The 122,153-nt window shown below is 61.3% G+C and overlaps 2 protein-coding genes and 1 long non-coding RNA gene across 9 annotated transcripts; 2 read left to right on the top strand and 1 right to left on the bottom strand.

Moving 5' to 3' along the window:
• Positions 1–8,422: 8,422 nt before the first annotated feature.
• LOC140598123 (uncharacterized) lies at positions 8,423–14,380 on the top strand. Its single transcript, XR_012000252.1, has 3 exons — positions 8,423–8,717; positions 10,477–12,497; positions 13,854–14,380. It is a non-coding gene; the product is annotated as an uncharacterized lncRNA (long non-coding RNA).
• Positions 14,381–26,484: 12,104 nt separating this feature from the next.
• Positions 26,485–92,226, top strand: SLC12A7 (solute carrier family 12 member 7). 4 transcript variants are annotated; one of them, XM_072752662.1, is made up of 24 exons: positions 26,485–26,704; positions 69,127–69,221; positions 69,615–69,740; positions 70,724–70,870; positions 71,924–71,978; positions 73,054–73,184; positions 73,856–74,097; positions 74,824–75,035; positions 75,349–75,516; positions 75,933–76,031; positions 76,568–76,625; positions 76,939–77,113; positions 78,466–78,584; positions 78,858–78,956; positions 79,416–79,535; positions 80,013–80,117; positions 80,543–80,711; positions 82,673–82,868; positions 83,165–83,334; positions 83,415–83,546; positions 85,487–85,594; positions 86,559–86,737; positions 89,749–89,882; positions 90,788–92,226. In XM_072752662.1, exons 1-24 carry the CDS (start codon positions 26,500–26,502, stop codon positions 90,877–90,879), a joined length of 3,336 nt encoding a protein of 1,111 aa, XP_072608763.1. In that variant the 5' UTR covers positions 26,485–26,499; the 3' UTR covers positions 90,880–92,226. The 4 variants fall into 4 exon arrangements, with proteins under 4 accessions (XP_072608763.1, XP_072608764.1, XP_025874933.2 ...); XM_072752663.1 differs by lacking the exon at positions 26,485–26,704 and adding an exon at positions 55,061–55,285; XM_026019148.2 differs by lacking the exon at positions 26,485–26,704 and adding an exon at positions 61,231–61,790.
• A 5,934-nt stretch (positions 92,227–98,160) lies between these two features.
• Positions 98,161–121,547, bottom strand: NKD2 (NKD inhibitor of WNT signaling pathway 2). 4 transcript variants are annotated; one of them, XM_072752660.1, is made up of 9 exons: positions 121,272–121,547; positions 120,821–120,900; positions 103,027–103,087; positions 101,756–102,012; positions 101,476–101,571; positions 100,903–101,050; positions 100,598–100,682; positions 99,858–99,985; positions 98,161–99,533 (listed from the first exon to the last, which is right to left on the bottom strand). In XM_072752660.1, exons 1-9 carry the CDS (start codon positions 121,294–121,296, stop codon positions 98,968–98,970), a joined length of 1,446 nt encoding a protein of 481 aa, XP_072608761.1. In that variant the 5' UTR covers positions 121,297–121,547; the 3' UTR covers positions 98,161–98,967. The 4 variants fall into 4 exon arrangements, with proteins under 4 accessions (XP_072608761.1, XP_072608760.1, XP_072608759.1 ...); XM_072752659.1 differs by having other exon boundaries at positions 101,756–101,883; positions 121,272–121,546; XM_072752658.1 differs by having other exon boundaries at positions 101,756–101,883; positions 121,155–121,442.
• Positions 121,548–122,153: the final 606 nt, after the last annotated feature.

Genomic DNA, 122,153 nt, shown 5'->3' with positions numbered 1-122,153 from the left:
TGGGGAAGGCAAGGCCTATGGCTGGAAGCCCAGGGTCCAGCACGCAGAGCCCTCCCCATCGTGTGGCACAGTTGGAAACAGCGGACAGGCATTGGGTTAAAGGTCTGAGGTCGTTTTGTCAGGGAACAGTAGCAGGTGCAGTGGACACTTTGAGAGTTACAGTGGTTATGAAAGTAACACATTTTTGTCACATAGTTGGAAGAGATGATACATGCACACAGATGGTAGATCTATTCTGACTGCCCTGGGTGGGGGGGGCTGGCACTCTCTGCTTCAGATACGTGTGCATCCCCTCCATCCAGCTCACAGCACGCAACTCTGCAGTGGAGACACGTTCCAATGTACCTGTGTTTCTACTGTTGGGCAGTTATGTCATTCTGGATGTTACTGTAATGTTGCTGCAATAAACATCTTTGTTTAAATACCCATTACCCATCTTTGAACTTCTGGGACAGCGTTTTCTAGAAGGGGCTTATTAGATTGAAGCCTATGAGAACTACTTTCTGGAAAGATCTTGAAGCAAGAGCATCCATTTCCCTAGCCTTGTTTGAAGCACCAGGTATTGTTTTAATCTTTGCCAATTTAATAAGTAGGAATTGGTATCTTATGGTATCTGTTTGTCTGTCTGGTTCTTGCCTGTATTAACATTTTTCATCTATTTCTTTAGCTGTTTGAGGTTTTCATTACCAATTGCAATGCCCCTTTCTCCAGGATGGGGGTGTATGAACAGTTTTCTGGCTCCTCATGTGTTTGGGCCTCAATCCCCTCCTCCCTGTGGGGTCAGATTCTGGGATGGGCCTCTCCTGACCTCTCAGCCCCTGGAGCTGCCAACCCTCTGTGGCTGGTGACCCTGCTCTGGTTCATTTCACTGGGCCAGCCTCTGGGGGAGACACCATCCCTCTGCGAGAAAGCACCCAGAGGCTGGAAGGGTGGGATTCCCAGCTTGCAGATATAGAAGTCCCAAGGGCACCCTGGCTGGAGGTCACTTTGATCAAACCAAGCCCAGAGGGAGGAGAATCTGGCTCTGAGGACCGCAGGAGATATGGAGCTGGAGGCCCAGCCAGATGGTGAGGAGTCCGAAGGATCCCTGCAGGGCTGCATGCCATGGAGGACAGTGTGGAAGAAGCTGTGAGAACTGTTCAAGGGACCCAGGGAGAGGAGAGACCAGTTAGGGACCTAGGGCCCAGAGAGGGTGGGAGATCAGTTAGGGACCCAGGGCCCAGGGAGGAGGGAGATCAGATAGGGACTCAGGGCCCAGGGAGGGGGGAGATTGGTTAGACCATTGGTTAACCCCAAGCAGCACGTACACTCAGGACCGGGATAGAGTGGACCTGGAGGCAGCAGGCAGCAGAGATGGGACTAGGAGCAAGTAGACACCAGGGCTGCATGAGCCTCCTGCTCCCTTGTCTGCCCCGTGAGGCTGCTGGAACCTGCAGCTGGACTCACAGAGACTAGACAGAGCCTGTGACAGCAGTGTCTGCCTGGGATGCCTTCCGTGGGGAGGACCGGGGAAGCCACAGAGGGCTGAGCCCGAATCAAGGAGGAACTTTACAGCAGCTCTGGCCGTTCATGCTTTACATCAGCTCCTGGAACTTCAAATGAGGCTCAGAGAGGACATTCAGTCTCCAATGTGTGGGATGACATTAGAAGACATGGGTATGGAGGATGGTGGCCCCCAGCCCTGCACCCACTGCTTCCCTCACCCAGACCCTCAGCAGGAGGGCAGCAGGATTCACCCCTTCTGCACATTGGAGGAAACTGAGTCCCAGGGATGTGGAGTCACCCAGGCTGGAGGCTGAGTGGGAACCAACCCCTGGCTTCCTTCTTCCTGCTGCCACCAGGCCCTGCTGAAGGCTCCCCCCGCCCCGCCGCCAGCCTCAGCAAGGACTTCTACCCGCCTCTCCCACAAGCCTCACCACCTGTTACCTGAGGGGCTCCAAGGCCCACTGAGGGCTGGGGGAGGCAAGGGGTGCCATTTGGTGAAAGAGCCCAGGCCTCAGATCAGGAGCTCTAAGCCCCTCACTGCAGCCCAGAGAAAGGTAGTGGACTATGGCACAGGGGTCCAGGGGTCCTCGACATGTGTGTGGGGGTCCTCACATCTCTCCACCTGACCCCAGAGCCTGCGGAGGCAGCAGCAGTCCCCACCCACAGCCAGAGCCTACACCAGCAGCTCCTTCCACTCAGGGCATTCTCAGAAACTGGTCAAATTGTTTTCAAGGGGACACATGCGATTAACCATCAACCTGAGAAAATGACTTCTCAGTGGACTCTCGGCCAGTACTTTTCCAACACACCCTGGACCCTGGTCTCCACCCAGTGTCCCAGGGAAGAATCTCAAGGTGTGGAGGCAGTACCGGGGGGTGTGGGACAGTCCAGGAATCCCACCTTTGCTCCTGCGGTCCTTTGGAGGACCCCACACCGCACCCCACATGGTACCCTTGCTCCTCCGGGTTCAGACGACCCCTTCCTCAAGCCTCCTGCCCCCTTCCCAGAGCAGTCTCCGTGCCTTTGTGCCTTGCACCTTTCTCACTCCCAAAGGCCAGCCCCTTCCCTCACTCCATCTGCTCGGTGATGCCCTAAATCCCTCCTCAGGCCCTGAGGACTGAGCTTGGGGACCCAGCCTGGGGCTGCCCCCCAACCCCTCCCCACTGGGGACCCTTAGGAACACACAGGTGACACAGAACAGGTCCAGGGGGGCTGCCCAGACAGAGCACCCACATTTGTGCATCAGTGCTGGTGAGCTTACCTCGGAGGCTTCAGGGGGCACGAGAGTAGAATTTGGTTGTTGCAGGGCAGCTGCACCTGAGCAGGGTCGGTCACTAAAGTGACATTTGGCTCGAGGTTCCTCATGGACCTTTGATGGGCCAAGTGGACCAGTGGTGCAGCAGTGCCTTGACACTGACTGGCTTTTAGGGATACAGTCGGGAACGTGTGCACTGTGAGAATGAAATTCATGGTTTGCCATAGCGATCGTTTTGTATCTCTCCAGGGAATGTAGCTTGCTGTGAGCACGGGGCCACACGGCAGATCACACTGGGAGCTAGAAGGCAGTGTCCTTGGACTGTCCCCATGTGGACCCGGTGTCCTTGCAGACTCTGCCACTGTTCCCACGGCACTCACTCTCCCCTGCCTCACTTTGATGAAGGGGCCATAACCATAACTATACCCAGCATGAGGGGCTTGTGTCTACACTGACACGCCCATGGATAGACCTCATAACGCCTGCAGCTCCACAGCACAAGCCCTGGGCAGTCGTCCCCATCAGGTGCTGACCAAGCATCTCCTGAGCACCAACCCCATCCATGCAGGTGCCCTGTGTTCCTGGTAGGACAGCAAATACCAACTGCGAGCCCCATCTGAGCTTGTGCAAGTGGGCAGGGGTGGAGAGGGGCTGGTGAGGAGCCCCAGGGCCCTCACATTCAAGGATGACCAAGGGGGTCGGGTTTGGAGAGCGGGCCAGAGAAATGGGCAAGAGTCAGGCCAGCAGGGTGGGAGTGTGTCACCCCGAGAGTGACAGCTGCTCTGAGGTAGGAGGCTGGGTGATGAAACCCCTCAAAGTTGCTGGCTGTAAGGGGTATGCATGGAGAGGGCAGGGGGAGGCCTAGTCCAGTGAGGGAACACAGGGGACAGGCTCCACTTGGGGGGCTGATGGGACCTGAGATTGACCAAGGAGTAGACTGAGACCCTCCAGCCCCTGAAGACATGGCCGCCTCCAAGCACAGATGCAGCAGGTGTGCCCTGTGGGTCCCCCGCGGCTGCTAGAGAGCGCAGAGCAGGAGGCAGTAACCAGGGGTGGGTGATGGGGCTGCTGGAAGCCAGGGTGATCTTGAAAAGGAAAGATGGAGAAGCAGCTCTGAGCAGATGTCATCTCTGTACGTAAAATAGCGCCTTCCCCAAGAACTCATGGAAACAGAAGTGACTTCTTTCATGGATTGCTCTGACAGAGGGGAAGCCAGGCTACAGGCAAGAGTTGGGTCCTCTGCCCACCTGCCGCTCAGGTTGTCCCAGGCTGGGGGGGAGGGAGGGCTGCAGGGAGTGGGAGAGGGGCTTCAGGGGGGCACAGGGTTGGGGAGGGGCCATGGGGGGAGGGGGACCTGAGGATCTAGAGCCCTAGCCCTAAGTGTCCCAGCAGGTGGTCAGGAGCTGCCCACAGGCAGGCAGGTCAGGGCACATGGATGCCGTCGGTTGTTGAATGGTTGAAGTGGAGGAAGGGGAAGGAAATGGAGCAGGAGCTCGTGGAGCTCCTGGGGACCCTCGAGAAGCCAGAGGGTCAGAGACTCCTGGGGGGCACATGAGGTCAGCCTGGCGGGATTCAGGAAGTTTGGAGGCAGGAGACAGGAAGGGTGACCACCTCCCCTGCCTTTTTGCCAGGTTGCATCTAAGATTGGTGCTTAGGAGAAGGTTCTAGAGCATGAGCACAGGCGAGGGCATCCGGAGAAGGTCAGAGATGGAGGTGAGCCCGCCCAGGCTGGCAGGCCCTGAGGCAGATGGTCAGGGTCCAGCTGGGGACAGGCCAGGGACACTGCTGCACAGAGCAGGCCAGGCTGACGCGCAGCCCCGGACTCCCGTCAGGACATGGGGGCTGGGGGTCCGACCGGACACTGGGAGCGGGGGCTCGGCTTAGGGCGTGGTGGGCCTCGGGTGTGGTCCCGGATGGCGGCTAAGGTTCAGAGGGTAAGGTCGCTGGCTGCGAGGCTCGGAGGGCGGGCCAGGCGATGCCTGAGTCAGCTGTCCAGTCAGGCAGAGAGCCTGGCCAGAGTCTTCAGAGGAGCAACCCGACTCAGGCCTTGGGGTCAGAAGTCAGAGAAAGGAGGTCAAGTAGCATGGGCCATGGTTTGGGAAAGGCAGGGTCGGTGCTGGCAGGGAGACCTTCCACCCTCAAGTCAGGGGGTTGAGAGAGAAACAGCACTGGGGACACACCTTCTCACTTTCTCTTCCTCTGCGGGGCTCCCCGAGGCAAGCACCCCAGCTCTCTCCAGGTCAGGCCCCCCTCCGTGTCTGCAGGGACCAGCATGAGGCTCTGGGCTGGCCCAGCGTCAGGGCAAGGAGCAGAGCCGTCCTTATGCCTCCACCGTCTGGGGACAGGTGTGGCCGTGCTGCCACCCTGCCCCACTGCCCTGGCTGGCGTCGGCCCCCGGAGTTTGACCCTGCTGGTTGACCCCGGCCGCAGGGCAAGGCCTGACCCCACCGCGGACCCTCAGTCACTTCAGCCCAAACATCAAGCAACAGAACAGCTTTTTGGGATCTTAGGTGTTGCAGTCCGGGACCTACCAGTTCTGTGGTAGGAAAGAGCACTCGGAGGGCAGCAGGAAGCCTCTCCAAAGGCAAGAGCCGCAAGCTTATGTAAGTTGTTTTGAAAGAATCATGGTTAGCGCAGGCAAAAATCGTTACCGTTGGTCTCTGCGGCCTGGTCACCATGCTGGGCGCTGGCTGGGAGCGCCGGGAGCTGCAGGGCAGGGGACGGCTGGCAGTAGCACGGTCCAACGGTTCACCTGCCATCCAGGTGTGGGCTCCACCCCGGCCCCGGCTCCACCCGGGAGGTGTGTTCACACCAGCACAGCGCTCCACGCCCGTTCAGGAGAGCTGCACGCCTGGTGCACCCAGGTCCTGGGAGGGCGTGTTGAGATGCCAGAGCCTGCAAACAGAATCAGGGACATGCTGCAGTGGCCTGCCCATCAGTGAAGGGCACGAGTCTCCCACGTGGGTGGCAGGTGGCTCCCTCAGCATCCGAGCTGCCGGGGGAAGTGGGGCCCTGGGATGCTAGTGACCCACGGCCCAGCTTCTGTGCACCCCACGGAGGAAGCACTCCCACCTTACTACCTACAGATCCTGGCAACGTGGGGGGACATGATGAGTGGGGAGAGGGCCTTGTGGAGGGCCAGGGGGTCCTGAGGAAGGGGAGGGGGTCCTGAGGGAAGGGAAGAGGTCTGGAGGAGCGGAGCTGCCAGACATCCTAATGAGGCCTTGTCAGACCTTGCAGTCCAGCCCAGGTGTGACCCCCGCAGGCCCAGGTGGAGTGGCCCAAGGCCCAGGCTGCCTGAATTCCCGACCCTGAATTAGGAGGAATGACACCTCAGTACTGTTCTCGCTGAGTTTGGGTGGATAGTTTGGCAGACAGTGACACGTGGTGGGAAGGTCTGGAGGTGGTCCTGAGGAGCGATCGGCCGAACCAGGAGGCGCCCGGTGGGCAGCCGCTGTGGCCTCAGCGAGCAGGCTGGAGGGTCCTGGCCGCCTAGAGACCCGCGGGGCGGCCAAGGTCAGTAGGGAACATGCATGCCTGCGCCCCACGGGCGATAGTCTTAACCCAAGTCTGCAGAGAAAGTCAGGGGGCTGCCAGGAAGGGGGTCCCTGTTCCGCTGGGGGTGGACGCCCAACCTGACACCTTGGAGCCCGTGTCGGCTCATGTGGTTGACAGCGTCAGCCGTGGCAGCTCCACTTGGGGGACGTACTTGCGGAGGTGCCCAGAGAGCTACCTTGGGTGCCAGGCAGTGTCCCCGGTGACAGGAAGTCACGGAGCTCTGGAGACACGAGGGGCCTCCACGGCATGAGGGGGTGGGCTTCCCCGGGAGACCCTACGGGGGCAGAAACCCCCATCACAGCTCAGCCACACCCAGCACAAGAGGTGTGTGACCCGGGGGACCAGGTCCCGGTGCAGTGGGCCCTCTGCCTGGTGGAGTCTCCAGGGTGGCGGTAGGGATGGGGGTCGTATCCCTCTCCCATCAGGAAACCCATGTGGCGGCCCCGCATCTCCTTGTGCCACCTCCCCACAGAGGTGCGCTGGGGGCGTTGGGGGTCTCTCCCGCTCCCTGCGAGGCCGAGGTTTGGGGCCTGGACCTCCCTCCGGCCTGCTACCCTTCCCAGCTGCTTATGTGCTTATTTCAGATGTGCTGTCGCATCTGTGTAGCAGGAGGCAGCATGAGACCCCGCCGGGAGACTGGCTCAGGAGCCCCACTTCAGACCTGGGGGTACCCAAGGATGGTCTTCCACATCTGAATGTCCTCTTGAGACAAACTGGGCGGCCAGGGGGAAGGCTTGGCAACTGAGAGAGCCCCCCACCCAGGCTCCCTGTGCACCTGCCCCGAAGGTGGCAGGTAATGGAGAAGCCAGCACAGCAGCACCCCCTTCCCAGGATGGCGGAGCCCACTGCCAGAGGCCTCCTGTCCCTCTGAGCTGGGGACCTGAGCCGGTCAGCCCCCTACACACGTTCTCTTGGGCTCGGGGCTCCCCATGAAGCCCTCCTGGGCCCCCCTCCCCTGCCCTCTGCATTTTATATGCACTGACCTCCTCTGAGCTGGGAACTGTCTCATCTGTGAAGTGAGGACACTGAGTGAGTTAAAGACCTTGTCCCAAATCGTGATTAGTCGTGTCCGCCCTGCCAGTCTGCCCACTGCTGGAGGGCGGCCCATTGTGCCCCCATCCATGTTCCTCACAAGCACAGAGTCAGCACCTGGCCAGTGAGCCTGGCGGTAGAAGTGTCGATAGATGGACGAGCCGGTAGACGAATGAACACGGGCCTGCTAGCGCACCATGGATGCAAGCTCCTCACCGCATTGAAAGAGCCGTTGGACCTAGTTCTGGGTCCAGCCCCGCCCGCAGCGCTGTCCTCACAGCCACTGAGCCAGAGTCTGCATCAGGGACTGGGGCAGCAACGAGGGAAGGGCGCCTGGGGCAGGGGGTAGGGAAGCAGGCGGTCCCCGCCCCGCTTCAGCCCGGCAGGCCCCCTGAGCTCTCTGGACGGAGCCTCACAAGAAGGGGTGCCCTCCCAGCACACGGAGCTGAGATGGTGCTCAATAAGTGCACAGACCCCGGCAAACACCAGGAGCCCCTGCAGAAGGCCTGCTCCAGAGCCCAGGGAGGTGTTCTGGGGGCCCCCAGGATGACCAGGGCAGAGGGGGAGGGACGGCGGCATGTGGGGGAAGTTTTCCAGAAACCACAGTGTCCCTTTGAGCAGAACCTCCTCAAATGAAGAACCAATTTTCCATCTTCTCCAGAAGTTAGCTGTGGCCACAAGGAGTGTAAGGACAGTAGGTATGCAGCCCCCTAGGAGAGTTCCTAGAGGGACGGGAGGCCCTTTTTGTCCTCCGCCTCCTTTCTGCTGGCTGGAAGGCATGTGGGTTGACTGGAGCCTCAGCAGCCACCTTGGGACATAAGGACAAAGCCCCTGCGGTTGACGGAGGAGCAGTGAGTAAGCAAGACACGAGGAGCCCTGCACCGCCCTGGACCCCTCCCTCGGGCTTCTCCAATGTGAGAGAAATAAGCTCAGGCGAGTCTAAGGCCGTGGGTGGGGGCAGAGCAGGGCTAGCAGCCCCCGGAACCCGGCTATCATCCAGGAGCCTCCGCTGGCGGCAATGTCTGCATGAACCAGCAGAGGGCGCACACGCTCAGAGAAAACCAGGTTGCACAGCCACCCTCCCTGCAGGTGTCCGCATGCAAGCGCGCAGAGCACTGCCCACCATTCCCCCAAGACTCAAGTTTCCGGATGGGCTGATGAAAGCCCTGCAGGTCCCCCACCGCCGGGAAGTCACGGTGTTATAAAGGCAACCGGTCCTCGTGCCCATGGGCGCTTTCACAGAGCGTGGAGGTGAGGCGTGGCCTGGCTGGGGAAGAGCACTGCTTCCACGGTCGTCATGCCTGACCTGCTGCAAACCTCACGCCTCGAGCATGCGGTCGCAGGTCAGGAGCAACGTGCCGTCGGGGACCACTGTGTCATGTGCGGGGTGAGCCTGGGACAGACCCCTGTCCAGTCGGGGGGACACCACTGACTCAGTGTCCCCAGCTCCACGTTCTCTGAGGGAAGATAGACCTGGACGATATAAGGCCCGGTCTCCTTTGGGTTTCTATGTGTTTGTTTTTAGCAAATCAGTAGCACTCACTCTCCTTCCTTTTTTTTTTTTTTTAAGATGTTATTTATTCATTCATGAGAGACATAGAGAGAGAAAGACACAGAGACATAGGCAGAGGGAGAAGCAGGCTCCATGCAGGAAGCCCGACATGGGACTCGATCCCGGGTGTCCAGGATCACATCCCAGGTCAAAGGCAGGTGCCAAACCACTGAGCCACCCAGGGATCCCCACTCACTCTCCTTCCAATCCAAAGATTCCAATCCAAAGATTGTCATGAAATGATGTTTGCCTCTGTCTCTGTGTCTCTGTTTCTGTCTCTCTGTCTCTGTCTCTGTCTCTGTGTCTATCTCTGTCTCTGTATCTGTGTTTCTGTCTTTGTCTCTTTGTCTCTCTGTCTCTCTCTCTTTCTGTTTCTGGCTCTGTCTCTCACACCTGGCTCCAAGAGGGGAGTAGGGGTGCTCTGGGGTCAGAGCAGTGGTCCAGCGGAGGGACGGGTCAGGCATAGGTCCTGGGGGAGACTGGGAGGTGCCCCAGGGGATGCCCCAACCTGACGGCCTGAGGCGGGGGGGGGGGGGTGGGCTCCGGGATATTCCAGCAGGATGGGTTGCGGGGGGTGAAGGTGCTGCCTGCCCAGGCCTCTTCAACAGGGGTGGTGGGTGTGGGGTCAGTGTGGGGAGAGGGAAGGGCTCACCTGCCGACTGGTGTGCTCACACAGACAGACCCTGCCCCCAAGCCTCAACGCCACACACTTAATTGCTCTTTGCACACCTCTGCTGGCTCTGGACTGGGGTTGTGCTCCCTGGTGAGGGTGGGGGGACAGGGAGGGGAGGGCAGGGTGGGGGTGGCGGGTTGGGGGGTGAGGGAAGGGCAGGGGGTGGTCAGGCTCTCCACCACTGCCCGGGTGCCCCTGAGACGCAGTGCAGCTGTGCCAGGCGTGATGTACACGGCCACACGGGGTCCTTGGGCAGGTGTTGGTGGCCCTGGACTCCTTCATACCACCCCCCCCAGGTCCCTCCCTACCCACAGAGCTCTCTGGAGTTCCCCAGGGATGGGCGGCCAGCACCTGGGGAGGCTGGTGGGGAGCCCCTCATCCTGGGTCATGTGGGGTGACATCAGACTGCCCGCATTCTGGAAAGGGAGGCTTTCTTTGCCCATGTGGGGGCTCTGAGGGCAGCGCCCCCTTCCCTCTGCCCCACCCCTGCCCGTGCTGGGGCTGCAGCAGGGTCTGGAGACAAAAAAGAGGCCGGTGGGGATGAGGGGAGATGTCCAGATGCGAGTCACTCCTGGGCTCCTGGTAGCCAACCTTCCCCCTTCCCCATCCTGCATCAGCCACTGTTCGAGGGCCAGAGGACGGACTCAGCTGTGGTCAACAGCCAAACGCCACCTTCTTCACACAGGTGGCATCAGGTGATATTCCTATGACCTCTACTTCCTCCTTCCAAGTCTGCTCCTGTGCCTGTCAGCTCGTCTCCAGAACCAGTCAGCCTTGCTCTGAGTCCCCTGGGTGTGGGTCACCCTGGCCTCCCCAGACCCTGGATGGGCCCTCTGGGACACAGTGCCCACAGACTGTCGGGCACAAAAGTGCTGGGCTTCCCATTATGTCTGACCCCCATGTTCTACCTTCTGTTCCCAGGTATCACAGCCCTTCTGAGTGATCCTTGAATTCTGGAACATTCTACCTTAAGGAAGGTGAGCTGAGCTCCTGAGGGCATCCAAGGCCTCTCGTGAGGTCTGAGAACGTAGAAAGGTGCCAGTTCCCTTGGGACGGGACAATGGCAGGGCATCCCGTGGTGGCAGATGTAACAAACGTGCAGGTGGTGAGGCCCGGGGACCTACCCAGCCTGGGTCAGCCGGAGAAGAGTCCAGCTCACCCCCAGGGCTGGAGGGGCAAGGTTCAGGCCAACTGGTACCTGCTCAGCCTGGAAGCCAGGGGACCAGGGCTGAGGCCTTGAAGGGGGGACATAGAGCAGAGCTGACGAGGAATGCAGGCTGGAAGCAGGGCCATCCAGGGCAAGGGTGTGCGGGGGTTCGGATGAGAGCAAAGTCGGAGACTGGGAGCACGGGGGGTGGGGGGCAGGGTATGAGGAGGGCAAAGGGCAGCTGTGCCCAGCCCGAGCTCCCAGTCGGCAGCCCTGCCAGGCTTAGCCAGGTGCCAGCAGGGTCATGGGGACGGCCTGAAGGGGCCTCAGCAATGATGATGGGCTGACAGGTCCCTGATGTAGGGGCCCCATACACACAAAGCCCCCCTGAGGCCAGGACCCATCAAGGGAGTCCTCCCCAGACCCCTCCCCGCCCCCTGAGCCCCTGTCTCTCCCCCCCCCCACCGCCAATGCGCTCTCACTGTGTGTTTCCTGGTGCCCATCCTGTGCCCGTGGCCTCCCCCACGCTGGAGCAGACCCACCTGAGGACCTGGTTGAGCCCGAATTGTGTCCTTAAAGACCCGTGCAATCAGTCCTGTTCTCAAGCACTGGGGGTAGGACCTCAGCATGTGAATTTGGGAGAATGGGGGTTAGTGGTAACACCCGTGGGATAGGTTCTCATTGGCAGACCATTTGCTCCTCTGACATTTTCCACTCGGGACCTGTAACCAGTCCCACGGGGGCCTAAACACACAGGAGCAGTGCCCCCCACCTGGGGTGAGGGCTGTGAACACACCCCTGCACCTGCTGTTCCTGAGACCCACTCAGCACAGCTGGAAGGACGCCCGGAGCTCTGACCCACCCTGGGGCACGACGCTTTTCTTGGGCACAAAAAAACTCGCAAGGCCTGGGATCCGGCTGGTTTCTACCACCTGAGACCCCAGAGTGTCCAGAGCGTGACTGTTCCCACGGCTGTAGCACCAGTATGGGACTCTTCACTGGGCGAACATGGACCAGTGTCCTTCTGGGGGGGCCTGGCCCAGCTCTCGGAGCCTGAGTTCTCACGGGCCGCCAGGAGCTGCCTGCCCTGGCCCGGGGACCCCTGCCCTGGGGACCGCGGGAGCCGCATTCTCCCCGCCAGGCTGCCCCCGCCCACCCCCGGAGGCTCTGGCTTCACGGAGGCCTCTGACACCTGCTGCTCCACCTGCCTGTGCGTGGATATGGCCCGGGCAAGATCGTGGGGGCCGCCAGCTGCCCCTCCTCACCGAGCCTCTCAGCCCAGTTCTCCAGTAAGAAATGAAGACACGTCTGCCTGTTACCCACTTATAATGCACCTTTTGTCGGTATCCTGCGGGCTCAGAGGATTCCCAGCACCGGCTCTCCTGCCAAGTGGCGCTGAAGAGTTACCTGCCTGGGCCCCTGGGTCACTAAGACCCTCCCCAGGGGCCAGGCGGGGTCGTGGTCCCGCCGTGTGTGAGCATCCACTGCCGCTGCTCCATGTGTGCCTGCCGGGGACCAGGGGCAGCCAGGGGCACTGGGAGAGGGTCAGGTGGCTTTTACGTCCCTCCCTGCTCCGGAACAGATGCGAGGTGACAAACAGATGTGCACGGCTTGGATTTAACAGGGAAGAAGGGGAGATGAAGTCAACTGTTCTGACCGCAAGTGCCGTCTTGGCTCTGTATCCCCATCCCAAAATGTGAGCTGCTTCTTTCAAGTTCAAAATCTCCACAAACACGAAGCCTTGTTAGCAGAGTATCCTCTATTTGCTCAGCGCGTCACAGGCACTTTAACTACGGTGAGTTCACGCCGCGAGCGGCCTCAGAGAAGGGGCCTGTGTGTCCAGCCGGGCCTTTCAGACCCGCACTGCACCCCTGCGTCCCACTCACCAGCTCCGTGGGGGCCACCGTGCTGGCTGCACCCAGGGCAACCCCACCCAGTGCTACTGGGATGTCCAGGAAACCGGGCACCTCTTGCCCCGGGGCCGAGTCGGGACCTGAATCGGGCACTTCAGTTCCACCACACGCATGGCTGGATCCAACCAAGGCTGCACGCTGTTGCCCCACTGACGTATCCCCTCACCCCCACTCTGGCCCAACTGTCACAAAGCCTTGGGGTCCCCACACACAGAATGGGATGCTGGTGACCAGCCCCCCAGAAAAAAACAACCCAATTCGTAGCATTTGCCAGTTTCTCTGGTGAACATGTTTCTACCTCGGCTGATTTCGAGCTGTTGGTGTTTAACAGGCAGCCCACAAATCCCTAAATAGTTGACAACTGCTTGTGAAGCCGGGATGGGCGTGCCAGGGCCCCCTGAACCCACCGAGGCTAGAGCCTGCACGCTGACCCTCCGTGGGGGGTGGGGGAGGTGGGCAGCAGAGAGAGCCATGGCCCTGCATGCAGACGGCCCCAGGAAGGGGGCAGGGAGGGCAAGGGTTTGCTGCACTCCAGCCCCCAGGCCCATGGGGAGGCAGGTACCGCCTCCGGGTCTGTGTGGTCGGCCCTGGGGTGGGCGGGGGGCTCCTGCCAGTCACAGCTACTCACAGGGGCTCTGGGACGTTGGCTAGGGGCATATGGTAGGGGCTGGGGGCCAGCTGCAGTCTCATGGCGGGGCCCTGCACTGGGGTCGGGGACAACTGCCCCCGCTGGGACCACTCATGGGGAAACCAGCACCCAGTGTGCTGTGCCCCCTGTCAGGGGTAGGGCTGACTGAGGGAGGGGGGTGGGGGTCCCCTCCCACCACGTGCTGCAGGTGCCCCAGTCTAAGCCACTGGTTGGCTCCTTTCTCCAGGAGCTGAGCCCCTTGGAGGCTGCGTGGAGCCTGGTGCCGGTGCACCCTCAGGACCACGCTGTCCGTTCTCAGCCTGCAGCCCCCGCCTGTTTCTGGTCCGCTCCTGATGCGCAGGCCTCAGGGAGGGGCTTCCGCAGCCAGCGGTGGCTGCGTCCTCAGCTCCACAGCACCAGGCACAGGCCAGGCAGCATCCTGCAGGCTTGGCTCGCTCGGCACCCCCAGGGCTGCGCAGCCCTGCTCGGTCCCATGGAAGGGGGGCCGCCATCTCCAGAGAGAGCCCGTCGGGGAGGGGTCTCCCGCCCACCTCATCCTTCCCTGCCATTCCTCTAGGTTTGGGTGACTCTGTTCTACATCTCCCTTCAGGGTGCCGGGCCTCTGGCTCACAGCACAGTTTGGGGTCCTCGGAGGAACCCAAGAGGACAGAAGACCTCACCCAACACCTGTTACCCACTCCCTCCTTTGTGACCTACTCCAGGGTTTCTGCGGAGGGGAGCCCCTCCTCGCAGGCGGGGAAAGAGCGGCGGCCACCCAGGCTGGGAGCCCCCAGACCCCAGGTCTGCTCTTCACCCAACAACAGCCAGCAGGTCAACCCCAGGCCGCGTGATGTATTTTTCCTAAGGCCGATTAACCTTGGAAAACAAATCAAGGCGATGACAAGGATCCACGGGGAGGGGGATTTCCAGCCCCAGCGGCCAGGAGAACAGAGGCCCGGTGCCAGGGCGGGCGAGAGGAAAACACCTCGAGGGCAGGCTCTGATGTCAGGCGGTTAGGGCAAAGGTTCTCGGTGCCCACCGGCTAGGAGCCCCCTGAGTTACTCCTCTGTGCCTCAGTTTCCACATCAGTTAAAATGTTGGTGTTTTTCAGGACTGTATAGAAATGGTATAATATGCATAAAGTGCGTGTCTGGTCCCTGGGCCTGGACAACTCTGAGTGTGCCTTTTATTCTCCTGTGTCAACCAAATGCCAAAGTAGGAGAGAGGCCAGGTGTGAGCGTGGAAGACGATCTGCCTCACGAAACTCAAAGGGACTCCAAGAGTGTAAAAGGGGACAACCACCGTGGAACGATGTTTGGGACTTTGTCAAAAAATTAAACGTACTTCTCGTCCGTGGGCTGGCCACTCTGCTCGTAAGTACCCACCCAGGAGAGACAGCGGCACGTCCTCAGGGACGCTGGCGCGCACAGGCCTGCAGGGGCCTGGTCTCTCACAGCCCCGCCTGCACCTGCCCGGCCTCTGTCAGCAGGAGATTGGAGAAACCACTGAGGCGCATCCACACTGACATCTCGCTTCACTGGCGGGAAGGAAGGAGAGGTGAGCAGCGACACACCCCGCCATCTGGTTTGTGCAGAGTGGTTACCTGTGGGCCGAGAGAACTTTCCGGCGAGGGCGTGTCTGTATCTTGTGCTGGAGGCTGCTGCGCAGGTACACGATCCTCCAAGCTCTGACTGACCAGCTAAGGTCTGTCCACATCCTTACGTGTAAACCGCACTTCGAGAGGAGGGCAAGAGCCCCCAGAGCCCTGGCCTCTGAGCGCACCCTCAGGGTGCATGTGCCCCATGTGGCTGGCACCACAGGAAGGAGGGCATTTTGTCAGAAAGCACTGCTCTTGCCTTAAGCTGCACCTTGGCAGCACCCAACCCTTCCTTGGAGCACCCACGTGTCCAGGTGTGTCCATCCTCAGCTGCGATGTTTGTGTGGCTCCAAGTGAGGCCTGTGTGGGAGGGACCCCAGCATATTGGAGCCAAGGCAGGTGGTCGCACACACCCTACAGAACAAAGGCACAAGGAAGGGCTGCCCCTGCAACAAGGGGTGGCAGGGAGGAGTGAGGGCCAGTTGGGAATGAGCCAACCCTGGAGGAGCAATCATGGTGGGGGTGGGGCCAACGCTGGCGATCCAGGGCATGCACAGAGGGGAGGGTGAGATGGAAGATGAGTGTGCAGAGTGGGGAGGAGCCTCTAGGAGCCCTGACGGACACACAGGGGTTAGACCTGGAACTAGGGAGCCACTGAAGATTCCAGGTAGACGGCAGCCTGAGTGGAGGAGAAAGGAAGGATCAAGGAGGTTATTTCACTCATTACCATCATCCCTCTCTGGACCTCAAGTGACAGATGCACAAATTGAAAATATCTCAACAACAGAAGAAAGAGCTCAGGATCCTTGCAGGCAGAATTGGCCAGGAAGCTGGAAGCAGGACCAAGCTCTCATCTTTCCTTTGCCCCAAGCTGCCTGCAGTCTGGGGCTGCTGCGCTGACATCTTCTGTCTCTTCCTAACTGCTCTGAACCCTCATCTTTGTCCTCATGGGCAGGATGGGCCCCACACTCCCTCCCCCTGTACTGCCCACCATGACCCCCTTCTCTGGGCTCCTCACACATACCCTCAGCTCCACTTTCTTTCCTCTCGATGGCAGGCACATCAGGGGAGCCACCACAGGGGCTCCCATTTGTGTCCCCAGCCCTGTGCAGCATCTGATCCTCTGCATTCCCTAATCCATGGATGATGGATGCATCGATGAGTGGAAGGATGGTGAAAGAATGGCAGATGTATGGATGGATAGGTGGATGATGGATGGGAGGAAGGAGGAAGGGAGGGAGGGATAGATAGATAATGGAAGGATGGTGGATGGATGGATGAAGGAGTGTAAGGATGGTAGAATGGTGGTGGATGATGGGTGGGTGGATGGATAGGTGGATGGTTGGATGATGGATGGAAGGATGGTGGATGGATGAGTGGATGATGGATGGATAGAGGGAGGGAGAGATGATGAATGGAAGGAGGAGTGGAAGCATGGTGGGTGGATGGATGGAGGAGTGGATATATGCATGGATGGAGGGAGAGAGGGAGGGGTAGATAGATGGTGGATGGATGGATGGATGGATGGATGGATGGATGGATGGACGGACGGATGTGGTTAATGGGTGGCTACATGGGTGGCTGGGTGGACGGATGATGGGAAGTAGGTTGCACGTACCGAATGTGTTCTGTCGCCGCCATTCTCGGAGAGCATTCTGTGTGATGTGAGAAGCCTGTGAGGTTCGGCCTGCCTGCTCATGGACAGCACCCAGGCCACTCAGAATGGGAAGCAGAGCCAACTGGGGTCCACAGCCCCTTGAGGCTTGAGGACCACAGGGTCTGATACACTATGTGCCCCCAAGCCTTGGGAGATAGTTTAGGGAGGCTCAGGGCCAGGGTTATCCTGGGCACCCCTTGTTTGATTAGGCTGAGACGCTCAGCCCAGGAAACCTGATCTCCCAAGGGACTGAGGGGCCAGAGGAGCCCAAAGGATCAGGTCACTATGCTGAGGAAGGCAGCAGGTCAGGTGGCCCAAGTTTCCGTATTTACACGTCCAAAGTGGGGCAAGTCTTGCCATAGGGAGGGGCCTATGGCAAAAGGTTGACCCAGAGACTTAGAAGCAACATTGCTAGGGTTGGGCCTGGGCCTTCCAGGCAGGAGAAGCCCAAGGTGTCCATCACAGGGGTGACGAGCATCCTGATCCTGATATCCCCGAGACTGATTTCAGAACCTGGGCTGACCTGTCTGACTTGACCCCCACAGTACCAGGCACCACTGCAGAATGAGCCCAACTAAGAACAGGACTATCTCCCCCTGGACTAGCCACAGGGTACAAGCCCATGGACCACAGACCTCGGCACAGGGCTTTCCACACCCCAGCTGTGGGCCTGAGGAGGGGACTGTCATTCCAACTGAAACATTGTCCCATGGTCCTACAGAAATCATTCCCAGAGATGCCCCCTTTCCCTCGCCCTTGCCCCTCACACCTACCCTCACTGCTCCTTGGCTAGACACTTATCAAATATCCACACCGAAATCCAGCACAAGAGAGAGGGTAGGCTACAGAGATGGGCTCAGATTTGGGAACCAGAGAGGTGGGCACCTGGACAAACCTGGGCTTCCCCAGCAGGGTGGGCAAGAGGAGATGGCCATTGGGATGGAGGCCAATGGGGCCACTCCCAGCTGCTCAACTGCTCCTCCTGTGTGGTCTTCCCTGAGCCCCTTGTTTTGGCTTCTCTCAGGCCCCACTATGATCCCAACCAGCCTTCTGAGTCAGCCCACCATCTCTGGAGCCAGTCGTGGCATCTACCCCAGCATAGTCTGCTGCATGTGCCCTCCTGTGCACCTGTTTCCTTATCTTTCCCTTTCTCTGTCTCCTTGCCTAGACCAAACTCCTCAGCACAAAATTCAAGGGAGAGATACAGAACTTAAGCCAAATAGCCATGAGCCAATAGCCATTCCAACACTTTCCAGAAGAAAATAATAATGAGAATCAACATTCACTGAGTGCCAACCCTTCTGTAGGGAGAGCTCCAGACATTTGTCCATGCTTCTATGGTCCATCCATCCATCGTTCATCCACCACCCCTCCTTCCATTATCCCTCCATTCCTCCATCCACCATCCCTCCCTCCCTACCTCCATCATCCATGCACCTGTCATCTCTCCAACTATCCATCCATCATCCCTCCATCTACTGTCAATCCCTCCCTCCATCCATCATCCATTCACCCATTTCCATCATCCCTTCTTCCATCCACCCATCATCTCTCCAACCATCCATATACCCTCCATCCCTCCATCCACCATCCCTCCACACACCACTTCATCATCCATCTATCCGCCATCCATTTATCCATCATTCCATATTTATTTCTCTTTTAAGATTTCATTTATTTATTCATGAGACACACACACACACACACACACACACACACACAGAGGCAGAGACACAGGCAGAGGAGAAGCAGGCTCCATGCAGGGCCCGACGTGGGACTCGATCCCGGGTCTCCAGGATCACGCCCTGGACTGAAGGCAGTGCTAAACCGCTGAGCCACCGGGACTGCCCTCCATATTTATTTCTGAAGGTTAGAGGCACTGTACACCATCCTGGGTGCTGAAACAAAGCCATAAACAGTACAGAAGTGTCCCCTGGGAGAACCAAGGGCCATGGGCAGCTGCTTCTGTCCCAGAGGGTGCACTGGGCTAGTAGGGTCATCCAGCAGGCACACAGGGGAACTCCAGGGCCCTGGTTCAGAGCCAGAGGACATTTTAAAAGGGGGAAGTGGTACCAAAAGAAATCTAACTCCCCCTTGGGTTGACCTGAGGACCCTGGGAGGACTTTTTGTGGCCCTCTGTCTATAGGGCCCAGTGCTGTCTCCCCAGAACAGGTGACATGGTCCTTTATTGGCACAGTGATGACCCTTTAGCCAGGAAGCATCTTTCAGAGGCAGTTGTGGGGGGAGAGACTCTCCCTGTCACCCCCTTGGTCTCGAGTGTGAATCACTTCCCTGCTGATGTCCAAGAGCCCAGCATGTGTCCAGCACGTTCCATCACACTCCTGGCCCCCGGCTTTGCCCCCAGCGCCCTTTTGTTGCCTCTGTCCCTCAAGCTCCTGGTGGCCAGCGACAGAGGGCTACAGCAGTGGGCAGGACTCCCCATGGCAGTGCACACATGAGAGCTGTAGCTAGCTTCACAAACAGGGGCTCTGAGTCAGGGCACACCCAGCGGCCCGTGGTCTCATCTGGTTCCGGTTACTTGTAGAGTTAGTGACGAGAGCAGTATTCACTCGTGCTTTGCAATTAAGTGCCATGACCTGAGTCATGTAACCCTTGTACCAGTCCGACAGGGACGGCATCATTGTCCTCATTTCAAATGAGAGGAAACTGAGCCTTTGAGAGATTTGCCTGGTGCACAGAACAATTGTATTGGTTAGCAGTTGCTGGGCTGCAGCTGTGTGACAAACCACTCCGACACTGTAATTCTTCCCATTCTTCCCCTCACTCACGCATCACCAGGCCAGCTGGGGGTCAGTGGGTCAGGCTTGGCTCCTCTGGCCTTGGCCCCAGGCTGCCGGGCTGGTTCCGAAGCTTCTCCGAGGCTCCCCCTCCTCTGGAGGCCAGCAGGCCAGACATGTACATTCTCCTTGTGGCAACAGAAGAAGACCAGCCCATCTGCAGAAAGTCACTACCACTCCATCGGCCAAAGCAAGCCACCTGTCCAGCCCAGCACCACAGGGGCAGGGAAGTCCCCAGACCCTGGGAGAGGGAGGGGATGAGTATTTGCTGAGCCATCGTCCAAACTCCTCTGGTGAGTCTGCAACAGAGGGGCTGGAGAGCAGCCCCTCTGGCCTCAGAGGCGAGGACTGTGGGTGATGTCAGCCCGAGTCAGCCTGAGCTGGCCGCATTGGGTCCAGCTCCAGCCCCACCCAGAGCCTTTCAGCACACAGTTCCAGGTACCCCAAAAGGAGCCTCCTCCTGGAGTCCTGTGCAGAGAACACGGGAGCATCCCTGTGCCTCTTGAGGAGGAGGGGTGGGCACCACTGCGGGAGCCACTGCCGGCGGTCCGTTTACCAGTGTCCAGGGCTGGGGCACCCTGCCAGGGGCTGTGGAGTGAGAGCCTCAGGTGGCAATGTCCTCCTTCCCCTGGGAGGCACACCTTCTCTGTCCACGCAGGTGGAGGTCACCCATGATCCCCATTCGGGGCCTTGGTTCTTGGTCATGAGAAGCTGCCCCAGGCAACAGAGGGCTTGGCTGCTGAGGCCTTCCCTGAGTGGCCAGCCTGGACAGCACTCCCTAGGCCTCGTGTCTGGCGCTGGTCACTGCCTTCCTGGGTATCAACAGGTCACACATTTACTACAGAACTCAAGAAACCAGTTGAGAAAAAATAGGATCTTTCAGGACTTTGTCCCAGCTGGTTCATTTCAGGGTCTTAAAGAATGTAATGTCTTTCCATCCACTTGATTTTTTTTCAACTCAGACTTTTTTAAAGCAGTTGTAGGGTCACAGGAAAACTTCATGGAGAGTACGGATGGTTCCCATATACCCCCTCTAACCCGTGCCCCATTTCCCTAGTTTTGAACATTCTGTGTTAATGTGCTGCATTTATTACAACTGATGAGCCAATATCAATACGTTTCTGACTCGGATCTGTTGTTTGTAACGTTCACTCCTTTGTGAGCCCGGCTGAGGGTTCATGAGAGGACTACAACTCTTGGCTCCTGGCCTCAGAGGGGCAGCAAGGGTGGGAGTGAGGGGTGGCCAGGGCGGAAGCAGCTCTGCACGGCGTCCAGCCTCCCCAAAACCAAAAGCAAGACAGTATTTAAAGACAGTGAAGGGGTTCACCTGGGGGCTCCGTTGGTGCAGCGTCTTCCTGCGGCTCAGGTCATGATCTCAGGGTCCTTGGAGAGTCTGCCTCTCTCTCTCCCCCTGCCCCTCCTCTGCCCACGCTCTCTATCTCTCTCTCAAATAAATAAATAAAATCTTAAAAAAAAAATAAAGACAATGAAGGAACAGAGGAAGCATGGACCTCACAGGGCTCTGAGCCCCCACTGCTGTGCCTGAGAATGTTCCGGAGCGGCTGCCAACTCCCTCCCCTCCACCCCCCTGCAGGAATGAGGGGTGGGCCCCCTGCTCTCACACAAGGGTGGTGCATTTCACGCAGAGGTGACACACTGCTTTCCCACAGCCTGAAACCCAATCTGGTCACAGTCCACTGAGCCCGGGAAGGTTAACCTCCAAATAGGTGTTTGAGAGTCACCAGGATTCACAGGGTGGGGGCTTGTAATGTGAATCTGTGAGCCTTAAAAACAAAACATATTCTACCAACAAAAATGGGTTTATTCAGAAACCCACACTTGCGTGGTCGGTTAATCTTCGACAAAGCAGGAAAGAACATCCAATGGGGAAAAGACAGTGGTGTTGGGAACATTCCGCGTGCGGAAGACTGAAGGTGGACCGACCGCTTTCTTACACCAGACGCAAACATGAACTCAGAATGGATGACGGACCTGAATGTGAGACAGAAACCCAACAAAATCCTAGAGGAGAACGCAGTCAGCAATCTCTGTGACCTTGGCTGCAGCAACTTCTTACTAGACATATCTCCATAGTCAAGGAAAACAAGTGAAAATGAACTACTGGGGACGCCTGGGTGGCTCAGTGGTTGAGCATCTGCCTTTGGCTCAGGGTGATCCAGGGTCCTGGGATTGAGTCCCCTCATCGGGTTCCCTGCAGGGAGCCTGCTTCTCCCTCTGCCTATGTCTCTGCCTCTGTGTGTGTGTGTGTCTCTCATGAATAAATAAATAAAATCTAAAAAAAAGAAAGTAAAGAAAATGAACTACTGGGATTTCATCAAGATAAAAAGCTTCTGCACAGCCAAGGATCAACAAAACTGAAAGGCAGCCTAGAGCATGGGAGAGGAAATTCACAAATGATATATGAGGTAAAGGGCTAGTATCCAAAATATATAAAGATCTTATCAACAATCAAAAAACAAACCACCCAATTAAAAAATGAGCAGAAGACATGGACCGACATGTGTCCAAAGAAGACATCCAGATGAGTAATAGACACATGAAAAGATTCTCCACATCCCTCAGCATCAGGGAAACGCAGACCCAGAACCTCAGTGAGATCCCACCTCACACCTGCCAGGAGGGCTGAGATCAAGAACATAAAAAACAAGTGTTGGTAAAGATGTGAGAAAGGGGAGCCCTTTTGCCCTGTGGTGGGAATGCAAACAGAATGCATCTGTTCTGTAAAACAGTGTGGAGGGTCCTCAAGAAGTTAAAGATAGAGCTACCCTAGGACCCAGCAGTTGCACAACTGGGTATTTACCTAAAGGTAAACATTAATTCAAAGAGATGCCTGCACCCCAATGTCCACAGCACCATTAGCTACAACAGCCGAGATATGGAGAGAGCCCAGATGTCCACGGACAGATGAACGGACAGAGAAGAGGTGGTGCATATACAATATTACCAGGACATTAGTCATGAAAGAGTTGAAATCTTGCCATTTGCAAAATGAGGATGGAGCTATGGAACTAGAGGGTATTTGCTGAGTGAGGTAAGTCAATCAGAGAAAGACAGACACGGTGTGAGTGAGTCCGGCACCCAGACCGGCCGCACAGACACTGCTGCTGAGTTTCAGGGACCGCCTCACACACCGTTGGGCAGTTTCCCGGCATGGCTGCCCATCCCTGGATCCCGCGAGGGCCTGGAGTGGTCCCAAGGTGTGGGCACAGCCTGGCCTGGCATTGGTCGTGAGGGCCTGGCTGGGGGCACAGGCGGAGACCCTGCTGGGGCCCTGCCCCCCCTTCTGCCTCTGCCTCTGTCTCTGCTTGTCCCCCACTTCTGTCTCTGCTCTGTGTCTTCCTGGCCTCGGCTCCCACCCCTGTGACCGATCCTCTACTCACTGCCACGCTCTCTCTGGGAGCCCAGTCCTGGCAGTAGGGGGCCGCCCTGCTGAGACACCCGGCCTCTCCCCCATAGGTGGCTGCTGGTAGGGGGCAGACTCCAGGTTTCTGGAGAGTCCTTCTGAGGTCCCCCAGAACATGGGCTTGCTGAGCGAGGCAGCGAGAGCTAGACTCTGGCTGAGCCCTGGAGGTGTTGGGGGGTTGTCCTCTCCTGGAGTCATTGAAGAGCTCTGGAGTGAAGGGTCCAGGCTCTGGGACCCATGGTGCCCCTGTTCCCAAGGCACAGCCAGAGTATGTCCCATCTCCCCACTGTCAGACACGTGAGCTGGCTGCGTGTTCTGATCAGCACCTGTTCCAGGGCCCACCTGGTGTGCTGAAGCGCAGGCTCTGGGCTGAGGCACTGAGGACAGGGTGGCTCAGGCAGCCGGTGGGTCAGTGCTCCCAGGAGCTCTTCTTGGCCTTAACCCTGTGGGTGGCCCAGCGTGGCCCGTGGGTAAGCCCAGGGTAGCTGCTGTCATCCGAGAGGGCTGTCTCCCCCAGGAGGCCAGGCCAGCATCAGGGATGCTGGGGGATTTCCACACACCTGGTCAGACGCCGGGTGCTGCCTGCTTCATCCCACCTGTGGGCCCAGGGCCCCCGCCCCAACACACACACGCTCATCCTCTGCTGCCCATCTTCTGTCAACGGAATGACTCTGAGCTGGTGCTTTCAGGGCCTGTGTGGACCACCCACACTTGCCAGCACTGCAGCTGGAGGTCTGGCAGTGCCTGTCTCCTCAAAGTTGGATGCATACAGGTGCTTTCCCAGGACGTTTTTTTTTCCCCAGGACGTTTTTACAGCCACAGCGGGCAACCGAAGCATGTGCTTTGAAATTGTCCAGGCTAAGACCTAAAGGCTGCATGCTGCAGCATCGACACCAGTGATGGGATGTTCTGGAAAACAACGCAGGGACTGGAGGGTGGCCAGCGCTGCCAGGGGCACAGCTGGTGCAGGAGAGTGCTCTGTCCTGCTATTCTGTTCGCGTGGGTCACGACCAGGGAACTCTGCCCACAGTGATGAGTCTGATGGTCTGCACTGGAGACCCAATTAACAGTCAACAAACCAATAGATGTATGCGTGCATACACACTTATATACAGGCGCGCACACACACGTAGATACAAGAATATAAATACACACATATACACACAGATGCAGATACAAGCATATAAATACACATACACACACGTAGGTACAAGCATATAAATGCACACACATACACACATATGTAGATACAAGCATGCAGCATATAGACATACACGTAGATAAACATATAAACACACACATGTAGACGTGTGCATGCATGCATATAAATACATGCACACATACACTCATACATACATAACTATACACACACACAGATGTAGACACATATGTAAATTGCAGACACAGAGACACATACATGTGTGCATACACACAAGCATGCATACACAGAGACACACATACACACACATACATACATAAATCTGAAGCTTAGAGACTATAGAATCGTATTGGTTGAGGAGATTACAACTGCAGTCTAGGTGGACGATGATGTTGACAGAGCACCTGGGAGAGGCCACCCGAGAATCGAGGCCAGAGACTCTCACCAGGGCCCCACTTGGGGAAGGGAAGTTTCCAGGGGCACAGAGCCCGTGGCGGGAGCCTCGGCTATAGCTCCAGGGCTCCCGGCCAGGCCTGTCCACAGCTGCCCCAGGGCCTCATGTGGACAGAGTGGAGTCCTTCCCCTGCTCCGTGACCCCAGGGGCCTCTGACGGCTGAGAGCCCCCCGGGCCAGGGGGTCCTGCTCTTGCTGAGGGTGTCGCTGAGCAGAGTGAGAGACCCCGTCCCCGCCGTGGGCCGGCACCCTGCTTGGCTGGGAGGCCGGAGACTGTCCCACTGTCAGCTCAGAGCAGCAGGAGCTATAGCCCGTGTGCTACTTCACACTCTCCAGGGACGTCCAGGCAACCCCAAGCATGAGGCCAGAGACGCAGAGAGAAAGCACAGCAGGCTCAGTGAGGAAGGATGTCACCGCAGTGCCGTATGGGCAGGAAAGCTCCCGACCTGGAGACCCCGCTGCACGACGGGATGTCTGAGAGTGGCCGGCCCCGGAGGGCACACCGCTGGCTTCGGTGTGTTCTGATTCTATTTTTACACATAGATGTAGTTGCAAGACCCGTGACATCGGGAACAAGAAATGTGAACATGTACAAGCAAACTTCATGAAACATCCCTGGAGCCCGGATGAAGGGTGGACACCGTGAGCAGCCAGTGCTCAGCAAGGTTGTTTATAACTCGCTGCCTTTCCCACACAAGCATCCATGAACCTTTGCAAATTCACTCACTTGTTCATCTCAGGCAAACATGCAACGTGCAGAAGGGGCCCAGAAAACACCGAATGAGAATGGGTGGGGAGGGCAGGCCCGCCTTCCCCATCCGTCCTGGAGAGCCCCCATCCCTGCCCCTGCTGGAATACAAATGGGACAACTGGACCAGGAGCAGCTATCATGGACCCTGAGGTGAATGAGTAGAAATTGCACACAGCTGATCACTGACCTCCTTTAAGTCATCGCTCAGAGATCATCTCCTCCCAGGGCGTCCTGGTCACCCCATTTACACTTTCACCCCACTAGACCCCTTGTTTGCTGCCTCCCTTCTAGAATGTGTGCTTCAAAGAGGCAGGGGTTTCTGTCTCCTCCCTCATCTGCGGGGCCTCGCATAGCTACGCACTAGTAAATCCTGTTGAACAAATGCGTGTGCAAAACATGTTGAATGCTGTCAAGTGCTAGCACAAAGTGGTAGCGATATTAACACAGAAGTACCGTGTGGCTGGTACCTAAGCAGAGTAGGCTAGCTCTTGTGCACAGTTCCTGTCCTGCCCCTGGTTCCAGGCTCCTGGTCTCACCCCCTCCTTTCTGGTGACCTCTGCCCCATCCAGGTAGAAGTCTGAGGCTGGGGCCTGACCTCCTGGCCAAGTGCTGAACACCTGAATAGTCAAGAGGCCCATGGTGGGGGACGGGAGCCTGCAGGTCCAGGGCGTCCCTCCCCCAGACCCCTGGTCCAGGAGGCCTCCACTCACTTCAGGAACTTCTGTACCTGCCTCATTGTGAGTGGCCCTTGGCTGCCATTCTGCCACACAGTGTGGTCACTGTCCCTGACCAGAGGGGTCTCCAGAATCCGATGGCCCCTGGAGCTGACCCCTGTGGCCTGGGTGGGGGAGGGGTGCCCTAGTCTTGCAGGGAGATCCCCAAGGCTCTGCTGCTCTGAAGAGACACGCTTCCTGGAGATAAAGCCTTTTGCGTGTCACAGAGGCAACGCGCCCTTCCCATGGTGCTGGGGCTCATCCTGGGGGTGATGGGTGCTTGGAGACCACCACGGAGGTGCTGGGGCGCATCCTGTCCAGTGAGGCCAGCCAGGATCTTGAGCCCATCAGAGCTGTGCTGTTGTACCTGTCCGGCCCTCTGGCCAGCACCTGGTTTATGTCCACTGTGGTCCCAGGTGACCACCTCCCCAGGCGCGCTCCTTGCGGTGCTACCCCCAGACCGCTCCCCTACCCCGCACCCCGCTCCCCACTCCCCACCCCCTCCCCGCTCCCGCCGGGGTCCTGGACGGCGCCGGCTCCCTGGGGCGGGCTCTTCCCCGGGCGCCGCCCCCGGCCCGCCCCGCCCGCCCCGCCCCCGCCCTCCCCGCGCAGACCTGGGCCCCGCCCGGGCCGCACCGACCGGGCTGAGCCCCGCAGCTCTGGCGGCGCCGGGCCCGGAGGCTGGGGCTGGCGCTCGGGCCACCATGTCCCAGCGCTTCGTGGTGATTCCCGCGGCGGGCAGGGCTGGGGGCGCGGGGCCCAGGCCCGAGGGCGGCGGCAGCCAGCGCCCCAGCCCCCTCCGGGCCGCCGAGCCCGCCCCCGCCGCCCCCGCCGCCCCCGCCGCCCCCGAGGCGCCGAGAGTGGACGCGCTGCCCATCCTGCGCTACTGCCGCGAGCCGAGCCGCTACGGTAGGTGCCGGCCCGCGGGGCCCCGTGCAGGGCGCGGCCACGCCGTCGGGCGAGGAGCTGGCGGGCGCGGGCGGGCGCGGGCGGGCGCGGGCGGGCGCGGGGAGGGGCGGCCCTGGGGACCCCTGCGGTGGGGCGTCCTCAGCCCGCAGCCCGCAGCCCGCAGCCCGCAGCCCGCAGCGGGGTGGAGCTGCTGTGGCGCCGCACTGCCGGCCCCCCTGGGGACCCTGGCCTCGCCTCGACGCCCCCTCGGCCCGTCCTGCGCCCTGGAGGGGGATGCGACTCCCTGCGCCATTGTGAGAGCTCCTGGGAACCCTCTGACCTCCTTGCCCCTGGAGCCCGGCGGCCAGTCCACGTCACATTCCAGGGGGCGGGGGAGCGGTGGGTGCTTGGGGACCACCAGGGAGACGCCGGGGCTCGTCCTAGGGGTGCGGTGGGTCCTTGGAGACCACCAGGGAGGTGCTGGGGCTCATCCTGGGGGTGATGGGTGCTTGGAGACCACCACGGAGGTGCTGGGGCTCATCCTGGGGGTGATGGGTGCTTGGAGACCACCACAGAGGTGCTGGGGCGCATCCTGTCCAGTGAGGCCAGCCAGGATCTTGAGCCCATCAGAGCTGTGCTGTTGTACCTGTCCAGCCCTCTGGCCAGTCACCTGGTTTATGTCCACTGTGGACCTTCCACCTTCAGCTCTTAATCATCAAACTTCTACTAGTGACTGTGCTTCGGTTTTGAGAATGGTGATATGCAGGCCCTGAGAAGTGCTGGTGGGCACCTCTGTGATTGCAGCCTCCTGTGCTGGGGGGCTGGGTATGGACAGTGGCTTGAGGCTCAGATCTCAGGTCTCAGGTCCCCGCCCCACCGCCCTGGGTGGGGGAGGGTGGACATGGGAGGACAGGCAAAGCCGGGTTTCCAGCAGCTCCTGGTTTGACTGGATTCTGAGAGGTCATTGCCCTCCAGGCTCAGGCCGGTCCTGGGGGCAGTCGGCCCCTTGGTCTGCGTGAAGGTGGCCCCATTTGGAAGATAGAGCGTCCACCTCTGGGCTGACATCTGAACAATCCGCAGCTTCTCAGGAGCCCAGTCGTTTCCTGCAGGTCAGAGAGGGGAGGTGGCTCCCTGGACAGAAGGGCCTCCATCTGGCCCCTGTGGTAGATGGGGGCCCAGGGCAGAGGGGGGACAGGGCACGAAGTGAGGACCAGCTCTGAACAGAGCTGACAGTGCCAGGGATTCTAGATTCTTTCCAACAAGGCCTTTGTTGACTTACTTGGGAAATTCTTTAACATTACAATGAACTCTGAGCTGTGCCTTCCTCCAGCAACAGGCATCCTGTGGTGCTAGGTGTGTGTGTGTGTGTGTGTGTGTGTGTGTGTGTGTGTAGGCATGCACGTATGCGTGTGTATGCATGTGGGTGTATGCATATGTGTGTGCACTCACACACGCGGAACATGCCCTCTATCAAGGACAACATTGGTCCAGACACTCAGACACGTGGTGGGCACTAGGGTGCATGTCTCCACCAGTTCTGCTCTGAGCCGTGGTCAGGTGTGGCCAAGTGTGGCCAGGTGTGGCCCCGTGACACTTGTCATTCTGGTGGCAGCTGTTCTCAGGTCCTGCTCCCTCCCCATCCCCCTGCTCCCCAGGAGACCCTACTCTTGTTTTTCTCTGTGAGCAGTGGTTCTGCTGCTCATGCTCATCGATTAGCACGAGTCAGAACAAGTAATTATTTCTGGACTGCCGGTGGCCGCTCTGCTTTGAGGGAAATCACTCTGACAAAAGGGGTCAGTAGAGACTTTGAGAGAGCATGGGTGAGACTCTGGCAGGGGCAGTGGTGAGTGAGGGACTCCTCTCCTGGCTGCCCCAGTGGGGGGGTCCCTGAGCCCCCAGCCCGGGCTTGCTGACCCTGACACAGTCTTCCCCAGGGGGAGGGGGCTGCAGCCTTATCTCTTGGCAGAAACACGGACTCTCCGCGGGCACACTCTGGGTAGAGCGGTTCTGCGCAGCAGGGCCCAGGTTCCAGCTCCCTGGGACTGACCCTCCGGGTCCTCCTGGAACCTCGTCCCCCTTCTGGCCCCCTCTGCCCACTTGTCTCGGTTGCCCAGCATGCTGATGCCCCTGGGGAAAGGTCTGGTGCTCGGAGACACGCTCAGGTCCCAGGCTGTCCCACTGTCCTCCTCGGACCTACTGACATTTTCATCTTCATGTTGAGCTGGGACACAAGCATTGCCCCCGAGCCCTCCAGGTGGTAGATGGGGGCCACCCTCCTGCCCCTAGCACTCTCCCCTGCCACCTCCACCTCCTGGGGGGGGGGTCAGACCTCCCCTCTGACCTCAGGGGCCCAGCCATCCCCCAGCCCTCAGGTGGGGAGCCCTTCTGAGCCGCCTCGGCTGTGCTCTTGCCCCAGGCTGATACACAGTCAGGCTCCAGCAGGGCGGCAGTTACAGGGGCTGGTTCCAGCAGCGATCAATCAAATGATTGTGTGCTGTGCCCACTGCGGGAGAACAAAAGACCGATTATTTGACGCTGCTGATAAGACAATGCGCACTAAGTTTAAAAAGCAACTCAGGTTTTGCAGCACGCCTTTGCCCTCATCTTGCGTTGCCCTCCCACGGTGTGAATGAGGGGGACTTTCCAATGCCTGCTGCCACCACGGCTCCTTGTGCCACATAAGGAACCGCAGCAGAAATCTGCTGGGCTGAGCGTCTGACTTTGCCCTTAGACCAGCTCCCCTCCGGCGGGTTGGCTTGCTGTGGGTTTGTGTGTAGCGAGCACAGCAAGTGGGGTGCCCCTGCTCCTGGTGCCCCCGCTGCCCCCGTGTCCCTGGCTCATCCAGTGCTTCCCTGGTGTACAGGGGTCTTACAGTGCCTCTGTGCCCTGCCCCGTTAGCCTGGTCGAGGGAGGCAGGGTCTCCTGCCAGACCATGCTGGGGGCTTCTTCACCCCCAGCTGCCTGCCTGCCCCGACTGGTCTGCATGCACTGGGCAGGAGGGGAGAGGAGTGCAGCTGGGCTGCGTTGGGGCTGCCATTCCACAGCCAGTCTGGGAGGTTCTGGAAGGTGAGGTGGCTGAACCATGGCTATCTCCCACTTCCAGGTAAAACACCGGTACTGGCTCCTGGAGTGGTTCCTGTGTGGATCACAGAGGGGCCTCAGATCCAGAACCAAGACCCTGGAGGACCCACCTCACCTGCCTGCAGCCAGAGGACAGGGACAGAGGCAGCATCAGGCTGAAGGCAGGCTGCCCTAAGGACAGTGAGGTTGGGGAGGCCACAGCCACCCGCCACCCCTCCAGTGCAGGGCCATGCACCTCGGAGGTCAGCTGGGCTTCCCAGAGGCTGCACCCCCGCAGCCACCTCCCTGTGTGTGGTCTGGGCTGGTCTGTGGGCCTGGGGGCCTCCAACAGGGGCCTGACCTGAGTCTCTGGACAGGTCCTCCTGCCACAGCACACCTCCATGGGTGCTCTGAGCCCGTGCCCAGGAGGCCAGGGCCACCCAGGGTGGAGTCAGGTGGACCTTCACCCCAGCATTTGCCCCCACGCGGCTCCCGGCTTCCACCCTGCGCTGGGGCTCAGGCCCGGTCCCAGCGTCCCTAACGCAAGGTTCACTTTCTGTTTCTCTGAAGTTGATGTGGTTGGGGTGTCAGAGTCCCACAGACCCTCGGACGACACCTGGAGGGTTGGTAGTGTGGGCCTGCTGTTTGAAACACGCAAGTGTGTGTGTACGTGTGTCTTCGTGTGAGTGCGTGTGAGTGCTTGGCCCTTCACGCTCAAGGAGGAGGGGAGGGTTGACCACCGAGCCTCAGAACCTGCTCTGGCCAGAGGGGATGGTGTGTTTGGAGGGGCCTTGCCCTTGCAGGGACAAGGACCAGAGGGGGTGCCTCTGTCACTAGCGGGGACCCGGGACGACCTTGGGCATGCCACTGGCCTAGCCTCTGCCGGGCGGGCACCGGGAGTGAGGCGCTGGCCACCGCCCCTGCTCTCCCTGGGATATGGGCTCCCAGGGTCACCCTGCCCCCACCGTGCGGCCAGTGCATCTGCACTTTGTGCGACTTCACAGGTGGCTCAGGGGTTTCTGCTGCAGGGAAAGTCCCATTTCCCGGGCCCACTTTGGCGCCTTCTGGTCAGGAAGGAGGCTCAGTGTGGCCCTGGGTGCCCCAGGAAGGAAGGCTGAGCTGGAGTCCCGGCTGTGGGCTGCCCAGCTCTGGTGTCACAGCACCTGCCACCCCACTGGGCAGACTCTGTTTTCTTTTTACTAAATATTTCATGGAGCACAGCCCTCACGCTGGTCTGCAAGCCACCTCCAGTTCTCAGGGGCAGCTCACGGGCTTTGTCACTGCCAGGAACGCTCCCCTGGGTGGTTTCTTGCTCCGCTGACAACGCCCGAGGGCGCGTCCCTCACTTCTCTCCTCGATACTTAACGCTCTGGTTAGCTTCTTTTCCATGGGGTGTCGTGGGTTTGGAGGCACCAACTCCCATTAAACATCAAAATTGCACCTAAGTGTGTGTTCAGTTGGCCACGCTGCCGTCCCTAGGCCACGAGGGGGCTGCACAAGTGGGCCCGGGACCCAGGGGAGCCCCGTCCCTAAGCCACGGGGGGGCTGCGCAGACAGGCCCAGGACCCAGAGGAGCCCCTCACTCACGGGGGGCTATGCAGGTGGGGCTAGGACCTGGGGGAACCCTGTCCCTAAGCCACGGGGACTGTGTGGGCAGGCAGGCTCAGGACCCGGGGGAGCCCCATCCCTAAGCCACAGGGGCTGCGTGGACAGGTCCAGGACTTGGGGGAGCCCCTAACCCATGGGGGGCTGTGCAGATGGGCCCAGGACCCAGGGGAGCCCCATCCATAAGCCACAGGGGGCTGCGCGAACAGGCCCAGGACCCAGGGGAGCCCCGAACCCATGCAGGCTCTATGGGTGATCCCAGGACCTGGGGGAGCCCCCGTCCTGCCAGGACTGCCCATGCCTGCCCAGGGGCCCCCAGCTGCTGGACCTCACCTCCTCCCACCCGGGCTCTGTCTTCAAGAGCAAGGGCTGTAGTGTGCAGAGGTGGTGGACAGGAAAATGGATCAGGAAGACGTGGTCCGTCCATTTGTGGGAGGGCTGTCCAGACACCCGCTGCGGCAGGGACAGACCTTGAGGACCCTGTGCTCAGTGAGAGAGGCCGTCACGAGGGACACATGAGCCCCTCGCTAGAGGTCCCTGGAGGGGTCCCGTCCACAGGGATGGAGGGGAGGACCATGGGCACCAGGGCCTCGAGAGAGAACAGAAGTTCTGGAGGGGGTGTGCGTGTGCTGAGTGCCGCTGTGTATGGCACTGAAACGGCTGGAAGTTGTAAGTTTTATGTCATATATTTTACCGCCACCAGAGGAGCACACAGCAGAGGAGGTGAGAGGGACTGTCCCTTCCCCCACGGCTCCTTCAGGGAGCTGCTGCTGCTCTTCCGGAGGAGGAAGAGGCCGCTCTGATTAAATCCACTCTCACAGCGCGGCCTCTCGCAGGGGTCCTTCTCATCTAAATTACTCTCTGCAAGGTGCGAGCTCAGGCCTTTTGGAGGAGATATTTTTGTCCAGGAACCTTCCTGTTTCAAGCAGCACCCTGTGTGGCCCTTCCGGGCTGGTCCTGGGGCAGGAGAGGGGCTGCGGGCCTGACCCACCCCTCCTCGCTCTGCATCCCTTGAGACTGCTCCTCCAGGGGCCAGGAAGGGTCCTGGGCTCCGGAGCCTTGCCAGGAAGGCCCCTCCATCCTGGACACCTGGGAACAGCATGTCCTGGCCACTGGGCCCGCGGCCCCTCACCCTCGTCCCTTGCTGCCCTCTCTTGGGGACCCCAGAGCAGGAGGCTGAGGTCTCCAAGCTGAAGGAAGAGCAGATGTGGGGCACTGGGGTGGCTGCTCTGGCCGACGGGTCCTCCCTCATCAGCGGCTGCTGGGGCTGCCCTTTGCTTGGTGTGTTGGCCTGTCCCCAGACATGGGGACACGCTGCTGCCACACATCCTCCTGGAGACAACACACAGTGGATTGGGGACCCAGCTTCCTGTGCCTGGAGGGATGGAGCCCCGCACAGGGGGTGAGACCCGCGCAGCCCCTGACACCCACTGAGCTGTCCTGCTGCGTCTCAGCACAGCAAGGGTGTGCGTGTCTCTCCCACCTGCAGAGGGACAGGTTTGCCCCTCGGTGGAGCTGGCTTCTGCATGATGTCATCAAGGGTCAGGCAGGGGTGCCTAGCAGCTCCACTGGTCCAGGGTCCGACTCCTGGTTTCAGCTCAGGTCGTAATCTTGGGATCATGGGATGGAGCCCCACATCCGGCTCCCTGCTGGGTGCACAGACTACCTGGGATCCTCTGTCTCCCTGCTCACCTCCACCGCTGCTCACCCTCTCTCCCCCTGGGCCCTGGGAGCTGAGCCTTCCTTGTACAGCAGCCCAGGCCTAGTGCCACCCCCAGTGGGCTGAGGGAGCCGTGATGCTCCCCTGAGGAGATGTGGTGAGTGTTCTAGTTAGGACCCCAGGGAAGCAGAGCCCACAGGATGTGTGCAGAGAGAGACTGGATTAGTCCATGCCACTGTGGCTTAGTGAGTCCAAGATCTGCAGGGTGGGCCAGAGGGCAGGAGACCAGGGAAGGGCTGTAGCATCCACGGGATGCCTGCTGGTGGCACTCCTTCCTGCCTGGGGAGGTCAGCGTCTGTTCTAACCAGGCCTTCGACTGATTGGGCGAGGCCCACCTGTATAGGAAAGGCTCAAAGCTCACCACTTTGGTTTTTGGTTTTTTTTTCTGTTTATTTATTTTTTTTTGTAAACTTATCTTTTATTGGTGTTCAATTTGCCAACAGATAGGATAACACCCAGTGCTCATCCCATCAAGTGCCCCCTTCAATATTTTGAATGTTAATCTCATCTAAAAAATGTCTTCACAGAAACACCCAGAATAATGTTTGACCTAGTATCTGGGCACCGTGACCCAGGCAAGTTGACACAATAATGATCTTCCCACAATAATGGGAAGAGAAAGTGCTCAGAAATAGTCACTGTGAAAAAGCCTTTTCCAGGCTGTCACAGACGTGGACGCGTGTGTGTACGTGCTCTTCCAAACTTTATCTCTTAATGTATTGGAAGTGCGTTTTCTGAGTAAAAAGGCCCTTATTCTTTGTATTCTTTGGCTCTGATTTTTAAAGGAAGGGATTATGAAACCAACAGAATGTGAAGCTTGAGTCTGTAAGACTTGTCGTTTTCGGTGAGTCCACAGCAAGGCTGGGTGTTTATTTACCAGTCCTTGTGGGTGTTTTAGATTTTCTCCGAAAACTGTGCTGCCAGCCACCCCTTTGGGGCTTTTCCTATGGAGAAGCAGAAGCCTGTGTTCAGGCCTCTCCGGCCTCTGGGCTGGCGGACCAGCCTCCCGCACCAGGAACCCTCAGAGGGGAGCTGCCCGCACACTGCGGGCTGAGACCTGCAGCCTCCATAGAGGCCGCGAGTGGGCCGCCTGGGATGGGGGGCTCGCCCACGGTGTGCCAGGTCTGTTCTTGAGCTGCACCCCTGCAGCGGAGCCACGCTTCCTCTGCTGTGGCGCCGGCGTCCCTAACCTGCTTGTTGCTGACACTACTAGTCTCACGAGTACGTTTCAAGTGGCTGAACAAATACTTCAGTGTTACAAACAATCACGAGCTCCAGAGAGTCTGTTACCTACAGAGGCTGAGAGAGGAGACACTGCCTGCGGGTGGCTGCAGTGTTGCTACAGAGTGGAGGGAAGGGCTGCAGGTGGGAGGTGGGAACCCAGGGCCTGTTTTTCCTGTTTACTCAGATGGTCACTTCTGAAAGACCATTGCAGCAACTTGCCACATGTTCTCATCGTTAGTTATTTGCAAACGTCCGTCCCGGCCCTGTGACCTGTGCACACGCTGGATGGTGAGTGTGTGCACTTCATGAACGGTGTGGGGCTGTGGCGACTGCTCCCTGGACATTCTGCAGGTGCCCACGGCCAGTCTACCTGGCCCCCAGCCCTTCACAGTCGGGGCTGGATGCTCCTCTCTCTGTGGTTCAATTCCTGGGACCAAGATGCTCAGACCCGACGCAGGCCATGCCGAGGAGGGCCTGGCTGTGAGGCCACTCAAAGTTGGGCATGAGTGGGTGACATTAGTGGGCTTCACTCAAAGAGGCTGGGTGGCTACAGATGCCCCCCAGGGGCCAGCATGGGGGCCGTGGGGCCGTGGAGTCTGTGGGACCAGGTGTCTTCCTCTCCCGCTGCCCGCACCCCTGCACTGCCCTCTGTGGGGGCTGGCAGGTTCTTTCAGATGCCCCCTGTGAGGACAGTGGTGTGCAGGGTCTGGCCACACTACCTGAGCTCAGGAGGCAGGTTCAGAGCAGACTTGGGCGTTGGGGAGAAGCCCAGAGAAAATAGACGGAGTTGACATATGCTGCTTAACTCAGGGTTTTCCCTGTGTTTGTTTGAGAGGAATGCCGTGGAATGTTAGCTCCAAAGGCTCACCTTCCTGGGCTGTGGAAGTCTCTGTCTTCCAGAAGTTGTGTCTGGAGGTGCTCCAGACCCCACCCTAGGGCATGCATGTCACACGTGTGGCTGTGCGGTCCTCTGACCCGTTGGGGCCGCCCCTGCCTGGGGTGATTGGGCTGGTCCTGGGGGACCAGCAGGGCCAGGTGCAGCTTGGGGGTGACGGGGCTGGGCAGCATCTCCTGGAGCGCAGGGATGGCCTTCTCCGGGGTGACGCGGTCCGTGGCTCCTGTGTGCTCCCAGCAGGACTCGAGTAGCCTCTGACGGCCTCGAAGTAATGGTGACAGTGACATAGACAACATAAAGCTGCTTTCCCATCACTGTGCGCCGCTGGAGCCCCATGCACTCATCCCTGCGCCCTGTGCTCGGGGCCTGAGCCGTCTGTGTAACTGCGCTGTCTCCCCCTACCCCGCACATCCACGCTGTCTCCTCCACCCCAACCTGCACACCCACATGCACCCATGCCATCACCACACCCACGTGTCCCCCACGGCAGCCCCAGCCCCAGCTGGCTGCGGGGCATGGGCAATGTGGCTGGTGACACTAAGGTCTAGATTTAAATTTTTTGAGTTTTTAACTAATTTGAATTTAGACTCAAAAACCGCACATGCTCAGTGGCTACTGAAGTGCACGTGCAGGCCCAGTGCTGAGGACACGGTGGAGGTGAACCCGTGCCAAACCCTGCAGCTCCAGGAGCTTGTGCTCCTGTGACAGATGATGAGCAGGGGTGTGGGTAGGGGGGTGGCCCAGAGGGCTGAGGGCAGAGTCCCCACAAAACCCATCCCTGGGGTCCTGACCCCAGCGTGTCAGAACGCAGCCGCACTTGGAGGTGGTCTTTACCAGATGCACATGGGACATACACTGTAAGCAGAGTCTTCAGGACAAACAGTCCCCAGAACGGAGGCCACACATGCGTGTTATCTGTGTTCCCAGCCGTCGATGCTGAGATGAGCGGTTCAGCTCTTGTAGCCATGGCTGCCTCCCCAGGGGTGTCTGTGTCAGCTTAGCCCCCTCAGAGCCGATGGACACCCCACTGTGGTCCACCATGAGGTCACTGAGCCCATCAGAGCCAGCCCAGGGACCTGTGCCCTCCCCAGCCAGGGGCTCCCTCCTCTGCAGCCACCTGCATCTGGCTCTCCTGCCTCTCCCCCGCTGGCCACCTGAGCCCTCCCCAGGGCCCCAGACTCCTCCTCGCTGCCTCTTGTTGCCTGGAGACTCATGCGCTCTTGTCCCCCTGGACCACAGAGGGTTGAGTGTGGTGGGCCAGCCACACTGGTGTTGTCAGGGACACTGGTGAACCCCCTCTCCTGCTTACAGGAGGAGGCCTCCCTGGGGGAGGCTGCTGGGAGTGGCCCCAAGGGAGCAGGGGGTGCCTGCCGCCCACCTCCGTCCCATGTACCTATGCCCACCAAGCCTACAGGTGTTCATGACCTGAGGTAGACCAGACACAGAGGGGCCTAGGGATGCAGATCGGGGTCAGGATCACCCCTCAGAGACCCCAGGGACCACCCCCCATGCCACCACCTGGGAGAAACTGGCCAAGCTTAGGGACTGCCTCCTCAGAACAGCTGTGGATCTGGGCGTCCCCCTGTAGCCGTCACTAGGTGGACAAGGCCCCTCAATGCTGGCCACAGGAAGTATGAACGTGCTTCCACCCACACAGCTCTCTGCAAGGTTCTGACCCACTTATGAATCTGGCCGGCACCAAGTAACCCCTGGGAGCTTGCCAGTCCACCATAGATGTGGGCCTCGAGTCCACACAGCCAGGCCCCAATGGACAGCTGCGTTTTCCCAGGTCTTCTGGGGGCAGCTCCTTTGGGGATGCCGACTGATGCAGAGAACCAGTGAGCCCCTTGGCCAGCCCACTCTGGAGTCCCCTGGCCCTGACACTGCTCAGCTGGCATTAAGCCTGTCCCATGGCTTTGATGGGTGAGACTCAGGGACGTTCTGGGAGAGAGGTGCAAGCGGGCACACTCCGGCGTGCACTAGCATGTCTGGCGCCTGTGGCCAGAGGTCTTCTCAGTAGAGCGCATCCTGGGACCAGTGGCCTGAGTCATACGCATCAGGAACTGTGCTCTAGGGACATGAAGGAATCGCTCTGGACACTTCAGAGCCCGCCCGGATGTTCCAGAGGGTCAGAACGAGGCATGCCCTGGGACAGGCAGGAAGGGAGCTCCCAGAACCCACATAGAAACAAGCCTGCTAAAAAAAAAAAAAAAAAAAAAAAAAAAAAAAGAAACAAGCCTGCTGTGGGGAGGGTGCAGGGCTACGGGAAGTGTGCCCAAGGGGTCAGGGAGGCCAGCCATCTGCTGTGGGTAGAGGGCTGAGTGGCTACCTGCCGAGGAGTGCTGGGGTTTGCTGAGCACCCCTTCCTCCACGCCCACACCCTAGGGAGCTATTCTCCTGGGTGGGCAGGCCCCACTGTCTCCCACACTCAGCTGGGGGCTGGAGCTCCTGAGAACGAGATGGCCTTCCTGCCTCCCCGGGAGCTGCCTCAGCCCCTGCTCCCTGTGCGGGAACATGGGTCCCAGTCCCTGGGATGGACTGTCACCAGCCTGGCTCCCCTCCTGCAGAGGCTCAGGAGGACACCCCACCACCACCACCACCACCACCACCACCACCACCACCTGTGGACGGTGAGTGTGTGAGGCAGGACTGGCCCCGCAGGGAAGGGACGGAGCCTGGCTTGCTGGACCATCAGGAGTTCCAGAATGTACCTGCTGTGGCCTGAGCCCTTCCAAACTCAGGACCTCAGCTGCTCCCCTTCGAAGGGCCAGGTAGTGGGTGGGGGCCCACCAGGGACAAGGCACAGTGGATCTCCTGCCTGGGAGCTGCTCCCTTGAGGACATGTATTTTATGACCAAGTCCGACAGGATATGGTAGAAAGTTATCCGTTTCAGGTGAGTTAGTGGCAAGTGGATGGCAAATGGGGGGGTTTGCCAGCCTGTCCACCGTCTGAGATGGTCCACCAAGGGCAGAAGGACCCTCCTTGGCCTCCTCCCTGGGAACCAAGTACTGCATTAGTTTTGAGGCTAGTGGGGGACTGAGTGGTGGCCCCCAGGAGATACGTCCACATCCTAACTCCTAACTCCTGGCCCCTGGAAACGGGACCTGACTTGGAAGAAGGGTCCTCGCAAACATGATTACATGAAGGATGTGGAGGTGAAGAGGCCACCCTGGGTTATCCAGTGATCCTTAGTCCGATAACCAATGTCCTTATGAAAACACAGGAGAGAGACTGTGCGAGGAGGAGGAGAGAGGTTGGAGCGCCAGGTCACAGGAGGGGGCGGGGTGCTGGAGGGCCCCTGCAGAGGGAGTGCGGCCCTGCGACACCTGGCTGTCAGATGTGGGCTCTGACAGCCTCCAGGGCTCTGAGGGCAGGCTTCATGGTCTGAGGCTCTGGGGGCTGGTCCAGGACCTCAAGGGTACCAGACAGGTTGGCTGGGCTTACCTGGGAGCTGCTTCTGTCTGGAATGTTCCCTGGGCTTGGGGAAGAAGGTGCAGAAGAGCAGAAGAAACAGGCATGCCCAGTCAGGGGGCATCACTGTAGCTGGCATCCAAGGGCTCCTGCAGGTACTCTGGGTGCTGGGCTCAGCCCCACTGTCTGCATTGCCAGGGCTGGAGCAGGGACCGAGGGAAGCAGCCCCCAGCCTGTCCTGGAGCACCCACCCTGCAGCCCGGGAGCCCAGCAAGGCCTCCGGAGAGCCGGCACCATGGAGGCACCTTCTCTAGGGCTTCACCGGGCCTGGTCCAACAATCCCTGGCGGGGGAGGCAGGGCTGCAGCAGGGAGGTGGCAGCCGTGTCCTGGAGCTAGTGGACAGCCATGAGGGCTGAGGGGCACTGGAGGCACCTGGGAGCACCTGGAGCAGGTGCCACCCCTGCAGCCTGCAGTGCCCCCGCCATGGCCAGCAGCCCTGCAGTGGGCCCCCCGTCCACTGGGCTTGATGGGAGCCCCTCCCGAGCGGACCCTGCAGGACTCCCACTGCCGGCTTCCCTCGCAGAGCCAATGAGGGTGGGGAGGGCTGCTCCTCATGCGCACCTGCCAGCTGTCCCTGGGCCTCGACCAGCGCCCAGGCTTCCCTGGGGAAGCCTATTTGTAAATCAGTGACTGGCTTTACAGAAGCAGAGTCCCCTCCGCTCCCCGGCCTCCCCGGGCTGCTGCCCGCCGCCCGGCAGCTTTATCACCCAGTCATCTGAACTTTGCTCACATTTGGTAACATACTTTCCTTGGAAGCCGGGCTGTGACTGTCACATCCCTTCTGGCTGAGGTTCCTGGTTGTGACGTCAGGGTGGGGAACCTGCAGCAGTAACGGATTTGGGTGCCGGCACCGCGGGAGGGGCCCTGCTGCAGGCCTCCTGGCCTTGCGTGCCTCTGTGCACACAGCACGGGTTCAGGGGCGAGCCCCCGAGAACGAAACCGATTCATGATTCATGGAGGAGGTGCGGTGGTTTCGGGCAGGAAGGGCAGGCTTTGCATCTCTCTCCCTGAAGACAAAGGGTAGTTGCTGCCGTATGAGGGCTTCTCTTCCTGTGGGGCCACCGGTGGGAGAGTCCTACGGGTTAGCAGAGTGTGAAGAGCGACCCGTCAGGGTGTGAACTCCCCTGGTTCTGGGGGCACATCCTGGTCCGTGCTGTGTGCATGGGCACAAGGGGCTCCGGTCTACTTTGCAGAGGGTGGCCCCTGGATTGGCCCCCCAGGCCAGGAGGGGTGGGGTCCGGGAGCAGCCACTGCCGGTGATCAGTGGCCAGGGGTCACGTGGCATGTGGTCTGAGGCGTCCGGGTGGGCCTGCGTGGCGAGAGCACAGTGGCAGGGCCTTGGGGGTGCTGAGGCCCCAGCTGGCGCCCCTCACCCTGGAGTTGGTGGGCACGGGTCTCCGTGTCAGGTGTCAGGCGTCGCGTGGAGGATAGGGCTGGGGCTTCTCCCAGGAGTGCCATTCCGCACAGGTTTTCTCCACCCCAGTGCAGTGATAGTCACCCAACCCGAGTGAAGGTGTGCGGCTTTGGGGCTATGGGGCTGACCCAGCTGAATCTACTCCCTGGTCTCAGAAACATGTGTGCCATCCACTAGGTCAGGCCCTGAAGCAGCTGACAGCGGGCAGGCCTGGCTCAGATTGCAGTGAGGAGCCACCTCCCTCTCTGCCCTGAACTGAGTCCAGGTGATGCATTGGAGCAAGCAGGAGGCCTTGAGTGCAAAGGCCACTTCTGGGAAGAGGTGCCCTAAGCTGCCCAGATGTTTAGCCCAAGGGTGGCAGTGCAAAGGCCCTGGGGCAGTGCCAATTCTCAGGATGGGACCTAGGATGTGAAGAAGACCCAGGGTGGGCACTGGTGGAGGGTGCTATGGGGCAGTCACTGACCAAGTCTTGACCATCTGGATTGATTGCTGCCAGGTTGTGGGCAGGGTCCTGTTGTCTGGTACCGTGCAGTGAGGCTGCCTGGGGAGCAGACTCTGGGTCATTCCTGGACTTAGATTTCTGTTTGCTTGTTTGTTTTCAGGTTTCCGTGAGGTAGATGGACAGGCTGTGCAGTGGAAGGGACATAATGACCTCAAGGTGACACAGTAACCCCAAGGTGACTGGTGGAAAGTTGCCAGCCATGCACTGTGGGGCATATCCATGACAATCCCAGAGGAGCACTTTCTTCAAGAGCAAAGGCCCTGTGGCCGCCAGTGTGGGACATGGAGGCTCAGACTTCTGAGAATGAGGGTCCTAGCACATCACAGGAGGGGCAGGAGGAACATGCAGGGGGCTCGCTCTTGGGGTTTGGGGAACTCTTTGTCCGCAACCCGTGAGCTGTCTGGACAAACAGGCAGACAGATGGGGCCTGCTGGGTCCTTGCCCTCTCTGGGCCGACCGCCTCTGTGTGTGGGGTCCCTGGCCTCCTCGTCGTGGGAGGGGATTCTGTTCTGAGGAGGGTCCCTGGATGCTGAATCACAGGCGAGGTGACTGGCCAGTCTGCGAGCAGCCGCCGGTCCTCCACACGGTCCTCCACACGCAGGGCCTACCCCGGAAGCATCTTGCTGGGGGCACCCCGCCTTTCTTGCAGGAGATCCTGTGATCCGTGAGGAAAACATGCGCGTAATCGCTAGGTCGGCCACGCCTGGCTCTTGCCTAATTCCCTCCCTGGGGGAACCTGCGGGGCAGAGCCTCCGGGGGAGCATTGGAAAATCTTCCGCTCCCTGGGAGAGGCAGGGGGGCGGGGACCCTGAGGCCACCCACCTCAGAAGACCATGGGGAGCTTCGTCCCCCTGCCCGGGGCGGCCAGACCCCGCGGCCCTGCAGCACAGGGCGCCGTGACATTCCCGCTGCAGGTGGACGCCAGCCATCCTTGGCAGGATGTGGGACGCACTTCGCCAAAACAAAATTCAGTATCGTCTGAAGTCGCCTGGTCAACCTCCCCACCCCCACGGGTGCCCTCGGACCACAGGGGTCTCAAAGGGCTGGTTTCAGGGCTGCTGGTGCCGGGGGTCCTGAGGGGGAGGCTGTGCCGCACTTGGTGAAACTGACTGGAACAGCCGAGGGGGCGTGTGGGGTGTGGGAACAGCCTCAGCCCAGTGAGCGCGGGCCCCAGGGCAGGTCCAGAGGGCAGGTGAGGGCTCCTCACTCCTGGGGGGTCACTCTGCCCGGCCTCCCCCCACCACGCGGCGGGAAGTGCTGGGCCAGGGGCTGCGTGGGTCGCCAGGGCAGACCCGCCTGGGCGCAAGCTCTCCTGCTGTTCACCAGTTGGCAGGAATGGGCTTTTGGGGACGCAGGAGGCGGCCCCAGCACCAGCACCTGGTTACATGAGGACGGGAGCACGGAGAGCTCAGGGAAGGCCCCAACACGGAGCAAGAGAGGGGATCTCGGGCCTGTGGTGGCCGCCCACAGGGGGGCGGGCGGGGCTGTGTCTCCTAGGCTGTGAGATGATGAGCTTCCAGAACCTTCTGTGTGTGATGCCCACACTTGGCTCTGCAGCGCAGGCTCCTGTGGAAGTGGGCGGCTTCCTTCCGGAAAGGGGGGTTGGGGGAGCCAGAGCCCAGTGGCCCTCAGGCATGTCACAAGGCAGCCAGTAGGGGGCAGGCAAGGACCGCCATTCTCCCCTGAGGCCGCCTTGTCCTCGGGTCACTTCTGAGGCCTTGTCTGCACACCCAACCCTGCTGTCCTCTTGTCTTGTTTGTCTCAGACTCTGCCAGGAGTCCAGGGGTCAGAGGAGTTCCAGAAGGTTCCAGGCCAGCCTCAGACCCCTGACCCCCACCCCCACCCCAGTGCCCTGGGCCCGTGCAGCCCCCAGATGGCCCGCCCTGGTCAGGGTCCAGTGAAGGTCCAGCCAGGGCCTGTGAAGCTGCCCCTGGGGTCGCTGAGGCCCTTCCCAGAGGACACTCGCCTGGGGGCCCGCGAGGGACCCTGACCCAGGCCGGAGCAAGTGCTGTGGCCTCTGGAAGGTTCTATAGGGTCCTGGAGCTCCCATGGTGGCTGCCGCCAGGGGGCAGTGGGATGGTCACCACTGCAGCCTCGTGTACACCAAACAAGTGCAGTCTTAGGTGGTTTTTTTGCACATTTTCTCACCCATACCCAGGAATAAAGCATGGAGGTAACCCCAAGGCTATGGGTTTGCCAACTTCCTGCTTCAGGGCAGAGTGGGGATGTGTATGGGGCTGCCCCTGCCTGGAGCCCCACCCTGGACACCCCACCCCAGGCCCGCGGGCTCCGAGGTTACAGCACAGGAAGCTGAAGACCCAGTGACTGGACAGCCCAGGACCTCCCACCCCTGACCCAGCAGCTTTCTGCCTCAGGTCTGGCAGGGCCCCGTGGGTCTGTTCTGACCCCGAGCGAGCAGGTGTCACGCCCACCAGGGATCAGGCTGGGGCTTTGCCCCATGGCAGGGTCCTGGTCGTTGATCCCCGGGTGCCCGCAGGTTTCCTCGTGTAGAGCTTGCAGGCTCTGGCCAGGCCCCTTGTCGGGCCAGTGGGACCCTGGGGGCACTGTGGTTTCTCCTGCTCTCCTGGGGGCCTGGACACCCTGGGGGAGGGAAGGGCAAGGTGGGAAGCCCGGGAAGTTCCTGGGGTCCCAGGTGAGCCTGCATGGTTGCCAGGTGGCTCTCCCCGTGGCCTGGGGCAGGTGCGGAGGCTCTGTGGGACCCTGCCCTTTAGGGGGAGAGATGGTGGGCACACACTCCCCACCCCCCGTGCTCTGCCCGGCTCTCCCCTCACACTTGGTTAGTTGGAACTGTGCAGACTTCTAAAATTTAGTTAATGTGTCAAAATATACAAAACATGCTGCCACTGGGCATCTGCATGTCCATGGCCACCTTCCCAAATCACTGTCTCCTGTGCCCTTCCTGCACCCCTGGGACGGCTCCTAGGGGGTCCACCTTCCCTGCACGGGAGCTGGCGTGGTACATGGCCACAGAGCCCAGCTGTGGCTGTATTTGCTCAGACAGTGGTGTTTACCTTCCAGACACTTCCCGCCCCACCTGGTGCCACCTGGGTGTGTCCACTCCAGGCACAGAGTGACTGCCTCTCAGAGGCAAGAGGAACAGCTTTCAGTGAAGCACTGAGGAGCCTGAGTGAACCTCCATCCACCCTGTGCCCATGTCCTGGGAACAGACGGGGGGCCTGCAGGGTGGCCTGGCAGTGGCTGCAGGAGGCCCCTCGGAAGGCACCCTGATGTCCGGATGATGTGGCTGTGCCCCAGGAAGGACAGAGCTCTGGGTGGATACATGCACATGTGCTCACACACGCTCACTTCCGCAGAGACAGATGAGCACCAGGTGGGCAGCCCCTCACCTCCCTCCTCTGCCTCCCCCCCCCCCCCCCGCCCCATCTGGGTTAGCGGAGCTCACTGTTCAGCAAATACTCATGAGCACCGTTGGGTACCGCATGGGTGATGGAGGGCAAGACACATTCCAGCATCTCAGAAGGTTACTTCTAGAGCCTTCCATCAACACGGGGAGTAGGAAAGAGACTACTATCCAGGGCGTCCACTCTTAGGCACCCCTTGGTGCCCCTCAGGGCATCAGGAGACCCAGGGGCTGAGGACCAGCTCAAGCACAGGCCTCCCTAATTGGTCAGCTGGGCACTTGCTTGCTGTTGACCTTATTTCTCAGAGAGAGATGAGGATGGGTGTCCAAGGCCCCTTTTCCCCCAGAGGTGGTCGGCATATGAGCCACCTTGTCCTGCAGGCCTTATTTCTCACGCTGTGGGGCAGCAAAGACTTGGTATAGGCGACCAGGACCAGGGGACCTGATCCACCACTGGACTCCCAGCTGACATCCTGCTGCCCAGGTTTTCAGCCACATGCTCGGCTCTGTGGCTGCGAGACCCCTGCCTCCGCTGCCTGCTGCCGCCATCCTTGGGGTGGGGTGGGGGACACATCCATTGTTTTTTAAAAGATGTTATTTATTTTAGAGAGAGAGAGAGAGAGGGAGTGGACGTGAGTCGGCGAGGGAGGGACAGAGGGAGACGCAGGCTCCCCACTGAGCACACACCTGGACGCCAAGAGCTCACAACCCCGAGGTCATGACCTGAGCCCAAGCTGGGAGCCCAGGGCTCAACCCATGGGGTCCCCCGGGCGCCCCGGACACACGGCTGTGTCTCAGTAAACTTGTACCGACACAACTGATCAGAAATACACAAATCCTACTTTCCTTCTTCAGTGATAGAAAGGTGATCTCTGCGTGGAAACCTCCCCGGGGTGACAGTAGAACTTTCACCCCTCCGTTAGTAGCACATTAGATATTTTCACGGGGTGGTTTCGTCTCTCAGTTCCTTGATGACAAGTGTTGACTTGATAAAATGCATGGGGCCATATTCCTTCTTGTGTTTAGCGACCCAGGGAAGTTCCTTGATTGGTGTCATTTCTCCCTCGAGTGTCTGGGGAGTAACCACCATGCGGGTGGAGCGCCTGCGCACTGGTTGCGGTTTCCTCGGGGGAGAGGGCACGATTCAGGGCTGCTGTGGAAATGTGGGCGGGTAGTGTTTCCCCAGGAATTGGTCTATTTAGCGTACAGTTCCACAGCGCTTATGGCAAAGTGACTCATAGCGTCCCCTGACCGTCGGGACCTGTAACAAACTGCCATGAATGAGTGGCTTCAAACCATGGCAGGTCCCCTCTGAGCTCCTGGAAGCCGCGGGTCCTGAGTCAAAGGCGGGTGCCCCGTCCGCAGGCTCCAGGGGGTCTTTCCTTGGTTCCTCCAGCTTCCGGTGGCCGTGGCGTCTGCGGGCTGGGGACTGCCCAGCCCAGGCTCTAGGCCTCCCGCACCTCCAAGCCTCTCCCTCTGTCCTCCTAACACCACTGGTCACATTGCATCGGGGTCCCCGGAGCACATGTGACCTCGACACCCTCAGGCCGGGAGTCCCAGTGAGGCCCCGTTCACAGCTTTGGTGTGGATCGTGCTTTGCCTGTGGCCGGCGGAGCATCGACGTGTTTGGAGAGAACACGCGTGTGCTTTGTCAGGCCCGTCCTGTGACACGTGGGCTGCAGACCTAATTTGTCTGCACTGGTGTTTTTCCTTGTCCACTTGCTCTATTGGCTGCCGCCCCTTAGCGTGGATGTTCCGTCCCCGTTCGCTGTCTGGGGCGATGGTGTGGAGCACATGCCTTTGGAGGACTGGCGTGTGGCCACTCGCCGGCATGTCAGCACAGGTCCGCTCCCCTGGCCTTCCTTGGTCCTCAGCACGTATCCCCACATTCCAAGCTCTCCCACCATGGGCCTCGTGTGTCTCCTGTCCTGCTGGCAATTTGGGGTCCGTGTGAGCGACCGCGGCCAAGCTCCCCTCACAGCCAGGACACCTCTGGGCCTTCGTTCCACAGACGGATTTGACACCCTGAGCATCGGTGCGGCTGCCTCATGGCCTGGCTGTGCGCATCCTGACCCCATGCCAACCTCCTCACCCTGAGCTCATCCTTTGTCTGTATTTCCTGTCAGGAGCCTTTTGCCTTCGGCTTGTGAAGAATTATCTTGGGGTTGGTTTCCTGGAAATGTCATTATTTTGCCGTGTGTGTAAGGCCTGTACTTGCCGGCGTGGACATGGAGGCCGGCGGCCGTTTTCCTTGCCCACTTTGAAGGCATTATCCGGTGGCCTCTGGCGCCAGCCCCAAGCTGACGTGGCCCATCTTTCCAAGCTCTGCTTTGTTGACGTGAGCGTCCTTTCTCCCTGAAAACCGGACAGTGACCAGATGGTCTAACCACCCCGTGTTTTATCACCCTTCTCCGTGCTCATCACACTTGGATGTGTATTTGGCCTGTGACGTTTGCCTCTGGGAGGACCTGGCTGCCACTTGGGCAGAAGGACGAGGAGGTTTGAGCTGCAAGGCCCAAGCGACCTTGATACACTTAAGCGGCAAGCGAGCTTATTTTTAAAATGTATTTTTAAACCATTGCCCCGAGAAAATAGAAATTAATGTCTTGTGGTATTTACACACAAAGTCCTTCCCTGTAGACACGGCCAGGCTTCCAAGTGCTTCCCTCCGTCTCTCGTGAGACGTGAGCCAAGTATTTCAGGTTTGAATGAAGTGCTAAACCCAGAGAAGGTTTTCTAACTCAGAAACTTGCTCAAACACAAACACTCTGCCCCTTGTCTCTGGTGGAATAGAAGAAATCCAGAAAAAGAGTTGGATTTGGGTTCAGGGTGTTCCTTGGGTCTCAAGGATGCTGGGACCCAGCCAGGGTACAGGACCTGGCAAGAGCCAAGCGGGCCCCCAGCCCTCCCCCAGAGAGAATCCAGAAGCCCTGGGCAGGTCCTCCGTCCCTGGGATGATAGGTGTGACCTTGAGAGAGGCCGTTGGTCACCTTATCTGCGCTGTGGATAATAATAGGATAGAAATCACCGCCCCGGGCGCCTGAGTGTGACCTGCTTATCTCTGGGCAGCAGCTGTTTAATTGAAATGATTGTGAAGTATTTTTGTCTCAGCAACGCTGGCTCCCACCACCAAACCAGAAGGTTCCTGTCCCACGTCTCCCAGAGGGCTTGTGTGGTGCGTGATTCTTTGCAGATAGAGTGGTACACGTTTGATGCTTCTATTTCCCACTCAGGGGTATTCCCTGGAAGCCGTCTGTCCTCAATCCTTATGGGGGGAGATTGTTTGTGAAACGAGTATTATCCCCAGTAGCCAAAACGTAGAAACACCCCCCATGTCCATCGGTTGATGAATGAACACACAAAACATGGTGCATCCATCTAACGGGATACTGGTCAGCCTTTGGGAGGAAGGAAACACATTTGCCATGGTGTGGATGGACCTCGGTGAGACTGGCCGGCCCCAGAGCACCAACTACCCAATTCCACTTTGTGAATCAGGGTCAGGCACGGAAAGGAGGTCGTGGTTTCCAGGGGGGCTGGGGGTTGATGTGCCTTGGGGACGCAGCTTCAGTCTTGCAAGACGGAGAGTGTTCTGGAGGTGGATGGTGGCCACCTCATCTAGCAGCACATGCCACCGAGCTACACGGTTAAATATGGTTAAAACGTCCAATTCAATGTGCTGTCTGTTTTACCACAATTAAATAAAATTTTCTAGAAAGGGAAAGAAAAGGCAAAATGAGTCGACAGTCTAGTGTCTGAGGCTGGGAGGAGGAGGCAGGGCAGCCCATGTGGCTCCAGCACCCACAACAGCGTGACCCTGACTGTAGGGCTGCGCAGCCCACACCAGTCACGGCGAGGCACCTGAGGGCCGTGACAAGCCCCCAAAGAGGGGTCTTCACCTCTATGACTGCATTGTCTGCGATCCCAATGCTTGGTGGTTTTTGAAGCTGCCCCCTCCCCAAAACACTTCACCCTGTCCTCACCACAGCCCTGTGAGTGGGGTTCCTGTCCTCAGAGAGGATGCCCAGCTGCTCATATGGACCTTAGTATGACCCAGTTACCATCCCCCATGGGACTAGGGGTCAGCACAGGCTCCCACAGACAATAGCCAGAGGCTGGCTCAGTGACGCCCAGGCCATAGACCGCGGTGCCCCACCTTGGCCTTCCTTGAGACCCCTTGGGAGCCTCGGGATGGACAAGCTCGTGGGGACAGAGTGCCACCACAGCGGGCCTGGGTGTGAAGCCCGTGTGGCAAAGCAGTGTCCAAGGTGGTGGGCCCTGCCCAGGGTGGCCTGGAGACTCTCTGAGTACAGAGAGCCCAAAGAGGGCACGGGAGGCAGACAAGAGGCTGGGAGTGGCAGGGGCTCCCCCCACTACTGGCCAGGCTGGCTCCTGGGGCCGGGCCCCTGGGGGTGGCTGTGCAGTGGCTGCCAGGGCCAAGCCCGGCCTCCCCGGGGATGAGGGCCCAGGGGACAAACCCCAGACTGACCAGCTGAGATGCCTGGAGCAGGTGCTAGTCCCCGAGGAAGGCAGCATCCTCTGGGACCTGGCATGCCTGTCCACCCACCTCCCTGCATGCCTGATGGCCTCCCGTCCAGATCCTTATGCCATAACGTGGTCGGGGTGACCCCTGACATCTGCTCCACCTGGGCCTGATCCCTGGGCTTGCGCCCCTGCATGGCCTCCTGACCCTCCCCTGCCCTTTCTACCTGCCCATGGCCAGGGCCTCCTCCCCCAGGTGCCTGCCCCTCAAAGCACCCTGCGCAGTCTGCCCCCTTCCTCACGGCTTGGAGACCTTGCCTCCCACGCCAGACAGTGCTGGGTATGTGGGACCCACTTTGTGTGTCTGAGGATGGCCACAGTGCCTGGGACAGGGTGATCCCCTGGGATGGGGCGGTGGGTCCATGGAGGAACTGGTCAGTGGGGGAGCCCACCTTCCCTGGGGGTCCACGAGACCTCTACCTTCTCACCACCAGTCAGGACACCACCACCCAAGGGCCACAGGACATGGCTGCCCACCTCAGGGCCTGGCTAGGTGCGAGTGGGCAATGGGCTCGAGTCCCAGGAGAGGCGGAGCTCCGCCTGGCCCTGCACTGACCACTGGTGGGACTGTGGACACACCAGACTCTTGCAGCCGCTTCCCGTTGCAGCCTCACCGCCGTGCTGTGTGACATCTGGCGCACCGCTTGGTCTCTCTGGGACCCGCAGAATGGATGTCGTTATTGTGCTACGGATGTTTGTCTTTTTTTTTTTTTTTTTGTCTGTGACTAATTGGGGCCATGTGGAGAAAGACCCCAAGCAATGCCTGACCTATGGTAAGCATTGAGACAGACCCCCCGGCCCCCGGGGGTTTGGGGTCAGGATGGGGACCTGGACGGTGGCCGCCCTCCCCGCCGAGGCTCTGGGCCACTTCAGGGGGCAGGTGCTCTGACCGTCCTGCTGGCCTCATGAGGGCCAGACATCTGTGGGGCCGAGAGGCCGTCACCCATCCCCACCAGCAGGAGCCCCAGCTGGGATCTCCAAGCCTGGCACCAGGTGGGTCAGACGGACGTCTGCCGAGCCTCGAGCCTCGACGTCTTTGCAAGCCAACAAATAGCTGCTGCTGGCGCTCGCTGACAGAGGCTGTGGGAGATGTGGCCCAGGTGGCCCATGGCCGGGTAAGCGAGGGATTCGGGGCCAGGTGAAGGGCCTCAGGCTCACCTGCCTGCTGCCGGTGCTCCCGTGGAGCAGAGCTCCGACCCAGGGCATCTGGCAGACCCTGCTCTGGGCACAGGTGGCTCCAGGCTGCGCCTTCTTTCTCCTCCCAGGTGTAGCCTGCCTCCAGTGAGGGGCACACACGGGCTACATGGGTGAGCTCTGTGCCCCATGAGCGTGCAGGCGCCCCCAGAGCTGCCACCCCAAGCTGCAGGCCGCGAGATCACGGACTCCGTGAGGGACTGGCTGGCTGTGCACGTGGTTGGCGCCTTTCACGGACACGCAGGTCCATGGCTGGGATGCTCCTGTCCCTCTGCCCATTGTGTTGAGGGCTGTCTCCAGCGTGGCTGACACCATGTGTGGCTCCGAGTGTCCTGGGGTGTCCCCTCTGCGGGGAGGGGATTGTGACTCCTGGCTAAGGCCTGTGGGTCTCCCCATGTGGCTGCATGCTTCCCATGGCCACGCTGGGCCTGGTGTGCCGCCGGGGCCGGCCCGGCCCTTGCACACGGCCTGGCCCCTTCCCGATCTGCCGGCTCTCCTCCTAGAGGCGGGACACATATGTGGCTGGCGGTGGGTGACAGCTGTCTTGGCACCCTGGGCCTACTCTGCACTCTGAACGGAGCCTTTTGAGGAGCAGACATAGCTGATGTTAACGGAGACCACTTTGGTGGTTTCTCTTTTGGGAAGAGGGCTTCCCTTGGAAGGGGGCTCGCAGGGTGAACTCCACGGCTGCCATCTTTAGTGTAAATCTGCATCTCTCAGCCCCTGATGGTGGGTGTCACCTCACACCCAGGCCCAGCCCGGGGCAGGGGGGTGTCCAGGGGGTGTCCTGCGAGCCTGCGGGGGCTCCATGGCAGCCTGAGGGGTGAGACCTGGCCAGCCGTGTCAGCAGAAGAGTCCTGACTTAACATCAGTAACATGCATCAGAATCTGGGAGTCGCACATGAGGCCTTTAGAGGGACCCGGTGGCTGGGAATGGCCTGCGTGTGGGCCCTGGGGCAACAATGAGGCATTTGGGCCTGAAGGGAGGTCAGGGGCACAGTGACCCAAAGTTGGACACTCCTGTCCCCATCTTGCCCATTCCCAGGTGCTCCTGGCTCACTCCTGGCTCCTTGACAGCCTCGCGAGAAGGGTGCGACCTGCCCTGCTCATGCGGGAGCCACGGGATGGGCCTGGGCTGGGAGAGTGGGTGTAGGATCCCTGGGGCGGGGGAAGGGCTGGGTGGACAAGGAGGTCCTGGCACCAGGCCCTGTTGCCTGACCGTGTCTGCGGGTCCTCACCACCCCCTGTGACTCTGGCGTGATAGGCTGAGGCCGGGGCACCACCCGCCTGGGCCCCAGGACACTTGTCTGGGTGAGATGGGCAAGAAGGGATGCAGAAGTCACATTGGGGCTCTGTGGCCTCAGACATTGCTGAAGGGGATTCGGGACACCTGCACTGCTGAGCAGAGCTGATGGCTCTCAGGGGCCTGGGGAGTGCCCTGTGGGTGTGGGGAGGCTGAGGGGTCCTGTCTGGGCCTGGTCCAGGCCCTGGGGGGAGGGATCTGGGGAGCAGGAGCCACAGCAGCCAGGGGCCAGCGTCTAGGTTGGTTCCGGTTGCATGCCTGCGCTCAAACCCCCGCAGGTGTTGCAGTGGGCTTCTCAAATTTCCACCAAGATTTATTTGAGAAGAAGTCACTCGGAGAACCAGAGCAAGATATACGGGCTAAGTGGTATTTTGGTGTCTCAAGCTCTGAAGAAGGTGAGAAGGGAGCTTTCCTTTGTGCTGTAATCACCAATGTCCTGATGGTGAGGGCGCCTTCCCAGCAGCTCTGGGAGAGCGGAGGGGTCCCCAGGGGGCTTGACTACCATGGAATCCCCCTTGTTCAAGGGCTGTAAACCCCGTTTAGCTGGCAGGTCATCTATGCTGACTTCTAGGTTCTCAGAACATTCTTTGCTTATCTCAAAAAATAAAGCCCAGCAAGGTCTCTGGGGAGCTATGGGGTGGGATCTGCCTTCCAGGCTTCAGATTCCAGCCTGCAGGCACTCCTTCAGCTCAGCACTGCCTGTGGCCAGATCTGCCTGGCTGATGAGGCCGCTGAGAGAGCCCCCCCACCCCCACCCCAAGGACATCCTAGCCAGGACAGTAGAGCAAGGCCAGTAGGGTTGGTGGCCCAAGAGTCCCCCCTACCCCAAGGACGTCCTGGCTAGGACGGTAGAGCAGGGCCAGGACGGTAGAGCAGGGCCAGCACGGTGGGAGGCCCAAGAATCCCCCCACCCCCACCCCAAGTATGTCCTAGCCAGGGCCTGTAGAACAGGGCCAGCTGGCAGCGTCCATCAGCATAACCTTCCAGGGGGCATTGGAGGTCGAGGAGAGGACAGTGCTTTTAAGATATGGCTATTTGTTGCTTCAAGAGCAGGAGGCTTTACCTAGAACTACTTTATTTTGAAAATTTTCCAACCTACAGAAAAGTGCAAGAATGGTGTGAGAGCATTCACACACCCCAGATGATCCTGTAAAGTGCTTTACAGCTGTCCTCTTCACTCCTTCCATCCCATGAGGCCCAGGGTTCCTGCTTCTGAGTCCTTAGGTGACTGTGACATGTTTGAAGAGTCAGGCCATGGTTTACAGAACCCCAGATCCAGTTCAGTCCTCAGGGCGGAGTGCCTGCCCCGCCCCTCCTCAGAAAGCCTGTGTCCCCAGGGCAGGCTGTAGGGCTTCTGAGCCCCGGAAGCCACCCAGCTTCCACCAGCCCTCCCCACCCAGGGGAGGGGCACAGGGAGGAGCCTGGGGGGCCAGGTGTGAACCTGGGGCAAGGGCTCCCACTGAGAGCAGGGGCCCAGAGGGTGGCAGGCAGGTCAGCCAGCCTGGGTCCATGGTGGCACCCTGGGTGGCAGTGTCTGCTGCCCCTGACTGCTGCAGCCCTTTCTGAGCCAGCACATGAGGGGCAGACCTGGTATCCTCAGAGACCACCCTGGCCCTGGGTCGTCCCCTCTGAGAGAATTCTCCCAACCCTGCCAGCCTGGAGAGTCCAGGTGCCACAGAGCACTGACCTGTCCCCTCTCGAACGTCTTTCCCCTGCTGTCCTCACATTCCACCCTGCCCGACAGCTCACCACCCTGTTTGCTCTGAAGAAGTAACTTTGGCTTTAGGTGGGGGGGGCCTCCCGTCCCCCCCAGGGCCTCTGGTTCCTTCTGTTCCCCCGCCCCTCCTGTCCTTCCTTCCCTACCACCCCACATCCACTCCTCTCCCTGCCCTCCCCCGGGGGGTGGTGGTGGGTGGTGGCACTCTCCATCCAGCAGCATCCTGGGGCATCTTCTCCCCTCCAGGGGCCAGAGCTGGCCTTTCTTTCCCTGAGGGCTGACCGCAGGCCCATGGGGGGCAGTGGGGGGTGGTGCACCTGGATGGGTGCCAGGCTCTTCCAGCCTGAAGGCGCTGACTTCCTGTGAGAAGTGGTCTTGGGCCCCCCAGGGCCGCCCTCTGCCCTGGTCCCTGGGGCAGTTGGCACCCCGGTCCCTCATGTATCCTCCTTGGTGGTTCCTGGACAGGATACTCCCAGCCCTGAGAGGTAAGCTGAAATCTTGGGCCAGGAAAGTTGGAGGATGAGCTGTAGCCTTTGAACAAGAAGGGAGAACAGTCACCACCACCCCCAACCTCCCCAGGCCCTGCGAGTGGCCTTTAGCCTCTGGATCTCAACTACTCATCTGTAAAGTGAAGGTGTGGGTCCCACGAATGGGTCCCTGTGGTCATCTGGTCCTGCTCCCAGGCCACTTAGTCTGTAAGAGGATGGCAACCCTTTTGCTCTGGTGAGGTCCCCATACCTTGAGGCAGTAACCGGGTGACTGGTGCTGACTTTGCAGAGGCTTCAGGGGCAGCTTGTACTTCCCAGCGAAGGCGCCTGTTTCCCCACTCGGACCCATCAGCACTGCATTCTGTAGTTTTGCACCCAGACTCTTTCAACAAGGCCAGCCCTTCCCTGAGAAACACACCTAGAGACCCTTCTGTATTTTGGGGAGGGGTGGCCTTTCCCCCACTTTTCTTGCTGCTGTTCCAGGAAGGCAGCTGAAGACACCTGGTGTCACCTGCACCCCTCTGCTCCACTGTCTGACACTCCTGACCCAGCCACGGACTCTGGATCTCTGTGGAAGCTGGAGAGTGAGGGTGGATGCAGTACAAGCCTCACAGCCTGCTGGCCCTGGACCAGTTCAGAGGGGGAGGCCAGGAGCCTGGGGCACAGCGCCTCTCTTTTGTCTTTAATTGAAGATGGACTTTCTGGATTTGGCTTTATATTGTTTGGGTAATATAAAAATGCAGAAAAAAGGCAGACCTGTGCAACCCCAAGGTCCAGAGGTAACCACCGACCTCTCTGCTGCCCATTCTAGGCCAATTGGAACACACTGGCAACATTTTTCAGACGTGGTTATCCTGTCACAGTGCCTTGTGACCTTATTGCCCTCCTCTATTTCTGCTTCATGGCCGTGAAACAGTAGCTGTGTGTTGGGGTGGCTCATGGCCCCTACATGCCATCACTGGTCTGGATACCAGAACTAATTCCACTTTGATGGGCATTTTGCGGTTCTCTATTTCCATATGTCCTTTGTCACTGAACACACCAGGTGCTTGAAAATACAGGCCGGTGGCATCCTGGGAGTGCCTACTGGGGTCTGGAGCCCTCCCTGGTGGGCTGGTCTTCCCGACCCTGGCTGCCCTAGCTGCTGCCCAGGAGAAGGAAAAAGGTAGAGGCTTGAATGGAAAGGGAAAGCCTGGGTTCCTCTCCGGGCCGGGACCTGTCCCAGACCCTTGGTAACTTCCTCTGGGTTATGTCCCTTGGGGACAGAGCCACCACAGCAGCCCCGACAGCCCCGCACAGCGGCCTCGGCCTCCGCACCGCACCCCATGTCCTGCTCCCTCTAGTCGGAAACCCCTGCTCTGGGTGTGCCTGAGCCAGAGGAGGGAGGGGAGACCAGATTCCCGCTTGGTGGGGGGGGGGCGGGGGGCTGCTCAGTCCTTCCAGGGACCCAGACTGCGTGCGTGGGCGGGGAGGGGAGCCTGTGCGCAGGGGCCAGCTGGGGTCACGGTGGTGGGGAGGATGCTGTGGGCAAAGGCTTGCTCCAGGTGGGGTGACAGTGCAGGAGCAGAGTCACCCCTGGCGGCGGGGGAACCCCGGGGGCGCGGCGGTCCGGAGCGCGGGCTGGGGGCGGGAGGACCCCGGGGGCGCGGGGCCCGGAGCACCGGCTGGGGGAGGGGGCTTTTGCCGGAGGCGCCCCGCCCCGCCCCGCCCCGCCCCGCCCCGCCCTCCGCGCGCAAACTTTTCCGGAGGCCGAGGGGCCTGCAGGTGAGGTCACGTGGCCGGGCGGGGGGCGGGGCGAGCCGGGCGGGGGGCGGGCCGCGCGGACCCCGCCCCTGAGCCCCAGTCCCGCGGCGCGTCGGCGGAGCGCGGGCCGGAGCGGGGCCGGAGCGGGGCCGGAGCGGGGCGCGGGGCGCGGGCCGGAGCGGGGCCGGAGCGGGGCGCGGAGCTGACGCCATGCCCACCAACTTCACCGTGGTTCCCGTGGAGGCGCGCGCGGACGGCGGCCAGGACGAGGGGCCCGAGGCGAGCGAGGGGGCCGAGGCGCCGGGCCCCCCCGAGGGCGAGCCCGACCGCCGGAGCCCGGGTGAGCGCGGCCGCACCTGCCCGCCGGACAAAGGCGGAGCCGGCTGCGCGGGCCCCGGGCGCGGGAGGAGGGGCGCGCGGACGCGGGGCGCGGGGAGGTCGGCCCCGGGAGGGCTGCGGGCCGCCCGCTCTCCGCAGCGCGCCGGGGTCCCCCGGGGGCCGTCCCCCGCCTGCAGGGCTCCTGCCGCGCCCGGGGCTCCGCCGCTCCCCCGCTCCCCCGCTCCCCGCACACGCGCCCCCCAACCGTGGGAGCACCTTGCTCCAAGTCTGGGTGGGACGCCCGAGGTAGCCATGGAGACGGGGAGAGGCCTGGGCCTCCGTGGGAACCTCCGGGCCCCCAGGTCCCGGGCGGCACCGGCTGGGCGGCCCGAGTGCCTTCCTGCTTCCTTCCTGTTGCCTTTGCTCTGCTCTTGCGCGCTGGGGCAAAGGGCCGCGGGTCCGATGAGCCCGGCCGAGCCCCCGCTGCGTGCGCCGCCGGACCGCGCACCCCGCTACCAGGGGCCATCGGCGGTGGGGTCACCGCGGGAGGGGCCGCCCCGTCCCCGTCCCCGCAGAGCCGAGCTCCGGCCGGTCCTCTTTAGCCTTTGTTTCTGGACTCCGAAGGCGCCTGGCGCTTTCACTTTCTCTTGGGGGGTCCGGCAGCCGGGCTCCCTGGGCGCCTCAGGCCGGCTCCCTGCATCCCCCAGGCTCCCTGTCGCTGTTGTGGGTTGTGCCCGTGGCTGCCCTCTAGACTTGGCCAGAGAGCAGTCGCAGCCCGGGGCTCACTCTGTGGGCTCTAGGCAGAGGCCCCCCTACCCTGTGGCTCAGGCCCCGGGGCCCCCTGCCCTGGCTGGCTGGCCAGGCACCTTCCGTGAGCACCCACCACCAGGTGCCACAGGGGGGCTGCTGTCCTGCTGACTGTGGTGCCCCCTCCCCAGGTGTCCCTTCCCACCTGAGGGGGCGGGGGCAGGCTTCAGTCCAGCTTTGGTCTGTACTGGGCCCTGGGACAGGTCCGGCCGACGCCTGGCCTGAGGGCTCAGACCAGGTGGCACATGAGGACAGTCTGTGCATCCATCCTCTCCGTGGTTCTGCGTACACTCTGGCACCATCCTCCTGGGCGAGCCGTGTCATAGCGGCCACCACAAGTGCAGCGCATTTCCAGAGGAGCCTCTGCAGCCCTCGTGTCCACTCCCTGACCACTGGCCCCTTCTGGGGCGGGCTGTGGTCCTTTCTCTCCAGGCTTGGAGTGGGTCTTGGTCTGAAGCTGGGATAATTTTTGTCCTGCCTGTTTCCTCGTCCCTCCGCCAGGACCTCTGAGCACTGCTCTCAGGCCCGTGGGAACAGAGCCAGGTGCTGCAGCTGCCAGGAGGGCTGGGCACGCGCCCATCTGGGCTGGGGGGGTCCTGAGCCCCCGCCCACCCTCACTGAGTGCTGCCCCCTCCCTCAGCCTTCGACCCCTTGCGTGGCTGCCAAGGGCTCCTCTGGAATCTTACCGCCTTGCGTGATATCTGACACGAGCTCAAGCAGACGCAGGCATGGGTTTCATGCTCACATTTTAACAAAGCCTGAGGTCTGAGCTGCACTTGTGACGCTGAGCTGAAAGAGGCAGGATAGGGTCCCCTGCTTCGTCACTGTGCTCTTGTTATTCGGGGGCTCTGCATGGGTGGTCTTTGATGTTTACCGTGAGGTTCTAGAGGTGCCACAGGCCGGGCACCATGTGGCCAGCATGACAAGGGGGCTGGGGAAGCAGCCACCCTAGGCTTGTCAGGGAAGGTCCTCTGGGAGCTGGGAAGGCCCAACTGTGCCCGGTCCTCAGAGTGAAGGGTGTACACCCCAGGAGGACCCAGCCAGTGGCGGGTCTGGCCCCGTCGCAGGATTGCTGGCACTCTGGCCGACACCCCAGGGAAGTTTCTGGCTTTCTGGGTGGGCTTCCTGGTGGCAGTGGCAATGGTGGTGAAGCAAGGTTGGGGAGGCTAATCTGGGGTGTCTTTGACTGGGCCTATCTGGAAATAGGCTTGAGACCCTAGAAGTTGAGGGGCTGCGGTCTGCTGAGAGTGAGTGGGGGGCCCACCTGACCTGGTAAATCTCAGTGGGACCATGGGGACTGCCCTTCCTTGGTGAGGGCTAGTGGAGCCGGGCCTCTCTGGGCTGTGGGAGGCCCCGCCGCCCCAGGCCTCCCCGTGGGGCTGGAGGAAGCCGAGCACTGAGCCTCGCTGCCCTTCCGCGTTGCTCCAAGCTCTACCCATGGGCCAGGCCATGGCTGGTGCTCTGGAGCCAGGAAGCTGGTGGCTTGGGTGGTGCTTGTGAGGGCCTGGGCAAGCATTAGCTCCTGCCGTGGACCCTCCCCATTCGCTGCTAGCCAGGTGGGGTGTGTTCTGGAATGGCAGGTGCGTCTCGCCAGGCATCCTGTGCCTTGTCAAGGACATTTGTTCTCTGTTTTTGTGTGATTAGAGATTGCAAATGGGAAAGATGGATTCTGTGTCCTTCTGTGTGTGTTTCGTGGTGAAAATATCTTTCAGACGAGACGTGAGGAGTAGGGATGCTTTCCTGACTTCCAAGTGTGGGGTTTTTACTGACTCCAGGGAACCTATCTGACTTAGGGCTTGAATGGAGCTCCCTCCTGGAGCGGGTAGGTGTGCAGATGAGGCATGGCCACAAGCTGTGGGCCCCACAGAGGTTGGGGGCTCAGTCCTTGGAGGGTAGACTGGGCTGGCTGCCCTGTGTCCCCGTCCCTGGTGAGAGTTCGGTTGCTCCCTCCCCACGGCTCTGACTGCAGCTTCCTTATCCCATTGGTGACTTGGCTCTGTGGCTCAACATGTTGGGTACCTGGGGGGTCTCATCCCCACCCTCTGAAGGGGACAGTGATCCAGACAGTCTTGCGAGCGTCACTTTGCCCTGCCGGGGCTTGTAGCAGGCTGGCCATCAGGCAGCGGGCAGGGCTGAGGCCATGACCCCAGACATCAGGCAACTTTTCTGTTGGTGTGTGTGGCTGCTGCCCTGGAGGAGTAGCCGAGCTGACCTGGGGTTGGGGCAGGGGTTCTGTGAACAGTGTCGTCAAGGAGTACGGCCAGGATGGCTTCGGGGTTTGATTCTACTGGGCGAGAGGACACGGGGTTTCAAGAACGGAGGGAGGTGTCAGGCTGACGCAGGGCAGCCACCTGAGCAGGAAGGACGGGCCATGCCGGCCATCCCACTGGCAGTGACTCCCAAAGCTGCACCGTTGGCCCAGCACCGTCTCCTCGGGCACAGCCAGAACTGTCCATGTGGTGTTGAGGGAGATGCCATGGCCCTCAGGTGGGGGACAGGGGGTACCACAAGTGCACTCGGTGTACCAGATTCAGTCTTCAGTGGCCAAGGAGCAAAAAGTGGAAGCACACCAAGTAGAGTGTGCGTCCGAGTGCTTTGTCACACTTCCTTCGTGTGTCTGTTGGGGTTCCCAGAACAACTTCAGGGGACAGGCCCTCTTGGATAAGTCCTGCTGCCTAGCCAGTGTGTGCATGTATGTGGTGTGCGTATGCACGTGTGTATGCACACATGGGTCTCTGGGCATGTGTGCATGGATGTGGGTGTGCGAATGCACGTTTGCATGTGTGTGCATGGGTCTGGGCACATACACGAGCATGTATGTGTGTATGCACATTTGCGTATGTGCACAGGTGTCAGCCTGTGTGTGCCTGGATATGGGTGTGTACATGTGGGTGCATGTGCATGGATGTGTGTGTGTGCCCAGATGTGTGCCTGGATGTGGGTGTGCTAATGCACGTTTGCATGTGTGCACAGATGTGAGCCTGTGTGCATGGATGTGGGTGTGTGCACGTGGGTACATGTTCACGGATGTGTGTGTGCATATGCACGTTTTTGTGTGTGCACACATGGGTCTGGGCACATGTACATGTTTGTGCACACACATGGACCTGGATGTGTGCACGCACATGGAGGCAGGCACAGGGCTTGGTGGTCACATGGTCTGGGGGCGTTTGGGTGTTCTGTCCGCGGACCCCGTCGTCCTGTGATGTGGCTGGAGGTGTGCCTCTGGGGGTGACTGTCCTCGGCCAGGCGGTGGAGGTGGTGGTGACACGTCTGTGCCTCTGGTCTGAGATCTGTTCTCGTGACCGGTATGAGGAGCCTTGTTGCTACATCGATCCAGGTCTGTATTGTTCTGAAAAGTTCCCGGACCTTCCGAGTTTGATACCTGCTGTGCTGGGGCAGCTCTGAGCTGTGGACACCAATGGTGGCGGTCACTGCTTGGGGCGAGGGGGGGTGCCCTCCATTAGTCGGCACAAGGGACGCTGGTGAGGATCTAGCTCCCGTGGCCGCCCCCCAAGGGGTCCCCCCTCTGGGGTCCTGGGTGCCGGTTACCAGCAGCTGCCGTTTGTTCTGTTGGGACTAGAAGGTGCACCACAGCTGGTCCCCCATGGCCTTGGGTGCATCAGTGAGCACAATGGTCAGTGCTCTTCTCCTAGGGCACAGGCTGTGAGGACTAGCTTGTGATTTACGGTGCACTGGGGAAGTCAGAGCACCGTGAGGTGCTGGGTGTTAGCGTGGCCTCACGGAAGGGCCATGGCTGCTAGGGATGGTGGTGCCGCCAACAAGAGTGGCCGGGAGGCAGGGCTAGGCCCCTCCAGCAGAGAGGGGCTTCGGAGCCTGTTCTGTTTTCATGTCTCTGGCTGTGTGGCTGTCCAGGCTCGGGGGCGTCCCTGAGTGCAGTCTCCCTGTGGGAAGAAGGAGTCCTGAAGGCAGGAGCTGCCCCGGCCTGGTGAACCCAGCACCCTGCAGTCGCTGTTCCTGTTCGTAGGTGGGCTATGGCTGAGAGGGAGCAGCTGACCCACAGATAGCTCCCTCCTCACTTGGCGCTCTCCGGTGACCTGGGCACGTGGTTTCTGTGGTGTCCCCATGTGGCGTGCTGGACTAGCAGGGGTTAGACTGAGGGTGGTGGGGACCAGCAGCCTGCCCCCGAATGCAGCCCCCTGTGGGGTGAGTCTGGCCCCAGACAGGCGCGATGAGTCAGGGTTTGAAGCCACGGGACACTGAGATGGCCCAGGGGAATTCCGTGGAAGGGCCAGGCAGGGGTGGGGCCTGGCTGCCCACTGCAGGGGTGGTGGCTGGAGGAGCGTCTGGTGTGTGGGCTGTGCTCAGCTGAGCTCTCCTGCCTGTTAGCAGGGACGAGTGGGCTCTGGAGCAGCTGTGCTGTGTATCCTGGGACACCTTCACGCGCCTCTGTGCGGGGCCGATCTGTGAGGCCTGGTGGGCCGTGGAACCCCCTCTCCCTGTTGTGGCCAGTGCCTCCGTGGGGCCAGAGCACTGTTGGTGTTCTGGGCACTGTCAGAAAGTGGGAGATCCCTACCCACCCTGGTCCCGGGTCTGGGAGCCACGTGGCATGGCCCCCGCCTCCTTCAGCAGTAGAGGCTCAAGCGAATTTCAGGGTATTTCTTTGAAGTAAACAGCCTCAAATGTGTCCTACTTAGAAGTGTGTGGCGGGCTTGCCGTCTTCCTCTGGGGGCTGTGGACAGACTCCTTGGGGTGCGTTGTGGAGAGGGGTGCAGAGGTGTGCCTGAGTACAGAGCTGGGCAGGGCTGCGGCCACGCAGGAGGGAGCTGGGGAGGCGGCTGGTTCGGGGGCCTTCATTGGCTGCAGGTCAGTGTCCCACGAGGTGGCCAGGGGGTCCGAGGTTTCTGCAGCAGGTTGGACCCTGTGGGAGACGGTCCTCCCGGGTTGGCTCAGGCTCCTGCATCAGGGGACGCGTGACCTTGGGCCAGGGACACCTTCCCAGGGCTGCTGTCCTTGGGGGCCATTGGCAGGGAAGGACTTGGGACGTTTGGCCCGTGTTCAGGTGCTGCTTGTGTGCTGCCGGCCTGTCTGGGGTCTCCTGCTGTCACCCGCCTGGGGGTGTGAACTTTGTGAGTGTCAGCTGCTGTGGACGCATGTCCAGAGGGCAAAGTTTGATGTTAGGTATTAACTCCCGCTCACGGGAGCACCCGGGGCTGGGTGCTCGTCATTTGAGCGGGCTTTGCTCACGCACTGCTCCTCGTGGTCGTAGGGGTCGCCTACATTTGTCTTGGAGCCACAGAGGAGCTAGGCAGGGCAGGGCAGGTGTCTTCGAGCAGCTGGGTGGGGCAGTGAGAGGAAGACCCCTCTGCCATGGGGTTGGGGAACCTTTGATGAGAACCCACAGGGGCTGTTTCCTGGGTCATGAGACTTTGGGCCTGGGCCTGTCCAGGCTCTGACGGGCAGCCACCTGCGGGCACCCACTGGGGACGAGCCCGTGGGGGCCTGGGCACCCTTCTGGGGGACTGAGGGCAGTGCTCTTTGCACAGACAGCAGAGCACAGAGGGTTAATATTTTCCCTTTAAGAGAAAGAGGGAAGTTCCCTCTTCACAGTAGAGGTCTGGTTTGTGCAGATAAGTCTGGCGGCTTCAGCAGGACCAGGACTGCCGCAGACAAAGTGAGGTTCCCCAGCTTTGCACCCCAGCTCGTGTCCATGGCTGCCAGCATCATGTGGGTCCTAGAACCTCCTGCCCAGAGTCCCGGTGAGCAGGCCTCAGCCAGGTAGCCCCTGGTCCTGGGGGGGGACAGGACGGGCAGGCCCCAGCCAGGCGGCCCCTGGTCCTGGGGGTAGACAGGGCGGGCAGGCCCCAGCCGGGTGGCCCCTGGTCCCGGGGGTGGACAGGGCGGGCAGGCCCCAACCAGGCGGCCCCTGGTCCTGTGGGGGGACAGGGCCGGCAAGCCCCAGCCGGGTGGCCCCTGGTCCTGGGGGTAGACAGGGCGGGCAGGCCCCAGCCAGGAGGCCCCTGGTCCTGTGGGGGGACAGGGCAGGCAAGCCCCAGCCGGGCAGCCCCTGGTCCTGTGGGGGGACAGGGCGGGTAGGCCCCAGCCAGGCGGCCCCTGGTCCTGTGGGGGGACAGGGCGGGCAGGCCCCAGCCAGGCGGCCCCTGGTCCTGGGGTGGACAGTGCTGGCCTGCAAGGCTGTGTCCCTGGTGGAGCCCTGGCCTGGGTCTCCTGCTGCCGCGGTTCTGAAACCTTGCTGCCTTGGGCTTGTTTCCTTTTCTGTTCCTGGGGTGGCTTCCTGGGGGAGGAGGTGGAGGTGCAGTCCTGGCACCTGTGTGGTCTGGGGTGGGCCACCAACAGGGAAGTGGGTTGGAGTGCCTGTGACCCCGTGTGTGGCTCACGGCCCGTGTCCCCAGGGAGGGGAGAGGAGGAGAGTGCACAGTCACCTCCCTGTTTGCCTCTTACGGTTGCTTTCGATTCCGCACCGGGAGCTGCCCAGGGCTGCTTGCACCACGCTGGGAGCGGAGGCCGTGTCCGTCGGTGGCCGTGGCCAGGCCGCCCTCAAGACAGGACATCCCACGTGCGCTGGCAGCACCCAGCCCCCTCCTGAGTGTGTCTGCTCCCTGAATGCGCCGGCCTGTGCTCCCCTGGGTGCTGACTGTGTCCCTGTCCAGGAGGTGGCCTGTCCCCGCGGTGGCCGTGACCTCTCTGCTCCATCTGGCGGCAGTGCCCGTGGGTCGGCTGGTTCCCAGGGAGGCAAGACAGTCACTGGGGAGGGATCAAGTGGGGCCGAAATCAGAGGAGGAAGAGCAGGGCGGTGTTGGGTTTCCTGCTCCTTCTGCCGCAGGGTCTTGGTCGCCGCCAGACGGGAGCCTGTGTGAGTAACAGGAGCCGCCCCAGGAGGCGGGAGAGGGCCTGGTGCCCCCGGCCGATTCTCGCCACCGCCTCCTTGGGGCTAACAGCAGGTCCTCATGTGGGAGAAGTCACGGGAGAGGTCGTGGGAGAGGTCAGACCAGAGTCAGCACACGGTGGAGGGCCCGCTGGGGAGTGGGGGTCCCCTGTGTCCCACGCCGGGGGCACGCCCATTAGCCGGAGAGCCTGGTGAGGCCTTCAGAGCTGCGGTCCCCAGAGATGCCCCGTGTGCTCGAGCGTGAGCTTGCAAGCCTGCATCTGCCGGCACGCGTGTGCGTGTGTGTGTCCTGTGTGAATGCGCTTGCATGTTTCTGGCTTGCTGGGATCTTCTGGGTGCTCCTGCTGGTTTGCCAACATTCTGTGTGGCTGCCGCTCAGCAGCTGTGCATCCCCTGGGACGTCCCCTGTCCTCTGGATGCATCAGAGTTAAAGACGACGTGCTGTGTGTGGCGTCTCCGTCTGGTCTTGGGGACCCAGCAGCATAGCGAGCTGCCGTGGCGGCCTCGCTTGGGCTGGAAGGTGGCTGTGTTCCTCCAGTGTCCGGAGCCTCCCTGAGTCCTTCTTCCGAAGGCCCCGTGGTATTTCCCAAGGGAACCTCCCCTCTGGAGCCCTGGGCGAGTGGGAGACGGTGGGGAGCTTCGTGAGTTGTGCCTGGTCCGTGGGGCAGTGCTGGGATGCACCTGGGCCCTGCCGCTGTCTGACCGCGAGGCTGCTCGTGGGGTCTGCGGGTTTCAGGTCACACCTGGTGTCATGTGTGCGGGGTCAGGATGTGGTGGGAGTGGGCTGTGCCCTTGAGGGGAGGCCTTGGAGCAGTGAGCTGACCTGTGTGCCTCCCTGGTGCTGGGCTCCGGGAGGTGCCGTGCACACGTGGGTGTCATTTCCCTGTGGGAGGACGCGGCATTCGGGCAAGTCACATGTCCATCCCGCATCAGGGACCCCAGAGCTGAGCAGAAGCGCAACACAGCCTTAAATGAAGGGCTTTGTGCTGGGTGAGCGTGCCGGGTGTGGGGGAAGGGGACCAGGTCACATGCTGACCTGAGACCATGTGGGACTCAGGAAAATGGGACACTGGCATCCGTCCCTTCTCCGTGGCACCAGAGGTGACCCCATGGTCCTGGGGGCAGGAAGGGCGTCCACCTTCCTGTCAGCCTGAGGCCCTCTTCTGCTTCCTTGCGGGCGGCCAAGGTCCCGAGACATCCTCCCTTCCGCTTGCCGGGAGACCCAGCCAGGGAGGGCCTGTCCATCCTCCCCGAAGGGCATGCTTTGCAGTGTGCGCCGCCTGCGGCGTGGGGGCCAGGAGGGTCCTCGTCCTTCTGATACGTCCTCTGATTTTGACAACAGTATTTCTGTTTGAGCCAAAAATTTGTTGTGAAAATTACCGGGCCTTTGCCCTCAAGCACGAACATGGGACTCCTCCTCTGCCCAGGAGGGGTCTCTCTGGCCTGGGTTCCAGCCGTGGTCCTGGATGTGACGCAGGGGGGCGGGGGCAGGGTCGGGGTCATGCGTCTACAGTCAGGGTCCTGGAACAGAGAAATGCTTCGTTCCAGCCATAACTGCTTCAGAGGCCTGGCCGCTGGAGACATGGCTGTATGAGGCTGCTCTGGGGTCTGGCCACTGGGTGCACTGGGGGGTCACTGGGAGACCCTCCATTCTGCCAGAGGCTCCTGCAGCCCTCATGTGACCCGTGTCTGCTGTGCGGACCTGGGGAGCAGGGAGGGGGCAGCTGCTGGACCCCCAAGGTCTGTGCCCCATCTTCTGTTCCCTAGCCCTGCTTCGAGAGCCATTCTGAGAGAGATACAGGTAAAATCCCGGTTACAGACCAGAAGTGGAAGGTGTGGGGAGTGATATCTGGCACTGTCAGGAGGAGGTGATCATGGGGGGCGATGGGCAGATGGACACTGTACCCTGAGAGGCTGCCCAGCAGGAACAAGGGCTCTGAGTGGGCTTCGGCCTCCCTGAGCCCCCTCGCCCCGGGGCGTGGCTGCCTGGCTGCAGAGGACAAAGATGCACCACATGCTGGAGTCTGGGGAGGAACCCAATTCAGTCTTGGGAGATGGGGTGCAGTCTGCCGGGATGACCTCACCCCAGGTCAGTCTAACCCTCGCTGACCTCGGGGAGGCCGGAAATGGGCATTGGAACCAATGGAGGGCGCAGGAGGGAGACATGGCCTGAGGGGCGTGGGGGGCCGCACGGGCTGCGGAGAAGCTCTGGGCCCCAGCGGGGTCAGTGACACGTGAGCCTGGAGAGGTGTCAGGCGGAGTCCCTGCCTGTATGCGCACCCAGCGCTGGTGGAGGCAGCGTGGCTTTCATAGAACATGTCCAATGTTCTGCGATGAGGTGACATGGTGCTGAACTGTGGCCTCCCCTGAAGCAGCCCTCATGGGGACGGGGACGCCAGTGCTGGCCAGGGCCTGGCTCCCTGTGCCCGCCTGTGCCCTCTAGATCCTTCTTAGAACCTTGGTTCTGGACCAGCAGCCGCCACCTGTGCACTGTGTTCCTGGGAGAGCCCGCCCCTGCTCTCGGGGTCACAGGCCTGGACTGGGCCTGCTCACTCGTGGCGTGCTGCTGGACCTTCCCGTAGAACCTGGGGTCAGCTGGTGTGCATGGTCACTAAGGTCCCTTCAGGGCGTGGAGAGGAGTGACTCGTGAAGCACTGGTTTGCACAGATGTCCCCTGGCTGGGGCCTTAAACAGGCCGATCCCGCCTGCTGTGAGGTGAGGTGGAGGCAGAGACAGTGGCTGAGGCTGGGAACAGGTGAGCTGATGAAGGACGGCCACTTCTGCTTTGCGGCCTCCCGGAGATCTCAGGAAACAGCTGTGTGTTGAGGACCTGCTGCCGGGCTCTGCAAGCTGCGGCCTGCCTGCATTTGTAAATAAAGTTTTATTGGCATGTGACCCTGCTGTTTGGCTTGTTCGCACGTTGTCTTTGGTGCACTGAGCACTTGTGACAGCCGTGTGGCCTGTACTGAGGAGGCTCGCTGGACCCGTGGTCTAGAACCTTCCTCCACTTGCTGTCTGTTCTTCAGCAGCATGCCTGAAGGATGGCAGGAGGTATGTGGAATGCCATGGAAATCGTCCGTGGCTGTTTTCCTGGGGTGGTTTTCAGGAGAAATGCCTTGAGGCAGGAATGCCGTGGGGTGTCCCGTCACTGTCTCGGTGCCCACGTGACCCCAGGCGGCTCTGGCCCCAGACACTTCCCGCCTGGACTGACCATGTGGGGACCCGGATAACCCTCTGCCTGTCACCCAGCAGCTTCAGGGTCTCGCGGAATTCCCCGGGCTGACTGCACGTGGTGGTTACGAATGGTAATCTGACGCGCGTGCCCGGGCATTCGTGAGCGGCGCCTGCCTGTCTGTGTCTTCCAGGCCTCGATTCTTAAATTTTCTCTTTGTGGTTTCTTTGAGATAAAGATTACTTCTTTAATATTGAGTGAGCTTGACGTCTGGCACAGTTCTGGACTCATGGAGCCCCCACGTGCGCTGGTCTGTGCCATGCTCCCCGTGGGTGTCCCAGCGGATGGATGGCCCCCCTGGCCTGCACCCCGAGTCCCACCCAGTGGTGCCTCTTTGGTTCCAGGCATCCACACTGCATCTGGCTTCTCGGCCTGTGGTGGTTTCTCAGGCCTTTGTTTTTAGTGGTGTCGTGGCTCAGGAGGCTGGTGTCTTTGGGGCCGTGGGGGCCATGTGCTGCTGGGGAGCTTCAGCGTGTAGTTGGGGAGGGGCAGCCGGGTCACAGAAAAGCCGGTCTGGCGTGGAGGCTCCTCCCAGCGTACAGCTCAGGGCCCCCCTGCACACAAGCCCCGCCGTCCCAGTGCCACCTGCCACAAGGACATGCACCTTCCTGGCATGGTCCTGGGGGGCTCCCCACCTTACTCTGTTTTATACAGGGAAGGTCCCCTGTGCTGCGAGCCTCTTCCCTGCGTGGGGTTCCCATAGCTCCACCACACCCGTCCTGTGTCCCCCTCACCCCTGTGTGTGGTCAGGCTCGTGGGGAGCAGCCCCGCAGAGCCAGGCGTGTTTGTCCCCCCAGGTCCCCCCTCACAGCTTCAGGTTTGGTCCTGGGACTAGCTTCCTCCCTCCAGACTTGGGCTGTGTGGGATGCTGACTGTGCTTTACTCTGGCTTCAGGGCGCTCATCTGTGCTGTGACCTCACATTTCGAAGCTCAGATTGTTCTGGAGGTAGCCATCGCTGGCGGTCTGTTGTCCTGACGCGTGTGCCGGGTCGTCCTCAGAGGACCTGCAGTGTGTGGGTGGAGGTGGAGAGCCCACCACCCTGGCCACCTGCCCCCGTCATGGGAGCGCAGTCGCATGATGGCTCGGGTGCATGCTGTGCGCCCACAGACGTGCGTGCCAGTTTTAGAAGCGCTCACCCGCGTGTCTGGAAGGGGACCCTCTGCCAGCACTTCCGGTTTCCTTAGTTTTCTGAGGTCTTGAGCGCAGGATTCAGTCTGTGCTCGGGGTGCTTGGGCTGCTTGTGTGATCCCCGCTTGGGGTGATTGTGGCGTCCGCTGGCAGTGTGGTCATTTGTTTTGTCCGTCCTCCTCGTTGCAGGCTCTGAGCGTGGGAAACACGGGGGTGGTTTCAGAAGCCAAGCAAGGAGGCGCTCCCCTGACCAGAGCGTGGGGTGAGGCCTGGAGGAAGCCGAGGGCACAGACTGGGCCTGGCGAGTGGCAGGTTGTGGAGGTGGGGGGGGCCTCGGGCAGCGACCCCAAGGGGCCGGGTGGCCTCGGGCTGTGTGCAGTTCAGGAGCAGGTGAGCCTGGATTGCAGGGACTGCTCGGCTGACTGGGTGGGGATGGGGTTCTCTACTGCACCCAGCACGCGGCCCACTGTCGCCCCCCCCGTTGTCACCTTGAGCTGCCACGGCGACTGACTGGGGGCCCTCCACCCCCACCCCGAGTGTCCGGCAGGATGGTGACCCTTCTGTCTTAGGGATTCTGTCAGAAAGGCGGACCAGCAGGACCCGGCATGAGTTCTCACCTAGCACCTGGTGCCCTGGGGTCTGAGGAAGCTGGTTTTGGAGACTTTCCCTCCTTGCCAGGTGGCGTTGGTCATAAGTCAGAACACCAGGTCCCCTGAGCACAATGCCGGTGGCTAGGGGGCCTCCTGTGAGCAGGTGCCCACGTCCGCATCCCTGCAGCAGGCCAGGCCTTCCCTGCTGTGGCCTCTGATGGTGGACGTCCAGATAGGAGCTGCCCTCGGTGGTGGGGACACGAGGCAGTGCAGCCCCCAGGCTCCTGGCCCCACCTGTCCCCAATCAGTGGCTCCTGTACCTGGGGTGGCATCATGTCACCGTTTCTGATGAAATGCCCCCTCCCCCCGGGGCTTGTGACCTTTCCTCCATTGGGACTTGGAACCTGTGACCTGGTGCCACGTCTCAGGGTCTGGGAGCCGGAGCCCACAGACTGAACTAGGATCTGAGCGCCCTGCTCCTCCATAGCCTGGCGGCCTCGAGGGCCAGTTCTCACCTCTTTGGCGGGGCTTCAGGGCCACCTCAGGCACTGTGCTTGCCCGGGGACTGCTGGGTCCCTGAGCTGAAGGTCGCTGGGGAGACCTGTGATCCACTGGGATTTGGTGAGCTGGAAACTCAGGCCGAGGCTTTTCTGTGTGGCCCTAGCATGAGCACGGTTTCCCGTAGGAACGGTTCCAGCCAGGCTGTTGCAGGGGCCATCCAGCATGTGTCCCCAGGAGTTCTGGTGAAGCACCGTGGGACCCCAGGGGGCGGCTTTGGACGTGAAGCTCCTGAATGGGAGGCTACACCTGTGGGTCCTGCAGATAGTGCTGGCCCTGCCCTGATCCCAGCACCTGGGGGAGGCCACATGCCCTGTCCCTTCCTACCCCCTACTCCACCTGGGACGCAGTGGCCCCACGGTCACCTGTTCCTCACCCTTTGTGTTTGTACCTCTTGTTTTATATCTGGGGAAAGTGAGGTGGGTGGTGGGCTGCTCAGGCACAAACGGCTGGCTCAGCAGCCAGGGCTGCGACCCCGAGGTGTGTTGCTGGTGGGGGCCCCAGGCACAGGGTAATGTCCCCAGGTGAAACGCATGTCTGCATCCTTGGAGCCCGGTGGCCTCCTTGGGGCCCCCAGCCTGCTCAGCGGTCCCCAAGGCCCTGGGGTCACGTGGGCCTGCAGTGGCACCTGCCCTGTTCTGGCCGCTTGTACAACTGACCTGAGCGGTTTGCCCTGCAGGAGATGGGAACCCGCGAGAAAACAGCCCGTTCATCAACCACTCGGAAATGGAGCAGGAGAGCTTCTGTGAAGGAAAGAACATGGCGCTCTTTGAGGTGACGCACGCTCCTGCCCTCTGACGGGATGCATGGGGGCCAGGGCTGTAACTTGGACACAACACAGGGCCACAGCCCCGAGACCTCGTGGTCTCCCGAGGAACAGGGTCGGGTGGAGGGCTGCCACCCAACTGGCTGCCACACACAGGGGGAGCCTCATTGGCCGCCACCTTCTCAGGAGGGGCCATCAGGGAACCCTGGACCTTGCTCTGTGTGGCCATGGGCCCCAACCTGGGCTCCTGACCCCTGACCTGGGAACACTGTGCACATGTCCAGGGTGACATGGCCTCGGATCTGGGGCTGGAACCAACAGGGAGCCTGTGCTGGGCACTGGTCCAGCAGTGTGTGTGTGGGGGGGGATCGGGTAATGAACCCAGTGTTGGCCCCGCACAGGAGGAGATGGACAGCAACCCCATGGTGTCCTCACTGCTCAACAAGCTGGCCAACTACACCAACCTGAGCCAGGGCGTCGTAGAGCATGAGGAACATGAGGAGGACGGCAAGAGGCGTGAGGTCAAGGTGCGCCCCCCCTGCCCTCCAACCTGTGACCCCCAGAAGCCCCTTCTCTATATGTGGTGTAGCCTGCTGTCCTGCGGGAGTCTGTCGTTGGGCCAGTGAGCCAGCAGAGCTGCCTCTCTGGCCCTCAACCTCCCAGAACCTTACCCTCCCTGGCCCTCAGCTTCCTGGCCCCTCAGCCTTCCGGCCCCTTGACCTCCTGGCCTGTGTCTGCAGCTTTTCTCCACTCTTAGGAAGTATTTCCAGAGCAAACCTTCCCCAGGTGTGTGTGTTTTCTTACTCACCTGCATCTGAGACGTTTTTCAGGGGGAAGGGCCATCTCGGAAACTGAGGTACACCACCTGACTCTGGTGCCTCGCCAGCTGTGGGTCAGGATGGGCTGGGACCCCGGTGTTGTGTGCCCTCTGTGGTGGCTCTGGAGCCCCCCAGCAGGCTCCTGGCCTCGGTGCCACCAACCTGCCTGCGGTCCTGAGCCCTGGTGGCCTCGGGGATCACAGAGGACACCCCAGAGGTGGCACCACTGGGCTCACATGGCTGCAGGTCACATGTGAACTTTCTGCAGTGGGTTCAGGCACTTGCCTTGCGGTGCCTCTTATGCACTTAGGGAGCCCCTGTCTATCGTCCTCCTGTGTCCCTGAGTGCCTAGGCCTCTGCAGCCCGGAGCTGCCGTCCACAGAACAGGGCCTGGGCTTGTCCTGCCTCCCACTGGCCTGGTGTTGCCATGGCTGCCCTCATGGCACCCTTCCCGCTCTCTGGCAGCGACGTGGTCTGGATTCCCTCCCAGCATCCACCTTGCTCCTGGGCGGTGGGGTCCTAAGGATTTCTCCCAAAGCCTCCCTTCCAGGGATGCCTGGCTTCCCCCAGGCCTCCAGGGCCATGGCTTCCCTTCCTTGTCCGAGTGTCCCCAGGGCTCCTGGGAGGGTGGTGGGTCTGGGCGCCTACAGGTGCTGGTTCCGCCTCCCTAGAACCGCCGTGCTCTCTTTCAGAGCCCACGCATGGGCACGTTCATTGGCGTCTACCTGCCCTGCCTCCAGAACATCCTTGGTGTGATTCTCTTCCTGCGCCTGACGTGGATCGTGGGGGCGGCTGGCGTCCTGGAGTCCTTCCTCATTGTGTTCATGTGCTGTACCTGTGTGAGTGACCCAGGGCCCCTTCCAGGGCTGGCAGGTGTAGAGTGGGCCAGCGATCGGCCAGGGGGTCTTGGGTCCTACATCTGTGGAAGTACACTGGGGTGTGCGTCCAGGTGGCCGGGCTTGTGGGGGCGCTGTCTCCACTCGAGCAGGTCCTGCATATTCATGAGATCCCTTCCAGTTTGGAAGCACCTGGGGTCCCTGTTTGCAGGAAGGGCTCACTTCTGTGACTTGTTTGGTTCTAGACCCTGCCCCCCACACCTGCCTGGCCCCAGGCAGTAAGTGCATGGGGCTGTTGTCCCCTTGCTCACGGGTCTGCTGTGGCCTCCACGCTCCCGGGCACCTGCTCCACAGCATCAGGCTCTCCTGCCTTGCTCTCACTGTGGGACTGGCTCCTCTGAGCCCCCAGGCCTCCCCTGGAACTTCCTAGCTGTCCAGGGACTGTCCTGTGCTCCTCGTGGCTCCGCAGGCTGCAGCATGGTCATCTCAGCTACGTCCCCTCCTTCCTGCTGTGACGTTTCTTTCACTTGAGAGATCTGGAAGTACCTGTGATAACTGCCATGAAACCAGATAAAGAGCAGGGGCTTCTGTAAGCAAAACGTGTGCCCAGGGAGACCTGAGCCAAAGAAGTGGGACCCAGGATTGTAGCGGCCATCGGCAACTTATACTTTCCAGAGGCTCCTTCTGGTCCTTTGGTAGCAAACTGCTTCCTAGCCTGTGGTGTGGCCACTTTCTGAGCTGTGCTGGGAACTGGGGGCAGACCCACCCTGGACAGCTGTGGAGGTCCTGCCTCCAGCCTGGAGCGGTCGCCCAGATGGGGTTCCCCCCCAGCCCCATGGTAGACGGGCACCGAGGCAGAAGTCGGCCTTTCATCCCGTGTGGGGTCTGGAGTTGGGATTTTCTGGATGGTCTGTAGGAGCTCAGCTTTGAGGGTCGAGTGAGAGAGATCCGGGCGGCCCTAAGTGTCCTGGAACTCGGCAGCCCGTTCGTTATGGGGCTAGGCGTGGTCCCCCAAACATCCTCTGTTCTCAGAGGAGTTCGCCTGTGTCTTTGCAGACAATGCTGACGGCCATCTCTATGAGCGCCATTGCTACCAACGGTGTGGTCCCAGGTAAGGGTGCTGGGGCAGGCCGAGTGGAGACCCGACCTGAGCCCTGCTGGGGATGCAGGGCTCTCCCTACTGTGACCTTGACATGAGCCCTTTACCCAGGGTGGCCTCTGCCAAGGTAGGCGGTGCTGCCCCAGAGGGCCCCTGTATGCACGTGCCCTGCCCGCCTGATGGCAAGCCCGGAGCACAGACAGCCACATCTGGCGGGCATGCGGGCAGGGTCTCATGTCCACAGGGACCCCGCCTCCAGGCAGAGGCGCTCTCGGCCTCCCTGCTCTCCCAGCACATGGGGGCGCCACAAGCTGTCCTAAGGCAAGGCGGGAATCTTGCGCACACTTGTCCCCCAGTGCCTGGCCTGCGCTCAGAGCTGCTGTGAAACTGGGATTCTTGTAGATTCCTAGTGGAACCTACATGAACGTTTCCAGATACTTTCTTAGGAAATGTCAACATTGCTCTGTGGTCAGAGATGCTGGCATCTCATGAACCGCTTCCTGGTTTTGGTCCTGGAGTTAATTTTTCCCAGACCCCAATTCTGTTTGCAAACTGAGTTATTGCTGAGGCTGAACTGAAGCATCACCACGGGCAGTCCCTGCGTCGGGTGCCGCCTGAACGGGTGTCAGGAGCCTGGAGAGCAGAAGGGCTGAGGGCGCTGGGCACGGCTTCAGTCTTTGGGGCTGCTTTGGCCTTGGAGCCCCGGAGCACGGCTGCTTGTCGTGACCGTCCCTGGGTTGGGTGGGTGCGGGGCTCCAGGCGAGGAGGACATGGAGGGGATGGTCTGCAAACCAGGCCCTGCGGGACTCCGTCTCCAGGTCCTGGGGAGGCTGCCCATCCCTGGAGCCTCCCTGGCCCAGGGGGCAGCAATGGTGTAGACTGCACCCCCACCCTCAGGGCCACCAGGGCGTGGGGTCCAGGGCTGGCTGTGGCGTTGGCTGTGCTCTGGTGCAGGATGGTGCTCAAGCAGCCGCAGGCTTCCTTGGCCTTTCTGGGGCAGAGTGCACAGCATCGAGGTGTTGGGCTAACGTCGGCTTCCCAGGAAATGGTGCGACCCTAACCCGCTGCTTCTCTGTCCTGTTTGCAGCTGGCGGCTCGTACTACATGATATCACGCTCCCTGGGGCCTGAGTTCGGAGGGGCCGTGGGCCTCTGCTTCTATCTGGGCACGACCTTCGCTGGGGCCATGTATATTTTGGGGACCATTGAGATTTTTTTGGTACGTGTTTTGTTTTGGGCTGGTTCTCCAGGCCCCAAGGAGTCCCCTCCTGGGCCCCCCACCCTTTTGCTCTGATGCCTGCCTGCTCAGGCTCTCGGAGGCTGGCTGCGTCCCTCTTGGTGCTGGGCCCTGGCTGGACGCTGTGCCCGTACTGACTACAGTGACCTGGGGTCCCTCCCGGCTACCCTTTGGGCACATCTGAGTGCATGATGGGCTGCAGGTCTGAGCCCCAGATCAGCCCGCATCCCTGGCCTTCAGCTGCCTCTGCTGTTGGAAGAGGCAGAGCCAGCAAGCCGGTCACCTCTCGGCCACGAATTGGTCCATCCTGTTGCCCCCACTCAGTTTATTATGTGCGTGCACGGTAGGGTCTCCGTGGACAATGTCCTCACTCCCCGATGATGAGGCCACTGTGGCCCCTGGCCCTGCAGGCTGAGCTGGGGGTGCTGCCCAGGGGCCAGTGTCCATGACGCCCACCCCAAGGGCAGCATCTCTTTTTAGCCTGTCTACTCTGCTCTCATTTCTGGGCTTCCACCAGGGTGTACGCTCCTTAAATGCATTCTGGGGGGTGGAGGCCCAGCATGAGGCCCTGCGCACAAAGGCGCCTTCCATGTGGGGCCACATTCCAGGCAGGGATGGTGGGAGGCCCTTCTTTAACTCTCTATTCCCCACAGACCTACATCTCCCCCAGCGCAGCCATCATCCAGGCAGAGACGGCGGAGGGTGAGGCCACGGCCATGCTGCACAACATGCGCGTGTATGGGACGTGCACACTGGTGCTCATGGCCATGGTGGTCTTCGTGGGCGTCAAGTATGTCAACAAGCTGGCCCTGGTGTTCCTGGCCTGTGTCGTGCTGTCCATCCTTGCCATCTATGCCGGTGTCATCAAGACCGCCTTCGACCCACCAGATGTCCCGTGAGTCCTGGGCCTGCAGAGGTGCAGCTCTTCCTCTTAGCCTGGTCTGTGTGCAACTGCCTGGTCGAGCCCGGGGTGGTGGCACTGGGGGGTGCAGACTCGCTGGGCTGGGGGATGAGCCATCAGGATGCTCATGGGGCCGCGCCCTCTGCACGGATGGGGTAGGTTGCCAGAGGTCAGGGGTGAACACGGTGCTGCTGGCCCCGAGGACAGGCTGCACTGAGCACCCCCTGGGGTGGCCCGTCCTCAGTGCCCCTGGCTGGCCGGGGCCCCCCAGTGGGCTCCTTTCCTGTCGCCCTTCTGGGTGTGGCTGGCAGGTCCCAGGAAGTGGCTCAAGGTCACAGCGAGTGAGCGAGCCATGTTACGCCTGCTACGTGGTATGTCAGGTGGCCAGGTGGGCCCAGGGCCCACAGGGCTGGTCAGGAGGGGCTGGACAGCTGGGTGGCACCAAGCCCCCCCCCCCCCCAGTGCCTCCCTGTGGAGGGAGGCACCTGCGTCAGTCGTGCAAGGCCCCTGCAACACGCACTGTGCTCCGGGGAGCATGGTTGCAAGGGCCCCAGGTCCTGCTTCAGCACCCAGCCTGCGCAGCTCACCGGCACTCCTGCCGCCCAGGGTGGAGTGTCAGAAGCAGCCTAGCAGCCCCCAATCCTGGTCACTTGGGAAAAGTGGTAGAAGTAGTTTCAGGAGGGGCCTGTGCATCTTCTCACGCCCACCTCCCTGTGCTAGGGTCTGCCTGCTGGGGAACCGCACCTTGTCAAGACGCGGCTTCGACCTCTGTGCCAAGGTCCACACCGCCAACAACGGCACGACGCCCACTGCGCTCTGGCGCCTCTTCTGCAACAACTCCATGTCCAGTGCCAGCTGTGACGAGTACTTTGCCCAGAACAACGTCACAGAGATCCAGGGCATCCCTGGGGTGGCCAGTGGCGTCCTGCTGGGTGAGTGCCACCCCACACCTGGTAGCCGTCCTCCCCGGAGCTGGAGCCGTGGTCACCACGCAGGCCATGAAGCCTGCGGCTCAGCAGACCTTGTCTTTCTAGAGGTTTGCTGGCAGGTGCACGGGCACTCGCCCTGGTCATGGGGGCTCAGGGTGGGGGGACAGGGTCTGTCCCATCTGTGTTCTGGGAGATGGGGTCGTGTGTCTTCGTGTGACATCAGATCCCGTGGGAGCTGGTAAGCCCTTCACCGCTGTGCCTGCTGGGCCTGGTAGAAGGGTCCGGAATCTTGTTATGGGCCTGTTGTCACCCACAGATAATCTGTGGAGCACATACGCGGACAAGGGGGCGTTCGTGGAGAGGAAGGGCATGCCGTCCGTGCCGGTGCCAGAGGAGAGCAGAGCCAGTGGCCTGCCCTATGTGCTCACTGACATCATGACTTATTTCACCATGTTGGTCGGGATCTACTTTCCCTCCGTGACCGGTGAGGCCCTGCCCGGTCCCCCGAGAAACAAGCCTTGGGGTCTCTGCTCCCCACGTGCCAGTTGGGGTGTGGGAAGGTGTTGTCCCAAGCGCTCCCAGCAGACCAGCGTCACTCGGGGTGACAGACCGCGGCAGCTGGGCAAGGAGCTGAGGGCCATCCTTGCAAGACAGTCGCTGATTTTCTGGGATGACCCTCAGCACCTGCCAGGGTGTTGTTCCCTGCACGTATGCACGCTCCCTGCCGGGCCACCTCCAGCTGCCCTCTGCCCGCGGGAGCCCCAGCCCCACCCAGCCTGGCACTGCCACCTGAGCCGCTGGTGCGTGTGGCTGTGTGGCCCGTGTGTTGTGGCTGGGGGCCTGGCAGGCGGTGCTTTCAGGTTTGTGGTAACCGTAGGCTGTCCCCGTGGGTCTCTGTAGGTATCATGGCAGGCTCGAACCGCTCTGGGGACCTCAGGGATGCCCAGAAGTCGATCCCCACAGGAACAATTTTGGCCATCGTGACAACGTCATTTATCTGTATCCTCCAAGGCACTGGGTGAGGAAGGCCCATGCCCTGTCCACTGCCCGGTGCGCGTCCAGCCAGGGTGGGCTTCCGGGGCTCAGGCCAGCGCTGACCGCCACCCCCAGAGGGAGCCGGGCCAACGTCTGCCTGATGATGGAGGGTGAAAGAACCACCAGGACACTGACCTCACGGCTGGTCATGGCCTGAGTGTTGTCCATGAGCCCGTGGAGCGCTCACGTCGTCACACATGATGTCTGGCAATAACCCGTGACTGTGGTGTGGTTCATGGTGCTTGTGTACACGCACACAGTCACAGCGACCCCATGCTGGTTGCAGAGGTTTGTCTCTACCAAGCGAGCCAGTGTCCTGCCAGTGTGCCGCCTGACTCACTGGAGCCAGGATGGGGCAGCAAGAAAGGCGCCGAGGGCCGCAGGGTCACAGCAGTGGGGGGGGGGGGGGCGGGCAGGTGGGGCACAGGGTCAGTCCAGGCCCACCGTGAGTAAGACCCCATTGACACGTTGGGCCGCAGCTTCCTTGACACGAGACACAGACCTGTCCTGCATCGTGCTCTTTGGGGCCTGCATCGAAGGCGTGATCTTACGAGATAAGTATGTTGGTTTTGTGACTTCTAGAAGCTTCCTAGTCAGCATCCGTTTTCTCATAGAAGATGGTAGCGTTGAGCTTGCCTCCCCCAGGATTTCAGGTTTTGTGCGGCAAGCAGGAAGCCCCATGGCCCCTCCATGGGGGGTCCCGTGTGGTCCCTGGCAGTGAGGCCTCACGGATGCTGCTGTGCAGGGCTGACCGTGGCCTCCCTGCTCCTGAGGAGGACACTCAGGGTGGGAGTGGCCTCATTCCAGCTCGGGACATGAGAACCACGTCTTCAGCATGAGTCTGATGGCCTGCCTGCTGCTGCCCCGCCAGGTTTGGTGAGGCCCTGCAGGGGAAGCTGGTCATCGGCATGCTGGCCTGGCCATCCCCCTGGGTCATTGTCATCGGCTCCTTCTTCTCGACCTGCGGTGCCGGCCTACAGAGCCTCACGGGGGCGCCGCGCCTGCTGCAGGCCATCGCCCGAGACGGCATCATCCCCTTCCTGCAGGTGAGTGGGGTGCCCCTCGGAAAGGAGGGTGTCTGCGTGGGGTCCCCAAGGGCCTGCCCTGGAGCCAACTGTCACAGTGATAGCCTCTGGGCCCACGTCCCCACCACCACCCCTCAGCATGTGAGCCGTGTGTGAGGGGAGTGACCCGGGACCCTGCACCTCCTGTGGGGCCGGCATCTGCCCTGCTGGATGTGGCTTCCTCCCCTGCAGACAGAGGTCTCTGCAAGGAGCCCACGGGGCTGGCGTCTTCTTGTTCTGACGGCACAGGACATGGCTGGGGGCTCAGATAACACAAGTGCATCTGCTCATGCCCCGGGGGTGGGAGGTCCCAGAGGCAGGCATGGACAGGGCTGGTTTCTTCTGAGGTCTCCGTCCTTGGCGTATGGACACCACCCTTCCCGAGTCCTCTCGTGGCTTCCATGTGGCTTCATCTTTTCTCATGAGGACACCAGTCACCTAACCAGGGATTAGGCTGCCCCATGACTGGTTGCCCTTAAAGCTCATGTCTGCAATCATAGTCAAATTACCTCCCAAGGTGGTGGGGCCAGGGCTTCCCTGGGGCCAGGGCTGGGGTGCCTGAAGCCCCATGTGTGCTGATCGTCTGGGGTGGGCGCTGGTCCTCTGGCTCCCGAGTGCTGGCCCTCGCCTTCGCTCCCAGGAGGGTTCCTGTGGTCTGGAATGTTTTCCTCTCTCATGACTCCATCTGTTCCTCAGACACAGACAGGGTTGCGGAGCGTGCGCAGGTTATCTGCTAGGTTGGGCGTCACTGTCAGGAGCAGGTGGCAGTCATGGTGTCCCTGGTGCTGTGGAGCCTCCAGCCTACAGACTCCCACCTGAGCCTCGACCATGGCGCCCTGGTGCCCCTCTCTAGCTCTGTTTGTGGTTTGCTTCATGGTGTCTCTGCAGCGTGCTCTGAATGTCCCTTCCTGGGCCACTGGGCTGCAGGGACTGCAAGGAACATGTTGGACAGCTGGCGCCCCTAGAGGCGGGTGTGGCCTTGCTGGTCCTGCCCCATGTGGCTGCGGGTGAAGGGTCCAAGCACCTTACTGGGAGGTCCTCACGGGGGTCTTCTGTGCGTGTGGCTCGAGGCTAGCCTTACGCTCCGTGGGGGGCCCCCGTCCAGGGCACGGAGGGATCACCTTCACCCCCATCGGTGCACCGTGAGGCCCTGGGCCTGGTGGTACCTGGGCCACCGTCTCCCTTTGCACGGCTGGATGTTGGGTTTTCTTCCTGGGGCCAGCCATCGAGGGTCTAGGATGCGCCGTGAAGGTCTGTTCCTGCCTTGGTTCCTCCAGGGCTGCTCGCCAGGACACAGGGCACTGCCCCTGTGACCCGGCTGCCCTTCCCTGCAGGTGTTCGGCCACGGGAAGGCCAATGGGGAGCCCACGTGGGCTCTGCTGCTCACGGCCCTCATCTGTGAGACCGGCATCCTGATCGCCTCTCTGGATAGTGTGGCCCCCATCCTGTCCATGTGAGTGGCTGCAGGCACGGTGGGACGTGTGTGGGGAAAGGCCACAGACATGGGGCCGCCGCCTGCTGACTCGGAGCTGGAGGCCCTGCTCTCGGGGCTGGACTTCTGCTCGGGGTGATAGACATGCACAACCACAGAGGCCGTAGACAGGAGGGGGCGGGAGGCCACCTGGGAGTGGGCGGGCCAGGCTGTTGCAGGAGGGGTGTGGGCATGGTCAGCCAGGGCCACCTGGGACCTGACCTGCTTCCTGTGGCCTTCTCCTGGCATCTCCAGGTTCTTCCTCATGTGCTACATGTTCGTGAACCTGGCCTGTGCCGTGCAGACGCTGCTGCGCACCCCCAACTGGCGCCCACGTTTCAGATACTACCACTGGTGAGCACTCGCACGGCCAGGGTGGCCCCGGGGTCCCCAGTGCAGGCTGCATCCAAAGGCCACGTGGGGCCCTGGTTTCCTCTAGCACCAGCCTTGGCCGAGCTGAGGGGGGCCCTGTGCCCCCGTGTCACCCAGGGCCACCAAGGCATCACGTGGCATGTGGGCCCGGAGCGTGTGACCTTAGGCAGCATGTCTTCGTGCTGCCATTGTGTGTGGTGGACGGGTGAAGACCATTGTGCTCTGTGGCCAGGAGTGTGCCTATGCACCCTGGGCAGAGGGGTGGGCGTCCCATAGGCGCAGAGCCAGGGCAGGTTCAGCCCTCAAGGGGGGAGCATGGGGGGATCAGGCCAGCAGCATCAGTGCCACTTTCCCACCATAGCTGAGAGACCTTCTTTCGGTGGCTGACAATGTGCGTGGGGTTGTGGGCGTGGCAGGCCTGTGAGTTCTGTGTTCCTCCAGGGCGCTGTCCTTCCTGGGCATGAGCCTGTGCCTTGCCCTCATGTTTATCTGTTCCTGGTATTACGCGCTCTTCGCCATGCTCATAGCCGGCTGCATCTACAAGTACATCGAGTACCGCGGGTGAGTCCTCCCTTGGGGCCTCCCGGGGTCTGCGCGGCACAGGGCTGTGCACCTCCTGGGGCACAGGTGGGCACAGCTGTCAGGTCCGCGGGCCTTTGTCCTAGGGTTCGAGAGTTACGTGTGCTTTGAGTCGATTCCATGGTGATCATGACACTTTTATGCCATGTGCTTTGTGAGAATTGGGAAGTCTTTCCAACATTGATGTGTGACAGATTCCAAAATTTCCAAGAATTTTACATCCCCTGGGGCATCGCCTGGGGGGCCTGGCTCCCTCCTGGGGGTGAGGTCTAAGGGGTCTTAGCTGCTGCCCGGAGGCCCCTCCCAGCTCTTACCAGAGCAGTTTAAGAGTGCATGGGGACTGTGACCACTTCTGGTGAGGCCAGGCCCACCAGTGTTCCCTGTACATGCACATTGTGGCCCTGGCCCTGGGGTCCCTCCCCGCCCACCCTGTGCCTCACTGCTGCCCCTCCCCTGCAGGGCGGAGAAGGAGTGGGGTGATGGCATTCGGGGACTGTCGCTGAACGCGGCCCGCTATGCCCTGCTGCGCGTGGAGCACGGCCCTCCCCACACCAAGAACTGGAGGTAAGCGTACAGCCCACTGCGCCCCGACCTCAGGCCCCACGAACGTGCACAGCTCGCCTCTGACCTCATGCTCTGGAGAGGCCATTGCCCCCGCTGTGTGAAGCAATTGTCTCAAGCTTTTAGCACCTTCCCTCCGTTCACGATGGTCGGTTGTGGCATGACCAGCATATCTGGACCCCGGGCCGGACGCAGGCAGTGCGGTGGGTGGGGAGTGGGGCGAGTGGACCTCATGGGGTGGCACAGAGGATGGAGGTCAGAGCATGGATGTCCTCTGGGAGGACGAAGAAGGCTCCACCCACAGACCAAGGGTTTCCTCGGCTGGGGGCCCCATGGCCTCCATCCCTCAGGCACCAGGATGCGGAGCCCGGGGCAGGCCCTCTGTGGACCTGCCGGGGAGCCCGGGGTGACCGCTATCTCCGCCGCAGGCCCCAGGTGCTAGTGATGCTCAACCTGGACGAGGAGCAGCGAGTGAAGCACCCCCGCCTGCTGTCCCTCACCACCCAGCTCAAGGCCGGCAAGGGCCTGACCATCGTGGGCTCCGTGCTGGAGGGCACTTACCTGGACAAGCATGCAGAGGCGCAGCGGGCGGAGGAGGTGGGTCTGAGGCAGGTGGCAGGGCTGCAGGGCAGAGGGAGGGCAGGGGGCTGGGCGGGCCTGTGCAGGGAGATCAGACCCCACTGTGCTTTCCGTCCTGATGCCCCAGCGCCTCCTGAGCTGCCCCCCTGCCGGCCCCCCCCCCCCCCCCCCCCGAGCGAGGTTTCTATGCCGCTGTCTCCTTTCAGAGCCTGGGGTTCTGGGTTCAGATAGGGCGAGCCTGAGATGCCGCTGAAGTGAGCGGCCATGAGGGGGCAGGGACCCCACTGGAGGGCTGCGGGCAGGAGGTGGGGGCAGGTTCGGGATGGCTCAGCCTGGGCTCGGTCTCTCCACCCACTGGCGGCCTAGCTCCAAGGCCTGCAGTTGGTAGGAGTATGGGGGGTGTGCCCTGCGGGGGCTCTGCCTGAAGGGATCACCCACCTCAGCCCGTGCAGCCTCACCCCTTCTGGGCTCCTCAGTCCCCTACCTTCAAATTGCTGCCGACCGAGTGTCTCTGGCCCCCACGGAAACAGCCTGGTGTCAGGAGTGCCCGGGCCATGTGTTTCCAGACAGACCTGCTGGGTCCTGTGCTCCCCGCCCCGCCCCCACGCCCAATGGTTTGCGGGTTCAGCGTATTCCGTGGTGGCAGTGCCCGGTGCTCTTCTCCCCGAGGCACCAGTGGCACCACAACCCCATGTGCTTGAGTGTGGCAGCTGCTGCTAGACCGTAGATTTAGCGGGGTTGTCCCTGCGATGTTTGTGCCGCTCCGCCTCCGGCCAGGGCAGCACCTTCTCCAGGTGCTTTTGCTCTGTGGACTGCCTCTCGAATGGTGACATGGAGTGTGGTCCAGATGCGCCGTGTGGCAGGGAGATCCTGCCGTTTACTTCTGAGTGTTGCCCGAGTGCTGGGGCCGTGGGCCGCACTCCCAGTGTGCGGGAACCTTTCCGGGGAGCCGAAGGGATAGGCAGCAGCCACCAACCGGCTCGGGACGGTAGTGGCGTGGCCGGGTCTCCCGTCCCTGCCCCCTCGCCGGCACCGCTGACTGTTATCACCTGACGTGCGGTCCGGACTCTTCCAGGCCTGCAGCGAGCGTTTTCCTGCACTGATGACGGTGCTGTAAAACGTCAGTTCTCTGTCACAGCAGAGCACGTACCGGTGCCGGCCTCGTGGCCTTCCGTCTCGGTGCAGGTTCATGTGGCTGCTCCTCAGTGCTGCTGAGCCTGACAGGTTTCCAGGGTTCCTGTGGTGCGGACCCTCCGTGGACAGGTCTCATTCCACGTGGATTATTGGTAGGAGGACCTGGTGGAGTCAGAGCCTCCCAGATCGCGTGGAGTCCCGGGGTCAGGTGCAGGGCACCTGGCTGTGTGCAGCCAGGTGCACGGGCAGGTCTGCATGAGCAGTGGGGATGGGGGCCCTTTGGTGTCTCTTTGGGGACAGCTCCATGTGCTTAGCCCCTCACTGCCCTGGGAGGCAGCAGAGCCCATGTGGAGGTGGTGCCTCTGGCTTCCACCCCAGATGCACAGCCCCGGCTTGGGGCTCAGGCTGCAGTGGGGCTGGTGGAGTGGTGGCTGCGTCTTGGAGGCGAGGGCCAAGGGGCGCCACAGTCCCTGTGCACTCAGGCTGGCCACCATGTTCAGACTGCTGCGCTGACCAAGAGTGTCTCGGCCAAGCGGGGGTGCAGGGCGTTCACCTGGCTTTGTGCGTGGAAGCAGCCCGCTCCCTCCACCTGTCTCCCACCTGTCCTGCCCCATTGAACGTGTCTCTGCTCCCTGGGCAGAGGCCTCCCTGTGGAGCGTCCTGGTTCCCACAGGGATCTGGCGTCACACTGAGCTGGTCACTGTGCTGACCACGATGTAGGGAATGGTGAGGGCCCACGCCTCCCTGGGAGCACACGTGAGGGGGTCTCTAGGAGTGCAGGGACACGGTGCCGTCGGCTGCCCATGGTTCTCCCGAGCAGACATCGACCCTGCTTGTCTCCCCAGAACATCCGGTCTCTGATGGGCACAGAGAGGACCAAGGGCTTCTGCCAGCTGGTGGTGTCATCTAACCTGCGGGACGGCATGTCCCACCTGATCCAGTCGGCTGGCCTGGGAGGCATGAGGCACAACACGGTGCTCATGGCCTGGCCCGGGTCCTGGAAGCAGGAGGACAACACGTCCTCCTGGAAGAACTTTGTCGGTGGGTACTGTCCTGGGCCGTGTGCGGTGGCGTCTCGGCGCCCCGGGGGACACGCCCAGTCGTCTGAAAGCCTCGCTCCCTTCTCTGCCGGCCCGGCCCCGGTGTGGTGACCCCGTGTGGCTGCCCACACCCTCCGGCCGGCAGCTCACTCACTGGTAGCACAAGGGCAGCCTTCAGTGTGTACCCCGGGTGGGCTCCATGGCCTCACCTGCCTCCCATGCTGGTTGGAGCCCGCGCATCCGTGGGGGGCTCGGATCTGCCTCAGTGCCGGCCACCCGCCCCCTGCCTCTCCACAGAAACTGTCCGAGACACCACGGCGGCACAGCAGGCCCTGCTCGTGGCCAAAAACGTGGACCTGTTTCCGCAAAACCAGGAGCGATTCAGCGACGGAGACATTGACGTGTGGTGGGTCGTGCACGACGGGGGCCTCCTCATGCTGCTGCCCTTCCTGCTGCGGCAACACAAGGTAGGATGCATGGGGCGGGTCCCATGATGGGGGCTGGGCTCCCCAGGCTGCATGCCAACGCCAGCCCTGCCGCCCACCAGGTGTGGAGGAAGTGCCGGATGCGCATCTTCACGGTGGCCCAGGTGGACGACAACAGCATCCAGATGAAGAAGGACCTGCAGGTGTTCCTGTACCACCTGAGGATCAGCGCTGAGGTGGAGGTGGTGGAGATGGTGAGGCGCAGCCCTGAGGGGGTGGGGGTTCCCTGCATGCCTGCTGCTGGTCCCGCCTCCTGGGACCACACTACGCTCCGTGTCCCACATTTATGGACGGGTCCTCGGTGTACCTTTGCCAGTCTCGAGGCTGGCCTGGGCTGGTAGGTTGCGTGGTTCGTAGGAGGGGCTGCCCGGTTGTGATGTGCCCTCCTGAGCATGTCCTGTGCAGACGTGACACCTGGCCTGTCGCAGGATGTGAGCCAATCTGTGTCCAGGCCCCTTGGCCTCAAAGTCCCACCCATCGCACCGACAGCCTCTCGTCGGGTGCTGGTCCCCAGGGCAGGGGGAGCGAAGCGTTCTCATGCCTGCAGCAACTCCCAGGGTGCTGTCCCCTGGCCCCAGCCCTGTGCACTCACACTCTCTCCTGTCAGGGTCCATGTTGGACCGCGTGGTGGTTCTGTCTCACACTGTCCTGTGGCTGCCCCAGCATCTTTCACGTGGCTCCCATGTCACTGTCCTGTGCTGCCCCATCCTCACTGTCACCCCCGCCAGTCCCTCTGTGTTCAGGAACCTTGCAGACGTTAGGAGAATGGGGAGCTGGTCAGAACCACATGGGTGGGGTCCTGGGTGCCACACGGTGGGGGCAGGGTCACACTGTGAGGCCTGGACTCTCGTGGTTTTGCAGTAACTGTAGTTTCAAAGCTGCTAACGTTGCTCGGTTTCTCGAGGACGCAGTTGGTGCGGCACGTCTGACGATGTCATGGGCGGAACCCACAGCCCTGCCTGATTGCGATCATAATCGCACATTCTGCTTTGTCGGGAGCGGTGTTGGGATGCGATCGTGTCTCCTTTGTGAGACACCTACTGCCCTGCCTCACACCCCCAGGCCCCAGCCGCGAGCAGACTGTAGCCGGAACCCCTTAGCCCTATCCTTCCATCGGAGGTGGGCAGGCTCCCTGCGCTCGTGCTCTGTTTCTGGGCTGTTGGCTAGGCTAGCTTCTCCCTGTGCCTGGCCTCCCAGCACAGCAAGGGCACCCTGCGGACAGGAGGTGCCATCGTCAGGAGGCAGGGAGCCCCTCTGCCAGAGGAGAGGCCAGTCCGAGTGGGAGCCAGACCTGTGAGCAGGAGGGGTCTGGGGGTTGTCGTGAAGATGTGTCTGTAACACGAGCATACTTAGAGGTTTTATCACAAGCGCTGGGGGAGTCAGAGTCAGTACACATTTGGTCAGATGCCCCAGCCGACAGCTAGGCTCCGTGAGTGTCCCCGAGGTCAGCAGGAAGCCGGCTCAGTTGCCCACTCTCATCTCCCTTCCCAGGAAGCTGGAGGCAGGGATACGCTTCTACAGACAACACGACTTACATATCTAGAAAATCCAAGAAAATAGATTTTAGGGAGGTGGATGGACAGAAACGACGTCAGAACCTACACTTGTAGGACGGGATCCTGCTTGTGGGAGCCGTGAGCGGGGCTGATGGCAGTGCTGGGCGGCGGGAGCCCAGAGCTCCACTGAGGGTCACAGGGCGCTGCCCACTTAGGTCCCGAGAGTGAGACACGGACCCCACCCTGGACGGGCGGGAGGACGCAGGGCCACCTGCTGAGGCTCAGGCTGGGGGCCTGAGGAGATCCTGGCCCTGTGGTCAGCAGGCAAGCTCGGCACACCCTGTGCAGAAGACAGCGCCTGCAAGCTGTGGGCGCCCCCTGTGCAGGAAAGGGTGCGTAGTTGGCATGGGGTTCCCCAGGGGCTGTCTCCCGGGCCCATGATCAGATGCGGGTTCAGCTGTGGCAGCTGTTCCACCACGAGGTCATCTGCTCGTGCTCATGGGAAACACACACGCCACGTGAGCAGAGGGGGCACCCGCTGCTGTCACAGCTCCGTGCTCAGACACTCAGAGCCACATTAGTGGAAGCGCACAGCCCCTGAGCCACGTGTTCACCTCCACACTTTCGGGACTTCCTAGGTTGAAAATGACATTTCGGCATTCACGTACGAGAAGACACTGATGATGGAGCAGAGGTCCCAGATGCTGAAGCAGATGCAGCTTTCCAAGACGGAGCGGGAGAGAGAGGTGCGTATGTGGGATGGGCAGCGGGCAGGCGTACCCACAGCAGGAACAGCCCCTCAGAGGGGGGACCAGCCAGGTCCAGCTGCACCATGCTGGCCTGGCCCCTGCACACCCACCTGACCAGTCCTGGCGGTCACTGGAGCCATCACCCCCTGCCTGGCTTTCTGAGCAGCTGCCTGGCATGGTTTTGCCCCCATGGCCCACACCCAGGCTAGGGTCAGGGCTCCGTGTCCCCCACCCCACGTGGGTCTGCTTGCCATCCCGCCCCTGCTTGTGTTGTCCCGTGTCCGAATCATCACGGGGCCTCCACCTGGCCTCCTCCCTCTAGTCCCTGCCTTGTCCAGCCAGGAGCCACCGAGAGTCCCCGAGGGCCATCGTGTTGACCCATCCTGCGGGCTCTGCTCTGACCTCCCCTCAGGTCACCCTGTGGCTTCTCAGCCACCCTAGGCTCTGCCCTGAGCCTCACCGGTCCCCTCAGGCCCAGCACCCTCTGGGGGTCAATCACAACCATCTGTCCTGTACAAAGGGTGACACTAGCTTCCTCACCCTGCACCTGCTCCTCCGCAAACTTCAGGGCTCTTCTTGCCCCAGGAACTCAGGCTCCCTGACTCTGCTGTAGGCAATGAGGAGAGGGCTGGGTGGGTGGTGACAGATGGGTGGATGGGCAACCGAGGGACGAATGAGTGAGGGACAGATGGGTGAATGGTTGGGGGCGGCCGTGCGTGTGGAGCCATGTGGAGTACAGAGACTTCCAGGTGTGGACACCCCCTCGTGCTCACATGGAGTCTGGGGTGTTCTCCAGGGCCCTCAGAGCTGGGGCGGGAGGAGGAGGCCAGCAGGGGGTGAGGGAGGGCTGGCCCCGGGGCCCCAGCGCCCCAGCGTCTCGTCTGCACCCGATTCATCTCGGGAGTGTCTGGACACCTGTGGTCACTCGGTGGGGCTTGTCCTTGCCCTGCTGTCTGGCCAGGCCCAGCTTATCCATGACAGAAACACTGCAGCCCATTCCGTGGTAGCCACCAGGACCCAAGCCCCATCCACGCCAGACAAGGTGCAGATGACCTGGACCAAGGAGAAGCTGATCGCAGAGAAGTACAAGAACAAGGAGCCGGGTGTGTCCGGGTTCAAAGACCTCTTCAGCCTGAAGCCGTGAGTGTCCACGTGGCCCCTATGGGGCACGTCCTGGCCAGACGGCCCAACCCCTTCGCCAGCTGTGACAGGGCTGCACATGCACCTGCAGACACAGGCCTGAGGGTCACTGTCTCCGCGCACGTGGATCCGGGCATCTGTGTTTTTGCTGGGTCCTAGCAGCTAGAGGTCAGGGCTTGTTGGAAGCTGCAGACCCCCTGCTGGGACCCCACTGACTGTGTAGGCCGCCCACAACGCAAGAGCCGGCTTCTGCCTGTGGTGCTGGGCAGGGAGCCCCTGTCTGTGGTGGGGTGTGCCGATGGGCCCAGAGGCATCGTGCCCAGGGTCTCCAGGAAGGGGCAAAGCCCTGAGGCCTTGGGCGGTGCGGGTGGGGGTGAGGACACAGGGCTCAGACCTCATGGAGGAGGAGGACCAGGTGGGCCGGGGAGGGTGGCCGGGGCATGCCTAGTGACCATTTCAATAAGCCTTTGTCCTTTTGGCTCTTGAAGTAACCCGTTCTTTGTGTTTTCTCTTCCATGTAGAGAATGGGGAAACCTGTAAGTGCTCTTGTTTTACTTAGGATGCTTCTTAGATCTGTAGCCTCGCATGCTTGGTACATGCTGCCCCTGTGAACCGTGTGTGCATGTGTCCCCACGTGTGCAGCTGTGTGCGTGTCTGTGTGCTTGTGCCCACGCGTGGGCGGAGTCTGGCGGCTGCTGTGGCTCCCATGTCCAGGCAGCTCAGGGTGTGCACCCGAGGTTTTGTCTTCCAAGGAGCACGAGGACCACAGCATGGGGAGGGCGCTCCCTGAGCTGCTCTGGTGCCAAGGAGCAGGTGCTTTGGTAGCTCTTAGCTGATCCATCCACACCCCTGGAGTCCTGTCCCCTGCTCTGTCCTCTTGCTCCCCAGCCCCGGGAGCTCTTCACCTCACGGCACTGCTAGCCTGGTCGTGGGAGGGGTGTGGACGGACCCCGTGCATACTCTGGCACCGGGGGGCAGCCAGACGGGCAGGAATGGGAGCTGCCTGAGGTTGCTGTGTGCCCCCTGCCCCTGTGGGCCCGTCCCCTGCAGCCAGGGCAGCCCTCGTGGCACAGCGGTGAGGCTGGGGGCAGCCCTTCCTCCTGCAGCCCCCAGGGCCCCGTCCACATGCCGCAGAAGCAGGCAGACGTTGGTCCATGGAGGGAGTGAAGTGTGTAGACAGGTCAGGGAATCTGTGGGGAGGGCGGGGGGGCGGGGATACAGGGACTCGACTGTTGCTCTAGTTCCTGTAAGCTAGACATGAACCCTAGGTCAATGAAAACCCCAAAAGCAGGACGAGGGTTTCTTCCCTAAGATGCTCTGTGGAGCAAGGGCCTGCTGACCCCGTCCCCAGGGGCGCATTGGGCACCCATCGTGGGTTAGGTCGGCCTGTCCCCAGTGGCAGGCACGCTATGGGGGGTGGCTGGCCGTCTGGGGCATTCGTGTGCAGGAGCACATCTGCTAGGCCCATTGCCCTCGACGTGTGGCCCACAGGAGCCGAGGGACCAGAACCTCCGTTTTGCCCTTGTGGTGCTGGCTACGGACACACCACTGCCCCCTTCCCACCGTCCCTGGGTGGCTGACCGCCACATTCAGCATGTGTGTGACAAGATCCCTTGTTCTGTGGATTTACAGCCCAAGGTTGGGGACAAAGACAGGTTTCTGTTGGCTTCTTGGAGACATGAGGCCACACTGTCCCTGTCTGTGCCCCTGTGACCTCCAGGACGCACGTCGCCCTGGAGCCAGGGGCCCTTCCCGCCAGACCCAAACCCCTGATTTAAAGATTATATGTGTTTTCTGACTTCGAGCTGTAGGGCATCCTTGAGTATTACTCATTTCTGGAGTGGCTGCCGTCCCCGAGCACGGGTAATTGTGGTCTCGTCCGGGCAGCTAACTCACAGTTCTCGTAATGGAAGGGCCCTGATTGCGCTGTGCCAGATGCCCAGTCTATAATTTTATCAGGCGAAATGGGATGGAAAGAGGGGCCGGCTCCCTGTTTTCCTCCTGGGAATTGGTGGTTGTGATCGGAGCTATTTGGCTCCAAGGCAGAGTGGGTGACCGGGCGTGGCCTGGATGCGGCCACTGCGGGCCTTACACCGACCATCGGCCTGCCTGCCCCTCCAGTCTGGGGCATGGTGACCTGTTCCCAACACTGCCAGGCTGCTGCCTGCGGATTCCATTGTTCAGGTGACCCGGGAATTCACAGAATTCCTGGGGTTCTCCATGGTGGAGTGGGGGGCACAGATGTCTTGGAGCATGCGGTGTCTCCTGAGTGTGCTTCCCAGAACATGGCATGGTACCCGGGGACCTGTGGACACCCGGTGCACGCCTGAGTACAGGCGGTACCCAGGGACCTGTGGACACCAGGCGCACACAGGGTAGAGAGGACCAGGCCCTACGGGTGCCTGAGCACCAGGATGCACTGAAAGGGGGGGAGCACTGTGCCTGGGACTCAGAGGACTATCCAAGCGCCCCATGGACGCTCTGCCCCGCTCAGTGGGCATGTGCAGAACTGGGTGGGTGGTGAGGACGAGGTGCAGGGCCTGGGTTGTCCTCCTGCCATCCACTGGGAGTAGCAGCATGCAGGCAGGGCAGGGCCCAGGCCTCTCCTCCACGCCATCCCTGAGGTGTCCTGGCACCCAGCCCAAGTCAGGACCAGCGAGGTGCTGCTGCATGTGCTCTCGAGCAGGGCTATCTCAAGGCTGCGTGTAGAGCAGGGCTGGGCTGAGACACTGAGGCTTTTGGGTGGGGTGGGGTTAGAGCCCATATGTGTGTGAGCGCCTTCCACGCCCAGCACTGTGCTGTTCCCTGGGGCCACGCATAGATGTAGAAGCTTGGAGGCTCTAGAGACAGCCCGTCTAGAACTGTGGAGACCACAGCTTTGTCACTGCTGGTAATGTCCCTGTTGGTGCACTTCAGGGAGGTGACACCATCAGAATCCTGGTGTTTCTGTCTGGGACTGAGCCGGGCACACAGGGCTGTGGGTGGATCGCCAAGTGGTCTTCTCCCCGCAGGAACCAGTCCAACATCAGGAGGATGCACACGGCCGTGAAGCTGAATGGCGTCGTCCTCAGCAAGTCCCAGGGTGCACAGCTGGTCCTGCTGAACATGCCGGGCCCCCCCAAAAACCGGCAGGGCGATGAGAACTGTATCCTTTTCATGGGCTGCCTGCTGTGCCCCTCAGAGGCCTCCCTGTTACTCGGGATTCCGGGTGGGGGCGGGAGCAGTGGGGCCCTTGGGCCAGGACCAGAGCCTCCACCCCCGGCTGAACCGATGTGGCCCCACCTGTTCTGAGTGCCCAGAAAGCAGCGTCCAGGGGAGTCCAGGTGAGCAGCCCCTGCTTGGGGCGGGGGTTGTCCATGGCTGCGAGGAAGCTGTCCACTGCCGGGTGTCCCGGGTGGCTTAGGCCCTCAGTGAAGCACTGGGGACATGCAGGAGGTAGGAGCACGAGTCCAGGAGGGGGGTGAACGCATCCATGACCCAGACCCTGTGCACCGAGGAGCTGCAGGCCTGGGATGGATCTGGGGCTGCTCTGAGCACCTGCCTGGCCGCCTCCCATGCTGGGCATCTGCCTTGGGGCGACAAGGGCGCACCGCATATTCCCGTTTGTCCTGGACGAGCCACAGCACAGGTGCCAGGCCTGACCTCGTGATGCACAGGTCAGCTCCCCCCAAGCTGGGGTCACGCCTCTAGCCATATGTCTGCTGTCCTGTGAGGGGACTCAGGGACTGTCCCCTCTGGCACTAGGAGGGGCAGCAGGCGGCCCTTGGGCTTCAAGCCTTGATCTCCAGGAGCCTGAGGACTCTGTTCGGTTGGTGACCAGACAGGGACTCTGGCCTGTGTGGGTTCTTGGTGGACTCATCCGTCTGTGCCCCGTGCTCCAGAGTGAGGGTGGGGCTCCTCGGTTCCTGGTCAAGCTGTGGGGACCCTCAGGAGCATGGGGGGCCGGGTTGATGCCTCGGGCTGTGCCATGGGCCCCTGGTCCTGCATACTGGCCTTCCTCTGCCTGGGACTCAGGTGCAACCAGCTGTGTCCTTAACTCAGCCACCCCAGACATGGAGTTCCTGGAGGTCCTGACTGAGGGGCTCGACAGGGTCTTGCTGGTCAGGGGCAGTGGCCGGGAGGTGGTCACCATCTACTCCTAACACGGCCACCCGGGAGCCCACAGGGTGAGCTGGGGGTTGGGCCACACGTCCTAGCCCTCCTCTCCAGGCCAAGAGCCAGCACGCAGCTGCCAAGGTTCCCCCTTGGGGAAGGGAGGTGCAGATACCCTCAGCACCCTGCGTGACCCGGGACGAGCTGGCACTGGACCAGAGCGCTCAGGCTGTGGATTCCTCGGACCCACCTGGTTGTCGTGGATACATTTCAGTTCTTCCCCACCCAGGACCCTCAAGAGAAACCACACCTGGACTGAATGAAGGTCACCTTGGGCCACAGGGTCTGTTCAGGAAGGTGGCCGAGGGCCTCCATTCCTCGGTCAGCCTCCTGTGCACCTGTCCCTGTAACATCCCTGTAATGTCCCTGTTTGTGTTCCTGTGGATTGAGGCCAAGGAGCGCCATCCACACACGATGGGTGGCCTTGGTCAGCATGCCTGCCCAGTGTGGGAATGTGTAAAAAGGGAACCCTGGTTCCTCGGGCACACGAGGTGGTCCTCCCAGGTGGGCACATTCTGGGGGATCCCGTGGCCTGCTGTTCCCACACACCAGGCTCTGTGGAGAGGGGCCCTAGCGGCTCTGGGTTGGTGAGGCGTCACTTGTGTGCCTATACCCTCCTGCCAGCAGAGGGGACCAGGGGCTGCGTTTCGATGGTCCATGGACTGACTTCCTGGTCACACCGCTGTGGGTTGTGGTGACGTGGCTCGCCGTCTGTGCGGCGTATTTATTTATTTAAGCACCTGGGGAGTTTTGGTAATAATGAGGGTGTCTGTGAATGAGCCCTGAACCCCTGGGTCATTGGCTCTTGGGCTCCCCGGGGCCCCCAAGCAAGTTAACCAGGTCCACAGATTTCAGGTCAGGGAACAGACCAAGCGTGTGTGTGTGTGTCCCGATGTCCCTGAGGCATGGTAGGGCAGCACAGAGGGTCCAGAGTGACCACCAGCCAGAGTGTGTGCCAAATAGCCATGGCCGGGCTTGGGGCATACGTACTCCTGCCCGCCGTGGTTCCACAGCAGCAAAGTGGCAAACCCACCTCCCTGGCACACGGGTCACATGCTGTGTCGGGCAGAGGTGTGTCCCCAGGACCCCATGAGGTACAGCACGTTCACACGGGCTGGAGAAGAGCCACCACATAGCAGGACCTCCCATGATCCCAGCCCCTGTTTGCACGGCGTAGGCGGCTGCAGAGTGAGGGTGCAGCTGTGTCCGTGCGCCCCTTTCCACATGACTGCGTGGGACCCTGAGTGCAGCTGATCAAAGTGGGTTCCACGGTGGTTTTATAGCTTCCTTGTCTTTGTATGATCTTGTTGGTAGAAAAATAAATTGTATAAAACCTAGTACAGTGGAGTCTCCTGTGTCTTCAGTGTAAAAGTGGGACAGTGGGAGGGGTGCCCGGTCCTCCCTCCCTGTTAGTGTTCTCATCTCACCCCAAAGCAGATGCAGGTGCCCAAGGAACCTGCACGTGTGGCCCATTTTCATAGGTGTTAGGAACTCATTCCCTGGGATGCACAGACCACCGCTGCCCACTCACCAGGGGCTGAGACCGAGCGTCACTTGAATCAGTCAAGAGAAGTAACGAAACAGGCGAGTTTGCAGAGAAGGTGTGAATCTGTAGGGACGTTCAGGACGAGGGCATGATGCTGCTGTGCTGAAGTCATGATTCCTGGAGGGGTGGGATCCACAGGGAGCTGGCACTGTGGGGGACCCCTTGTTCTAGCCCTTACCGCGGCTCCCTACGGCCACGGGCGGGAGAACAGGCGTGAGTCCCTGGGGCCGCCCCGCATGGCTGCCAGAAGTGGGCAGGTGCCAACCCGGTGATCCCACTCCTGGAGCCGCGGCCCAGTGACCTTGGATCCCCACGTTCACTGCAGGCCAAATGTGGAGACGCTGGGTCTCAGCCCCTGGTGAGTGGGCAGCAGTGGTCTGCGCATCCCAGGGAATGTGCATCCTAACAGCCGTGAAAACGGGCCACACGGTCAGGTCACGTGTTGGGTGATAACGTACAGGAAATGCCCAGAACGGACAAAGCCAGAGAGGCAGCATGGTAGTGACTGCTCCCCGGGGGCCCAGGGTGCAGTGAGAACCAGTGGCTAAGGGAGCCTGGGCCGCGTGGTCAGCAGAGCACAGGCCCCGGGGCTTCAGACTCTGGGTCACACCTCAGAGCAGTTTCCCGAAGCCTGTCAATGCCAAGAGGGATCCCAGCCCCCCCATGACCCCAAACGGTGATGGTGCCCTGACCTTGTGACCGAGATGCTTGTGCACAGCAGTGAGCCGTCAGCCTTCTGCATGTCGGGCAGCATCGGCCAGGACCCACACGAACGTGGGGGAAGCTGCATCCAGATGGCAGAGGACAGAGAGGGTCAGTGGACCTGTAGGGGGCTTCTAGGCACCAGCAGCTGCAGGGGCAAAGGCCCTGAGGCAGAGGGAGAGCCTGAGGGTGGGAGGGGCCCCAAGTGGGATCAGGACCAGGCAGGGACTTCAGTCTTGGAGCAGCAGGAAGCTGACTCCTGCATGGATGCTGGAGGCTGTGGTGCTGAGGGTAGGAAGTGGGGGGCAAGCAGGTGGAGGCCCTGCCGGAAATGGAGGTGAGGGCAGGGAGGGGCTAGAGGGCTGCCCGTGGCCAGGGAAGCCTGGACTCTGCATCAGGGTGACGGGGGCCTTTGGGCATCTCGAGCAAGTCCCAGGAGATTCTTGGAGTTCAGCTGTGGTTCCAGGCTGGCGGGAGGGGGGACAGGTGTTCGGCAACCACGGAGGGGTGGGGGGCAGGTGGACGGTGTCCATGGAGGGGAGAGGGGGGCAGATGGATGGCAGCCGTGTGGGGGACGCTACTCTACCAGGCAGCCCAGGAGGGCCTGGAAGTGTGAGACCCCAGAGCAACCCAATGTGGTAGGAAAGGCAAGTCTCTGTCAGTGCGACTAGAGACTGTGCAGAGGTGGGTGTTGACCCCAGTGCTGCCAGCAGGTGCTTGTTCCAGGTGGAAGCCTACAGCCCCTCCTGCACCGCCTACCTGGGCTGGGCAGGTGCGGGCGACCCCGCCCTCTGGTGACCCTGCCCACCCAGGCTGGCAGGTGCAGGTGCAGGCCACCCCAGCCCCTCCCTCATGGCTCCACCAGAGGGCAGGAGGGACCCTTTCTGCACAGCCTTGTCTGCAGTTTCCATCAGAACAAAAAGTATGGGACCAGAACAAGAGAAAGGAGGAAAGAAGCTCCTGTAACTCGCAAAACAATCCCCAGCGGAAGGAGGCTCTGTGTGCCCAGAGGGAGAGAAACCGGGGAGGTTGGGGGAACCTAGGATGGAGAAGAGCGCAGTGGACGTGGATGAGCCCATGTGGGGGCGCGGGGGAAGGCAGCTGGTACGAGCGCCTGGCGTGGCCCGCAGTGGGCGGGCAGGGAAGGGGTGCAGTCCCAGGTGGACACGGCTGCACCTCAGCTTCTAGGCTTGGTGGAGCCCATGAAGTTACTGCCCTAGGGTATCCCCTGCCACTGCTCAGGGTCCCCAGACCGGCCCGCGCCTCCTCCTGCAGCGCTGGGCTGGGCTCCACCCCCTGCCTGGGCCCAGACCCGGGGTGTGGTTCTCCCAGCACCACGTTCCCACGGCTCCTGCCCCCAGGCCCTGGGATCCCACCCTGCTGGTGCCTCTCCCGGAGCAGTGGGGTGCCAGGCAGGCCCTCCAGTTGCCTCCCAGAGCCCCTGCTTTCACCAGCACTTCACCAGGCACTCGAGGGACAGAACGGTTCCTCTGTTGGCCCCGACGCCCCAAGGGAGGCAGGGATGAGGGGACCTGGGCCGGGACCCACGGTGTCTCATAGTGCTGCCACCATCACCGTGGCCACTGGCTGGGGCAGGGCAGCCACAGAGCAGAGAGGCCTGTTGGTCCCAGCGTCCTTCTCTGAGGGCGTCCTGCAGAGCATTGCCCCCGACTGTCCCTCCATGGAATCACTGCGCCTGGGGAAGCATCTGCTGAGCATTGTCCTGTTTCTCTGTCTTTGTTGGGGGTGTGGGAGGCCCACTCACCTCCAGCTCAGACGCTTGGGCCCTGCCGGTGACAGGTCATCTGCCTGCAGGAGTGGCCCAGGCAGGCATGGCAGGTGCCGTGTGGCTCTCCATCCCTGAAGGTGCCCCACCATGTGAGTCCAGGGGCACATGCCTCCCCTCTCCCTTGCATTCCCAGGAGGGGAGCTGCTAGGTCACAGGGCATGCCAATGCCCGCCGCAGTAGTGGGTGCTGGGACCAGTGTGTGCTCCCGCCCGCCAGCACCCGGGGTGGATGGAGATGTTGTTCAGGCATCCGTTTCTCCAGGGGACCCACTTGACCCGTCACCATTTGGGAAAAGAAGGCCCGCTCCCCGATCACAAATGTAGTGGCTGTTTGTAGAGGCTTGTCCGGGCCTCCTGCCCTGCGCTGTCACTCGCTTTGACCTTGGCACACCGAGTTGCTTACCCTGGCCGTGGCGTGAGGGTTGGCACCTGCCCCTGGCTGTGCCTGTCCTCACCCTTGTGCATTTCCGTACACGTCAGCCAGTGTTCAACCGCTGTGCAGAAATCTGCCGAGACCTCAAGCGGGACCAGATGGCTGCTTGGAGCTCCCGCTTTGGCCCACTCACGCACAGGCCACACCCCTCCATTTAGATCTTTCCAGATGGCTCCCGACAAAGTCCATAGTGTCTGTGTTGAGATCTTGTACAGCTAGGCACGTGGTGTTTTCGGGTGCTGTTGTAAGTGGTCTCCATATTTGGGTTCTCCAGACACAGGGAATTGGCCCTTCCTCTACCTCTGTTCCATTCTGGGCCGGGTGGGTCCCGTGATGCCCACACACATGCGGGGCAGAGGGACATGGGTGTGAGGTGCTGAGTCAGAGGCCAGATCTTCCTGGAACACCTGCACAGACTCACCTGGGAGTAAGGCCTCACCACCTCTCTGGGCTCCCTCAGCCCATCAGTTGACACAAACTGAACATCGTAGTGTCTTTAAAAAATTAATTTCTAACCAGTGGCTGCACTACGGGAATAAAACTGCTCTTGGACGTTGGCCTCATATCTAGAGGCTTTGCCAATCTTTATCCTAAGTTATCTGAAGATGCGTCTGGAGCCTCACTCAGTGCCATCTGCCAGCCATCCTAACAGTTGGGCTGTCGGTCAGTGTACCTCTATCCCTAGGCCTCGCCCTGCCACCCGGAGGCACTGGTCCCATTCCTGGTATCAATGATATGGGCCGGGCGGTTTGGTTGGTGGTGTGGTATAGACGCTCCTTAACCAGATCAGACTCTTGGCTTCTGGGTGGGTGGGGACATAACCTGAAGGAGCCTCACCACCAGGACCCCATGCTGGGGTCTGTCTGGTCCGTGGGGCTCAGGCCCCTCCTGGTGGCATGCAGCAAGGTGCTTGGTGGGGGAGGACTGGCAAAATCCAGAGCTCCCAGTTAGAACAAGGGCCCCCTCCCGGACTCTGGGAGGGCCTGGGTCCAGCTCCTGTGGCACCCAGTGTCACCACTCTGGGTGCGTTCTTCCTCTGCCGCAAGTGCACCTGGGATTTAGAGACCCCTGTACATCTCTGGCTAACAAGCCTCTTTGCTGCAGTGTCTCCCACCCTCCATGTGCCTGGCTCTTCTTCTTGGGCAGTTTTCTGGTAGATTCCACAGGAAGCTGCTCCCAGACTCTCGGGGCTGCCCTGGGCCGCCTGCCAGCCACTCTGGGTGTACATGCCCTCCTTCAGTACGCGCCCTCCCCCCAGGAGTCAGCAGAGGCCACCAGCTCCAACACTGGAATTCCCCAGCCAGAGGCGCAGAGATGGGTCTTGGGGTCCAGCAGGGTCTCTCAGGCATGGTGAGCCCAGTCTGTGGGGTGGGTCTGGACCAGTGGCTCAGGATCACTGGGGAGTTTGTCAGGGACACCTGTTCACAGTCCTGCCGGAATCGGCACCACACCGAGACCCCGGGACTTGGGGGTGAGAGGTGCACTGGTGGGGGACTGCCCTGCCGCGTTTGTCCTCCCCGGACAGCTGCGGCCCTGTCTGGGTCCTACCCTCCGCTCTACGGGGGTGCTGCCAGTGTCTGATGGGAGCACGCAGCCCACGAAGCCGCGGAAGCCCAGGGTCTGTCTGCCTCCCCAGCTCCCCGCTGGGGTTTGGTGCTGCCCTCCCCACCCTCCCCGGCTGACCAGGTGACTGTCTTGCATGTAGTGGTCATCGTGGGCGGTGCCTTCACCTTCCCCGGGTGCCTCTGGCTCTCCACTCCCTCCTCTGGTGCTCCTAGACCCCGGCATCCAAAACCATGACTTGTCCCCCAAACTCTCCAGCTGAAGCCCCACCCAACGCCCCACACCCCTCTTGGGATTCCCAGCAGGCATTCTAGGCCCTTCCACCCACCCCCAACAGCCACCCGACTGCCACCCACATTCCCCAGCAGCACCCAGGCCTCTCACTTCCCCTGGACCTCAGCGTCCCTGTCCTTTCCAGGCTCTGTGGGCACTTCGACGGCAGGTCACGTGAGGCCAGAAGGAGCTCTGCTTGGAGCGAAGCTTCTCGAACACACACACTTCCGGGCTGAGACTCGTGGCTGGTTCATGCCTGTGTGCTGACCCTCCTGGTACTGAGGACAAGGTCAGGGCCCCAGGGAGCTAATGGGTTGGTGCCCAGGAGCAGACAGGAACGCCGATCCAGGCAGCAGGTGTGGGGGAGGCTAGTGTGCTGATGGGACACACAGGTCCCCGAGTGTAGAGAAACATGTAGGCTTTGGACAGAAATGAGGAAACAAAACAGAGAATGGTCCTCTGGGGTGAGGGGTGCTGTGGGGGTCCGCAGGGCAGGGGGTGCTGTGGGGGAGGTCTCTCAGGTGTGGGGGTGCTGTGGGGGCCCTGGGGGAGACACCAGATTCTTAGAAATCCCAAGACTGTTCAAGCAGGCACGTCCCTGGATGTCAGGAAGAGCAGTGGCAGGTGCTTCCTGGGGCCTCCAGACACATTCTGGTTTCCAGAGAGCGACTGTCTCCATGACAGCCTTGGTCCACACGGCCCCGGATGTGGTGCCAAATGTCTCATTATGAGCCGAGTTTGGAGTTTAGGTTTTTGTTTAACTAGTAAAGTGTGTGTTTGGAGGGGGGGGGGGGGACATCCATAAGTACGGAGCTGCATGTGTGCACGTGTGTGCGTATGTGTTTCCTCTGTGTGTGATCAAGCACAGACGCACTCCCTGGCCACCGGCAGGGCGGATGCTCTGCACACTGGTGGCCACACGCTGGCTGACACAGGTGGAACGAGTGTATCTCTCTGAAAATCTTGTTTGGATTCCAAAATGCACGTATTTTTATTCGGCCTGGGGGATCTCACGCTTCCACCACCAATGCCCCACACGAGCACAGCACCCAGGACACGACGTCACCCGCACAGTCACAGGTCACCAGGAAGCCCACCTGCTCCTCGGGGACAAAGGTACAGTAGCTTCTGTGCCGGGGGACCGCTGCCCGCACCCCCGGGGCAGCCTCACGTCCCAGAGGAATTGTGCTTTCCCAAAGGGGAGCTGCCCCAAAGCCTGGTCGTATCGTGTCCACCTGCTTACTGCCCACGTCCGTGTCCACTGAGGACACCAGGGGCACGCGAGTCCAGAAGTTGCCTCCTGCAGACCCCAGTCCAGCCTCACCCCTGTCCCCACCGCCTCCCACCATGTCCCGACACCTCTCCGTCCCGCATGGCTGCCCCCCTTCTGCCTGGCAGTGCTTAGCGGCTGCATGAGGAGGGACAGCTGTCCCCGCCCACCCCTTCTGACTTCGTAATGAATAAATTATAGGGAGGGCCGCCTGACCAGGAACCCTCACCACCCCATATGCCCCACACGCGCGTCGGAGCGGAGCCCTCCAACCCCACGGGGCCTCGGGTGGAAGCAAACAGAAGCGATATTTATGCACAGTTCCTATGGGCTATAGAAAACAGCTTCATAACTGAGCTGCCAGTGGCACATCCCACGTGTTCTCTGGACACGACATCCTTGCGGGCACTGGGCGGGGAGGGATGGGGGCGGGCAGGGGGCCTTCCGGCAGGGTCCATCAGCACCACCTCGGTGGGGCCCCCGCCCGGCGCCACGTGCACACCCTAGGACGGGTGATGGTGGTGGTAGTGGTGGTGGTGGTGGTGCTCGTGGTGGTGGTGGTGCTCGTGGCGCTGGACCGTGGGCACCGCACAGCCCTCCCCTGCCAGCGCGGCCGGCAGGTCCCGCACCAGCTCGTGCTCCAACACCACCGGCTGGCCCAGTGCAGCCTTGAGCGGCGAGTGGCCTTCCCTGCTCCTCTGCCGGTACCGCTTGTGGCCGTAGGGCTGCGGCGGGGGCGGCGGGGGGTGGTGGCCGTCCTGTGGGGCCTGGGGCACGGCGGCTGGCAGGTAGTAGCCCAAGGCTCTCCCGGGCTTGCCCCCGCTGGGCACCCCGGGCGGCCTCCCTGAGCCTTTGGGGGACTTGAGGAGTGGCTTCTCCGGCCCCTTCATTCGGGGCTGCACATCCAGGGCCCTGACGGTGGGTTCTGAGGCCAGCAGGGGGGGGTCGGCCAGCACCTGGGACCTGCGGTGCCATGCAGAGTGCGTATCCGACTCCTGGGAACGGGATCGGCTTTGGGGGTATGCAGCCTTGCCCAGGTGCTCCTGCTTGGCCTGCACCGGCGGGGACCCTGCGGACATGGGACCCCGGGTGGGTGAGACCTGCAAGAGGACCCTGTGGACATGGGGCCCTGGGTGAGTGAGACCCGGGGTGGGGGGAATCCTGAGGCCCAGGTGAGACCCGTGGCAGGCCCAAGGACATCTATCTCACCATGGAGCAGATGCGCCCCCCCCACACACCTAAACAGGGTGCCCACCCTGGACACAATGCTGTAGTGCGGTCTGTCACAAGGCCCCCAGGACACTCGGCGGGGGGGTTTGGGATGGCTCCGGTTCCTGAGGTGTCTGTACCCAGGGCCTCACAGCCTGGGTGCAGGCCAGTCCCCAGGACTTACCAGGTCCAAACTTAGATGTGTAGTTCTCTATCCCGGCCAGGTCCAGGTAGTGGTTTCTCCGCTCTGTGTTCTCATCCACACGGTATGGGCCACGCTCACAGCAGGTGTGGGGTTCGGCACTGGGCTTCCTGCACGCACCACGGGGATGAGGGCCCAAGTGCTCGCCCCCGCACAAGGCGACAGCAGGCACTCAGAGACGAAGGGGTGCCTGCCATGGGTGGGCTCGGGGTCCTGGGCAGTGGCCCTGACTGGCACTTACTGCCCCACAGGGGAGCAGGAATAAAGCCGTTGAGGACAGCAAGGTCCCCAGCCACCCCAGAGGCCCCAACAACACTTCAGCACCACTGTCGGGAACACCTGCAGAGCTCGGAGAGCTGCAGCATGAGAACCTGCAGCCAAGAGCAGTCAGCACCCTGCACCCTCCAGGTGACCATGGGAACCCCAGGGTGCTGGATCATGGCAGAGGGTGCATCTCCAGGCCAACCCACCACGGCCCTCAAACCTTGCCTGCCTCTCAGACACCGAGCGCCAGCTGCCAGGGGAGGCCCCAAGGCAGTGCCCTCACCCTGCTGGTGGGCAGGGCCTGGGTGCTGCGGCCATATCCCGCCCTCTGCACCTAGGTGCCTGGCTTGGTGGCTCTGTTCTGAGGGGCAGCCCTGAGGCCTACAGGCGACAAGGGGTGGGCCAGCTGCTCCCACAGAGGACAAGCCAGAGGATGTAGCCGGGCCCCAGCCCCTCACCTGGTGTGTGCAGATGGCCTCTTGTCGGTCCCCCTGGGGTCCTCGGTGAGCTCAGCCTCCATCCTGCAGCGAGGGGGCTCCCGGTCTGCAAGAGGCAGTAGGGAGTTCCCCTCATCCACAGCAGTTCACTCCCACACTCACTCACCTGATGGCTGCCCTCAGAAGGGATGGGGTGCCAACAGCTGAACAGGGAGGAACAGTGAGCATGGTGGGGACAGGGTGTGCGGGAGGGGCTGTCCCTGGGGGCGGGTGGGCTGCTGTCTAATGAGGGGTCTCCGGGGTGTCCGAGCAGGGCAGCACCTCACCCTGGCCTGTGTGGGGGCTGTCCTTTCTCCCGCCGTAAGACTCAGGGCTGACGGTCAGCTTCACGCGGAGGGTCTTGCTGCTGCCAGAGGAGTGGTTGATGGAGGCATCGACGGCCTCGTAGATGGTGTGCATCAGGCTGGACATGTCCTGAGCATGGCCGTGACATCAGCGACACAAGTGGACCAGACAGGGGCGCTCCGCTGCCTGCGGGCGGCCTCCCCCCCAGCCCTGCCGTCTCGGTGGCTTTGCTGTCCCAGGGGCAGCTCTGCTGTTCCTGGGATCACACCTTGTGGACAGTTTACATTTGACATCGATTCTGAGTTCAGAAGACTAAGCAACCAGATGAACTGTGTCACCCCACACACAGGGGCCAGCAGAGGGGAGCGCAGGGGCACCCCCAGAGCCCCCACCACCCAGCCCTGGGGACCGAAGCCCAGATGTTACTTGGGGGGGGTCCTCCAGGAAGCAGCACAGACAGCTGCTCCCCCCTAGCCCTCCCCGCCTGCCTGCTGGGAGAGCCCCAGCCTCTCCTCCCTCCAGAGCCCTTCCCTGTGGTCAGCCTGTCACAGCACCTCCCTGGTGGCCTTGCCACTGTGGTCAAAGCCATAGAGTGTGAACGTCCACTCCTGACGGTTGTCCTCCTCCACCGACACGTCACACTGGAGCGCCTGGGGGGCGGGCACAGAGGTGGGCATGTGGGACAGAGGGGGACACAAGGGACAGAGGGGCGCACGATGGAGGGGGGCACGTGGGACGGAGGGAGTCACATGGGCGGAGGGGGTCACGTGGATGGAGGGGGTCACGTGGACAGAAGGGGACATGTGGACGGGGTGGGGGAGGGGAAAGACCTACACTGAGGTCCAGCGGCTTCCTGCCCAGCCCCCGTGGGCCCTCGTGGCCTGCGGCTCTGTCTCCATCCCCCGAGGTGGAGAGCTGTCCTGTGCCTTCGCAGCCCTCGACCTTCTCAGGGGGCAGCGCCACTGCAGGGGGACAGGGCTGGGGAGGATCTTTTCTGGGCCCGGCAGGGATGTGGGCAGAGGGTGCAATGCAGGGGCCAGGGAGCCCCGGAGTCCTGGCCAGCCTCTGACCCCCCCATCGCATCCTCAGAGCTGGCGGCAGGAAGGGCCCCGTCAGAGGGGAGGGCAGCCCCACTGGGGTTAGCTGGGGCCAGGTGTGCAGTCCTGCCCCTGCCCCCCCCCCCCCCCGGACAGCAGCAGCTCTGGTGCCCAGGTGAGGAGGAGGTGCCCCCTGCAAGGCAGGGAAGGATGACCCCGCCCGAGGGGCCTCTGGGAGGGTGACTGCATCGTCCTGCTGCCCCCGACCCACATGGTCCAGCTTCCCCGGACTCCAGGACCCAGGGGCGTGTCTGTGCGCTGAGTGTCCGCGAGACAGCCCTTTGTCCCCAGACTCTGGGGATGGAGAGACAACACGCATTGGTGTTGCTGGGCTCATTTATCCTCCGGGATAGGAGCTCAGGCCTGTTCCAGCTCAATGGCTGCGTATAAGCCCTCATACTGGTGAGAGTGGGGAAGGGGCTCAGGGCCTGGGGCCCCAGCTACAAGGGTCACTCTGGTCACACCCTCCTGGTCAGCCTCCGTGTACCCGCACCACTCACACCCCAAATGACGCAGTTCTGATGACCGCCCATCGCACTCCACAGTGGGATCTGTTCTGCAACAGGTGCAGAGGTGTGCTGGGGACTCGGGTCAGGACGTCAGACCCAGACCCAACCTGTGCACTCGCCAAGTGGCTTTTTTACAAAGCCAGACCGTCCCACCTGTGTACATGGGCTCATGGGTGCTCCAAAGACATAAAAGGTCAGGGGCCCCTCAGACTCCATCCTCTGCTTCTCAGATCCCCAGGTCCAAACCCCAATCTCCTAATTCATGTAAGGAGCCCCAGGAGAAATGTATGCCCGAGTGTATTTGAAGACCAAATTGCCTTTACGGCTGGGACGTGTACCTCACCTGCACCTGCCAACAGCCTCTAGAATGGGGCTGGGCTGGGCAGGACAGGCCACGGCACGCCGTCCCTGTTATCAGGGGCCCAGTGGCCGTGAGGGCAGCTTTCGGGTGTGGGCTCTGGATACAGCTACTTGGTGAGGTTCGGTGGGGTGGGCTTACCCTCTAAGGGACACTGGTCCTCCCAGAAAGGTCCCTCCTTCAGGTCCCCGCTGGGCGGCTCCTGTGGGAGGACAGGGTAGTGAGACAAGGAGGCTCAGTGAAGCAGACCAAGCATGAGCCCCAGGCGCCAGGACTGGACTCCAGCCTCCCAGACTGTCACCAACCTGTCCACGCCCCACTGAGCCTCAGATTTTAGACAGCACCCCCTCGCAAGGTGTTGTCCGGCTCCATCAGCCCCACGTCCATGGCAGCTGCTGCCAAAGGAGCCCTGTGTGCCCTGGACGAGTGGCCTGGCCTTTGCCTGAGGCCCCCAGCCTCTGGCGGGGAACCTGGGCCCAGGACAGTGCCGGCTGCACTTGGGGCCCCCGCAGGAAGCACAGGCTGCAGGGGGGAAGCACAGGGTGGGGGGCTGCCACACCGAAGCCCCTTGGCCACCTTAGTCTGTCCCAGGACCAGTCACGGCAAAGTGGGAACAGATCCCAGCACGTCAGAAGGGCGCTTTAGCTGCAGGATGGAAGTTCGCTCGGTGTCAGATGATTCACAGAAGTAAACAACACGGAGAAAGAAGCGGGAATGATGTCATCGGGGAAGCCTCCCTGAACCAAAGGGTGCCTGGAAGGCGTGGAAATGGCCACCCTGGGGACCAGAGCACTCCGCACGGCGGCTGGCAGGCAGCTGGCGTCCCGTGCTGCCGGGCGTCTCTGGCTCTGAGCCTGGTGCAGGGCGGGAAGCATGGGCCAGGCTGTGCATGGACACAGCCCCTCTGCTATGTGACTAGAGTCCTCCTGGCCCCAACAGAACCGTTTCCCCCAACAGGAGTCCCCTGGGCTGCAGACCCCAGTCTGGAGCCCGGGTTGGCAAGGAGCCCAGGGGCTCATCCCCCAAGGGCACCTGACACCCTAGCTGCTCAGGCCCAACAGGCAGCAGGCAGGGAGGAATGGGGATCCCACTGCCACAGCACAGTCAGGATCCTGGCAAGGGATGGTGGAAGGTTCCAGACAGATCCACTGCCACCCCAGGCTACGGGCAGTGGGAGGGGACTGGGACTCGCTCCCTTCCACTAGTGGGCCTGAGGCCAGCGCCACAGTGGGCACCATGTGGGCCAGACTTACCCCCGCCCTCCAGCTCTCCTCTGCTCCCTAGACAGTCGGAATAAGAAGCCTTCTCACGGGGAGGTCAAGTGTACAAGCTGTCCAGGGCACCTCGGCAGGCATGGGTAGCTGAGGGGCCAATGGCAGGAAGACAAGGCCACAAACAGCCACAGAGCAGCCTCGTTCCCTGCCCCTCACGGCTCACCCAAAGCATCCGGAGCCCATGGTGGCATGGCTGCACTGGCCCAGGACCATAGGGGATCAGAGGTGACCACAGGGGATCACAGAGGACCACAGGGGATCACAGTAGACCACGGGGGACCACAGGATCACAGAAGACCACAAGGGATCACAGGGAACCATGCGGGACCACAGGGGACCAGTGGGGCCATGGAGGACCATAGGGGACCATAGGGGACCACAGGGGGTCATAGGCAATCACAGGAGACCATAGGGGATCACAGGAGACCACTGTGGACCACAGGGGATCACAGGGGACCACGGGAGAGCACAGGGGATCACAGGAGACCACAGAATCACAGGAGACCACAGGGGATCACAGGGGACCCCGGGGGACCACAGGGGATTGCAAGAGACCATGGGAGACCACGGGGGACCAAAGGGGGCCATGGGAGATCACAGGGGACCACAGGGGCCACAGAGGATCACAGGAGACCATGGGGGATCACAGGGGATCACAGGGGCTACAGAAGATCACGGGGCATCATAGGGGCCTGCCAGAGTGCTGGGCACACAGAAAACAAACGAGGTGCCGTGTGGTGGTTCTGCCTCCACCACCCCTGCCGCGTGCTCTCAGGTCCCTCAGCGGGGTGGTGCCTGGAGTCTCAGGCCATGGCCCATGTGGGGTGGCCTCCTCTGGGAAGGACTGGACACCGCAGGGTTATGTCAGTAGAACACAGGGACAGAAATCATGTTGCAGAGGGTGGTCAGCTGAGGCCCAGGCTGGGGGGCCTGGGGCCAGGTGCGGGGGAGCCCCCATCACTTTCTCCAGGGGCCCCAGCTGTGTGGACAGAGAAGCAGCCTGGTGAAAGGTCCCCAGGCTCTGACTACCCTGTTCCATGCATCCCGCAGGGTCCCCTGCCAGGCTAATGGTCAGTGCTCAGAGCCAGCAGGATTCTAGATGCTTCTGCCACAACTGAGCACTCTGCATGTCCACCACAATCGCAGAAGTATAAAGAAGAGCAGGACCTAATGCCCTCAGACCTAAGGATGAGGCCCACGTGTGCACGGCAACTCTGCACAAAGAAGCTAAAGTCACGGGCAGAGTGGCCAGAGCCCCAGGGTCTGCCTTGTGACCATGCTGTGCCCAGGGTACTATGGGGCACGAGACCCGGGGCTGGAGCATGTCCCCGCCACCGGCGACTCCTGGTCACACAGGAACGCCCTTTCAGCTGTGCTACTCTGGCTAAATGGGGCCGAGCTGTAATTGGGACGCATCAAACCTACCACCAGGCCTGGCCTGCTGCCCCCCTGCCCGCGGGGATGCCCCCTCCCCAGGGGAGCCCCTGCCTCCTGCAGATAAGGGGTGGCTCTGTCCCCGCTGCCACTGCGTGGGCCTTCTGGTGGCTCAGCACACCTGGCCACCCACTCACAGCCAGGAACAGGGGCAGGGTCCACTCTGATGCTTTACTTGCTCAGCTCCTGCTTTACGAGTCACGGTTCCGTGGCCGTGGCCTCAGCTGCCAGTCCCCAGGGTGCCATCCCCATCCCTGGTCCCTGTCCCTCTCACCTCTCAGAAGAGGCCACCATCCACATCTCCTGCTGAGACTCTGCCCTAAGCCTCCATACAGACCTGAAGTCCTGGTCCCCCCCAGCAGGTGGCCCCCACCTAGACTGGTCCTGGTGAGCCTGCCAGATGCTGCCTCAGCTGCCCGTGGGTGCAGAGGTGTTGGGAGTTTGGAAGGAAAATCTCTGCTCCTGGCCTCCCCTGAAAGTTTCAGCCAGGAGGTCCAGCCACAGGCTCCCAGGGACGTCATGCCATGGCCCCGCCCCTGGGAGACCCCCACGCCACTGGACCCGTGGCAGTGCTGGGCCATTGGCTGCAGTGTGAGGGGACCGGCTCCTGGTTAAGGCCACAGTGTGGGGGGTGGGAGGGTTACTGGAAGGAGAACCGTTTCGTGATGCAAACAGCCTCTCCAGAAGGAGCCTGCTCTTCAAATTTCAATGTTCCTACACTCCCGGAGAAGTCGGTGCATCTGTGATTTAGCAAACACTCCTGGTTTTAAGGGTTGTCTGTTTTCCTTGGAAATCCATCTCCCGACTCTTGGAGAGGCCCCAGGAAAGTGAGGCCAGGCCAGGTCGCTGCATCTCTCGCGCCTTCCTTCTCAACGTGTTAAAGCGCTGGCTTCCGAACCTGCTCTCACCTGCTCTCCACAGAGTGCACCCAGATGGGTCTGCTGCAAACACAAGGCCACATGAGCAAGAGAGACACAGCTCCTGCCTCAAAGCCAGGTTCATGGGATTGGGGACAGATGGGCTGGAGGTGGTGGCTGTGTGTCTGCTTTGAAACTCCAAGAGGACTCTGCAGTTTTGCTCAAGAAATCTGTGTTCTACGGGGCCAGTGTTCACTCCCGCCCAGAAAGTGGCCCTGTGTGAGTCCAGAGGAGCAAGAGCAAGGATCCGAGGACATCCTGTTGTCCCCATGGAGGGCTGGGCTGCTGGCACGGGTGACCCTCCCTCTACCTCACAGGAGCCACCCTTGCTCGCTGCTGTGAACTGCCCCTTCATTTGCATTAAAACATGCAGAGTGGTCCCCTCCTGACCTAGAGCCTCCTGGAAATACTGGCCTGTTCCTTGCATGCAAGGCCCTCAAGGGGAGGTGGGCTGGAGGTGGGGTAGGGAGTCCAGCAGAGGGGAGAGAGGAGGGGGCAGGAGGGGAGGAGGACAGGTGGGGGGGGGGGAGGAGGATGAGGAGGGAGCTCGGGGTGGGGAAGCAGGGGAACCACCCAGGCAGGTGTGTTGCTGGTATTTTCCAGAACTGCTCTTGAAGTGACAGCCACTGGGGCTCCCCAGACCCTTAGGGGAGGGTGGCCTGAGATGGACCTTTAACACAGATGTCACCCGGAGGAGCTGTTGGCCCCATGTCCCCATGCAGTGGGAAGATGGTGCCCCCGGTTCACAGAGCGCCTCTCCATGGCCTGGCCTGGCCCAGTTTCTGACCCGACAGGTGGAGCAGGTGGCTCTGTAGGGACGGGCCTTCAGGGTGGCTGAGGGCTGGGAGCCCTCACAACCACCTACCCTCCTGCTTCTGCAGGCAGCACCCCCCAAGCAGTCTGGGAACTCCCAGAGGCAAAGGGCTGTGGTGCCAGGAGCCCCCAGGACAGCTCAGCGGTCGCAGCCCCAGGTACTGGGTGGCCAGGTGGTGGCTGGGCAGTGAGGGTGTGTGGGCCTCAGAGAGGAGGCTGAGGGCTGCAGGGAAGAGGTCCAGAGTGGGGGGTCCCCCAGGGCACCAGGAGGCTTCCGCAGCAGGTGGCCGAGGCCACTGTGGGGCAGTCTGGGGAGTATTTGGGCTGTTGCTTGGGTTGTCGGGTGCCAGACAGGGTGAGAGCTGGTGAGTTTGGGGTCAGCATGCAGGACTGGGCCATGTGAGGAGAGGCAGAGGGCAGGGCCAGGGTCCCCAGAGGAGTGAGGATAGGTGTCAGGGTCAAGGGTCAGGAGTGTAGGGCCCCAGAGTGGACCAGGACTGAGGCTGCAGGTAGGGAGGGGATGGGAGCCCAGCCATGGGGCCACGGCCTCTAAGCCTCCAATGAAAAGAAGCCCCTCCTGCCTGCCAGGAATCGAGGTGCTTTCGAATGCCATCAGATGGGAGGTTTGGGGAGCAGCTGCCCCCAGGCTTCTAAGGCCACAGAGTTGGGCTCCTCGCAGGGCCTGTTGTGACAAGAAACACCTGAAAGGGAGGCAGAGGCCTGCTTTCTGCCCGGTCACCCTGGGGGGACGGAGCCTGACTCTGAGGCGACCGGCCAGCACGTCTGGAATCTGGAGCAGCAGCGGCGGCTTTGAAGTGCGCTGCGCTGCTTCCACGGCTAAACAGTTTCAGATGTGACAAGCAGTTCCGCGGGCTTGACGACGCCAACGCGAGTGCTGAGCCCGGAGGCCCCGCCGAGGCCGCTGGACTCCGGAGGTGGCGGCGGGGATCGGCCCCTGAGGCCACGGCTTCCCGGGGAGGCGGCCGGCCGGCTTCCCGCACCAGCGCACATGGTTTCCGGTTCTTTCTTCCAAAATTACAAGTCCTCAAGATCCGAAAGGGGCCTTTCCAGATTTTGTCTGTCAGTACTTCTTGGTTAGGACTGTTTAATCAGACTTTGTAATCACCAAATTTGGGATTTATGTCTAGAAACGCAGTAATTTGGATCAAAGGGTCTCCTGAAATAAATAAGTCTGTGCTCACGTGCCAGCGCTCTGCTGGAACCTACTTCCCGAATGAGGCCAGGCACCAAAAACGATTCTGGCTCTCCCTTTGTCTCATCCCCAACACAGTTTGCCATAATTTTGCTTGTTTTATTAAGATATGGGATATAGGGATCCCTGGGTGGCGCAGCGGTTTGGCGCCTGCCTTTGGCCCAGGGCGCGATCCTGGAGACCCGGGATCGAATCCCACGTCGGGCTCCTGGTGCATGGAGCCTGCTTCTCCCTCTGCCTGTGTCTCTGCCTCTCTCTCTCTCTCTGTGTGACTATCATAAATAAAATAAAATAAATTTAAAAAAAAAGATATGGGATATATTACATAACCCACCTACCCTGGTCTGTGGGGATTAACAGCACCCCTCTCCCCCAAATGCCCAGACCCCGGAGAGAGTCCCTAAAGACCCCAACGAGGGCTGGAGGATGGCTGTCCAGCCCGTAGCAGGAACGGCTGGAAACCTGCACCCGGGGGATGCTGTGGGAGACTCAGCCCAGCGGCCGCCCAACTGCACGGTGATGAGTGAGTGCATCACCAGGGGTGGACTCAGGCCGCCCGAGGTGGGATACTCCACCTAAGACGTCATCACAGCTATCAGTTAGAAGCCGACTGCAGACACCTGGGGGCCAGAACTCTCCCCCAAGCCTGGGGACAGGTACTTGTGGTGCATGTGAGCCACGCCGAAAGACACAAAACCTATAAGGACGCCAGCCCCAAACTGCATGCTTGTTGCTGGGCATCCACGCCCCTCCAGGTCCAGACCTCATTCAGAAGAACATCTGGCTGCTGGGGTGGGAGCCGGGGCGGGGGGGTGTTTCAGCACAGATGACACATGCATGTGAGTATACACACGTGTGTGACTGTATCTCATCCACATACACATAGGCACACAGGTAGGCACATGCACACACTATGCACACAGCACAATACATACATGCATATACAGGTACACACTGCACACAGTTGCACACATGCACATGCAGGTGTACATAGTACACATGTACACACATGCATATGCAGGCACACACACACAGATACACATATTCTACCTCAAATAATTGAGATGGGACCATAAATATGCCAAAAACGTCTTCAGTGACTTCCGTTCTCAGCACACTGGAATTCTGTTTTCTGTTTAGCACTAACTGTCAGAGAAGCAGCTAATCTGCAGACTTGGTTTTCTTCTCCCAGACATGCATGCTGCTGTTTGGCTCTTCAGAGTTAATGACTCATAATTCCACAGAAGAAGGAAAATCACGGGTAACTGGCCTTGCAAATCCTGCTGCTGTCCTCTGAGCTTCCTGGCCACAGAGGCCACAGAGCCCACACGGGAACCCTGCCTGCCCGCCCTGTCCTGTGCAGATGAGGTTGAAAGCACCAGGTGTCAAGGGCAGACCGAATCCAGCTCCCCTCCCTCCGACTCTCCCGTGGGAACCCCCGGACTCGCTTTTCCTTTCATTTGTATTAAACCCTTATGTTTCCACTCAGAGGAAGCCTAATTCCAAAGTTGGAAAAGAACCCGTGCATTTTAAGTTCATTTTGGGGGGTTTTGTTTATTTTAATTTAGGAGACTCCATATGTTACCACGCAGTGCAAGCGCTGAGCAGAGAAACACAGGCTGGAAATGCTGAAGCACTGGGATCAGGTCACAGCACCGGGACCCCGGGGACCGAGCTACTCTGGCAAACCTGACAGGCACCATTTCTGCCTTTGAAAGCACCTTCCTGGCATCAGGTGGACACGCGGTGGATGCCCCCTACCTGGCTCTGTGGTTGTTGCTGGAGCTCCTGAGCTCAACGGGGCACGGGCGCTCTCCTGCCCCTCTCACATCTGGAGGAAACGCGCATAGGTCTTCCTTAGGCAAGGATCTCAACTTAGAAAAGAAATTGTAGGTGCCCAAATGAGCCCCGAGTGGAGGACACACACGCCTGCAGCCTATCCTGGCTGTCAGAGGATGACAGGCACAGTGGCTCCCAGGGTGAAGACACACGGATCTCGCAGGAAGCCTGGCCACACTGCCCTCTGACCTGGGGCTGACCCCGCCTGGCTTCCCGGGTGCGCCCCTGGCACTGCAGGCGCTCACCCGGGGGGCCTGCTGCCTCCCCAACCCAAGAGTGACCTGTGTGGTAGGGTAGGCGGGCCTGCTGGTTGGAGCACAAGCTCTGCACGGTCCGCCTGCCCGTCGGGTCTGGGCTGTATGGCTCCAGGCAAATCCCCTAACCCTGCTGTGCCTTGGTTTCCTTCCCAGGGAAGGGGAAAGGAGGCTGAGGAGTTGTCCTGATTATGCTGGCAGCCGCCAATAGGTCCCTGTCCCGTGAATGCATGTCAGGAGGGCAAGCTTCAGCTCCCTCCGGTCCTGCTCTCCTGCCACGAGATTTAAACATATTTTTTTTCTGGGCGCCTGAGAGGCTCACTCGGAGAGGTGTCTGCCTTCGGCTCAGGTCGTGATCCCAGGGTCCTGGGGTCGAGTCCCATGTCGGGCTCCCTGCTCAGTGGGGAGCCTGCTTCTCCTTCTCCTCCCTGCTTGTGCATTCTCTTTCTCTCTCTCAAATAAAAAAGAAATCTTTTTTTCTCTGGCTGCCTTAAAACCTTTCTCCTTATCACTGACTTTCAGCAATTTGACTGTCGTACATACAACCTGACACAGTTTTCTCTATTTGCTTGGAATGCATGGAGTGTCCTGGGCCTGTGGTTTAGAGTTTTTATCAAATTTTTTATTTGGGGCCATGTTTCCTCAAGTACCTGCTTGCTCTCCTCCTGGCTGGGGGTCCTGCAGTCGGGGAGCCCTGTGCATATGGCACCGTCAGGCCCCTCTGCCCTCTGTGCTCCATCCTGGGCCACGTGCACTGCCCCGGCTCCCAGGTGCCTCATCTCTTCTCCTGCTGCATCCACCTGCCGGCAGCCCCATCACCGCTGCTCACTCTGATGCTGTGCTTCCATGTCTAGAACTTGCATTTTCTACAATCTTCCTGTCCTCTTGGGCACGCAGGCATGTCTATAACCTGTTTTAGCACCTCTGTGTGCTATGCCCATCCTGTCGTGGCTCAGTCTGCTTGTATGGGTGGATTTTCTTCAGGGTACGGGTCATGCTCTCTCCGCTGTGCATGTGCCTGGACAGTTTCGCTTGTGCTGGACACTTCCACTGTCTGGTTTGGGCCGTTTCGTTACAGACAGCGTTGCGTTTTGTTACGCGTGCATTGTTTTGGATAGAGGTTCCTTTTAAGCTTCGTTAGGGTGGGGCTGGGTCAGCCCTAGGGGGGACTAAGCCCCCACACTGTCTGGACCCCAGGAGTTGGGGTGTCCATGCATTTCAGCGGCCCTTCCCAACTTCTCACCCACATGCAGATCAGCCCCCACTGGGGACCTGCGGGGACCCCTGCACAGACGCCCGCTCTCCAGTGGCCTGGGAACTTAAAGGCACTTCAGCCTCTCAGGGATCCCTGCCCACACTGCCTGCTGTCTGAGCATCGCTGTGTCACACATGCTGTGCAAGGTGGAAGGCAGACCCGGTCCCTGCATCTTGGCCAGATTAATCTCCTCCTGCATCGGTTTTTCAGGCATGGGTGGTCCTCAGCGCCGATGCCAGTGGAGTCTAGGCCTGGGTGACATCGGTTCTCGTCCACAGGCTCAGGCACTCTGCCCTACGAGGGACATTTTTACACGAGGGTCTGGAAAGAGCCGAGACACCAAAACGTCGACTGATCAAGATTCTGTCCATGTTCCCTCGAGTAGAATCCACCGTGGGCTGTGATCCAGCGTCCCCACGACTTTAACGTGGCATGAGCTGGATTTCTCCCAGGACGGGACCCCCAAGGAAGGCCTTCTCCCCTGCACTGTGAAAGGCAACGCATGACCCTGGCTGGGGAGAGGGCGGCCTGTGCCTCCCAACCACGTTCATGCTCAGTGAAGCATTTCCTCATCCCAGGAGGCACGCTGTGCATCATTCCGACGGTGTGCCTCCCTATTTCCACATTCACACGCCGAGAACATGTCGTCCGCCTCCAAGAGATAAACAACAGAAACACCAGCGCTAATGATCTGATTTGCCTCTTACATCGGAAGAGCCCAGTGTCCAGCAAACTCAGAGATGAGCAGGGGTTTGCAGCCCCTGCAACACACTCTGCACTGATTTGGTAGATGATTCCTTGAAGTACATGAAAACCACCTTCTCCGACTCCAGTTGCAGAGGAAGCAGACACAGGGGCTTGCTACCCTCCAGACAGAGCCTCCTGGAGCTGTGCTGACCACCTGGCAGCCACGGCCACACGTGCCTTTTTACATTTGAAGTTATGAAAATGGAACCACATTATAAATCCATTTATCTGCTGCATCAGCCACATTTCAAGCACCAACATGGTCAGCAGCGACCCTGTGGGCAGTGCGGATAGAGACCATGCCCAGCCTACTGGGCGGTATCCGGCCCCATATTCCCATCCACAGATGGGGAACCTGAGGCCTCAGCCCTGTGGGGGCCACAGGGACAGCCAGCTGGACTGTAGCCCATAGGACAGCACCCTGCAATGGCCTCGGCGAGCTCCTCTGGCCCAGCCCCTGGCCACACTGAGTGAGCCCCAGGTGCTTCCACATCGGAGGCCTGATGTCTGACCTGCTGTGTGGCTACGAGTGAACAGCCACTGCTGTTGTGGCACATGGACCTCGGTGTGCTCAGCAGGTGGCTGTCCCGGCCCTGGCACCCTCCCAGGACACCCGGGAGGCAGGTGCCTGGCCACACGCTCCTCCTGCTGCTGTGGGCATCCTGGGCCCCTTCCGTTTGGGGTTTTCAAGTCTTGCTGTGGTACGGGCTCTAAAACCTGAGCCAGGCAGAGGCCAGAAGGGACCGCAGGTGCTCACAGGAGGGCTGGTACATGGGCGGCCAAGGGGGGATGGGTGTCCACTGGGCAGCCCCATGCTCCTTCCGCCTGTCAGCAGAGCCATGGGGGTGGCCCCGGGGGCAGAGGCTCAAACCCGTCCGCCGCCGAGGGAAGAGGCTTTCGCAGGCAAACAAGCAAAGCAGATGGCCAGAGAGCCCGCTGTGCCCTGTAGAGCTACCAAGGTGTGCAGGACGTTAACGAGGGACACGCTGCCTCCTCTGGGCAGGCCCTGGTCCCCACGGGGCAGCGCGCAGAACCATGCTCCCACTTCTCTGTCGGTTCGCAGACAGACGGACCTGTGACTGCTGGCGGCCTTCTGGAATGCCGCCCTCCTTCGGAGGCCCTCTCACGGTTCCACAAAAGGACAAGGGAGATGCAGGCTGAGGATGGGTACCGACTGGCTGGTCAGGGCCCCGCCTCACAGAGACAGCTTTCAGCCGCCTCCCTACAAGGAGCGAGGAAGGGGGCAGTTACCCTCTGACCTCGAGACTCTGCACAGGAAGCCTGCAGAGCAGCTTTTATCCAGAGCTCGTGTGGGGCTGGCTGCCAGTGTTCACCCCATTTCCAAAGAATTTATCAAAACAAGTGTAGCTGTATTAAGATGCTTCTGGAAAGCCTACTCCATATCTGAAAAGCCAGGCTCCAGGATTCCTGGGTAAATGAAGGCCAAGCCTGAAGCATCCCCAGAGCAGACAGGGTCACTCTGTACCCTGTGGGCAAGGCTCTGCAGTGAAGAAGGGGCCCAGAAGGTTCTGTAGTCCAGCCTGCCCATGGGGGCTTGTGGCCAAGTGCAGAGAAGGAGCAGGTCTGAGCAGGCCCAGCATGGGTGGAGGAGGATCCAGTCCATCCAGGAGGGGCCCCCGGGTCTGGAGGGTGCAAAGTGGGCAGGGATGCGGAAGGTACCCGGGGAGGAACACAGGGCCTGTGGGACCTCAGAAACCCAGCTCCAGCTGGGCCGAGGGGCACAGCTTGGGGGTACTGGGGAGATGGATTACATGGGCAGGTGGGAGAGCAGGGCTTTGGAACAGGTGGGGAGACTGTCCAGAGGCCCTGACAGCTCAGACATTCATGGGCAGGGTGGGCCGGAAGTGACACATGAAACCCACAGAGCAGGACACCAGGAAGGGGGAAGTCAGGGGGTGGGGGTCGATGGGGGGAGCAGGGCAGCTCCAGGTGCAGGGATGCTCACCTGGCCACGGGCAGCAAAGGGGCAGAGGCTCCGTGAGAAGCCGGCACTGGTGGAGACGTGCATGGCCTGGCCAAGGACAAGAGGTTCTCGACCTCGGATGGTCTGAGCAGCTGCCAGAAATGCCGAGCCATGCAGGGTTGTCCTGGGTAGATGGAGGCGTGGACATAGGGTGGGGAAGACAGCTCAGGAGTTTAATCCTGGCATCACCCTGGTGGACAAGACCAGTGGGCAGCTGTACAAACACTCCTGGGTCATGTGAGGCACACTGATGCCCTAAGGAGTGGACAGGCACTGGGGACAGGGTGCTGGTCAGACAGGCCAGGTGCCCAGGATGGAACCGTGGGCACGATCCTGCTCCCGGACACTGAGCATGAAATCCTGACCTTACCTGCAGGAGGCAAAGAATGTGCCAGAATGTGCCATGTGTTAGCCTATGGGCAGCACTCCGGGTCAGCAGAGAGGTCAGTGCCACCTGAAAGCTTCCCATGACACACCTGGGCTGGCCTACCATAGGCACTGAGGCTGTCTGCACAGCAGGTGGGGGCAGGTGGGTGAGGTGGGGAGGGGAGAAGGGGGGAGTGGAGAAGAGGGGAGAAGGGGGGTGGGGAAAGGAGGGGGTGGGGAGAAAAGGGGGTGGGAGCAGGTTGGGGTGGGGATGGGGGGGCAGGGAGTGGGTGGAGGCAGCAGGTGGGGGTGGGGAGCAGGGGAGGCAAGGAACAGGCAGCCTGCAGGGAGGAGCTTCAGTGGGAGGAACAGTGTGGAGGTGCCAGGAGGAGGGCCTGTCCCCCCTTCCCCACCCGGGCCCTGGCCCACAGGGAAGGATAGACTTGTCCTTGGAGGGTCAGGAGGAGAGAGGGAGAAGGTAGAGGGAGCCACATGGGGCCTCTCCTGTCCCTGAGCCTCTGCAAGAGGACAAGTCCCAGAGGGACAGGACTTGGGACCTGAGACCCCTGGTTACAGGAAGGCCGAGGCCTAGGGAGGGCCGGCCACCGCAGTGGGCACAGCCTCACCTTCCCCAGGCTGAGGGCCGGGCAGAGCAGCCTCCTGGCCATGCTCTGAATGCCCATCATCCAGATGCCGCATGGCCGTGCTAACATGATCTCCAGGTTCAGTTTCTGGGTTAAACCACACCCTGCTTGTTCCTGCCTCAGATTCTAGAGCTCAAAACTAGTTACGCTTTCCTTGGAAGACGCTGCTGAACCAAAGGAAAACAAATTCTTCCTGTTCCGGCTGCGGCCAGGCTGCCTGCCGCCTGAGCCTGAGCGATTCCAGCAAGCACAGAAGCGGGGAGCCTGGGAGAAAGGGTGTGTTATCAGCCCCTGGTGAGGGTCCTGATAACAGCCAGCACTCTATTGAACAGCTCGCTGTCACACACAGGGGCGCATCTGGAGCGGAGGGCAAAGGAGGAAGGCTCTCTCCTCGAGTGAAAATTCAATGACGCGGACGTACAGGGTGACCCCACACACCAGGCATCGTGCAGGGGCACCTGGGGTCAAGTTGCACAAATGAGGCAGAACTGAGTCCACGAGAGCCCATGGTGTGTATCTGGGGAGCACCAGCCCAGCACCTGGGAGGGAAATGAGCGGAGAGGGCCCGCAGGTTCCAGGCCAGGGTCTTAAAGGCCTCCAGAGAGGTGAAGTGTGAATGGACACCTGAAGGAGGGGAGACAGTGAGCTGAGCTGTGGGGATGGGCTTCCAGGCAGAGGGTGGCACATGCCAAGGCCCTGGGGCAGGACCAGGAAGGAGGCAGGAGCAGAGTGGGGGCCACTGAGCAGGTTCAAAGGTGGCCAGGTGAGAGGTGTCAGTCTCCCAGACCGTCACTGAGGAGGTGCTGGCATCACCTCTGTGTCCCAAAGGCCCCCTCACCTCTGGTGGGGGAGGAGCGTGGGGGAGGACTGGCAGGAGGGAAGGGCATGGGGAGTGGGTCGCAGTGGACAGGGGTGGAAATGGCCGATTCTGGCCCACTGCAAAGAGCTCGAGTTGATGGGTCCCCCAGGCACAGGATGGGTGGGACAGGTAGGGGACGAGGGCCCAATGCTGACATGGGGGCGGGCAGGTGTCCTGCAGGGAGGGGGGTCTGGGTGGAAGACCGGAACCCCTGGGGGTGCTGGTGCGCACAGGCAACCCCTCAGAATCTGTGGGCCCAGGGGTTTCTGGGGTCCACAGTGCACTCCTGATGCTCCTCTAGTCGAGCAACGTAAGTCAGTGCCCGTAAAGCAGCCTGAGCATGTTCCAGCTGTCACAGGTGGGGGCGACTGAGTCGCAGTCCTGCTTCTAACAGACTCCCTGGGCGGAGCCCCTGCCAGCCGCCCTCCCTCCCAGCTGGCAGCGGGAGAACATGCAAGCTGACCAGGGGGCCTTGGGGAGCACAGCCCTGGTGCTCCACTCAGCCGAGAGCTCCTCTGGACACCAGAGGCCCGTGTGCTTGCCGAGCTTCGCGGCGCCCACCCTCCAGAGCAGAGCGAGCCTATAGCTGCATTCTGGGATCAGCTGCTCCCGCTGTCACCCAGGGTGGCGGTTCTCAGATGCTCCGAATGGGGGCCTCCGCGGATGCATGGTGCCACCGCATGCTCGACAGAGAGCCCAGCCCACGACGGCTAATCCCTGTGAGGCCACACGACGTCCAAAGGGCACATCCTGCCTCTGCATATCCATGGATGACATGTGGGGCCAGACGGTGCCCCCCAGCCCATGCCCCCCAGAAACTCCGAATGAGACCTTATTTGGAAATGGAGTCTGTGCCCAGTGATTGGTTAGGACACTGTGGTGCTGGGTTTGGGCTGATCCCAGCCAGTGGCCTGTGTCCTTGTCAGGAGGAGGGGACACACAGACACGGGAAGAGGCCGCATGCAGACCCAGGCTGACATCGGGCAGGGGCGCCTGCTGCCCTGCTGGGGAGACCAGGGAGCACCATCCTCTGGAGCTGTCAGGGGAGCACAGCCCTGTGGACACCTTGATTGTGGATGTCGGGGCTCTAGAACAGGGCAGAAGGAATGTCTGTGTGGCGTGTGGCACCTGGTTACAGCAGCCCCAGGTGACCAGCACAGGTGGCCCAGGTGGCTCTTTTATAGGATTATCTCAGAATATTTGGTTCTAAGGCATTCCCAGCATGTGCTTGCACCGATCAGCTATTGATCAGCTATTGATCAGCTCGAGGAAGATGAAATATCAAGTGTCCTGGGGCCTGGTGCATATGTAAGAGGGATGGTCCAGCTTCCTCCAGGAAACATGACCCAAACCCTTATGGTGGTGTCAGGCCAGATCTGGGGACGCAGGGACCCAGCCACAGTGCTGGCTGGCTCCTCTTGGGCTCAGCACGTGCACACACACACACACATACATACATACAGGCGTCCCCGCAGACCAAGACAATCAGGGTCACAGGTCACACCTTTCACATCCCTAGGGAACAGTTCCAACAGGAACTGGCTGTCCCCCCTGCGATCACGACCCTGCTGCCCCGAGGCTGTCCGCCCTGTGACTACAACCCTGGCACCTCAAGGCTGTCCCTGCTGTGACCACGACCCTGCTGACCACTGGCTGTCCCCCCTGTGACCAAAATCCTGCTGACCACTAGCTATGCCCCCCGTGACCACGACACTGCTGCTCTGAGGCTGTTCCCACCTGTGACCACGACCCTGCTGATCACTGGCTGTCCCCGCTGTGACCATGACCCTGCTGCCCCGAGGTTGTTCCCAACTGTGATCATGACCCTGCTGATCACTGGCTGTCCCCGCTGTGACCATGACCCTGCTGCCCCGAGGTTGTTCCCATCTGTGACCACGACCCTGCTGACCACTGGCTATCCCCCCTGTGACCATGACCCTGCTGCCCTCATTCCTTGTGGTTTTCATGCATGACCTCATCTGCTCCCCATCCCTAGAACCTCGTGCTGAACCCGCCAGCACCCACATCCCCTGGCACAGCCCTGGCCAAAAGGGGGCAAGCGATTAGATTCTGCCAAGATCAAACAGCAGCATTTCCCAGAGTCCATGAGGCAGACTCTTGGATTGTATTCTAGACCTAGAAGCAGCCAGTCCACCTGTCTAGAAAACACTAATACCTACGAGTGTGTCAGACGAGAACCAACCAGGCACCGGGAGCAGCATCACTGGCAAAACCAACCTCAGTTCCTTTGTTTTGGGGGAAGAGGAGAATAGGCGACAGCACGTGGACACACACTTAAGTTCCATAAGGTCATCAGCCATAGTTCTTGGGCAACACAGGGGACACAGTGTGCATGGAAACACAGAGTGGACTTCAGAAAAGGAGCATGGCCCCCCACCCCACCGGGTGTGCTGCACGTCCCAGGCTGGCCTCCCCTGGGCACCACCTGGGGGGACAGGGGCCGTGACACACTTCTGGGCACCACACAGAGAGAAGGCTGCAGAACTCTGGGATAGAAGCAGGAGGGACATAGGACCAGACCGCCCAGTGTCCCTGACCGAGCAATTTCCAGAGGCAGAACCAGGAGCAGGGGTGTGTGGTGGAGGTGGGTAGAACCACCCCAGGGTAGCTCAGTGACATGGTGGCAGCAGGGGCCCTGTGCACCCCTGCCAGCAGGAGGCGAACCTGGCCAGAGGTTTGCACCCCACAGCCGAATGAAGGAGTAAAAGCCATGCTGCTGTCCTAAAGCCAAAGTGTGTATAACGCAAGGACATCCTGTTCTGAGAGTTTGCTCTTTCTGTACGTTGGTGTTAAAAGCACCCTGATGGCACAGGCTGGGCGGCTAAGAAACGCATTTAGTTCTCGCAGTTTGGAGGCTAGAAGCCCAAGGTCCAGGCGAGAGCAGATCCCGTGTCTGATGAGGCCCCTTTCTGATTTTCAGATGGCAGAGGGGACAGGGACCTACCTCTCTGGGGCCTCTCGTAGGGGCCTTGACCCTGCCATCGGCGCTCCATCCTGGTGCCCTGAGCACCTCCCGGAGCCCCTGCTTCCTGACACTGTCACCTAAGGGGCTAGGTTTCAATAGACGGGTTTTGGAGCAATATGAACATGCAGGCCACAGGAGAGGACAACATAGTAAGAAAACAACCCAAGCCACACCCCTCAGCACTCTTAGACATGCTCTAAGAGTGTGGCATCTGTCCACCTGAAAGACCCTCCGGGCCCCAGCTCCAGGCTCTCACAGGCCTGCTGGTGGGGGGGACCCCTGAAGAGTCACTGCCACGTTCTGAACAAATGAGCGCACTTACCCAGACACCTCTAAGGACTGAGAGGACAGTGCCAGGCCCCCTGCCAGGCACCCAGAAGGACCTCAGGCCTGAGTGCGATGTGAGTGCACACGCAGGTGACTGATCACAAAGAGACCGAGCCTTACGGGCCCCTCCCTCCCTCCCTCAGGCAAAGGGAACAGGCTGAGAAGATGCAGAGCCGGCCCCCCGCTGCTCTCTGAGCCTTCCTGCCCTGGTCCCCGGGCACAGGGAGCACATGTCCATCCAGTGTTACAACAATGTACCCAGAAAATGCCTTAAAAAGTATTTCCTGCCTTTCTGATGTGCACAAAAACATCACCCCCAGAGAGCTGGAGCTGCCACTCTCGCATGTGCTCATCTCGGGGCCTATCTGAGCCCCTCCTCAGAACGCTGCACAAGCGTTTGCAAACAAACTTAGATTTCTCTTTACCAACCGTCCAGGAAAATGTCCTTCCTAAGAGGGGGCTGACATCCCCATGTGCTGGTGTGCTCTGCCTGTGGGGGACTTTGGCCCGTGGAGGTCTCAGCCATCTGGTGTGGCCACCAACAGGGATCCAGCCAACACTGTGCAAGCACCACCTTGTCCTGCTTGGCCAATATGTGCCGATCTAGTTTACCCCAGGTCCCCCTGGGACCCCAGGCTGGGGCAGTTCTCTCCTTCTAGACTTTCAAACCCACTCTCAGGGTCAACCTGGTCCTGCGGTCTGGGACCCTCAGCCATTCCATCTGGAGCCCCCCTGCAGCCCAGCGGTCACCCAGCTCGCGGATGGGAGGCGTGGTGGCCTCAAACCCCAGCCACCTTCACAGCGCAAGCCAGTAATCCTAACACACGGCCAAGCTGCCCCCCACCTCCAATGGGAAACTGAGGCTTGGTGCCACAAGACCCAGCTCCAGACTCAGAGGCTGGGGAGGGGCAGGCTCTGGGTCCAGCTGGCATCACTCTGGCCAGCTGCCTCTCTCTTGGCCGGGGTCGCCCCCTACCCCGACCCCCACCCGCCCCGCCGCAGCCTCTGCCCCCACAAGCCTACCTGCTTGCCGCCGGTGCTTCGCTCAGCCTCCTCCGTGCCTTTGCAGCCGCTCGCGAACGCGGACACCACGGAGCTGTCCCCTGCCGCCCCGCGGGCGGACGCGCGGGAAACGGTACCGCGGGGAAGGAGACGCGCGTCAGCCCCGGCGCGGAGCCTGTGCCGTGCCCCGCCCGGCGCGCCCCCCCAGCTCCGCGTGCCCCAGCGCGGGGCTCAGGGCGCAGGGCTCAGGCCGGGCGGGGGGCACCCCGCGCCGTCGTCCCCACCAGCCGCGGGCTCCAGGGCGGGCGCGCCCGGCTCTGCGCTCAGGGTCCCGGCCGCCGCCCCGCGCGCTCACCTTCGGGGCTCTCTCTCCGCGGGGGGCCTGCGGGGGCCGCGGCCGGCGCGCGCGCTGGGGATGGGGGCGCCGGGGAGGGGCCGCGCCCGCCCGCCGCCCGCCGCGCCCGGGTCTCACCCAGCCTGGACTGCGCCTTCCCCATGGCCGCGCTCCGGGCGCCGCGCTCAGGGGCGGGGCGGGGCGAGGCACCGGGACCGGGACCGGGACGGGAGACGGGAGACGGGGACCGGGACCGGGACCGGGAGGCGGGGGAGCAGGAGGCGGGGACGGGAGACGGGGACCGGGACCGGGTCCGGGAGGCGGGGTCCGGGAGGCAGGCGACCGGGAGACGGGGACGGGGACGGGGACGGGGACGGAGCCAGCTCGGCCACGGTGGCCTCGGCGGCCCGGCTCCCTCTGAGCGCGCGCGCCCGCGCCCCGGGCTTTAAGCGCGGCCCCCGCAGCGCCCCCCGCGGCCGCCGCCCGCAGCGCAGGGCGCCCGTGGACCCGGCCCCGCCCCCACCGGCCTGTCCGCCTGCCTTCGCCCGGGAGCCCTGGGGGGTGGGGAGCTGCCAAACGGGAAGGTGGCGACGGCGCACGCCAGCGCGAGGCCCTGGGAGGGGCGGCCAGGAGGGTGGGCAGCGGCGGGTGGGGGCCCGATGGGGGCAGCTCCCGACCCCCTCACCGGGCATCTCTGGGCGGGACTTCCCACTCTAGAGGAGCCCAGAGCACCGGCGGGCTTCAGAACAGCCTGCCATCTGCCCTGCCCTGGGGGGGGGGTGGTTGGGAGCAAGCTTGGGAAGGGGTGCCCGGGGGACCCAGTCCTCTCCTGGCTCCTGTGAACCCAGGGCTTCTTCCCCAAAGGTCCAGCCCCAGACTCTGCCTGGCACATTATTCAAAGACAAGAAAGGATGGAGGTTGTGTCACAGGCTTGACACACTTCACTCCCTCTCCTTTGGCCTTGGCTGGAGCATGGCTTTTGCTGGACTTCTGGGCAATAGTGGGGGTGTCAGCTGGCCC

This window comes from Vulpes vulpes, chromosome 3, assembly GCF_048418805.1.
Source record: "Vulpes vulpes isolate BD-2025 chromosome 3, VulVul3, whole genome shotgun sequence".
In the NCBI taxonomy this organism is placed as follows: Eukaryota; Metazoa; Chordata; class Mammalia; order Carnivora; family Canidae; genus Vulpes; species Vulpes vulpes.
This window is presented reverse-complemented; position numbering and strand designations above follow the sequence as displayed.

Coding starts and splice junctions, on each gene's coding strand:
- SLC12A7 (XM_072752662.1), top strand. CDS start 26,500: ATGTCCCAGCGCTTCGTGGTGATTCCCGCGGCGGGCAGGGCTGGGGGC. Junction 74,098..74,823: donor TTCGACCCACCAGATGTCCC/GTGAGTCCTGGG, acceptor TCCCTGTGCTAG/GGTCTGCCTGCTGGGGAACC. Junction 89,883..90,787: donor CCGGCAGGGCGATGAGAACT/GTATCCTTTTCA, acceptor CAGCCACCCCAG/ACATGGAGTTCCTGGAGGTC.
- NKD2 (XM_072752660.1), bottom strand. CDS start 121,296: ATGGGGAAGGCGCAGTCCAGGCTGG. Junction 120,901..121,271: donor GAAGGCGCAGTCCAGGCTGG/GTGAGACCCGGG, acceptor GCGGGGCGGCAG/GGGACAGCTCCGTGGTGTCC. Junction 102,013..103,026: donor GGACCAGTGTCCCTTAGAGG/GTAAGCCCACCC, acceptor TCCTGCCGCCAG/CTCTGAGGATGCGATGGGGG.